The 122,102-nt window shown below is 43.6% G+C and overlaps 4 protein-coding genes across 7 annotated transcripts; all 4 read left to right on the top strand.

Moving 5' to 3' along the window:
* The first annotated feature begins 817 nt into the window (after nt 1–817).
* Nucleotides 818–19,584, top strand: LOC109893301 (integrin beta-3-like). The gene is made up of 15 exons (XM_031827291.1): nt 818–948; nt 2,418–2,503; nt 2,822–3,026; nt 3,151–3,403; nt 3,635–3,797; nt 4,321–4,482; nt 4,575–4,670; nt 4,767–4,856; nt 6,717–6,851; nt 6,988–7,417; nt 14,621–14,843; nt 15,031–15,131; nt 17,309–17,425; nt 17,925–18,091; nt 18,235–19,584. Exons 1-15 carry the CDS (start codon nt 882–884, stop codon nt 18,301–18,303), a joined length of 2,364 nt encoding a protein of 787 aa, XP_031683151.1. The 5' UTR covers nt 818–881; the 3' UTR covers nt 18,304–19,584.
* A 2,092-nt stretch (nt 19,585–21,676) lies between these two features.
* LOC109893300 (tRNA N(3)-methylcytidine methyltransferase METTL2) lies at nt 21,677–35,523 on the top strand. Its single transcript, XM_020486473.2, has 9 exons — nt 21,677–21,862; nt 22,389–22,477; nt 33,054–33,328; nt 33,551–33,600; nt 33,794–33,854; nt 33,937–34,076; nt 34,189–34,295; nt 34,469–34,534; nt 34,883–35,523. The coding sequence occupies exons 1-9, from the start codon at nt 21,708–21,710 to the stop codon at nt 35,044–35,046; spliced, it is 1,107 nt and encodes a 368-aa protein (XP_020342062.1). The 5' UTR covers nt 21,677–21,707; the 3' UTR covers nt 35,047–35,523.
* A 122-nt stretch (nt 35,524–35,645) lies between these two features.
* LOC109891913 (serine/threonine-protein kinase tousled-like 2) lies at nt 35,646–46,490 on the top strand. 4 transcript variants are annotated; one of them, XM_031827288.1, is made up of 21 exons: nt 35,646–36,295; nt 37,384–37,466; nt 39,093–39,164; nt 39,281–39,350; nt 39,478–39,521; nt 39,607–39,708; nt 39,891–39,992; nt 40,122–40,214; nt 40,418–40,528; nt 40,658–40,794; nt 40,969–41,121; nt 41,215–41,281; nt 41,393–41,490; nt 41,573–41,654; nt 41,935–42,026; nt 42,137–42,226; nt 42,514–42,683; nt 44,455–44,593; nt 44,694–44,805; nt 44,939–45,046; nt 45,255–46,490. In XM_031827288.1, exons 2-21 carry the CDS (start codon nt 37,386–37,388, stop codon nt 45,426–45,428), a joined length of 2,097 nt encoding a protein of 698 aa, XP_031683148.1. In that variant the 5' UTR covers nt 35,646–36,295; nt 37,384–37,385; the 3' UTR covers nt 45,429–46,490. The 4 variants fall into 4 exon arrangements, with proteins under 4 accessions (XP_031683148.1, XP_031683147.1, XP_031683150.1 ...); XM_031827287.1 differs by having other exon boundaries at nt 35,678–36,233; XM_031827290.1 differs by lacking the exon at nt 39,607–39,708 and having other exon boundaries at nt 35,678–36,233.
* Nucleotides 46,491–49,107: 2,617 nt separating this feature from the next.
* On the top strand, nt 49,108–100,668 carry LOC109891910 (C-type mannose receptor 2-like). The gene is made up of 29 exons (XM_031827286.1): nt 49,108–49,343; nt 58,343–58,777; nt 62,502–62,675; nt 62,850–63,014; nt 63,326–63,439; nt 68,461–68,604; nt 69,091–69,282; nt 70,098–70,252; nt 70,420–70,524; nt 74,352–74,467; nt 74,594–74,742; nt 75,067–75,287; nt 76,323–76,468; nt 76,952–77,048; nt 79,403–79,532; nt 81,701–81,733; nt 81,843–82,009; nt 86,504–86,672; nt 86,771–86,913; nt 87,162–87,276; nt 87,617–87,783; nt 88,005–88,113; nt 88,337–88,575; nt 88,810–88,975; nt 89,161–89,310; nt 95,479–95,598; nt 95,878–96,057; nt 96,226–96,249; nt 96,402–100,668. The coding sequence occupies exons 1-29, from the start codon at nt 49,226–49,228 to the stop codon at nt 96,620–96,622; spliced, it is 4,464 nt and encodes a 1,487-aa protein (XP_031683146.1). The 5' UTR covers nt 49,108–49,225; the 3' UTR covers nt 96,623–100,668.
* Nucleotides 100,669–122,102: the final 21,434 nt, after the last annotated feature.

Below are 122,102 nucleotides of genomic sequence, written 5' to 3'. Positions count from 1 at the left end.
ATGCCCACATACACAACAAGCAAACTATGCTCAAAACCCTGTAAACCCTCTTGTGAAGAACAGCACAAACCTCCTCATATCTCCTCAGATAATAAGATATGAAATATCAAGTATGAATACATCAGTTTAATTGGGATTATAATCAAATAATTATAAACTCATACTACCGTCATCTGGTTGAAAATGAATATCAGTTTCAACCGCTAGGGGGCTTTCAAGCACAGGTCGCTGATTTTGAAACTTTTTTACAGTGGGTTGCTTGTAACTATCAATGAACATACTAGCTGAAAACCAAACAAAGATGTAAACAACAATGTTTACAAACACTTTTCTCTGCATTGTTATAACAATTGATTGTTTTTGGCAATATGTTTTTATTTCAATAACTTTTTATATTTCTTGTGTCTTTTATTTTTATTCATACATTTGTTTAGTTTATAAATAAATGTAGTCTTTCATTTATTTATTTATGTTTTTTTTTTTTTGGGGGGGGGGGGGGGGTGCGGGGATATTGTCGAATAGACTTCAAAAGATTGGGAGGCAATTTGAATGTCTTGAATCACACAGACGCTTGCTACCATTATAGCGACTGACACATCTGTGCCATTGACATGTGGAGAATAGGCCAACGGCATATTCTTAAATATAATGCACATCCATACTCTAGTCTATATATTATGTCGTACAGTTACGTTTCAATAAAGTAGCCTAAACGTGTATGTCAGAGCCTCTCTGAATCTTAATCAGCATTGCATTTTGCAAGAATGAGGAAAAGCATTCTAATTGGTGGTCCACTGGTTTGAGGGCAGGCTACTAATACTACTACAGAGGTGGAGCAGGCAGAGAAAGTCGAGCAGTCAGTCCTAACCCGTCTCTCCAACATGGGAACTTTTTTTGACCGATTATGGATATTTTCTGGTTTATTATTAGCTTCTTCTGAAGTTCTTGGTAAGTATTTTCTTTGTCATCCTATAATTTTTATGTAAAAAAAAATCCTCTGCCATTATATAAGACGTGTTCTATTCTAGGGTGCGTATGCCGGCTGAATATTATATTTTGTTATATCGTTTTTATTTTATGTTTTTAATAAGTAATACGTCTTAAGTTCCAGGAAAACTCACAAAACTATAGTTTTTGACGATTTTATTTGTTAAAACAATAAACTGTATGGCACTGTTTTGCGCTACTGGAATGGAACATTGGGCATGTTGAGTCCTTAAAAGGGAGCGCTAATTCGCGAAACGTTGTGCCAGAGTGTGCTCATATTTGTACAGGCCCCACCTTTGCATTTCACATAGTATTTGTTTTGGCCTCCAGTTTTTATAGTAACAGTGCTATGTAGACAAGCAATCACTTCAACATGCACAATAGCGAATAGCCTAATCATAATAATAATAATAATAATAATAATAATAATAATAATAATAATAATAATTATAATTATAATATTAATAAAAGACATCTAACACATAATTAAACCTCAATACGTCTAATAGACAAAGCGTACACATCTAATTGAAAAAAATGTTATGAAATAGCATTTTCAATTGATATGACTGCAATCAGGTTTTAACCAACTGTTGCAAGACATAATGTGTCACATCCGCGACTTATTGAGCAGCGTCAACATGACACGTTTTAGCGTCATACTTTGATGGAAATTCCTGCATTGTGTGCCTCTTCCTCTAGCATCGAATTGCCTGCATAACAGCTGTTTTACAGAACAATGTGCGTGACAGGACAAGCTTGGGTAGCAAGCAGTATGGTGTAACAGGGGAGGAGAGAAGTAGAGCCCGGGCCAGAGAGGAAGCAGAGGAGGAGGGACCAGCCGAGAGAGAAAAGAGAGTGTGTGGTAGAGAAACGGAACCGTCTGTGGCCCAACTAACGAATAAAGTAGTGAGAAAAGAAGAAGAATTGTAGTTTAAATGCAAAGTCAGTGTGGAGAAACGGTCATGAGAGACAATTACTTGGCAAGACTGCAAGTGGAATAACATTGTCAGAAACACTCAAAGCTAATAAAGAATCAATCTAAAAGTGCCCATACAGCAAATAGGCTATAAGATTACTTTCAAGTGTCCATACAGCAAATAGGCTATACGATTACTTTCAAGTGTCCATACAGCAAATAGGCTATATGATTCCTTTCAAGTGTCCATACAGCAAATAGGCTATACAATTCCTTTCAAGTGTCCATACAGCAAATAGGCTATATGATTCCTTTCAAGTGTCCATACAGCAAATAGGCTATATGATTCCTTTCAAGTGTCCATACAGCAAATAGGCTATATGATTCCTTTCAAGTGTCCATACAGCAAATAGGCTATACGATTCCTTTCAAGTGTCCATATATGGCTTATTTGATTCCCACGGCTGGACCCCTACCTATTCACTCATGTTTATGTTGGTGTGTACTTCAGGCTCAAACATCTGCACGTCTCGAGGGGTGAGCACCTGCAGACAGTGTTTGGCTATCCACCCTAGCTGTGCTTGGTGCTTTAAGGAAGTGAGTATATCCTCTGGGGGGACTATGTACAAAAAAGTGCTGTCGTTTCTAAACGGTTCACTCAATATGGGTGAACATAACCTCAAATGAAAGCACTTTAACATCGTAGTCATTGCATAATTTCAAGTCCATAGTTCTGGAGAGCCAAAACGCCATAAAAACATGTCACTGTCCAAATACTGTATTCATCCACTGAGCCCCCCCTTCCATTGTATTGCATTTAGATGCTCTTTTTAAATCGATCACTGGCCCTTTACTGGTTGTCTCATTGGGAAGTGTTGCTCTTACCAGTGTGTGTTGTTGTTTTCCTGGGTTCAGGAGTTTGGCCAAGGGGGCTCCAGTGTGTCCCGTTGTGATCTGAAGCAGAACCTGTTGGATGGGGGTTGTACGAAGGAGGAGCTAGAGTTCCCCTTCAGTACCCTCAGCGTGCAGAAAGACACGCCCCTCAGTGACAAGGCGTCGGGGGCGGCTGATGACGTCACCCAGATCAGACCCCAGAAACTCCGCCTCACTCTGAGACCAGGTACGCTAACACAGCATAGGCTTACATGCAACCACCCACATACTGTACACCGGGTTCACAACTCGTGTTAAAGTACATTGAACAGAGGAATTGTTACATACTCTCCCTCTCGCTCTCTCCTCAGATGATGCCAGGCGTTTCACAGTGACAGTGAAGCAGGTGGAGGACTACCCAGTTGACCTGTACTATCTGATGGACCTCTCCTACTCCATGAAGGACGACTTGGCCCGCCTGCGCTCCCTGGGCAACCAGCTGGCTGCAGCGATGGGCCGCACCACCAGCAACCTGCGTATGGGCTTTGGGGCCTTTGTGGACAAGCCCCTGTCCCCATATATGTACACCTACCCTGAGGAAGCCGTCAGTAACCCTTGCCATGGGTGAGTGGGGGGTGGAGTGGACAGAGAGGTGGAGGAGGAGGGAGGGAGAGGAGGATGAGATTTTGCAGAGGGAAATATTTGAAAAGGTTGATATTCTGTGTTGAAGCTCAAATTCCCTGAGGATTTGGCTTTGTTAATAGCTGTCAAATTGTGTCTAATAGCAATGTATTTCTTTCTCCACCTTTTTGTCAATTTGCCTGTCTTCGGCATGGCACGGGGTGTGATGTGTAGGATCCAGACGCGGTGCCTGCCTCAGTTTGGCTACAAGCACGTGCTGTCTCTGACCAAGCAGGTGGAGCGCTTCACCGAGGAGGTGGCGAAGCAGCAGGTGTCTCGTAACAGAGACTCTCCAGAGGGAGGCTTCGACGCGGTCATACAGGCAGTGGTGTGCAAGGTGATACACACACACACACACGCATGTACGCACACACCTAGAGACATACAGGCACACACACGTACACACACACCTAGAGACATACAGGCACACACACACACGCATGTACGCACACACCTAGAGACATACAGGCACACACACACACACACGTACGCACACACCTAGAGACATACAGGCACACACACACACACGTACGCACACACCTAGAGACATACAGGCACACACACACACATGTACGCGCACACCTAGAGACATACAGGCACACACACACACACACACGTACGCACACACCTAGAGACATACAGGCACACACACACACACACACACACACACACACACACACACACACACACACACACACACACACACACACACATGTACGCACACACCTAGAGACATACAGGCACACACACACACACACAATCAGTGGTTTAGAAACAGCACACAAAGTTGAATACCCGTTTCTCCCCTCTCCTCTTCTTCCCCTCTTCTTCCCCTCTTCTCTCCCTCCGTCTGTCACTAGGACAAGATAGGCTGGCGTGGGGATGCCTCCCACCTGTTGGTGTTCACTACCGACGCTACGACACACATAGCCCTGGACGGACGGCTGGCTGGTCTAGTGCAGCCCAATGATGGACAGTGTCACATCGACAGAGACAACAACTATGACAAGTCGTCCACCCTGGTGAGTGGTGTGTGTCAGGGAGTTTGTGTCGGAGTTCTATTCGTCTGTTATCACAAGAGAAACGTAATGATAATGACGGTCTCCTCCTTCAGGACTACCCCTCTCTGGCTCTGATCACAGAGAAGATGTCTGAGAACAACATCAACCTCATTTTCGCTGTGACCAACAATGTGATGCCCCTCTACCAGGTGAGTACACCTGACTGTTATCAGGGTCACCGGGGTTACTAGGTGTAGGGTCATGGTACAATACCGATTATGCCTCCTTGGACCCTCTTTCCTCAGAACTACAGCCAGCTGATTCCTGGCACCACAGTTGGAACGCTGTCGGATGACTCTGGGAATGTGATCCAACTCATCCTGGATGCTTACGAGGTAAGAGAGAGCCGTATATATGAGAGTTGGGTTTTGATTTGTATCATGCCCAGTCATGCCTACTTTAGCATTAACATGAGTTGGTAACACCTAGGGAGAATTGTCTTTCACTGAGAAACAGCTGCGCCGAGGGCACTCGATCCAATCATCAAATCAAATCAAATCAAATTTATTTATATAGCCCTTCGTACATCAGCTGATATCTCAAAGTGCTGTACAGAAACCCAGCCTAAAACCCCAAACAGCAAGCAATGCAGGTGTAGAAGCACGGTGGCTAGGAAAAACTCCCTAGAAAGGCCAATACCTAGGAAGAAACCTAGAGAGGAACCAGGCTATGTGGGGTGGCCAGTCCTCTTCTGGCTGTGCCGGGTGGAGATTATAACAGAACATGGCCAAGATGTTCAAATGTTCATAAATGACCAGTATGGTCGAATAATAATAAGGCAGAACAGTTGAAACTGGAGCAGCAGCACAGTCAGGTGGAAGTTGAAACTGGAGCAGCAGCATGGCCAGGTGGACTGGGGACAGCAAGGAGTCATCATGTCAGGTAGTCCTGGGGCATGGTCCTAGGGCTCAGGTCCTCCGAGAGAAAGAAAGAGAGAAGGAGAGAATTAGAGAACGCACACTTAGATTCACACAGGACACCGAATAGGACAGGAGAAGTACTCCAGATATAACAAACTGACCCCAGCCCCCCGACACAAACTACTGCAGCATAAATACTGGAGGCTGAGACAGGAGGGGTCAGGAGAATCAACATACAGCCCGGCCGTTTACAGACAACAGGACTAGCCATTAACATACAGCCCGGCCGTTTACAGACAACAGGACTAGCCATTAACATACAGCCCGGCCGTTTACAGACAACAGGACACCCCATTAACATACAGCCCGGCCGTTTACAGACAACAGGACTAGCCATTAACATACAGCCCGGCCGTTTACAGACAACAGGACTAGCCATTAACATACAGCCCGGCCGTTTACAGACAACAGGACTAGCCATTAACATACAGCCCGGCCGTTTACAGACAACAGGACTAGCCATTAACATACAGCCCGGCCGTTTACAGACAACAGGACTAGCCATTAACATACAGCCCGGCCGTTTACAGACAACAGGACTAGCCATTAACATACAGCCCGGCCGTTTACAGACAACAGGACACCCCATTAACATACAGCCCGGCCGTTTACAGACAACAGGACACCCCATTAACATACAGCCCGGCCGTTTACAGACAACAGGACACCCCATTAACATACAGCCCGGCCGTTTACAGACAACAGGACACCCCATTAACATACAGCCCGGCCATTTACAGACAACAGGACTAGCCATTAACATACAGCGCCTCGGACATGTTTACCCATGAGACAACAGAGCATAGACATCGTAGCCAATGTTAATGTTGAAAGAACAGGAGCTAACGTTAACATCATGAACACAACTGTCATAGAAAAAAACCACTGATCCTCTAGAAAGCAGGAACTGCTTTGAGCTCGTCATGCTGCGTCATGCAGTTGAAGTCATTCGTCTCGTACATTGGCTGTTTGAGATATTTCAAAGAGAACGCACAACATTAGCAAACATACAGCTCCCACTTCAAACTCTCATTGCTTCTAGCATTTCTTAATGAGCATGTAGAAAAGCGAGGCTAAAGGAGTGAGTTCAGTTCCCCTTTATTTCTCAAACAGTCTATTTGACTTCCCACGAGCCAATGTGTGACAGATAGAACACTGTATATACACACTGTATCCATTTCCACAGAGACTAAGTGTAGAGGTTTTCTGAATGTTTCTGATTGTGTTCATTCTGTCCTCTGACCTCTGCCCATTGACCCTTGACCTGTGGAGTAGAGGATCCGTTCCAAGGTGGAGCTGGAGTTGCTGGGTGTTCCAGAGGAGCTGGCTCTGTCCTTCAATGCCACCTGTCTCAACGGAGAGCTCATCCAGGGACTCAAGTCCTGCTCCGGACTTAAGATCGGAGACACAGTCAGTACCTGTACCACTCACCATCTGAATGATAAATGGTGGCCTAGTGTCAGATCTTAGGTATAGGAATTAATGCTCTGTTCTTACTGCACAGTTCAAATGTAACCTGCTGTATCACACACACCTTTCCCCCCAGGTGTCGTTCAGTGTGGAGGCCAGGTTACACGGCTGCCCTAAGGAGAAGAACCGTACCTTCACCATTAAACCTGTGGGCTTCAAGGACGCCCTGGAGGTTACGGTCCACTTCGCCTGCGGGTGTGACTGTGAGGCCACAGCCCAGCCCGAGAGCCCTCTCTGTAACCAGGGAAATGGGACCTACGAGTGTGGTGTGTGCCAGTGTCACCCGGGGCGCCTGGGAGACCGCTGTGAGTGTGCCGACGGGGACTACAGGCCCTCAGACCAGGGCAACTGCAGCCCCAAAGCTGAAGACGCCATCTGCAGTGGGAGGGGAAACTGTGTGTGTGGCCAGTGCTCCTGCCACACTAGTGGCTTTGGAAAAGTGTGGGGCAAGTACTGCGAGTGTGACGACTTCAACTGCCTGCGCTTCAAAGGAGAGATCTGCTCAGGTGAGTGCATAGATACACTGTTGTGTCTGTCAAGGAGACAGCCATGTTGGTTTCTTTTACTACATGTTATTTTCTGCTTTACTCATCAACACAAGTCGACAAGTTGTTTTTGTAACATTTATTCTCTCTGTTTGCTTTAGGGTTAGGGCTTTTGGCAGGCTTATGGTTTTAGCAGGAAAGAGGAGATGTCCATTTCCTTAGAACATATCCACAATGCCTCAGTTGACCTTTACCCAGACCTCTCTCTCTCTCTCTCTCTCTCTACTGTTAAGGATGGGACCCTTTTTTTAATGTTCGCCTAAAATGACATACCCAAATCTAACTGCCTGTAGCTCAGGACCTGAAGCAAGAACATGCATATTCTTGATACCATTTGAAAGGAAACACTTTGAAGTTTGTGGAAATGTGAAATTAATGTCGGAGAATATTTAGTTTTCTATTTTCTTGTTTGTTCCATCAACTCCACAAGAAGTTATTCAGATGATTAAAATCAAAACCACGTCTTCTTCCATGATCATTTTAGCGGAGTAAACAAGCTCACTGCATCAATCTTCTAACCACTCTTGGGAATGAAGTATGAGATGTCATCCCTGATCATCTCTCCCTACTGCACGCCTGCACAGCGCACACGTTGCTCAATCAAAGTAACAACATTTTAATAGGTCCCGTCATTGGATAATTCAATGTGGCTGCATAGCAGATGAGTCACGGTGCTGTTGCTACATTTATATGTGTGTTGGCTAGAACTCTGTGCTTTAACCACAACCGCTCCCTTAGGGATGGACTGAGCTTTATTAGACAACCAGGACTTTGCTTATGGTAACAGAGGTTAAGGTCCGATCGGCCAGTCGCTGTTGTACTCACTGAAAGAATGACAGGCACTGGATACCCGTAGAGAAGTTATATCTGTAAATTTTGATGTTTCCGGGGGAAAGAGCTACGTGGTCTGTTATAGTCTTTTTTTAACTGAAAATACACTGTTTGAGTCCCTCTAGAAGACATCCTTTGTTGTCAAATAGATGGTTCCCATTAGTTCCCAGTGTAGCCCTGAGTCTGTCGTCCTAGGAATGAGGATGTTCCCATGGTCAACCGCTTCAATTGTTTTCACGTTGTCCAGACTTTTCCTCATCCCTCTCTCTCCTCACCCAGCCATAGCATGCCTCCACATGGATTTAGACGGGAAGGCAGGGGGTGGGGTCTGAGTCGCGTGAGACAGCATCTCTTAACCCAAACAGTCTGGCCCTTTGGGAAGGCATCATAGAAAGGGCCCCTGGGCTGAAAAAGAGTGCTATCATGTGCACCGGAATTGTATTTATTTATTCAATGTACGTAAGGCAACCAGCTGCAATAGGATTGTGAGTTTGCTCAACAAAACAGCATTACAGTTGATACAATGTACAATTGTAAGGCAACCAACTGCAATAGGATTGTGCATTTGCTCAATATTTGGGCATATTGCTGAACCAACATACGTTCTATTCTACCTTATTTCTATATTTCCCAGTGTAAAATGAAACTCTTCATGACAGTATATTACATACAGTGCCAGTCACAAGTTGACACACCTACTCATTCAAGGGTTTTTCTAGATTTTTTACCATTTTCTACATTGTAGAATAATAGTGAAGACATCAAAACTATGAAATAACACATGGAATTATAAAGTAATCAAAATATAATTTATATTTGAGATTCTTCAAAGAAGCCTCCATTTTCCTTGATGACAGCTTTGCACAATCTTGACATTCTCTCAACCAGCTTCACCTGGAATGCTTTTCCAACATTCTTGAAGGAGTTCCCACATATGCTGAGCACTTGTTGGCTGCTTTTCCTTCACTCTGCCATCCAAATCATCCCAAACCATCTCAGTTGGGTTGAGGTCGGGTGATTGTGGAGTCCAGGTCATCTGATGCAGCACTCCATCACTCTCCTTCTTGGTCAAATAGACCTTACACATCCTGGAGGTGTGTTGGGTCCTTGTCCTGTTAAAAAACAAATTATATTTCCACTAAGCTCAAACCAGATGGGATGAGGTATCACCGCAGAATACTGTGGTAGCCAGGCTGGTTAAGTGTGCTTTGAATTCTAAATAAATCACAGTGTTACCAGCAAAGCACCCCCCACACCATCACATCCTCCTCCATGCTTCACGGTGTGGAGATAATCCGTTTGCCTACTCTGCGTCTCACAAAGACAAGGCGGTTGGAATAAAAAATCTCACATTTTGACTCATCAGACCAAAGAACAGATTTCCACCGGTCTAATGTCATTTGCTCGTGTTTATTGGCCCAAGCAAGTCTCTTCTTATTATTGGTGTCCTTTACTAGTGGTTTCTTTGCAGCAATTCGACCACAAAGGCCTGATTCACGCAGTCTCTTCTGAACAGTTGATGTTGAAATGTGTCTGTTACTTGAGCTCTGTGAAGCATTTATTTGGACAGCAATTTCTGAGGCTGGTAACACTAATGAACTTACCCTCTGCAGCAGAGGTAACTCTGGGTCTTCCTTTCCTGTGGCTGTCCTCATGACAATCCTAGAACAACCAGTTTCATCATAGCGCTTGATAGGTTTTGCGACTGCACTTGAAGAAACTTTCAAAGTTCTTGAAATGTTCAGTATTGACTGACCTTCATGTCCTAAAGTAATGATGGACTGTCATTTCTCTTTGCTTATTTGAGCTGTTCTTGCCATAATATGGACTTGGTATTTGACCAAATAGGGCTATCTGCTGTATACCACCCCTACCTTGTCACAACACAACTGATTGGCTCAAACTCATGGTTGAAAGAATGCCAAGTGTGTGCAAAGCTGTCATCAAGTCAAAGGGGTGAAGAATCTTTGAAGAATCTCAAATATAAAATATATTTTGATTTGTTTAACACTTTTTTGGTTACTACATGATTCCATAGTATTTCATAGTTTTGAGGTCTTCACTATTATTCTACAACATATAGAAAATAGTAAAAATAAAGAAAAGCCTTGAATGAGTAGGTGTGTCCAAACGTTTTAACCCCCTTTTTCTCCGCAATTTCATAGTATCCAGTTGTTAGTAGTTACTGTCTTGTCTCATCGCTACAACTCCCGTACGGGCTCGGGAGAGACGAAGGTCGAGAGCTATGCATCCTTCCGAAACACAACCCAACCAAGCCGCACTGCTTCTTAACACAGCGCGCATCCAACCCGGAAGCCAGCCGCACCAATGTGTCGGAGGAAGCACCGTACACCTAGCGACCTGGTTAGCGCGCACTGCACCTGGCCCGCCACAGGAGTCGCTTGTGCGCGATGAGACAAGGATATCGATACCGGCCAAACCCTCCCTAACCCGGACGACGCTAGGCCAATTGTGCATCGCCCCATGGACCTCCCGGTCACGGCCCGCTGCGACAGAGCCACCCGGGAGGTCCTGTGTCCAACATTTTAGTGGTACTGTATATCATCAGGCCTTTCTTTTGGGGGCAGTGGTCTGAAACTGCTGGTTTACAGGCCACATCAAGCCTGCAAGTCACATTATGATGTGTCATTCCTTTTGGAATCCACCCAGAGGGAGGATATCCAACAATTAGAACTTTTAATCACCCACAACCTGCATTGAGAATGACTGACAGGGTAGGTGAAATAAGTTATTTAGACTACCTAAATCATAAACTGCAACAGCCATCATAGTAACTGGTGCAAAAAGTCCAACTACTAACAGATTGGATTAGTTTTGGAAAATGTAATTTTTTTTAAATGTTTGTGTAGCATAAGATTAATCAACTAATCAATGTACATGCAAAAACACAGGTATTGAAACAAACAATTCTGAAAATCAACCAGCAATAGAGCATTCTGGGAAATATGATAATGATGGGTGTAGTTTTGAGCAAACATATTTGTAATTTTACTCCAAAGGCCAACATGACTTTGTAATTCGTCTCAACAAGTTCATATACATTCAGCTCAATGTGAGCAAAGTCTGTTGAATGAAAAAACCATCACACATTAGCTACATTTATTTTCCTTCAATTCACAGATTAATGCTGATTAAGCAATTGGTTAAATTGGCTTTTTTACAGTGTGTGCTATGTGTGAAATGCTATGTATGGTGGTTAGGGTGAAGTCAGGACTTGGGAATGTGACATATTTGCTTAAAACAGTCATTTAGGTCTTAACTCAGCATTAGCTATGGTTTTGTCAGTGGAAAAGATGTTATTTGTGGGATTGTGGTCTTAGTCATTGAGCTCTACTCTTTTATGAAGCGTCTAGGGTTGGAATGATTGACACAGAAATGCAACCGTCCAGAACTCCATATTTAGTGAGTAGAGCCGGTGCAGCACGCTGAAGGAGACTCAAATTTGTCAGCCTGTGTCTCTGGAGTCTGGTTGGCATGATGTCATTACTGTGTGAACAACAGTAAAGTATCAGAGTCCCTGGGCTCCAGCTCAATCTGGGTCTCCCCCAAGGCCCACCCCGTCCTCCTAACCCCAGGCCCTCCCACATCCCCCTGTTGGTGTGTTTTTTCTCCCTGTGCTCTGGAGCTAGGGCAGTGGAGCAGGAGTCAGCAAGCCCATCCACAGGGCACACAAACAGGCAAGAGAGAACATGAAAGTTAGCATTCCTCTGGCATGCTACCCTCTCTCTTTCTATCCTTACCTCCTCGCTATCTCCCTCTTTTAAAGTTCACATCCATCACCAATGCTCCCACTCATCTCCTCTCTTTTTGTATTATTCTCTCATCGTTGTGTTTACAGTTCTCTCTCTCTCTATGTCTATGACTCCCTCCACCTCTTCACTCTCATTCTCTCTGTCCTCCCTCCTGGACTCCATGTTTATGTGTCTCTGTAGTTCATGTTTACGACTTGATAAATTGGAGGATTAGAGTGCTGTCTCAGACTGAGGCAGATTATTTAGAAATGCATGCCAAATGGCACCCTGTTCCCTATATAATGCACTACTTTTGACCAGGACCCATAGGGCTCAAATCAAAAGCAGTGCACTATGTAGGGAATAGGGTGCCATTTGGAATGCATGCCTAGAAACTCCTAATTTCTCTGACTCGACCATACAACAAGTACAGTAGAGAGAACAAGGCACAAGCATGAACTCAGTGTACGGATGAGGTAAAGTATAAGGAGCATTTGCCAAACACAAGAACGTTATTAAGAGAGGAACACCAGGACTTTCTTTACTATGTACTGATTGTGTCAACAGCATTCAATTGAGTTCATGCTCTGTTTGTGGGATACATACTGTAAAACATTAACCAGCTCAACTCAGACAGCTTATGTGCCTGAAAGACAGTAAATCAACCTTTTATAACTATAGCTGCCTCTTTCATTAGAGACAGACAGACAGACAGACAGACAGACAGACAGACAGACAGACAGACAGACAGACAGACAGACAGACAGACAGACAGACAGACAGACAGACAGACAGACAGACAGACAGACAGACAGACAGACAGACAGACAGACAGACAGACAGACAGACAGACAGACAGACAGACAGACAGACAGACAGACAGACAGACAGACAGACAGACAGACAGACAGACAGACAGACAGACAGACAGACAGACAGACAGACAGACAGACAGATAGTGATGACAGAGTCAGATAGGGCGTGGGAACTGGGGAATTCAGCTGAAGGAGGTGGTTTCACCTGAAAACAACTATTCCGATGTCTCTGAGTGCCTGTTTATACAGTTTACAGACCTCTGTTTAGTTTCCATCGGTCAGTCTAACCCAGCTGAGCTCTGAGACAGTGACTCAGTTTGTCTCTGCTCTTCGTCATTCATTGCCCAGCCCTGTTGCATTAACCTTCATCCTGTTGGAAACAGCCAGTTGCTGTAGTATGTCTGTTTGAGGGCAATCAAACAATCATTTCTCAACTTTGCTGGCTGGGCTGAGAAATATTGTGGAGGCTTCAGGGAGTGGTCGTTACAGCCAGGGATTGTCCCAGTTTTGGGAGGGGAAGAGTGGGATGGATTACCAGTTTGCTTCCTGCCATTGTCTGCACTGTCTGGTCATGAATTGATGACTTCATGTCTTGGAAATTATGATTTAATATGGACTCATCACACGTGTGTCTGCCTGCCATGCTCTCAATGCACTCATTAATACTCATTGATACATAGACAAACACATGCAGAATTGCTGATAATTATACTGAACAAAAATAGAAACACAGCATGCAACAATTTCAAAGATTTGACTGAGTTACAGTTCATATGGGGAAATCAGTCAATTGAAATGAATTCATTAGGCCCTAATCTATGGATTTCACATGACTGGGAATACAGATATGCATCTGTTGGTCAGAGATCACTTTAAAAAAAATGGGCCTCACAATGGACCTCGGGATCTCGTCACGTTATTTCTGTGCATTAAAATTGGTATTGATAAAATGCAATTGTGTTTGTTGTCGGTAGTTTATGTCTGCCCATAACATAATCCCATCGCCACCATGGGGCACTCTGTTCACAACATTGACATCAGCAAACCGCTCGCCCACACGACGTCATACACGTAGTCTGCGGCTGGACGTACTGCCAAATTCTCTAAAACGGCATTGGAGACGGCTTAAGGTAGAGAAAAGAACGTTAAATTATCTGGCAACACCTCTGGTGGACATTCCTGTCATAAGCATGCCAATTGCACGCTCCCTCAAAACTTGAAATATCCGTGGCATTGTGTTGTGTGAAAAACTGCACATTTTAGAGTGGCCTTTTATTGTCCCGAGCACAAGGTGCACCTGTGTAATCATTATGCTGTTTAATCAGCTTCTTGATATGCCACACCTGTCAGGTGTATTGATTATCTTGGAAAATGAGAAATGCTCACTTACAGGGATGTTAACAAATTTGTGCATAACATTTGAGAGAAATAAGCTTTGTGCGCGTATGGAACATTTCTGGGATCTTTTATTTCAGCTCAGGAAACATGAGACCAACACTTTACATGTTGCGTTTATATTGTTGTTCAGTATAGATATGATCTGGCAAAAACACACACACAAACCACTCACATACACATTGCTTTGAAATTCAAAACATTCCAGGCCAGGGTTGTAATTGCACTCATGGGTTTGTCCAGTACTGATAACGTGATGTATAAGAGATATATCAACCTAATGTACAAAATATATGTTATTAGTGTCTCTAAGTTAGACATTAAATGTCCATTAAAAAATGGCCCATCCTCAATCTCTGTGTCTCTGCCAGGCCATGGGAAATGTGACTGTGGCTTCTGCAAGTGTGGCTCTGACTGGATGGGGGAGAACTGTAACTGCACAACCCGGACAGACACCTGCATGTCCAGTATGGGCCTGCTGTGCAGCGGCCGGGGCCAGTGTGTGTGTGGGGCCTGTGAGTGCACCCAGCCAGGGGCCTACGGGGCCACTTGTGAGAGGTGTCCAACCTGCCCTGATGCCTGCAGCATCAAGAAGTGAGTAAATACTGTACAGGGGGCAGTATAACTGCTTACACACAGATACTGTATGAGTACATGTGATAGGCGTGAGGATGAAATGGTGATGCAATAAGGAAGAGGAGGAAAAGGAGGATGATTACGATTAAGAAGTTGGTGGTGGTGATGATGATGATGATGCATTAACATTGTGTTGTATCTGCAGGGAATGTGTTGAATGTAAGCACTTCAAGAGAGGCCGTCTCTTTGAGGAGAAAAGCTGTCCCCGAATCTGCAGGGATGAAATTCAGAAGGTGGAAGAACTAGGTAAGAACTATTAAACAATGCTCCATTATTGTGTGTTCAACATGCTCTCCACGCAACAGATTGCATTATTTATAGTGCTTGATGTTCTCACATATTCCATCATATGAGCGGCAGGTAGCCTACCGGGTAAGAGCGCTGGGCCAGTACCTGAAAGGTTGCTGATTTGAATCACTGAGCTGACTATGTGAAATATTGGTCAATGTCCCCTTGAGCAGGGTACTTAACCCTAATTGCTCCTTTAAGTAGTTTAAAGCATGTTATATATATTTTTAATTTAACTAGGCAAGTCAGTTAAAAAATGTATACCTCCACGAGTCTGGTTCATCCTTTGGAGCAATTTCCAAATGCCTGAAGGTACCACGTTCATCTGTACAAACAATGGTACCCAAGTATATACACCATGGGACCACGCAGCCGTCATACTGCTCAGGAAGGAGACGTGTTCTGTCTCCTAGAGATGAACATACTTTGGTGCGAAAAGTGCAACTCAATCCCAGAACAACAGCAAAGGACCTTGTAAAGATGATGGAGGAAACAGGTACAAAAGTATCTATATCCACAGTAAAACAAGTGCTATATTGACATAACCTGAAAGGACGCTTAGCAAGGAAGAAGCCACTGCTCCAAAACCGCCATAAAAAAGTCAGACAACAGTTTGCAACTGCACATGGGCACAAAGATCGTACTTTTTGGAGAAATGTCCTCTGGTCTGATGAAACAAAAATTAGACTGTTTGGCCATAATGACCATTGTTATGTTTGGAGGAAAAAGGGGGAGGCTTGCAAGCCGAAGAACACCATCCCAAACGTGAAGCGCGGGGTGGCAGCATCATGTTGTGGGGATGCTTTGCTACAGGAGGAACTGGTGCACTTCACAAAATAGATGGCATCATGAGGAGGATATTTTGTGGATATATTGAAGCAACATCTCAAGACATCAGTCAGGAAGTTAAAGCTTAGTCGCAAATGGGTCTTCCAAATGGACAATGACCCCAAGCATACTTCCAAAGTTGTGGAAAAATGGCTTAAAGACAACAATTTCAAGTTATTGGTGGCCACAAAGCCCTGACCTCAATTCTATAGAAAATGTGTGGGCAGAACTGAAAAAGTGTGCGCGAGCAAGGAGGCCTACAAACCTGACTCAGTTACACCAGCTCTGTCAGGAGGAATGGGCCAAAATTCACCCAACTTATTGTGGGAAGCTTGTGGAAGACTATGCGAAACATTTGACCCGATTTAAACAATTTAAAGGCAATGCTACCAAACACTAATTAAGTGTATGTAAACTTCTGACCCACTGGGAATGAGATGAAAGAAATAAAAGCTGAAATAAATAATTCTCTACTATTATTCTGACATTTCACATTCTTAAAATAAAGTGGTGATCCTAACTGCCCTAAGACATGAAATGTTTACTAGGATTATATGTCAGGAATTGTGAAAAACTGAGGTTAAATGTATTTGGCTAAGGTGTATGTAAACTTCCGACTTCAACTGTAGCGCCAGACTACAGGTTTGTGATGTGAAGTCAAAACTGTGTGCTAACAACCCACATTGAGGCCCCAATTTCTCTACAGTATCAGAGCCTGTTCTTCCCGAGAAAACTCTGCAGTTTCAGGGTGGATATGACGCTGATGAACATTCATTGATTCAATTTTAACATTCAATATGATCTGCTGGTTTGGTCATCTTAACCTAAAGAGTCAGAACATGCTGGGTAACATTGTGAAACCAGGTAGCAGGATCATTGGTATGAACTTACAGTATCTGACCTGTTTCACCAGTAACAGACATGAATCGTACGCCAGGAGCCATCCATTCTGAGAGACTCCTGGCATCCCACGTTTGATGCATTTTTGTATACTTCCCTTAGAGTGCAGACACAGGCCTCCTAGGTTTAAAATGAAGAGCTCAAAAGTCTCCTTCATCCCTGCTGCTATTAGCTTTCTCAATATGCGGTAGGACTATTCATGTCTGGTTCCTTATCCACTAATTCCTGTGGACACTACTGTTTATATTGTGTTTGTTCGTCTATATATGTAATGTTGTGTGTCCATAGATTTTACTACGTGCTGCAAAATAAATATTATTAACCTACAGCTCCTCATCTTGTCTCTCTCTCTCGCTCCTTATCCTCCACTTGGATCAAACCCCCTATAACCCTCTCTTTCATCCCAGTCTTCTATGAGAAGAATGCTGTGAACTGCACCTATAAGGATGAGAATGACTGTGTAGAGCACTTCCAGTACTACGAGGATGCCAGTGGAAAGTCCATCCTATATGTCATGGAGCCTGGTGAGTGTGTCCATCGGTGTGTGAATGGGTCTGTGCTCATATGTGTGTTTGACAGGGTCTGGATGAGAGTGAATTCCTTTAGTATTCTAGAGAATAGTTATGTGTGTAGAAATAATGTGCATTACTACTGATGCCTGGGAGCTGTAGGAGTCAATTTTTCTCCCCAACTACGAATAGTGTGTTTCTTGGTTCCAAGTCAGTCTTTATCTGTGTGGCTGGCAGGCACCACTAGAGTAGAGCAGGTACAGAGAGGGCAGTCTGGTTCTCTAAAGCTCATAATAGCACTCAACCCTGCCACCCCTGGTAGTCTTCTCCGCTCTGACACGCACCCAAGAGGAACAAAGACAACTCCAAAGCCAGAGCGAGGTGCATTAACGCTAGTCCCCTATTGCCGACACAAATATCATCCACCCAACCCCCCCCCTCCTCTTTTTCATCCCTCTCAATCTCTTTTCCCTGCTCAAACCTCTCTTCTCCTGTTTTCTTCTCTCTCTTTCAGACTGCCCTAAAGGGCCTGATATCCTGGTGGTTCTCATGGCGGTGGCGGGGGCCATCTTGTTTCTGGGTCTGGCTGGCCTGCTCATCTGGAAGCTGCTGGTCACCGTTCATGATCGCCGAGAGTTCGCCAAGTTTGAGGAGGAGAGGGCTAAGGCCAAATGGGATACGGTGAGTCCGACTATGCTTTTAATACAAAGCTGCCATCTGATGGAGAAAATATGAATGGCAAGAATATTTATCCATGTCAAGATGACATGTGTCTGATTGGATGTTTGATATATTTGTCCTCTTTTTGTTTCCATTTTTTTCAGGCTAACAACCCCTTGTACAAAGGAGCCACCACCACTTTCACCAATGTGACCTACCGTGGGAACTCTTGAGGGACTCTTGACCAATCACAATCAGCAAAACTCAGGGGTCTATGAGAGATGCAATGTAGTGACACAGAGGGGGTTGGTGAGGTGGAACCTCTCCACTGTCATGTGATGAAGTGTGCTGACTCTAATGTCAATGAAATACATTTGTTGACATTGTATTGTAGTGATGGTATTGTACATATCATGTAAAAACCAAATCATTCAAACTGCCTTATCCAACATTTAAATGTCAGTCCAAATTATGGCAAGGCCTCCAGGACCCCTATTTCACCCACGAGGTGTGACGTCGTTCCCGTAATAAGGCCTAGTATAGTTCAGCGACCCCAAACCTACCTTTGGAGAGAAAGATTGTTATGCTCTGTTATTGTTTCAAATTTGGTTTATGAAATTGCACTGCACACACCACAGCACACTTGTCCACAGGCCTCTTTTACAAACAACCTGGTTGTAGTATATTATTATGGAGCCCAGCTGCTTACTACTACTGCCACGGTTTACTTGTGTTATGACACTGAACTCAGGTATTCACACTGTATTACAAAAAAAGTAAAGTCCAATACCTGTAATAAACAGCCACATGGGATATCATGAGTTTTAGTTAATGGTGCCCAATGTATGTTGTATGTTAATGGTCACTAATGAACAGCTATGGCAATCTGCTCTAGCATGTGTACAGTACAGTATGCATTTGTGCTTTGGTATCAAACTTGGGAGTGATGGACATCAATGAACTGTTTGTAGCCAAGTTTGACAGTTGTTAGAATGTGGCTAGACAAACAGAAGAAGTTTGTTTTATAAATCACATTTTTTTTTATATATAAAAGAAAGCATTTCTGGGACTGTCTTTTTTTTTAGCAATTTCACTCTGCTAAAATATATTTTAGAAAAAATGATCTGCTTTTGTGTTTTCCTTTTATATATATATATATAACATTATGTTTAATTGAATGAGTATCAACAACACATTGTGCAAACCAGTACAAACCCGATTTGCCATGGAGAAAGATACGGAGATTTATCCGCATGTGCAGGATTTTATTTTTTTAACCAAGATGCTGTCAACTCCGCTGCTGCTCAGTGCTTCGTTGCCGCTTCACCCACCCGTAACATGAGCATCTCGTCATTATATACACATCTCTGGTTTCAGCCACTTACAAATTAAAAAGTTAAGTTGGCAGGTGCACAGTGCACTGCTAAGATGCTCACTAACCCATTAAGCACATTGGTGTTTTGCCAAAAGTATATAATCACCCCTGTCTAAATAAAATAATTCTAAAAACTTGACCAGAGAGCTTGACTTAGCTATAGAGGATCATTAGCTTTTTATTTGTGTGTGGATTGTTTATAGTTGTGGATTGTTTCAAATCACAAGTGCATAGGCCTATGCCTATTTCAGAAGACGGCAGTGCGTGTGGCAATAGGCCTAGCTTATTATTGAGTTGCAGCTGTTGGTAAAAAAGCATTTCAAATGTGTAGAGATAATGTGTCTCGACTAAAATTTAAAATGTTGAGACAAGAAGATGGGAATGCATGCTCTCTCCAGAACGTGCTCCACTGTCACCTGCCAACTCTTGCACATTCATTGTTTCATTGTGTGAATTGCTTGCCCTTTGTTAATTTTGATAAATTCCCCATTACATGTGTAACCAGCAGGCCTAGTAAATGTACATGCAATTCCCATCATTTAGTTACATTATTTTCTATGATTAATTTCTGGCTCTGTACATCTCGGGTTATTTTGCTCTAGGATTCCCACAAGCCTCACAATACTTGTCTGAAGGTAGCCCAGACACTTTAAAACAAACTTTGTTTAGATTTTTTTCACTATCTGTTTTTCCATGTATGAATCTGTTATTCAATGCGTTTCAACGGGCCAATAGCAATAGCAGGCCAAATTCAATGTTTCATCAAATCATAATTTTTTTTAAAATCTTTGATACCTAAAGAGGTCCTAAAATTCCAAATCAAATAGCTAAATTATCATTGGTGTGACCATCTTAAAACAATTCCATATGTTAGCTTAGTAGAGTGACATCCCAAGGATTTCCAGAGGAGCAGGTGCAAAGTCTTATTTTTATCTAAAGGATTGTGTTGGCGGATCGCATCCATCGTTTAGGCGCATACATCACCACCTACTGTACTGGTGTGTGAGGCCATTCACGGCCTACATAAATTTGATAGAGTACTACAATACTGGGAAACAGGAAAATTACCCTGCCAACTATTAGCCCTCTGTAAAAAAAACACTACCCCATTCCACTATTTAACCCTGTCTAATCTACTGAGCAACGGTCTGAGAGAACAGAACACTACCCCTCAACACCACCTGCAACACCACATTCCTTCGTCTCATGCCCTCCTGCACACTTCTCACTTCTAGGAATCTCCCCTCCTACACACTGCTGCAACATCCCCATAACTTCACAACTAAAACACTGTGGTATTTTTGGAACAAAATCTCTCACGGGATACCTTACACTTCCTAACTTGACCTTGTCGGGCAAAGACTCGACATCAAAACTCAGCAGGACAGACATTGTCTTCTCCATTTTCCCACGCTCACCACCGGGTCTCCGTCACACCAAACGGCGGGTGTCACAGACACCGCAAATTTCCCATTTCAACTGATCCTCCTCAACACACTGCCATCCCTGTTAACACTCCTTTCAACTCCACCCTGCTCCAGGGAGCAAAGCAGGTCACATTTCTTGTCCCTAACTCCCTCTGGACTGAAGAAACACAATAAATCATCACCATTCCACTCAGAGTTACTTTCAACAGTCCCCAACCTCTTCTCCATCCAACCTGACACCACATATGGATTAGCCAAAATGCAAGGATCATTCACTCCACAAATCTCAGTCCCACTGGGCCAGAATCATCCTTTTCATCCTCGGGACGCTAGGCGGTCCTCACCGCAGGTACTACATCCATAAACTCGTCAGGTTCCATCTCTGAGCTACTAGGGGACATATCCCTCTTTTCGCACTTGGCGCCAACCTCCCTCACCACACCACTGCCCTCTAAACTCAGCTTCTTCTCAGTGGTTCTCACTGCACTTGCCACCACAATGAATTCACCCTCACTCTCTTCACGTTCACTTTCCTTCTCTAGCTCTTCCAAAAGTGCTGTGCAGTCCTGAATTCCATATTCCCTCAAAACCTAATCCCCTTTTTATCCGTGCCCGCCATCTTCTTTCATCCTACCGCCATTCATCCCCAAGCGGGGATCTCATCAGCAGCCACGTTCTCAATCATAATGCCAAATGTAGGGCTATGGCGCGCTCAACTGGTGTAAACGAGTACTCACAGGCAACGCTGATTTACTGACTGTAGTGGGATATCTCGTTGACAATGTAGTCTTTGTTTCATCTTCTCTGGACATTCCTTCCGGTGCGTCAATTCAACATGGCAGCGCCCGTTACTCTGGGAGGGATAGTGGAGCAAAACATCACTGAAACGGGACAAATATTACCAGAATCCACATCTGGAGAACTGAAAAGACCTCAGTTTGGAACCCGTTTCCTGACAGACCCACGTCATGTTTTTCAACATAACGCATGGTTCGTATTTTAGCATGCATATTACTTGTGGTAGTACACACACATGGATAGTCCTTGATCATGATTCTCAGTTCCATTACATTACACAAGAGTCATTGGATGAAGGTGTCTTCTGTACATAGGTGTTTTGTTAAGAGCCCTAAGGCTTGGTCTGAACATTAACATGCATCGCTTGCGGTACCTTTGGAAGCATAAAAACATTATCTTTGATCTCAGGGAGAAATCATAAAAAAGGTTAAATTGATACACACCTTTGTATATAGGGTTAGGGTTCCCACAAGGCCATATTTCCATGTTACAGCGCTTGTTTACGGAAAACTGTTTATTAGCCATCTGCGTCTTCGATCACCTGTGTGTCAATTTGCTTTTCAACAGGACATGTAAGGTCCTTGTACTATAAAGTGTAATTTTAGGCTCCATTAGTCTATTATTGGGCTAACATATGGACAGAACATAACAGAACGAGGCCTGGGTAGCATGTCTTCCTCTTGGTTTCTAGTGGTGTTGGTGTCCCATTCACTTTCAGGGACAATGTGGAGTGGACAGAGGAGCAAGAGGCAGCTGCCAAGAAGAAGGTCCAAGAAAACAGTCAGCCCCTCCCTCAAGAGAAGCAAGGTTGGTTCTGAACCAGAATCTGGGCTTACAGGAGACGTCCTCCTTTAAGCCCAGAAGCACCCATTTAACTTGCCATTCACCAGCATTTCAAGCTTAATAATGTCAAAATGAATTTGGTACTTACCAAGGAAAGGAGTTTCACTGAGCAACTTTCATAATTGCTGCCGTCCCAGACAGTATGTACTTCCAAAAAAGGTCTAAATAAAAAGTTACAAGCAACTGAAAAAATCTACCTCATTACTGCTATCAGAGATCTCTATATAATGTCCCGACTGACTGATCCACAAATCACCTTGCATCACAAGTAACGACTCATTATTATTTGAAGATCAGTCAGTTAGTCACAATTTACCCATGATACATTGCACTTTTAATCCTCTTGAACATGGCCAATGCCTTTTCTGGAAATAATCTAAATATTGTTTTTGAGCAAGTGCGCATGTGCCAAATCCACCTCTTCTGCACCTCCTGCAATATTAGTAACATCATTAAAATACACCAAAGAAAGCCTTGAAATATGCTATCACTAAAAGCGTACCCTTATGATTATAAAAAAAAAATCTCCCCAATTTCGTGATATATAATATGGGGATGAGGTAGTTGGATGGGCTATTTACAGATGGAATATGTACAGGTGCAATTATCTGTAAGCTGCTCTGACAGCTGATGCTTAAAGTTAGTGAGGGAGATATGAGTCTCCAGCTTCAGTGATTTTTGCATTTCGTTCCAGTCATTGGCAGCAGGAACTGGAAGGAAAGGTGGCCAAAGTAGGAATTGGCTTTGGGGGTGACCAGTGAAATATACCTGCTGGAATATACAGTGGGGCAAAAAAGTATTTAGTCAGCCACCAATTGTGCAAGTTCTCCCACTTAAAAAGATGAGAGAGGCCTGTAATTTTCATCATAGGTACACTTCAACTAATGCAGACAAAATGAAAGAAAAAAAATCCAGAAAATCACATTGTAGGATTTTTATGAATTTATTTGCAAATTATGGTGAAAAATAAGTATTTGGTCAATAACAAAAGTTTATCTCAATACTTTGTTATATACCCTTTGTTGGCAATGACAGAGGTCAAACGTTTTCTGTAAGTCTTCACAAGGTTTTCACACACTGTTGCTGGTATTTTGGCCCATTCCTCCATGCAGATCTCCTCTAGAGCAGTGATGTTTTGGGGCTGTTGCTGGGCAACACAGACTTTCAACTCCCTCCAAAGATTTTCTATGGGGTTGAGATCTGGAGATTGGCTAGGCCACACCAGGACCTTGAAATGCTTCTTACGAAGCCACTCCTTCGTTGCCCGGGTGGTGTGTTTGGGATCATTGTCATGCTGAAAGACCCAGCCACGTTTCATCTTCAATGCCCTTGCTGATGGAAGGAGGTTTTCACTCAAAATCTCACGATACATGGCCCCATTCATTCTTTCCTTTACACGGATCAGTCGTCCTGGTCCCTTTGCAGAAAAACAGCCCCAAAACATGATGTTTCCACCCCCATGCTTCACAGTAGGTATGGTGTTCTTTGGATGCAACTCAGCATTCTTTGTCCTCCAAACACGACGAGTTGAGTTTTTACCAAAAAGTTCTATTGTGGTTTAATCTGACCATATGATATTCTCCCAATCTTCTTCTGGATCATCCAAATGCTCTCTAGCAAACTTCAGACGGGCCTGGACATGTACTGGCTTAAGCAGGGGAACACGTCTGGCACAGCAGGACTTGAGTCCCTGGCGGCGTAGTGTGTTACTGATGGTAGGCTTTGTTACTTTGGTCCCAGCTCTCTGCAGGTCATTCACTAGGTCCCCCCGTGTGGTTCTGGGATTTGTGATCATTTTGACCCCACAGGGTGAGATCTTGCGTGGAGCCCCAGATCGAGGGAGATTATCAGTGGTCTTGTATGTCTTCCATTTCCTAATAATTGCTCCCACAGTTGATTTCTTCAAACCAAGCTGCTTACCTATTGCAGATTCAGTCTTCCCAGCCTGGTGCAGGTCTACAATTTTGTTTCTGGTGTCCTTTGACAGCTCTTTGGTCTTGGCCATAGTGGAGTTTGAAGTGTGACTGTTTATGGTTGTGGACAGGTGTCTTTTATACTGATAACAAATTCAAACAGGTGCCATTAATACAGGTAACGAGTGGAGGACAGAGGAGCCTCTTAAAGAAGAAGTTACAGGTCTGTGAGAGACAGAAATCTTGCTTGTTTGTAGGTGACCAAATACTTATTTTCCACCATAATTTGCAAATAAATTCATTAAAAATCCTACAATTTGATTTTCTGGATTTTTCTTCTCTCATTTTGTCTGTCATAGTTGAAGTGTACCTATGATGAAAATGACAGGCCTCATCTTTTTACGTGGGACAATTGGTGGCTGACTAAATACTTTTTTGCCCCACTGTACCTGTGCTACTGGTGGGTGCTGCTATGGTGACCAGTGAGCTGAGATAAGGCGGGGCTTTACCTAGCAAAGACTTATAGATGACCTGGAGCCAGTTGGTTTGGCGTCGAATACGAAGTAAGGGCCAGCCAACGAGAGCATACAGGTCGCAGTGGTGGGTAGTATATGGGGCTTCGGTGACAAAACGGATGGCAGTGTGATAGACTGCATTCAATTTGCTGAGTAGAGTGTTGGAGGCTATTTTGTAAATGACAACGCCGAAGTCAAGGATCGGTAGGATAGTCGAGGGTATGTTTGGCAGCATGAGTGAAGGATGCTTTGTTGCAAAATAGGAAGCAGATTCTAGATTTAATTTTGGATTGGAGATGCTTAATGTGAGTCTGGAAGGAGAGTTTACAGTCTAACCAGACACCCAGGTATTTGTAGTTGTCCACGTATTCTAAGTCAGAGCCGTCCAGAGTAGTGATGCTGGACGGGCGAGCAGGTGCGGGCAGCGATCGATTGAAAAGCATGCATTTAGTTTTACTTGCGTTTAAGAGCAGTTGGAGGCCACGGAAGGAGAGTTGTATGGCATTGAACCAAGGAGGGGCCAGAAGTATACAGAATGGTGTCGTCTGCATAGAGGTGGATCAGAGTATCACCAGCAGCAAGAGCAACATCATTGATGTATACAGAAAAGAGAGTCGGCCGGAGAATTGAACCCTGTGGTACACCCATAGAGACTGTCAGAGGTCCAGACAACTTAAAGAAACATTGCTTGATGTACAGTGTCGATCAATGCGGAACAATCTAATATTCTCAGGGATACTGGAGAATGACAACAGCAGAGGCTGTGAGGACACAGTCCGAGACTTTATGTCAACTCAACTGAAACTGCCCACTGATGTTGTGCATAATGCCACCTTTCTCCAGAGTCCATAGAATAGGTAAGGCCTCTGGAAATAGGCCACGGGCTATTATTGAATGTTTTGATAAATTTAACCAAAAGGAAATGACGAAGAACATGGGGAGAGAACTCAGAAACACTGATTTTGGAATGAATGATCACTTCCCCACCGAGATCAATGAAAGGAGAAAAAAACTATATCCCATCATGAAGGAAAAGCGTTGCCTGAATCAACGAGTCTCCATGGTGATGGATAAACTTTATATCAACGGGCAATTGTATCAGGACTCTGGAGTAACTCCCTGGCTATTTTAATGTAATGTTTAAAACTGAGTTTGTGTGTTGTAGTGTATCATGACAACTTCAACTATAAGAAATACATGCTATATTGATCTCCACTCGACAAGGAAAGGGTTGCATATAGCTCAGGATAATGTATGTAGCCTTCCTAACAAAATACCTGAGGTTTTTAACTGGGTCAACATAAATAATATTCATATTTTGGCTTTGAACGAAATGCATTTAGATGCATCTGTAAATGATGGGCAAATGAACATTCAAGGATATAGTCTACTGAGTAGGGACAGGAATAGGAATGGTGGGGGTGTTGCACTGTATATTCAGAATCATATACCTTTTAAGAGGAGGGATGACCTTAATGTAGGTCAAATAGAGGCACAATGGGCTCAAGTACATCTGCCTCACCAGGCACCCATATTGGTAGGATGTGTGTATAGGACACCGTAGAGCTAGGAGGTCTATCTGGATGACTTATGTACTGGGTTTGACCAGGCCACAGATAGCAACAGAGATGTATTAATCTTGGGTGATTTTAATATAAATTGGAAGGATCACAATAATTAGAATAGAACAACATTGATGAGATATGCTAAGAACTGTGGTTTGAAACAAATGGTTAATGATACTACTAGATCTTCAATTAAGTTGGGTCATCGTTCAGACACGTGCATTGATCTGATTTTCTGTAATATACCATTGCAATGCTTAAAAGACAGATCAATGCCAGTGGGCTGGACAAACCATAATATTGTGACCATTAACCATGAACACCAAGGTTCCAAAGAAACCCCCTAGGATTGTGGTCAAAATACATTTTTAAACATTTAATCATGAGTTATTTCTAAATGATTTGACTGCTGTACCCTGGGAGCTGATTTATCTAGAGGATGATTTAAATCACGCTAGAGAATGTTTTATTGATTTGCTCTTGGAGGTAATGGACCATCATGCCCCTATAAGAAAGAGTACAGTTGGTGCCCGTCCATCTCCATGGATTAATGATGAACTGGGTGAGGCTTTTTCTCAAAGAACTTTGGCAAAAGTCTTAGCAGCCAAGTCAAAATTTGAAATTGATGAACAGAATTATAGAACATTACGTAATTATGCAGTTAAATTGAATAGAAGGAAAAAATAGTTATTTTACAACAATGCTTTTATGGATTGTAAAAATGACTCTAAAAAGGTATGGAACACAGTTAAGGGCTTACTTGGTACATCTATCTCATCATGCCCATCTAGTGTGGAGGTTGACGGGAGAATGATAACAAAACCAGTTGATATTGCCAATCATTTTGCAGATTTTTTTACACAGAAAATTAAATTACTGAGCAACAATGTAGACATACATTCTTCCAAACAAGCTGTTGTCCAATGGATTGATGATCATATTATGAGCAATAAGATCTGCTCTTTTAGTCTACAAACGGTGTCAGTGGAGGAGGTGTTAAACCTATTGAAGTCATTACCTGATGGTAAATCTACAGGTTATGGTCTTATGGACAATTTTTTGCTTCGCTGTGCTGCTCCCCAGATTGCAGTTCCACTGAGATACATATTTAATTGGTCACTGGAGAAGGGGATGTTTGCAAATGTATGGAAGCATGCGAAACTGTATCCTATTCCGAAAGACAGCAAAGAACCCATTACTCCTGCTAATAGTCGACCAATTAGTCTACTCCCTACACTCAGTAAGATATTGGAGGGTATTGTGAGTAGACAAATGTGGGAGTACATGGAAAATAATGATCTGATTACAGCCAATCAGCATGCTTATCGCAAAAACCATTCCACTACCACTGCATTGGTTGACATGACTGATCAGTGGCTCAATGCTATGGATAATGGCACATTTGTAGGTGTACTATTTTTAGATTTCAGTGCAGCATTTGATTTAGCTGATCATTAAATAATTTGACAGAATTCACGCATTATGGTTTTAAGGAGGTAGCATTGAATTGGGTACAGTCATATCTAACTGACAGGAAACAATCCACCTATATCAATGGTTCATTTTCTTACCCTAATGTGTTAAACTGTGGAATACCGCAGGGCAGCTGCCTTGGGCCACTTCTTTATTTAATATATACCAACGACCTTCCCTATGCCTTGGTTGAAACTCAATCTACTATATTTGCAGATGATACTACAATTTATGCAGCAAGACAATCGGTTCAACAGGTACAGCAGGCTTTACAAGGAGATTTGGAGAATATCAGGAAGTGGGTTTGCCAAAACAAACTTGTTTTAAACACCAAGAAAACCAAAGTTATGTTGGTCTGTTCAACTAGGAAAAGGCCAAAACAGCATGGGATACAATTAAGTATGGGAGGAGTACAAATTGAAGAAGTGGCAGAAACCAAACTATTGGGAGTGCAGCTAGACAACTGCTTATCATGGTCTTCTCAAATAACTAATCTATGTTAAAAAAAAATATATTAAAACAGCATGCATAATCAGAAGGATAGCTAAATATTTACCAGGGAAAATTCTTCAGCAAATAACACAAGCATTAATTGAGAGTCAGGTGAACTACTGTTCGGTGTTCTGGAGAAATGCATCATCAATTGAAGTTAGGAGGCTGCAGAATGCACAGAACAAAGCAGAAAGGATTGTTTTAAGGTGGAGATATGGTTCTTCTGTTGCAGTCATGCACAATGTTCTTGGTTGGTCATCAATCGATAAGATAATTGAAAGGAACATGCATATTTTATTTCATAATATACATCATTTAAAACGGCCAGGTTCTATTCACAACGGTATTCAGTTGGTAAGAGACAGACATTCCGTAAATACTAGGAATAGATTGTCCACCGTCTATGCGTTATCCAGACAGAAAAGAGAAATAGGAAAAATAACATTTAGATTTAGAGCAATACAGAAATTTAATTAATTAACTGAGCAAACTAGAAACCTTTCAATATATAAATATAAACATTATTTTAAAACAATTTAAATATAGTATATAGAAATGTTGTAGGATTATAGTAGATGAAGAATCAATATTTCTTTTAGATTGAGTATTTATTGGGTCATTATGCTAGTATTATGTATGTTTGTAATAGTGTGTTATATGTGAACGTGTGTTTGTATTGTAAATTGTATTTTAATGTTTAAGGACTCTTGGAAGATTAGTCCAAATGGGGACTAAAAGAGATCCAAATCAAATCAAACAGACTCCAACTTCTCCACAATGGCCAAGACCAGAGAGCTGTGTAAGGACATCAGGGCTAAATTGTAGACCTACACAGGGCTGGGATGGACTACAGGACAATAGGCAAGCAGCTTGGTGAGAAGGCAACAACTGTTGGCGCAATTATTAGAAAATGGAAGAAGTTCAAGATGACGGTCAACCACCCTCGGTCTGGGGCTCCATGCAAGATCTCACCACGTGGCTCATCAATGCTCATGAGGAAGGTGAGGGATCAGCCCAGAACTACACGGCAGGACCTGGTCAATGACCTGAAGAGAGCTGGGACCACAGTCTCAAAGAAAACCATTAGTATGGATTAAATGGTATGGACGGTATGGACCGTCATGGATTAAAATCCTGCAGCGCACGCAAGGTCCCCCTGCTCAAGCCAGCGCATGTCCAGGCCCGTCTGAAGTTTGCCAATGATCATCTGGATGATCCAGAGGAGGAATGGGAGAAGGTCATGTGGTCTGATGAGACAAAAATAGAGCTTTTTGGTCTAAACTCCACTCGCCGTGTTTGGAGGAAGAAGAAGGATGAGTACAACCCCAAGAACACCATCCCAACCGTGAAGCATGGAGGAGGAAACATCATTCTTTGGGGATGCTTTTCTGCAAAGGGGACAGGACGACTGCACCGTATTGAGGGGAGGATGGATGGGGCCATGTATCACGAGATCTTGGCCAACCTCCTTCCCTCAGTAAGAGCATTGATGATGGGTCGTGGCTGGGTCTTCCAGCATGACAACGACCCGAAACACACAGCCAGGGCAACTAAGGAATGGCTCCGTAAGAAGCATCTCAAGGTCCTGGAGTGGCCTAGCCAGTCTCCAGACCTGAACCCAATAGAAAATCTTTGGAGGGAGCTGAAAGTCCGTATTGCCAAGAGACAGCCCCGAAACCTGAAGGATCTGGAGAAGGTCTGTATGGAGGAGTGGGCCAAAATCCCTGCTGCAGTGTGTGCAAACCTCGTCAAGAACTACAGGAAACATATGATCTCTGTAATTGCAAACAAAGGTTTCTGTACCAAATATTAATTTCTGCTTTTCTGATGTATCAAATACTTACAGTGGGGCAAAAAAGTATTTAGTCAGCCACCAATTGTGCAAGTTCTCCCACTTAAAAAGATGAGAGAGTCCTGTAATTTTCATCATAGGTACACTTCAACTATGACAGACAAAATGAGAGAAAGAAATCCAGAATATCACATTGTAGGATTTTTAATGAATGTATTTGCAAATTATGGTGGAAAATAAGTATTTGGTCACCTACAGACAAGCAAGATTTCTGGCTCTCACAGACCTGTAACTTCTTCTTTAAGAGGCTCATCTGTCCTCCACTCGTTACCTGTATTAACTTGTTATCAGTATAAAAGACACCTGTCCACAACCTCAAACAGTCACACTCCAAACTCCACTATGGGCAAGACCAAAGAGCTGTCAAAGGACACCAGAAACAACATTGTAGACCTGCACCAGGCTGGGAAGCCTGAATCTGCAATGGGTAAGCAGCTTGGTTTGAAGAAATCAACTGTGGGAGCAATTATTAGGAAATGGAAGACATACAAGACCACTGATAATCTCCCTCGATCTGGGGCCCCATGCAAGATCTCACCCCGTGGGGTCAAAATTATCACAAGAACGGCGAGCAAAAATCCCAGAACCACACGGGGGGACCTAGTGAATGACCTGCAGAGAGCTGGGACCAAAGTAACAAAGCCTACCATCAGTAACACACTACGCCGCCAGGGACTCAAATCCTGCAGTGCCAGACGTGTCCCCCTGCTTAAGCCAGTACATGTCCAGGCCCGTCTGAAGTTTGCTAGAGAGCATTTGGATGATCCAGAAGAAGATTGGGAGAATATCATATGGTCAGATGAAACCAAAATATAACTTTTTGGTAAAAACTCAACTCGTCGTGTTTGGAGGACAAAGAATGCTGAGTTGCATCCAAAGAACACCATACCTACTGTGAAGCATGGGGGTGGAAACATCATGCTTTGGGGCTGTTTTTCTGCAAAGGGACCAGGACGACTGATCCATGTAAAGGAAAGAATGAATGGGGCCATGTATGTTGAGATTTTGAGTGAAAACCTCCTTCCATCAGCAAGGGCATTGAAGATGAAACGTGGCTGGGTCTTTCAGCATGACAATGATCCCAAACACACCGCCCGGGCAACGAAGTCGTGGCTTCGTAAGAAGCTTTTCAAGGCTCCTGGAGTGGCCTAGCCAGTCTCCAGATCTCAACCCCATAGAAAATCTTTGGAGGGAGTTGAAAGTCTGTGTTGCCCAGCAACAGCCCCAAAACATCACTGCTCTAGAGGAGATCTGCATGGAGGAATGGGCCAAAATACCAGCAACAGTGTGTGAAAACCTTGTGAAGACTTACAGAAAACGTTTGACCTCTGTCATTGCCAACAAAGGGTAAATAACAAAGTATTGAGATAAACTTTTGTTATTGACCAAATACTTATTTTCCACCATCATTTGCAAATAAATTCATAAAAAATCCTACAATGTGATTTTCTGGAATGATTTTTCTCATTTTGTCTGTCATAGTTGAAGTGTACCTATGATGAAAATTACAGCCCTCTCTCATCTTTTTAAGTGGGAGAACTTACACAATTGGTGGCTGACTAAATATTTTTTTGCCCCACTGTATGTCATGCAATAAAATGCAAATGAATTACTTAAAAATCATACAGTGTGATTTTCTGGATTTTTCTTTAGGATTCCGTCTCTCACAGTTGAAGTGTACCTATGATAAAAATTACAGACCTCTACATGCTTTGTAGGTAGGACAACCTGCAAAATCAGCAGTGTATCAAATACTTGTTCTCCCCACTGTAGGTCTGTAACAGTTTGGGTCTAGAGTGTCTCCTCCTTTGAAGATGGGGATGACCGCGGCAGCTTTCCAATCTTTGGGGATCTCAGACGATATGAAAGAGATGTTTAACAGGCTAGTGATAGGGGTTGCAACAATTGCGCGGATAATTTTAGAAACAGAGTTCCAGATTGTCTAGCCCAGCTGATTTATAGGGGTCCAGATTTTTCATCTCTTTCAGAATATCAGCTATCTGGATTTGCGTGACGGAGAAATGGGGGAGGCTTGGGCAAGTTGCTGTGGCAGTCCGAAGGACTTCTCAGGGTTTGGCAGATGCCAGGAAAATGCCACCTGCCTGAAAGCATAGTGCCAACTGTAAAGTTTGGTGGAGGAGGAATATTGGTCTGGGGCTGTTTCTCATGGTTCAGGCTAGGCCCCTTAATTCTGTTGAATGAAAATCTTAACGCTACAGCATACAATTACATTCCAGACGATTCTGTGCTTCCAACTTTGTTGCAACAGTTTGGGGAAGGCCCTTTCCTGTTTCAGCATGACAATGCCCCTGTGCACAAAGTGAGGTCCATACAGAAATGGTTTGTCAGAATCGGTGTGGAAGACCTTGACTAGCCTGCACAGGGCTCTGACCTCAACCCTATCTATCACCTGTAGGATGAATTGGAATGCTGACTGCGAGCCAGGCCTAATCGCCCAACATCAGTGCCCGACCTCACTAATGCTCTTGTGGCTGATTGGAAGCAAGTCCCCGCAGCAATGTTCCAACATCTAGTGGACAGCCTTCCCAGAAGAGTGGTTGTTGTTATAGCAGCAAAGGGGGGGACCAACTCCATGTTAATGCTCATGATTTTGGAATGAGATGTTTGCCGAGCAGGTGTCCACATACTTTTGGTCATGTAGTGTAAGTACCAGAACAAGATATAGTATATGTGGCAGTCAATTTGCATCTCTTCCACTCATTTCAACAGAGGACTTTGACTGCAGGGCGAACGAGTACTGGAATGAATTCTACACCATCCATGAGAATCGCTTCTTCAAAGACCGCCACTGGCTCTTCACAGAGTTCCCTGAGCTGGCCCCACAGTGTCGTCTCAACCAGGACTCCTGTATTGGGGACCATAGAGCTGAGGACAGTGAACCACATGGTCTTGAACAGAGTCCGGGCCAAACCGGTGAAGTCGCCCCTCTGGACCCTGTAGATGGTGACTTCCCTGGATCCAGTGCCATGTATCGCATACTGGAGGTGAGGAATATTGAATCATAGTATGACTGCAGTATATGTTAGCTTGAGTGCCAGTCTGTTTGTGTTATGCCAACTCATTGTCACTCATTGTAATGTCAAACATGTTTGTCGTAAGAATGAGCAATAGGGCTGGCAAGAGCACAAACAGATATGGGACCAGCTAAGTACATGTAGCCCTCAGGCATATTGTAGGCTAACCTAGGCCCTTTTTTGATTCAATAGGTTGGCTGTGGTGTTGGCAACACCGTATTTCCCATTCTGAAGACCAACAAGTGAGTGGTGGTTGGGACCACGTGTATTGATCAGTCCCATTATGCAGTATGCAGCCTGATCAGTTTGACTAGTAGCTACTACCCTCTTCGTATGCACATGCTGTATATCTGCTATTCAGATCTCAATATGTATTAGATGCAACCCTGTTCGCACTTCCATGTTGCGTGACCCTGTCTTCTTTGTGTGTGACAGTGACCCTGGGCTCTTTGTCTACTGCTGTGATTTCTCCAGCACCGCTGTAGAGCTGGTCAAGGTGAGAAGGAGAAATGCTTGATAGATGATGTCATTAGTTGGCTGATAAATAGATTTATTCATCTTGTCCCTTTCACTATCAGGCTAATTCAGAGTATGACCCCGGGCGCTGCTATGCCTTTGTTCATGACCTGGGTGATGAGGGAGCTATTTATCCTGTCCCAGATGCCAGCATGGGTGTTATAGTGCTCATCTTCGTGCTCTCAGCCCTGCATCCTGACAAGTAAGCCGTGTATTGTGGCAACAATCAAGTGTGGGTGCGTGTATGTGTGACTGCATGTGTGTGATAGGGAAAATTAAGTGCCATCAAATTCCCATGTCTTTTTCTCTGTCAGGATGCAAGCCTCCATCAGCAGACTGGCTCGGCTGCTGAAGCCTGGAGGAGTGCTGCTGCTCAGGGACTATGGGCGCTATGACATGGCACAGCTACGCTTCAAGAAAGGTTAGTTACCATAGGCACTCATGCGTGGGACTGTGTGGGATCAAATCAAATTGTATTGGTCACATACACATATTTAGCAGATGTTATTGCGGGTGTAGCAATATGCTTATAAATTGTGATTAGCAATATGTACATGTTTTGGGGAAAATCTGTTGAATGTGTTCCTTTTTCAGGAAGGTGTTTGTCAGACAACTTTTATGTCCGGGGTGATGGAACACGAGTCTATTTCTTCACACAAGGTAATGAATCAAATCAAAAGGCTAGTATGTACTGCTTTTTAAAAGTGGTAATTTGCAAGTCAGTTTAAAAAAATGTATTTCTTATTTAACCTTTTATTTATCTAAAGCACCTGGGGGAACCTAGAGCTGTGCAGACGAATGGCTGAGGGAACCCAATAGCAAAACATGTCTAATGCTTTGCACACACCCCTCAATTCATCTCCATGGTGTCCATCATCACAATGGTCTCATGGAGGTATCCCAATTCTATCCCTCCCTCCCAGGGGCTGCAGTCCCACATCTACCTCAGACACTAGACACTTTCTGTTTTTTTTGTGTGTATTATATCTCCATGACATCTCTCTCCAGATGAGCTACATGACTACTTCAGTGAAGCGGGTCTGGAGAAGGTCCAGAACATGGTGGACCGGCGGCTGCAGGTGAACAGAGGCAAGCAGCTGACCATGTACCGTGTCTGGATCCAATGCAAGTACCGCAAGCCTCATACTCAACCACCAGAGACACAGGAGTGAGCCAGGAACAGCAGAGAGAACACTGTGTGGCTTATCATTGAACTAGTGTCTGAGGTAGATGTGGGACTGCAGCCCCTGGGAGGGAGGGATAGAATTGGGATACCTCCATGAGACCATTGTGATGAGGGACACGATGGAGATGGATTGAGGGGTGATGTGTGTGCAAAGCATTAGACATGTTTTTCTATTGGGTTCCCTCAGCCATTTGTCTTCACAGCTCTGGTTTCCCCCAGGTGCTTTTTGATAATGAATCTCTGACTGAGAGGTGGACATGACTCAGAAACGGAATATAGAGAAGGCTGATGAGCTAATGAAACCTGAACAAATGTCTGGAAACCCAATATTCTAATGTTTACATTACATTCAACAGACTGTTTGCCATAATCCATTATTTTAGATAAATTGCGCTGTAGGAGTAAACTTTTTTTTTTTTACATTCACCACTTCAAAATGATTAAAAAACCTTGTGTAAACCCATCATTGTGACATGATTCCTTTCTGATAATTGCCTTCACTTCACATATCAAAATATGATTGCATTTCTGTCTCCCTGAAACCTTATGGGCAGTTTTAGATTGCATGTAGCTAGTTTGTAAATCGACTTCAATTGGTCTACAGTCGGTTTTGGGGGCAGGCGTGGTTGGGGTGAAGGTTGAAAGACAAATTTGAACAATCTCACGAGAATAAAGGGAGCTTTACCGATTATTGTTTACATTCCCCCCCAAAATGAGAAACCGAACCGATCCAGATTCAACTGAAATGATCGGAACAACACAACTTCCGTAACAGATTGTTTGCTAGGGCGAGGAAGGTGAAGCCGAACACCAACTTTGTTCTGATTGAGTACAGAATTAGACAGAACATATCATATCGGAGGACAAAATTAAAACACAATAAAGGCCACATTGTTGGATCATATTCGCGATGAAAAGGGCAAGTGATGGTCATTGTTCGGGATAAATACCCCGAAAGAGGCATGGTACGGCCCTTGATGAAAGGAATGTGAACCTGGGGATACCCGTGTAGGGAGTGCGGAAAGGCGGGTTCGGGATACCCCAGGACTTCTAGGCGGAGAAGGGAACTATCCGTCGTTATTGGGGGGCCAAGCAGACGCTCGTCTCCTAACGGGTAACAAATCAACACCGAAGAACGGGGATTTGGATGAGGCCTCGTTTGGCAGTGTCGAGGTAGGGAGACAAGAATCTTGGACAAAAAAAGATTGGACCCGTGGAAAATATAATTACAACAGGTAACCTTGGTCGAGCTGTATTAATGTTTTATTTCTAACATAAAACTTCGGGTTGGGTCATAATATTCCTGAAAAACAGCAGTTATGTAGCTAACGTTAGCTAACTAGCTAACGTTACATGTTAATCGGACATTTGACATGTCGCTATCCATCACCCTTAACCTAGTAACGTTAGTTAGCTAACTAGTTATGTACCCCCCTCCTTAAATTTACCATTTTACAAGTAGGTATATTTTGGAAACATAACATTTTGTTTTTTAGTTACCTATCAGACATATTTGCCAACGAAGTGACCAACTTGCTAGTTACTAGTTAGCTGCACCAGGTGGCTAACGTCGGACGTTAGCTAGCTACTGTAGTTAACTAGCTAGTTAACAAGCATTTAGCTTTGGTGGGGGGCTGAAATATTCACACATGTCAACTAATGTAATGAACACATGATCACGAGTCATGACGATGTCTATCATGTTACTCTCATTGTTAGTAGTTTGTCCCCTGCAAGTGGATGATGGCAAGCTGCCTGTACTCTTTGATCAGCTAGCTAGTTAGTTATCTAGCTAGTTGATTTGATATACTATTAACAAGTTGGTTGGTCGCTGGCCTGACCCTTCTTGCCAAAACGGTCTGCTTCATTGCCTAGCTAGTTAGCTATGTGGCAAAATGACTCAATCAGATTCACTAATCTTATCACAATACTGTAATCACAGTTTTCAAACCATATTTGCTGAAATGTCCCATGTCAGTCAGCACTAGACTGTGCACAGCTCTTGCTTGTTTAGTCTTTGCTTGATTTGTTGTTGTTGATCAAGTTCTGTGTTGGAATCAGTGGTGGCGACTTTTGATTTTTTTAAACAAAAAACAGGTGTGTCTGAGGTTATCCATGAGTCATTATCTGCGAATGTATAGTTGCATGCGTCAACACATTCACCTATAGGCAACCCTGAACTGGTTGTGTCACTAAATCCTCAAGCTGTTGTCAGAGGATTTCCAACCCCTTGTATTCTTACTCTGTATGATGTTCGTCTGTGCTATGGAAAGTAAACAGATCTGATATCAAATTGTGTGTTTCTTGCTCATTGTCCCTGCAGCCATGATGGAAGAACTGCACAGCCTGGACCCGCGACGCCAGGAGCTGCTGGAGGCTCGCTTCACCGGGGTCGGCGTGGCTAAGGTCTGTGCTACTACACTATATCATTGGAGATGAGATAGGCCTATATAGGGTCCTGCTCCTTTGCCGCTCCACCCTATCTACTAATGTAGGACTGACAACGGGATCTCAGTGTTGCACATTTACTTTAGGGCCATAACTATCTATCTTTGTCTCTCTCTCACCCCTTCTCTTTGTTTCTCCTTTTCTTTGTTTGATTCTCAATTTCTGGTTGAGCTTGGCCAGGGACCGGCTGGCCCCCTCCGCCTCTCTCTCGCTCTCTTGAGAATGTAGAGCTGTGCGTCTGTGTTTGTTGGCTGGTGTGATATGCTATCCTCTCCTACTGGCTCATGATGTGGCGGCTGCATATGCAAGTGCGGAGGGCTGCCAAGAAGGGCAGGGGGGGGGGGGCAGGGAAGGGCATGAATGCCGGTCACCCTCATACGCGTAGAAACCCTGACCAGATGTTATGGCACTAGCTCTCTGGCTTTTGATTAGAGGTCCTGCCTGGTGGTGCTGAGGTAAACTCCATCTTAGAGAGCTGCCTTTGTGGAAAGTGAACCGGAGCCCAGAGAGTGAATCAGAGCCAGGACTGGGCTCTATGCCAGCCATAGGCAGAACTGAACCCAGAGCACGGTGCTGTCGCAGAGAAAATGGCGGCTCCCGCTAAAAGCATCACACCACGGCCGCCCCGTCTGACCAGGGTCCGTCTGACAGAGTTGCAGTGTGTGGAAAGACTGGGAAAGAGAGAAAGGAAGTATTAGCCTAGAGAGAGATGAGAGACATATAGCATGCCCTGGTGTTATAGGTCTGAAAGCCCCAAGATATGAGGGCAGCTCAGCCTCTCTCTCGACCTTGAACAGCCCTGTAGCTCTGCTCCCTATCAGTCATCCTGAGCTGCCTTGTCGGCAGAGAGAAATGTGCTGTTTTTCAGCTAATTTCCTGCAATTCTATCAATTTTGCAATGGAGCTGAGAGAATTTTGTACATACATTTTAAGGATGGACAGAAATGATTTCCTTTAGCTGCGCCACTACTAAGTGAATACAGGGGAAACACTGAAAGCCCTCCAATACCCTATCTGAGTAGTAGGATTTCGAAATTGTTTGAACAAGGCTGGAGAGAATGAGGATAAAATAATGAAAGGCGAGGGTGTGAGGGAGAAAAAGATTGAGAGACCTATTCCCACCTGCATTAGTTATGTCTGATGTTCAGCAATTTCAGGTTCAATTTAGTTAGAGGGAGCAGCATTATGTGCCCAGAATGACTAAGTATATTTTTCTGATATGGCAGAGCCTGGTGAATTCAAAAGTGAGTCATTTGAGTGACAGGCATCACCTAGGGAACAGACATTTAGAATTAATAGGGTAGGTGCACAGTGTGGAGACGAATGGTGATGATATTAGCTCAAGCCTATTCCTCTCCGACTCTCTTCTGCTCTCTCTTTCTCTCACAATCACTCACCTTATCTGTTCACCAGAGAGTAGCCATGGTGAGAAGCAGTCAGTCAAATGAAAGCAGAAAGCATTATCCCTCCCTTCCACACCCCTGGTTTAATTGTGAATTAAGTTTAGTCCCTCCCTGCCCTTGGCATATCCTTCCACTCTTTGTCTGACTGGTAATTGTGTGGGTTTGTTTGTTTTTTGAACAGGGTTCAGGCCACAATGAGTCATCCAATCAGAGCCTGTGCAGCGTGGGCTCTCTCAGTGACAAAGAGCTGGAGGTCAGTGTCCCACAGCAGTGACGCGATACATTTTTTCACACTTGTGAAAAATTTTGATATTTTAGACATCGTCCGCTGTCATAAAGTACAATGTGTTTATCCTACTCTTTATCCAGACCCCAGAGAAAAAGCCCAACGACCAGCGAACGAGGAAGAGGAAAGCAGAGCTGTACGACAGCAGCCAAGGTGAGATGTCTGTCTCCCTTCCTCTGTGATCTCTCTTTCACCTCAGTCGTGCCTTGCCGGCAGCCATTTTGTTGTCAGAATAGATCAATGTCACACAGATTTTCTGCCTTTTTTTTCTCTTCTCCAGGGAAAGGAGGAGCAAGAGGACAGAAAATTAGTGATTATTTTGAGGTGAGTGTGCTCACTTTCTGGCAAAATGCATCCATAGCTTTCAATTCCTTCGCTCTTCTTCTGACTTTTCCATAAAATCTGTCAGTTTGCTGGTGGTAGCGGTCCTGGTACCAGTCCTGCCAGGAGTCTCCCTCCAGTTGTTCGCTCCTCCCCACAACATCACTCCCTCTCCAACCCCCCAGGCACGGTGAGCATGCTCCCTCACTTCCCTGTTCTTTTTCCTCCTCCCTTTTCACCATATCTTTTTTTCTCCCCCCCTGTTCCTAATGAACCCATCATGCCCTTCAAACTGACCTGAATGCAAAGCAGAATGTTACTGTGGTCCATGACATGATGTTAGTGGTATGTGTGGATGTCTTTGTATCCCAGATGCAGCAGGGCAGCCCGTCCTCTATGGGTTCAGCCAACACAGAGCACTCATCCTGTTCCCTAAAGCCTGTCTCCCTCTACATGAACCACAAAGCCACACAGGTAGCTGTTACCTTGCACCTTCTGTACAGATTCACAGAGCACTGGTGATGTCTGTAATAACTCCTGTATAATATGACACGTCTCTAATGACTGTTTGACTTCATTTCTCTTTCTCGCCTCCTCCTGCAGTCTGACCTGACAGTAGAGAAGCTAACTGCTATGGAGAACAACAAGAACTCTGACCTGGAGAAGAAGGAGGGGAGGATAGATGACTTACTGCGGGTGGGAACACCTCTGCCATCAACGCGTCCTTGTTTTCCCATTCTGTCTTCTAATGGAATAACATGTTGTTGGCCTCGTCATGACACAGCATTATGCTCCAGACATGGGAACAGACCTCAGAAACTACCGTCTGACATTTTAAAAGAGCTTTGTTTCATTAAAAGGACTATTAATGAATGGGATTTTGACCCGTTCTGTTTCAGGCGAACTGTGACCTTCGAAGGCAGTTGGATGAGCAGCAGAGGATGCTGGAGCGGTACAAAGAACGCTTGAACAAATGTGTGACCATGAGCAAGAAGCTGCTGATTGAGAAAGTGAGTTCTCCCTCTGTCCCTACAACAGGCTTGGGAGTCTAGAATAACTTAACCCATGTCTATTTTCTTGACCAAGGACTAGCTTTCCCCAAGTATAATGTGCGTGTGTGTGTGTTCTCCCCCCCCCAGTCGAAGCAGGAGAAGATGGCGTGTCGCGACAAGAGCATGCAGGACCGTCTACGTCTGGGTCACTTCACCACCGTCCGACATGGTGCCTCATTCACAGAACAGTGGACCGACGGATATGCCTTTCAGAACCTTATCAAGTAAGGGTCACTCAAAAGCCTCTCTCACTCTGCATCTCATTTTCTCCTCCTTCATGTTCCTCCTCTCTATTCTCCTCTGTTGTTTTTAATATCTTTCTCTCACATCAGCACTGACCCTCCCCATCTCCTGTCTGTCTCTGTCTGTCTCTGTGTCTGTCTGTGTCTCGTCTCTAGGCAACAGGAGAGGATCAACTCCCAGCGAGAGGACATAGAGAGACAGAGGAAGGCCCTGGCCAAGAGGAAACCGCCCTCAATGGCCCAGACCCCGCCCCTAAGCCTGGAGCAGAACAAACGCAAGAGCAAGGCCAACGGAGCCGAGAGCGAAGCGTATGTTACCCCGCCTCTTCCACTCTCTGTTTAAATGCATACATTTTCCCAGGTTTGGTACTGTTTATGATGGTGAGTTTCTTCTTCTTCCAGGTTATCGCAGGCCGAGTATCACGAACAAGAGGAGATTTTCAAACTAAGACTGGGCCATCTCAAGAAGGTAGTGTGCTGTTTTTACATGCAATGTTTCGATGTTTTGTGTATGTAGTTTGTGTACTGTTTATCTGTTGGTTCCTGTAAAAGTTGCTAATAAGCTTGCTGTGTATTGCAGGAGGAGGCAGAGATCCAGGCTGAGCTGGAGAGGTTGGAGCGAGTACGGAACCTGCACATCCGCGAGCTCAAGAGGATCCACAACGAGGATAACTCCACGTACGTGCTCTCTACCAGTGTTATTTTATTTGTGTTCTCTCCGTTTGACTTATAATCAAAATATGTCTGATTTCTGCAACAGGTTCAAAGACCACCCTACGCTAAACGACCGGTACCTACTGCTCTACTTACTAGGCCGAGGTGGCTTCAGTGAAGTTTATAAGGTGAGAGCACTCTGCCCATTCATTAACAGTCAGTGGAACTGACCTTTTGTCATCATGGTCAAATGCATAGTTACCCATTGAACTAAGTATAGCGACTACATGGTCGAAAGGTTTTCTCATAATGATGAACTTTTGATGTTCACCTGAATCCATTTTTTAAGTCTGCCAAGTTTTCATACGGTTTCATGTTGGTGCCAGGTTTTTCTCAGATATGATAAAGAATAATGGATGTGATAGAATCATTTATTTGTAATTGATGTCACGTCTCTCACTTTTGAAGGCCTTTGACCTAACGGAGCAGAGATACGTCGCAGTCAAAATCCACCAGTTGAACAAGAACTGGAGGGATGAGAAGAAAGAGAACTACCACAAGTGAGTTCCCTTTTTCTTATCATAGACAGATATTTTATTTTCTCCGAGTGATACGGGTAACAAAAGCACTTTGGTTTTAACATTGGAGTTTAACGTGGTCTCTGTTTCAGACACGCATGTCGAGAGTATAGAATCCATAAGGAGCTGGACCACCCACGGATAGTCAAACTCTACGACTACTTTTCACTCGACACAGACTCGTAAGTCTCCCCCCCAAAAGAGCAACAGAACATATCCAACACATCTTTGGAATAGAACGTGAGATTTTGGGGGGTTTCTAGTTCCGGTGTTATTTCTTTCATTCAACTCTATCCTACTGTTTTGAAACAGTACCTCAGTCGGTTCCTTTGTCTCTCGTTGTGGAACAGGCTCTGTGCGGTTTCTAAACTAAAACAGTACCACACAGTCGATTCCACTCTCGTTTTTCTAGGCTCTGGAGTTAAACAGTACCACATCCTCTCGCTCTCTCTCTCTCGTTGTGCTCCAGGTTCTGTACAGTTTTAGAGTACTGTGAGGGGAACGACCTGGATTTCTACCTGAAGCAGCACAAGCTGATGTCGGAGAAGGAGGGCCGCTCCATCATCATGCAGATGGTCAACGCCCTCAAGTACCTCAACGAGATCCGCCCACCCATCATCCACTACGACCTCAAACCTGGTGGGTACACACAGCAGATCGCACGGACACTAGCATGGCAGCAGTTACACTGCGATATTAGTATCAGGTCAACACTGATGCCATCACTTACAGAACCAGTCAAAAGTTTGGACACATTCATTCCAGGGTTTTTTTATTTTTATTTTTACTATTTTCTACATTGTAGAATAATAGTGACGACATCAAAACTATGAAATAACACATATGGATGGAATCATGAAGTAACCAAAAAAGCGTTAAACAAATCAACATATATTTGAGATTCTTCAAAGTAGCCACCCTTTGCCTTGTTGACAGCTTTGCACACTCTTAGAATTCTCTCAACCAGCTTCAGATGGAATGCTTTTCCAACGGTCTTGAAGGAGTTCCCACATATGCTGAGTACTTGTTGGCTGCTTTTCCTTCACTCTGCGGTCCAACTCATCCCAAACCATCTCAATTGCGTTGAGGTTGGGTGATTATGGAGACCAGGTTATCTGATGCAGCACTCCATTACTCTCCTTGGTCAAATAGCCCTTACACAGCCTGGAGGTGTTTTGGGTCATTGGTCCTGTTGAAAAACATATGATAGTTACACTAAGCACGAACCAGATGGGATGGCGTATCGCTGCAGAATGCTGTCGTTTCTCTTTGCTTATTTGAGCTGTTCTTGCCATAATATGGACTTGGTATTTTACCAAATAGGGCTATCTTCTGTATACCACCCCTACCTTGTCACAGCACAACTGATTGGCTCAAACGCATTAAGAAGGAAAGAAATTCCATAAATGAACCCTTAACAAGGCACACCTGTTCATTGAAATGCATTCCATGTGACTACCTCATGAAACTGGTTGAGAGAATGCCAAGAATGTGCACAGCTGTCATCAAGGCGAAGGGTGACTACTTTGAAGAATCTCAAATATAAAATATATTTGGATTTGTTTAACTTTTTTTTTTTTGGTTACTACATGATTCAATATGTGTTAATTCATAGTTTTGATGTCTTCACTATTATTCTAGAATGTAGAAAATGGTCAAATAAAGAAACCCTGCAATGAGTAGGTGTGTCATTTTGACTGGTACTCTACATGTAAAGCAAGTTGAAACGATGACAGCAGACTAAAACGAGACAAGATAAAAGATACCTTAGCCTCAGTTGACTCTTAAGGCTGGTTTACAGTTGGTCTATCGACATCGACAGTCTGTAGACTGTTGTCGCAGTGACCTCATGAACGTTCTATTGTCGTCCGACATGAAACTTGTCGTTGTTGTTATGATATGCTTGACAGCAGCCTGGTGATCCAAATAGCATAACTGGTGTATTTTAACACCAATAATCCCATCCGTTTCGGTTACTGGCCCAACGCTCTAACCACTAGGCTTCCTTTTTAGTACATTTTTATTAATTATTACAGGAAAATAAACTCCCAACAAGGTAATGTCGAGTTAATTAAAGAAAATAGCTTACGGTTGTGTATGTGACGTAATAAATGCAGGGCATTCTACCGGATAATTTGTTTAACTTGTCCTGTTGCTGTCGCAGTCAGGTAACCATGACAACACACTTTTATGTCTACAACAAGAAAACCGAAAAGTCTCTGTCTGTCTTTAGACATTCCACCGGAGTATAAATGAAATGTTTTGACCAGAGAAACTTGTCTGTAGACAATTCGAACGTGGCATGTCGTTAGACCAATTTATAAACCAGCCATGCCAGTATATTACAGAGAAATGTCCTTCATGTTCATTGTGAACTTTTGTCTTGACCTCTGACTTGTCGTTTCCTCAGGCAACATCCTCCTGGTGAATGGCACAGCCTGTGGGGAGATCAAGATCACCGACTTCGGCCTGTCCAAGATCATGGACGACGACAGCTACAACTCAGTGGATGGGATGGAGCTGACCTCGCAGGGTGCAGGGACCTACTGGTGAGGCGCCGCACAAACTAGAACAATAGAATGACTATCTTGTTTGGATGATTGTTATTGTGGAAAGAGTGTTGCTCTAAGCAATGATCTTCCCTTGCAGGTACCTTCCCCCTGAATGCTTTGTGGTGGGTAAAGAGCCTCCTAAAATCTCCAACAAGGTGGACGTGTGGTCAGTGGGAGTCATCTTCTACCAGGCTCTGTACGGACGCAAGGTAATGCAAGCACGCACACACTACTCACTCCTCTCAGAATTGTATTCATGCTCTTTATATTCCATTTAAGAGATGAGGATATTTTGTGTTGCTAACTTTAGCCTTTTTTCTCTTTCTTTGTCTTCCCCTCCAGCCCTTTGGCCATAACCAGTCTCAACAGGACATCCTGCAGGAGAACACCATACTGAAGGCAACAGAGGTTCAGTTTCCCCCCAAACCAGTGGTCACCCCAGAAGCTAAGGTACTACTTATTTTTTGTTGTCGTCTGTCCTTCCCTCAACTTTCTGTCATTTGTTAGTCCATTCCCTAAATTCTCCCTCACCTGGTGTTGTTTCTCCATCCCTCATTCATTGGTCTGTTACTTTACACATTCATCCTTTTCTGCTCTGTGCACAAATTATTCTCCTGTCACAGCATCTCTAAATGTCCCCTCCTTTATCTCTCTCCAGGCCTTTATAAGGCGCTGTCTGGTCTACCGGAAGGAGGACCGTATCGATGTGCACCAGCTAGCCAGTGACCCCTTCCTCATGCCTCACATCCGCAAGTCTGTGGCCACGTCCGGGGCCTCTGGCACGGCTATACCTTCCACCTCCAGCTCCTCCAACAGCAGCGCCTCAAACTGAGCCCTCACTATCTATCTCACTATGAACTGACTGACCTGAGTGGAAGGTGGGGGTGGCTGCCTGATTCAGCCCCCTCATCACTTCCCATCCTGTTATGTCCCACCATGGGCTCAGCACCCCAGGGAAACCTCTGGGGTGCAGGCAGGGGGAGCTTGAGGAATTATGGATGAGGTGGAGGGGAGAGAGGTGGGGTAATCAGTGTTCCAACTGAAACCTGGAGCCCTCCATGTCCACCCACCCAGCTTCCCTGTCTCTCCCTCCCCTGAGGGGTGGTGTTGTTCTGGGGGTCAAAGCCCTAGGGTCCCCCCACAGTGCGGAGAGGGACATGGCACTGAGCTGAGGAGAAATGGGAAAATTCAACAATTTTAAGATTAAAAGAATGGAACAGGGCTGCATTAGCTTTGAGAAATGGAAGGGACTGTTGGAAGACTCTGTTTTCCATCTCATACACACACACACACACACACACACCCACCATGCCTCGGAGTCGTCCCAGATGCTCTGGGTTCTCCTTTTGATAAATGCTTTGGTTGTCATCCAACCCCCTCCCCTGACTGACAGTACCAGTCTAGCCTGCCTTTAGACTGGACCTGAACAAGACCTATGGCGTTCATTAATTTAAGCCACTCTCCTGGCTCCAGGTAGTTTTTGAAGGGAGGCATACCCACCCCCCCTGTCTGTTTTAAATCCTGTGACCAAAGCTTAAGACTTCCAGATGGTGGCACTGTTCCGCTGCAGTTTTTATATTGGTTCTAGTTGTGTTACATGATATATGACGTGGAAAACTAATGAATGGTCCCTTTTTTAAAGAATTGTTACTTACATTTCCCCAATTTTAAGGAAAAAAAAGCAATTGGTGGTTTTTAAATTTCTCTTTCGTTTTTTTTTGCCCTATTCTCGTTTTAGTAATTCACTTCATAAAAACATATTTATTTAGGTCTGTTTTAATTATTTTTTTGCCAATAAAATGCAAGGGACTGGTTTACTCATTGTACTGTTGGGAGGAGATTGGGCTTTAGCAGAGAATTGCATAACCCATTAAATACTATTGGTTAAACTCTGCGATCTGAGTGTTTGTGGGGGTGTTAGTTCTGGTTGGGTTGTTTACTCTCAGAAGGCTCGGCAAGCTCATTTCAACAACACAAAGCACACTTATGTAATATTTATTATCTGTCACCTGGAGGTTGCAGGGGAAAATGGAAACCAGGAAGACCCAGGAACAGCTGGAGAAGGTCTATCGAGGAAGAACTAAAATAATCAAGAAAATCTTTGAAAGGGCGGCAGGTAGCCCAGCGGTTAAGAGCTTTGGGCCAGGTTCAAATCCCAGAGCCGACCAGGTGAGAAATCTGTCAACGTGCCCTTGAGCAAGGCACTTAACCCTAGTTTCTCCTGTAAGTTGTTCTGGATAAGAGCGTCAGCTAAATGACAAAAATATAAAATGAATATAACAAAGTGGGGGAAACCAAACTTGATGGAGAAGTTTGAATTACCTAAAGACAGGTTGGCTGACAACACCATGAGACTAGATGTGTCGATGAGGCAGAAGGCCATGTGGTGGTATGATTCAAATAGCTAACAACCATGTGGGGAATCGTTGTACCTTGTTGATACTGTGTTGAGGTGTTTTGACTAATGTCTATGCTAATATGGCTCATATTCGCTAGCTAACCAACAACTGTAATGATGTATTTGAGAGACAAGTGCTCCTTGTGCAAATGTATTTGTTTTCAATAAACATTTTGAGACTAAATATAGTTTACATGTCAACAAACTAAGCCAGCCCTGTCTGTTTTGCCCCATATATGCTTATGTGTTAAGTTGCTAAACATCCAACCCATCTATACTCCCCAGGGGTCCTCAAAATGGGGTCCACGGACCCTGAGGTACTGAAGGGGGTCCGCGGTCAGATCTCAAAATCTCTCTATACACTATCATTTTTACATTCCATTTTTTTTTAATGAATTTTACAAACAGATTGAATTAATTTTGGCCAAGAGATCTGTAGAATAGGTTAAGAGGGTGTAATACAATGTAACATGATTGATCTACAAATGATGTTCTTAATTAACCCTGGGCAACATAGGCCTGGATATTGGCATCCACAGTACTCCACCAATTATCACCTCCATCCTAATTGTATTTTATGTTATAAATGCATTTACTTTAAAACTGCAATGTTTTCTCTGCCTCGAGAGAAAACCGCAACAACAAAAAATGTTCTCTCCGATGCCAGGAGATGGACCTTTTAAATGGTTTGCCTGGCCATGCACTGCCAAAGTCATAGTAGAACTCTTTGTATGCTATTTTTTATCTCACTCCAGTTGTGTTCTGATTATGAGGGGTCCCCGATGAATTTGCTATCACAAAAGGTGTCCCCGGCCAAAATTTATTTGAGAGCCCCTGAAGTAATTATCTATATTACAACAGTCACATTATTGAATGAATGATTGGGCTCACGTAGTGCTGAATTGATGCCATGAGCGAAGATCACTCTACCATTGAACCACACTGATATAAAATGCATGGGTAGGCCATAGAGATAGTAATTGAGGGGGTCAGCGGTCAATCTAGTTCTGTGGGTAGGCTACTACCGTGCACGGTGCATTCGCACGTTGTTTAAAATGTGTGTTAAACTGAGTGTGGTTGTGTGCAGTGCACTGCCAAAGCCACAGATCAATAATGATCAGTGGAGAGGGAGACAGACAGGGCCCTGTGCCATGCATACTGCTAATGGTCCAACAATGACTGTGTTCACAAGAGAGAAGATGAAGCCAACACATCGGTGACACCAGCTTTGAACTTTTAGGCTACTTGTGCAGATTGTGCAGACACACCCACATTATCCACCAATGTAAAGTTGTTCTGATTGATGCATCATTCTTGCATTTCCCAACAGATTGACATTGGATTGTTTCCACTCTCCCCAACATCCACCACTACCAATCCCCAACACAGAATCCTTCCAGGGGTGAATATGTGCACCATGGCAGTTTAATTGATTCACGAGGAAGGGACAGCAATACGGTGATAATTAAATTATCCAGAATTGTGGAGGCCAAGAAGCCATCACTTTAGTATTTTTTACACATATTTATGAGTTAGCTTTTGGTCTCTGGTTTTGGGATGGGAAGTAAAACTGTTTCTTGTTGCAATCTCACTTAGATGATCTGTGTCCATAACTGTCACCCCACTGCTGCTTTGGGGAATGATTCTATGAGTCAGAATCTAGTAAAATAATTTATGTTTTCAATCTCTACTGTCGCGAAATCAAGTGTCTATAGGTGTAATATATATATATATATATATATATATATATATATATATATATATATATACAGATTTATCAGATAATATATATATATATATTATATCTGTAATACCAATACCTTATTTTGAAGGACACAAATAGGCCTAGACGAGATAGGCTACATATTTGCAACATGTAACGCATCACAAGCAGGGATGTTGTTACAATGTAACAGCGGGCGGATCTCAAGAAAATGCATGGTAATAATGTTGCATGTCTGAGATTCTGACACAGTGTTGCATATCTGCAATACAGTGTATCTAGTTTGTGCACAACTGTGTGTGAATGTGAGGCGGTCTAGAGTATGGTGACGCAGACCCAACGCGTCTGCTAACTTCAGTTTTAATGACGCGCTAAAAAGACACAGAGCCCACTCTACTCCTCCTCTCATCTGCAACCCATCATACCCACCACCACTCTGCCCATCCGTCCCGAAAGGAAAGCTCTCCATAAATTGCTCCGATTTACAGTTTGCTGAGCAATAGTGGGCATGCCACGCTGCGACCGAAACAAGAATTCGAGGAGAACATGGAAAAATTGCCTTCACTTTTACAAATGCACTTTATATTTATTCATCTTTAGTCTGGAACTAAACAGCAGCGTTTCAGGTAAGATCAATATGTTGCTGTCGAATGCTTCTCGGCTTTTCATTCAAGGACAACTCTGGAGACCGAGAGTCGCAGACTCTTTGTTATTGCATGTCTGAATATCCACCTAAAACTTATTTAGTTTTTTTTTTGGGGGGGGGGACCTGGTGGGATTTTACGGGTACTTTTTATCCGAACTTCACTGATGCATTGGAATGCCACGAAAGTCCGAATTCTGAGTGGAACCAGATGTGTGTGTGTGTGTGTGTGTGTGTGTTGGTGGGGGAGGGGGGGGGGGGGGGGGGTGTTTTCTCGTTTGGAAACTTGAAGTGAAATTCTAATATACCTATAGATACTTCCTTCCGCATCTTCTTTGGAAATGTAAAATGGTAGATATGTGTCCTTCCTTTGTAAACTGGTATGGGACTGACGCGTTGCATATATTTGCCACCTCGGGGGCAGATGTGACCTTTACATCCTGTTACACAGTTACGTCCATCTCTTCTCTGTCCCCGTGTACCGTGTAGGCCTATGGACACGACAATGACCTCTCGCTTTTGAACACTGACCTGCCTTATTCCTAGGCATGCTATGGGTCGATTTGTAGAGATTAAATCTAGGTTAAAAATAATAATAATCCATGACTGAAGACGGATAACACTAGGCTATAAAAGTTATTTCACTGTCTCTCTGAAATGAAGACAAAGTAGGCCCAGTAACCAACTTGACATTGTGAACAACTTTGGGGGTGGGCCAAACTAAAAACTCGTTTTTTTTCTTCAATGAAATTGTCAGTTCCTCCCATGTGGAAATATAACTTAAATTGACTTGGCCGATCCTATATCACACCTTCAGAGGGAATTGAACTTTCAACAAGATGTATTCAGTTCTTTGATACTGAGGTCTACACCAGAACATACATTGTGTGTAATGCGGCCACAGTTCAGTTAGTACAAGGGAGGGAAAACAGTATCAACAAATCTGAGTATGATGATTCAAGGTGATGAAGTCAATAAGAAGATCATATACTGTAATTCACCAGCTCCTGTTATTGCTGTGTTATTACAGTCATTGTTTTTGGTTTCTGTGTGATTTCTCTAAAAGCACAGTTGTGTCAGCTCTCAATACAATGTCATGTAGGTCCCAGATATATTGTGGTGTCTAGCTGTTACACCTGCAGTGTGGATGGTACTGGGTTTGTTTGCCAATTGCAAAGGCAATGCAGATCCCTCATTCACATGCTTTCATTCTTGTTTTCCATCATACCTATTTATTCTGTCTTTTAGACACTTATTCACACCCTGAGGTCTACCTGCGTGTACAAGTTTCAGAACAATCCCTATCTCCTGGGGCTCGGTCTTACCTTTAGGATCATGGAGTAATTTCAGGTACCACCCCTGTGTCTTTGGACTCGAGCTGTACAGAAAGCAGGAAGCCAACAGCCTGATCAGCCCCTAAAAATCCCACCCAACCACCCTCTAAAGGGCTGATCAGCCCCTAACAAATCCCACCCACTCACTGCTGCTTCTCCTCCCCTCCCACTGAGATGTTTGCTGGGAGGGGGCCTACCACCGCTCCAGCAGTTTCAGAGGCTGGCCTGGACCGTCGTAAAAGAAATAGAAACAAACACACTAACAGGCTGGAATGTCCTGTCTATTTGTTGGTTGCTGTTTTTACTGGACAAGGAGATGTTCTGTTTTATAAAGCTTACCCGTAAAACAAGCGTCCCCTTTCATCGCAAACATCTGTCAAAATAAGAAAAAGGTTCAAAGACAATCCTTTGGTCCCACAACCACACCTTCATTTAGACCTGGGGGTCTTTAACCTGAGACCAGAATCTATCATCATTGTTGTTCTTATCCAATAACATCCACCCACACTTTTACTCCATTTTGTTTCTACATCTATGGGAGTGAAATATTTGTTATTTCAAATTTCTATCCCAATGTGGTTCCCAGTCCCATTGCCTCCATCTCTCCAGTACGTCTCACCTCAGTGTGGATCAAGTCAGTCACCTTTGTTTCATGTACCTCGGCCTCCACTGGACCTCTGTGCTCCAGCTCCGGTGCCCTGCTCACACCCCCACGCCCAGAGAGACCTCATCAACACACCAGCCAGAGTTGGAGGAGAAGAAGGCGGTTCTGGGAACATCAAACTCTCTGCTCTTGGCTCCTCATGTTCCGTTGTTCTTGGCTGCAGGTTTAAACCGCTCTCTTTTGCAGCAGGAAACTGGCATTGGTCTGAGCAGGGTGACGGGGCAGGGAGTGGGAGAGGGGGAGAGGAGGGATCAGGCTAGATGGGTGTTGTTCTGGTTGTACTTTCCCAAGGTTTAACTTTCGTCAAAATTTGGTGAAGCTGTTGATCTGTGCTTTACTGTATTCACATCAAACACTTTCAAATCCGCTTCTGGAATTACATTTGAAGTTTGTCTTTTACTCAGCAGAGCCATCTGAGGTTGAACCAACACTTCAAACACAGCTGCAGGGCCCAGGTGTGAACACTTTGAGAAGTTAGAGCTTCTACTTCACATCAGTAACATCAGTGCCCAGCTTGTTGGGTACTAGTCATGTCCTGTGGGAAACTAGTCATCAAGGTCTAATAGGTAGTCTCAGTTTTACTGCCTTGGTAGCCACAGAAAACCAACATTCCTTTTGTTGTGGCTCTGATTCTCATCATGACAAAAGACAAAATGACATTAGGCTGCTTTTAATAGCATTTATGTCTCCTAAAAACTCCTCTTACCACACTGTCGTAAGTGTTGCTAAGCCAAGTGTTAGCATGGCCAAAACCATCGTTATGTAAGCCTTGTCAAGGAAATCACACACCACTGGAAGCAGCGCTGCTTACTTCAGAGCATCCGGCATAACCTCTCTGGGGTATGTGGGACGGTAGCGTCCCACCTCACCAACAGCCAGTGAAAGTGCAAGGCGCCAAATTCAAAACAACAAAAATCCCATAATTAAAATTCCTCAAGCATACAAGTATTTTACACCATTTTAAAGATACAATTCTCGTTAATCCAGCCACAGTGTCTGATTTCAAAAAGCGAAAGCACCACCAACTCACAGAAAAACACAGCCATTTTTCCAGCCAAAGAGAGGAGTCACAAAAAGCACAAATAGAGATAAAATTAATCAATAACCTTTGATGATCTTCATCAGATGACACTCATAGGACTTCATGTTATGCAATACATGTATGTTTTGTTCGATAAAGTGCATATTTATATCCAAATATTTCATTTTACATTGGCGTGTTATGTTCGGTAGTTCTAAAACATGCAGTGATTTTGCAGAGAGCCACATCAATTTACAGAAATACTCATCATAAATGTTGATGAAAATACAAGTGTTATACATGGAATTAGAGATATACTTCTCCTTAATGCAACCGCTGTGTCAAACCATGCAATAATCTGAGTACAGTGTTCAGACAACAAAGCAGCCAAAAAGATATCCGCCATATTGTGTAGTCAACATTAGTCAGAAATAGCATTATAAATATTCACTTACCTTTGATGGTCTTCATCAGAATGCACTCCCAGGAATCCCAGTTCCACAATAAATGTTTGATTTGTTCGATAAAGTTCATAATTTATGTCCAAATAGCTTCTTTTGTTAGGGCGTTTGGTAAACAAATCCAAACGCGTGTTCAGAAAAGTTTTTTAAAAAAGAAGAAAAGTTTAAAAAGTTCCGTTACAGCCCGTAGAAACTTGTCAAACTAAATATAGAATCAATCTTTAGGATGTTTTTATCATAAATGTTCAATAATGTTCCAACCGGAGAATTCCATTGTCTGTAGAAAAGCAATGGAACGAGAGCCAACTCTCTTATGATCGCACGCCTGTGGCACTCTGCCAGACACCTGGCTCAATCCCCTCTCATTCGCCCCCACTTCACAGTAGAAGCCTGAAACAACGTTCTAAAGACTGTTGACATCTAGTGGAAGCCTTAGGAAGTGAAATATGACCCCTTTTACACTGTATATTGGAATGGCAAAGAGTTGAAAAACTACAAACCTCAGATTTCCCACTTCCTGGTTGGATGTTTCTCAGGTTTTTGCCTGCCATATGAGTTCTGTTATACTCACATACATCATTCAAACAGTTTTAGAATACTACTAATAATATGCATATATTAGCATTTGGGACAGAGTAGCAGGCAGTTTACTCTGGGCACCTTATTCATCCAAGCTACTCAATACTGCCCCCCTGTCACCAAGAAGTTAAGCCAGCGCTGTAGATGTCCAAAATGAATTCATTGTTCTGTACAGTGTTCTGACAATTTGGGAAGGGCAAAGTTGAACCCTTAATTTGCACGCAGCTGGGGTGGATTGCCTGTCACGGCAGAGAAGAGCCCGTTAAAAGAACATATAGAAGGGTTGGATTTTCAGACCGGGGTAGCTGGGAGCACTGCTAAATGTTTTGGCATGGACCACAAGGTAAGAAAGATCCTTGAATTGAGAGGCATCAAAGACAGCGACTTTGCTGAACTGTCTGTTCTACAGGGTCCATACGGTATGACATTACCAGGACTCAGATGGTCTTTGCTGTTGGAGAACTGTAGAGCGTGCTTGACTAACTGTAGCAAGGTTATTGAACACATGCCGTTTAATGGAAATGACAGACAATGACTTCCCTAGAGAGAAATGAGGCCATGGAAAGGTTTTTCATGGATTGTGTTACTTTAATAATCGGAGTCTGAAATTATAAACTCATAGAACCTGCCCCTCATTCTTTTACTTCAATGACAAAGGTGCTATCTATAACCAAAAAGGGTTCTTTGGCTGTCCCAATAGGAGAACCCTTTGAAGAATCCCTTATGGGTTCCATGTAGAACCCTTCCCACAGAGGGTTTTTACATGGAACCCAAAATAGTTATACCTGGAGTGGCGCATCGGTCAAAGGCACTGCATCTTGCGGCAGGTAGCCTAGTGGTTGCTAGATTGAATCCCTGAGCGGACAATGTAAAAATCTGTCGTTCTGCCCCTGAACACGGCAGTTAACCCACTGTTCCTAGGCCGTCATTGTAAATAAGAATTTGTTCTTAACTGACTTGCCTAGTTAAATAAAGGTTAAATAAATAATACAAGTTAAAATATTCTAAGAGTGCATAGTAAATATTTTTAAATATTTTTAAATATTTTTCCAGAGGCGTACCATTACCATGTGAGAAAAAAGCATTTTGACTCCTGAATCTTTATTGCGTCACAATTAGTGGACAGTAAACAGGACTAACGACATGGTGCTACAGTGAGATGTCTGCAGCAGTCAGCGCTAGCTGGTAATTATATCTGATTACACTGTACAAAGCACTGCCAGTGGAGGCTCACAGCTCTGTGGAACCACTCAGCCATTGTGTTTAGTAACTTCTGCCTTTGCAGCATCTGGAAGCCGTCCAAGGCCACAAGCTGACTATTATTTCTCAACAACTTTGCAACAGAGTTTGAGTGAGTCTGAGAAAAGCTAGTGCTGTACACCGATTGAAATTCTGCTTTATAACGACTTTGTAGGGACTCTTTTTATGGAGATTCTCCGTCGTTTTAGTGTTGGTAGTGCTGCAAGGGCGGTGTTGCTAGTTCTGTGAGAGAGCTACAGTGGACTGATTAGATGACTTGAGGAGGTTTTTGTGCTACAGGCCAGGACCCCTGTTCTGTGTGTGGACTCAAGTATAACCATACCAGAGCCATCTGATTCAGAGGGGTTGGGTTAAATGCGGAAGACACATTTCAGTTGAATGCATTCGGTTGTGCGACTGACTAGGTATCCCCCCTTTCCCTATGTTCAGTCCAACGCCCAGTGATCTGTCCCACCTTCCCCACATCCTGGCCCCTCGGAGGGCCCCGTGAAGGAGGAATGCTGACGCTCTCTCTCTCTCTCTGTTACTCTTCTCTGGACCTAGATTCACTGAGGAGGGCTTGTGTTAGTTTTGGGGTCATTCCCTTTTTTCTCCTTGCTCTTTGTGTTCACTTAACATCACAGCTGCTCTCCCTCTCCTCTCTTTCTTCCTCTCTTTCTCCCCCTTTCCGTCCCTCGCTCTCTCCTCTACCAGTGCACACACTTTTGAATCACCTGGCCTTAACCTCCCAATCCCCATAACCCCCATTGCAGGAGAAGAAAAAGAAAAGCTCAGAGAAGATGTGGGCAGGAGAGAAAACCACAGTGGGTTTTTGGGAAGGTTGTTTTCTTCCCAACATTCCAGTCAAAGTGGCTGGAGTCCAGCCAGTATCTAGCTAGCTTAGACACAGTATCTCGCTTTCTCTCTACCTCCTTCTCTTATCAGTTCATACAGGGCTGGAGTGTATACAGTATACTTGCTCTTGTCTTTACACAGAGCCTACAGTAGAGACCCAATGCGCAGGGCACATTGACATATACATTACTACATGAGGATGAACTAAGCCAAGGTACAGTTCATGACATTTCATTGTACCTTTTTTGAGGATTAACTGTAGGGCCACTCGGTCTGGGTAAATTACTGGCATAATTAAGTAAAGTAATGACATGTATATTATCCGATATTGACAACAGAAACATCTTCAAATATGAAACCAGACATGTTCTCCGGATAAAGTTCCAAACCAGTCCCCCAAAACCTCAGACCTCATTTAGTTCTTCTTTTCTTTTTTAAAAATAATATGTTTATTATTTTCCAATAAAGAATCTAATAAAAAGACAGCAATACTAACTATGACATTGATTGTCCTGTTGAATGGGATGGACAATTTAGAGGACCAAACTTAACTCACACATACACAAAATAAAACAACATCCTATTAGGTGGTACATGTATAAGAAGACAGCATATAGTCATTACAATCAGTGTAGTTAAGCCAAAAATAAATATTGAGTGGAGTACAGCACAGAGTAGCAGCAGATCGTCAACCTAGTTATGAAGTATCGGCTGCCATATTTTGTAAAACATTGGACTTCTATTGGAGGTATTGTATCGAATCTTTTCCATATGTATTACATTCCCTAAATCCTGTAACCACATTTCAAAGGCAGGTACAGTCTCCAATTTCCAAAATTGCAATATGAGCCTTTTGGCTAATAGAGTACAAAGAGAGACAGCTTTCCCTTCCCGACTATTCCCATCAACTGTATCAAACAGAGCGATCAATGGGTCTGGGGCTAGAACTCTATTGAAGGCATTAGATACTCTTTTAGTTCTTCAGCCAACCTTCCCTCACATGACATTCAGACCACAGAGGAGAAAGGCCATTCCAGGTCACACGTCTGAAACGGGGAAAATATCCCAGAATCTGACAGGAAATAACAAATAAATAGACATTACCAACATTAAAAGACGCGTGAAAAAACATGTGCAGCCACATTTTAAAAGCAGCAGCCCCCCCCTCCAATGAACACTTGTCTAAACACACAACCTTGGTAAATGTCTGCTTAAGTTGATACAGGTCTGTGAGCCTCCTCTGGTCTTTCAAATACGCAAATGAAATTATTTCTTTCTCCAACTTTTTTGTCTGTTTTGTCATAGATGTGAGAGGAGATATAACTAGGTGGGCTAGGTATTGTTGTGAGAAAGCTAGCCTATGAACAGCACCACAACCAGCTGAAAGATGCTTGCTCTAGCAAAGCAGGACCTCCATTAACAGTGATATTGATTTTGGTCTCCACATTAGCAGCTAAATATGGAATAGTTCCTGAACAGTGTTATTGACTGTCCTCTCTCTCTCTCTATCTCTCTCGCTTTCTCTCTCGCTTTCTCTCTCTCTGTGTCTCTCTCTCTCTGTGTTTCTCTCTCTCTCTCTCTCTCTCTCCCTATGTGTCTCTCTCAATTCAATTCAAGGGGTTTATTGGCATGGGAAACATGTGTTAACATTGCCAAAGCAAGTGAGGTAGATAATATACAAAAGTGAAATAAACAATAAAAATTAACAGTAAACATTACACATACAGAAGTTTCAAAACAATAAAGACAAATGTCATATTATATATATACAGTGTTTTAGCAATGTACAAATGGTTAAAGGACACAAGATAAAATAAATAAGCATAAATATGGGCTGTATTTACAATGGTGTGTGTTCTTCGCTGGTTGCCCTTTTCTCGTGGCAACAGGTCACAAATCTTGCTGCTGTGATGGCACACTGTGGAATTTCACCCAGTAGATATGGGATTTTATCAAGATTGGATTTGTTTTCGAATTCTTTGTGGATCTGTGTAATCTGAGGGAAATATGCCTCTCTAATATGGTCATACATGGGGCAGGAGGTTAGGAAGTGCAGCTCAGTTTCCACCTCATTTTGTGGGCAGTGAGCACATAGCCTGTCTTCTCTTGAGAGCCATGTCTGCCTACGGCGGCCTTTCTCGATAGCAAGGCTATGCTCACTGAGTCTGTACATAGTCAAAGCTTTCCTTAAGTTTGGGTCAGTCACAGTGGTCAGGTATTCTGCCGCTGTGTACTCTCTGTTTAGGGCCAAATAGCATTCTAGTTTGCTCTGTTTTTTAAATTAATTATTTCCAATGTGTCAAGTAATTATCTTTTTGTTTTCTCATGATTTGGTTGGGTCTAATTGTGCTGCTGTCCTGGGGCTCTGTGGGGTGTGTTTGTGTTTGTGAACAAAGCCCCAGGACCAGCTTGCTTAGGGGACTCTTCTCCAGGTTCATCTCTCTGTAGGTGATGGCTTTGTTATGGAAGGTTTGGGAATCGCTTCCTTTTAGGTGGTTGTAGAATTTAACGGCTCTTTTCTGGATTTTGATCATTAATGGGTATCGGCCTAATTCTGCTCTGCATGCATTTTTTGGTGTTCTACGTTGTACACGGAGGATATTTTTTCAGAATTCTGCATGCAGAGTCTCAATTTGGTGTTTGTCCCATTTTCTGAAGTCTTGGTTGGTGAGCGGACCCCAGGCCTCACAACCATAAAGAGCAATGGGCACTATGACTGATTCAAGTATTTTTAGCCAGATCCTAATTGGTATGTTGAAATTTATGTTCCTTTTGATGGCATAGAATGCCCTTCTCTCTCTGTGTGTTTCTCTATCTCTCTCTCCACAGAGCCTGTGAATGGTGATGTGTTTGTGTTCTTCCACGAGGGGGCTCAGGGCTGTCTAGGGGTGCAGGGTCACTCCCTGTCCCTGTCCGAGTCCTGCGAGGATGATGCCCAGAAGTGGAAGTGGGTGACCCGGGGCCGACTCTTCAACCTAGGCTCCTCTCTGTGCCTGGGCCTGACAACAGGCAACTACAGCTCCAGGGAGGACGCCTCACTGCTGGGCGTCTACCCCTGTGACAGAGAGCCTCCCGGGGTCCGCTGGACCTGGTACTGTTCCCAGGTGTTGGACAACCTCAACCTGTACCTGCCGTCACCCTCGCACACTGTTAACCCCTCCGCTAACTCCTCAGCGGTGGCCTCGGATGTCAAGCCCCTACGGGAGGGGCTCAAGTGGAGGCTCTTTGGGGACGATCAGGACCTTTGTTCTAGGAGCTATCGTGGTGAGCTTCTACTTTTGGTTTGCAAAGTAATTCCAGTGGATTACAAACGGTTGATGATGCTATTTTGGTACTCTTTCTCTGGTAAAGGGAAATGTAAGTTGAACAAGTCATTCTGGTCAGTCTTGATTTTGTTTTGGTATGGGGGAGCAACAAGTCGTCAGTTCGACTCTGGTAGGCAAAGGGAGTCAGCCATTTTGCAATATCAAATCAAAATAAAATAAAATGTATTTATATAGCCCTTCGTACATCAGCTGATATCTCAAAGTGCTGTACAGAAACCCAGCCTAAAACCCCAAACAGCAAGCAACGCAGGTGTAGAAGCACAGTGGCTAGGAAAAACTCCCTAGAAAGGCAAAACCTAGGAAGAAACCTAGAGAGGAACCAGGCTATGTGGGTTGGCCAGTCCTCTTCTGGCCATGCCGGGTGGAGATTATAACAGAACATGGCCAAGATGTTCAAATGTTCATAAATGACCAGCATGGCCAAAAAATAATAAGTTGAAACTGGAGGTGGACTGGGGACAGCAAGGAGTCATCATGCCAGGTAGTCCTGAGGCACGGTCCTAGGGCTCAGGTCCTCCGAGAGAGAGAAAGAAAGAGAGAAAGAGAGAATTAGAGAGAGCATACTTCAATTCACACAGGACACCGGATAGGACAGGAGAGGTACTCCAGATATAACAAACTGAGCCCCCCGACACATAAACTACTGCAGCATAAATACTGGAGGCTGAGACAGGAGGGGTCAGGAGACACTGTGGCCCCATCCGATGACACCCCCGGACAGGGCCAAACAGGCAAGATATAACCCCACCCACTTTGCAAAGCACAGCCCCCACATCAGGGGATATCTTCAACCACCAACTTACCATCCTGAGACAAGGCCGAGTATAGCCCACAAAGATCTCTGCCACGGCACAACCCAAGGGGGGGCGCCAACCCAAACAGGAAGATCACATCAGTGACTCAACCCACTCAAGTGACGCACCCCTCCTAGGGATGGTATGAAAGAGCCCTAGTAAGCCAGTAACTCAGCCCCTGTAATAGGGTTAGAGGCAGAGAATCCCAGTGGAGAGAGGGGAACCGGCCAGGCAGAGACAGCAAGGGCGGTTCGTTGCTCCAGAGTCTTTCCGTTCACCTTCACACTCCTGGGCCAGACTACACTCAATCATATGACCCACTGAAGAGATGAGTCTTCAGTAAAGACCGAGTTTGCGTTTCTCACATGGGTAGGCAGACCATTCCATAAAAATGGAGCTCTATAGGAGAAATCCCTGCCTCCAGCTGTTTGCTTAGAAATTCTAGGGACAATTAGGAGGCTGCGTCTTGTGACCGTAGCGTACGTGTAGGTATGTACGGCAGGACCAAATCAGAGAGATAGGTAGGGTTAGTCAGCTGTGTTGTACTGTTGAGGAGGGTACAGCTCTATCTGTTCAGACGCATGCTGCAATTTCTTTTGCCCTGGGCCTCTCTGTCGACTGTATGACTGACTGGCAGTCCGCCAGCAAGATAGCTAAGGAAAGCCCTCTCGCTCTGTGTTTGTAAACTCAAGACGTAAACAGTGGAATGCCCTTGCCCTCACATAGCCTACAGTAGAGTTGGCTCATTAAACCGGAAATGATTGACACCGACCATACCGATCACTTATCGCAGGCATTTCTCTGATATCGTTCATTATGATACGTAGCCTGTACTAGAGAAACGTGAAGTTTGACATGAAGTAAGTGTGTTAATGTGGGTGATTGTTAATGGGACAGTTGATGGCTACAACCATCAGTCTCGTAGTAAGTTAGTAGTTTAAAGGAAACGTTTAAAAAACTTGTTGCACATTAATGTTATAAACTATCCCTCTATTTATCATTATTGCATCAATTCAGGCAATTTATCACAATGTGGATTTTTGTCCATATCACCCAGTTCTAGCCTACGTATGTTAGTGTTTACGTAGGACCTAGGAGTTGAAGCCCCCCGCTGAAGGGATAACAGTGTGGTTTTGAAGCAAAGCCTCGTTTCCACTATTATTAGTAGTAGTATTATTCATGCAGATATCAAATGTTATTATTTAAGTTGCACAGACAGCCTTTCTGCTGGGCTTAGTCTTTGAAATACCGTCTCTAGCCTGTCTGACTGCAATTAAAACCAGATCTCCTACAACCTAAGTCCAGAAAATGACTTTTTTACTTTCCTCCTCTCTCCTCTCTCTTTCCTCTCCTTCTTTACTTTCATCCTATATCTTTCCTCTCCTTCTTTACTTTCCTCCTATATCTTTCCTCTCCTTCTTTACATTCCTCCTCTATCTTTCCTCTCCTTCTTTACTTTCCTCCTCTATCTTTCCTCTCCTTCTTTACATTCCTCCTCTATCTTTCCTCTCCTTCTTTACTTTCCTCCTCTATCTTTCCTCTCCTTCTTTACTTTCCTCCTCTATCTTTCCTCTCCTTCTTTACTTTCCTCCTCTATCTTTCCTCTCCTTCTTTACTTTCCTCCTATATCCTTCCTCTCCTTCTTTACTTTCCTCCTATATCCTTCCTCTCCTTCTTTACTTTCCTCCTCTATCTTTCCTCTCCTTCTTTACTTTCCTCCTCTATCTTTCCTCTCCTTCTTTACTTTCCTCCTCTATCTTTCCTCTCCTTCTTTACTTTCCTCCTATATCCTTCCTCTCCTTCTTTACTTTCCTCCTATATCCTTCCTCTCCTTCTTTACATTCCTCCTCTATCTTTCCTCTTCTTCTTTTCTTTCCTTTTTTTGTGGGGAGGCAAAAGGCATTTGTAACTTTTAACTGCCATTCCGCACAACTTGCTTTTGTGAAGTCAACAGGCTGCTGAATAAAGAATGCCACGGACATTAGTCACCCCGCTGTGTAGCTAGCAGGCTAGCAGCTTGACACGAACCAGCCACTGGTGGAGAAGAGAGGGAAATTAAGGAGGGAGGGAACTTTCTAGGCCTTTCCCCCTTTTTAACACATATGCCCTACTTTCCATGGGTCTGGCTCGTTCTCTGTGTGTTTTGGTAACATCGCAGACGCCCTTCCAGTCCCTTTCTTTACAGCTCTTTCTCTCTACCGCTCTCTTTCTCCCTCTCTCTCAATCCTTCCTCGCTCGCTCGCTCTCTTCCCTCTCCCGCTCTCTCTCTTTCTCCATCGTGTCTTGGAGAGTTGATTTGAATTGTCCCCGCTGTCCTTTTCTTCATACCCCGCTGTCCAGTGGAATGCAGAGGCTACCGTGGCAACCCATGGGCATTTTGTCAAACTGTGGAGATCAGGTTTCATTCAAAATAAAGTTCATTCAACTCTCAAAGAATAATGGAGTTTAGTTTATACATGGCAGTTTCATAATAGACTGGAAAAAATAACTAAAACAGCTGCTTATAAACTAAACTCAATATTTTATTATTTTAGAGAAGGTTTTTTGGAAAGAGTATCTTTCCTACCCTTGTCACTTGCTAGTGAAAATGAAAATGACTTTGTCTGGCATACTTTTTAGTTTGAGACAGTATATAGTTTTTATAAAGCTTTGTCCTGATGTATTTATTTTTCAGATGTAAATTGTTTGATTGTTTTTCCATTATCTGGTCTATTTTGGTTTATTGTTTACCTTTGATGGACTTTCCAAAGTACACAGATTTACTTGCTCAGTAAAAACTATCCACACAAATCAATTTGGGACAGAAAGTGGCGCTTCAGTTCCAGTGCATCCTGGGATTTGAAGTCTTTCCATCGTGTGCCTTTGCAGAGATCTATACTATCCAGGGGAACTCTCACGGTCGGCCCTGCTACCTGCCCTTCATGTACGATAGCCAGTGGTTCCACAACTGCACCAGTATTGGCAGAGAGGACGGTCACCTGTGGTGTGCCACCACCTTCGACTATGGCAAGGACGAACTCTGGGGCTTCTGTCCTGTTAAGAGTGAGTCACCGTCTCACACAGCTATATTCCCCCTCCACCTCCTCCACACCCCACACACACACACGCACCACAGACTCTTTCTATGTCTCTCTCTATGACTTTTTCCCCCTTGCAATGATCTCTGTTTCTCCCTCCCCTCCCCTCTCTCTCCCACTCCCTCCCTCCCCCTCCCAGGCAATGACTGTGAGACGTTCTGGGACACAGACCCCCTGACAGACAGCTGCTACCAGTTCAACTTCCAGGCCACCCTGTCATGGAGCGAGGCTCGCATCAGCTGCCAACAGCAGGGGGCTGACCTGCTCAGTGTCACCAAGCTGCATGAGCAGACCTACATCAACGGTAGGAGACCAGAGGAGAGGCTAAAATGCAGTCCTCTGTGCTACAACACGGGAGCGCTTTTCTTCCTTATTCTCGGTTTGATGGAAATGTGTTTATAGGTCTGTTGTGAAATGGTATTAGACATTGCTTGTAAACAACTATGTATTAAGCGTGTATAAGCCATTTAAAAGCATACCTTACAATCAAGGGTTACCGTCTTTTCTCAACTCGCCTCTTCTCTAATAGTTTTAAAGAGGTGGAGTGTGATTTTGCCTCTGTTTATATGAGAACATCTTGTGTTTTTAAGAGAAGTCTCTCCCTGACTGCTGTAGGTTTGCTGACTGGTTACAGTGCTGCTCTGTGGATCGGTCTGAATGACCTGGACATCACCGGAGGCTGGCAGTGGGCTGACTCCTCCCCGCTCAAATACCTCAACTGGGAGAATGGTGAGAGAACACTGTCTTTAACCCAACCCAACCTCAACCATCCTCAACAGTCTTTTTAACACAACCTCAACCATCCTCAAACATCTTTCTAACCCAACCTCAACCATCCTCAACCGTCTTTTTAACCCAACCTCAACCATCCTCAAACATCTTTCTAACCCAACCTCAACCATCCTCAACCGTCTTTTTAACCCAACCTCAACCATCCTCAAACATCTTTCTAACCCAACCTCAACCATCCTCAACCGTCTTTTTAACCCAACCTCAACCATCCTCAAACATCTTTCTAACCCAACCTCAACCATCCTCAACCGTCTTTTTAACCCAACCTCAACCATCCTTAAACATCTTTCTAACCCAACCTCAACCATCCTCAACCGTCTTTTTAACCCAACCTCAACCATCCTCAAACATCTTTCTAACCCAACCTCAACCATCCTCAACCGTCTTTTTAACCCAACCTCAACCATCCTCAACCGTCTTTTTAACCCAACCTAAACCATCCTCAAACATCTTTCTAACCCAACCAAACCTCATCCATCCTCAACCATCATTTTAAAAGCAGATGGATGTTTATTGTCCTGAATCTTGCCCTGGAAGCAGAACTGAGCGATCTCCGCTAGATGGGCCAGCTGTAAAGTCAAAATTGACTAGATAGTAAAAATGTATGAAAATTATTTTTTGGGTCTTAATGTAAGGTTAGGGTTAGGCATTAGGGTTAACATGGTTAGGGTTATGGTTATGGTTAGGTTTAAAATCAGGTTTTATGACTTTGTGGCTGTGCCAGCAAGTGACCACTGCAGAGCTGCTTTCAGGGCAATATTCATGACAATAAATGCCAACCTGCACCTTTTAACCCAAACCAATCTCATCCCTCTTCAACCATCCTTTTAACCTTATCCATCCTCAACCATCCTTTTAACCTTATCCATTCTCAACCATCCTTTTAACCTTATCCATCCTCAACCATCCTTTTAACCTTATACATCCTCAACCATCCTTTTAACCTTATCCATTCTCAACCATCCTTTTAACCTTATCCATCCTCAACCATCCTTTTAACCTTATCCATCCTCAACCATCATTTTAACCTTATCCATCCTCAACCATCCTTTTAACCTTATACATCTTCAACCATCCTTTTAACCTTATCCATTCTCAACCATCCTTTTAACCTTATACATCGTCAACCATCCTTTTAACCTTATCCATCCTCAACCATCCTTTTAACCTTATCCATCCTCAACCATCCTTTTAACCTTATCCATCCTCAACCATCCTTTTAACCTTATCCATCCTCAACCATCCTTTTAACCTTATCCATCCTCAACCATCCTTTTAACCTTATACATCTTCAACCATCCTTTTAACCTTATCCATTCTTAACCATCCTTTTAACCTTATACATCTTCAACCATCCTTTTAACCTTATCCATCCTCAACCATCCTTTTAACCTTATCCATTCTCAACCATCCTTTTAACCTGATCCATTCTCAACCATCCTTTTAACCTTATCTATCCTCAACCATCCTTTTAACCTTATCCATCCTCAACCATCCTTTTAACCTTATCCATCCTCAACCATCCTTTTAACCTTATCCATCCTCAACCATCCTTTTAACCTTATCCATCCTCAACCATCCTTTTAACCTTATCCATCCTCAACCATCCTTTTAACCTTATACATCTTCAACCATCCTTTTAACCTTATCCATTCTTAACCATCCTTTTAACCTTATACATCTTCAACCATCCTTTTAACCTTATCCATCCTCAACCATCCTTTTAACCTTATCCATTCTCAACCATCCTTTTAACCTGATCCATTCTCAACCATCCTTTTAACCTTATACATCTTCAACCATCCTTTTAACCTTATCCATCCTCAACCATCCTTTTAACCTTATCCATCCTCAACCATCCTTTTAACCTTATCCATCCTCAACCATCCTTTTAACCTTATCCATCCTCAACCATAATTTTAACCTCATCCATCCTCAACCATTCTTTTAACCTCATCCTTCCTCAACCATCCTTTTAACCTCATCAATCCTCAACCAACCTTTTAACCTTATCTGTCCTCAGCCATCCTTTTAACCATATCCATCCTCAACCATCCTTTTAACCTTATCCATCCTCAATCATCCTTTTAACCTTATCCATCCTCAACCATCCTTTTAACCTTATCCATCCTCAACCATCCTTTTAACCTTATCCATTCTCAACCATCCTTTTAACCTTATACATCTTCAACCATCCTTTTAACCTTATCCATTCTTAACCATCCTTTTTAACCTTATACATCTTCAACCATCCTTTTAACCTTATCCATCCTCAACCATCCTTTTAACCTTATCCATTCTCAACCATCCTTTTAACCTGATCCATTCTCAACCATCCTTTTAACCTTATACATCTTCAACCATCCTTTTAACCTTATCCATCCTCAACCATCCTTTTAACCTTATCCATCCTCAACCATCCTTTTAACCTTATCCATCCTCAACCATAATTTTAACCTCATCCATCCTCAACCATTCTTTTAACCTCATCCTTCCTCAACCATCCTTTTAACCTAAAGGCAAAAAAAGGCCATGATGGCGAAGTAAATACAATATAGCAAGTAAAACACTGGAATGGTAGATTTGCAGTGGAAGAATGTGCAAAGCAGAAATAAAAATAATGGGGTGCAAAGGAGCAAAATAAATAAATAAAATAAAATATATACAGTAGGGAAAGAGGCAGTTGTTTGGGCTAAATTATAGGTGGGCTAATAGGTGCAGTAATCTGTGAGCTGCTCTGACAGGTGGTGCTTAAAGCTAGTAAGGGAGATAAGTGTTTCCAGTTTCAGAGATTTTTGTAGTTCGTTCCAGTCATTGGCAGCAGAGAACTGGAAGGAGAGGCGGCCAAAGAAATAATTGGTTTTGGGGGTGACCAGAGAGATATACCTGCTGGAGCGCATGCTACAGGTGGGTGATGCTATGGTGACCAGCGAGCTGAGGTAAGGGGGGACTTTACCTAGCAGGGTCTTGTAGATGACATGGAGCCAGTGGGTTTGGCGACGAGTATGAAGCGAGGGCCAGCCAACGAGAGCGTACAGGTCGCAATGGTGGGTAGAATATGGGGCTTTGGTGACAAAGTGGATGGCACTGTGATAGACTGCATCCAATTTGTTGAGTAGGGTATTGGAGGCTATTTTGTAAATGACATCGCCGAAGTCGAGGATTGGTAGGATGGTCAGTTTTACAAGGGTATGTTTGGCAGCATGAGTGAAGGATGCTTTGTTGCGAAATAGGAAGCCAATTCTAGATTTAACTTTGGATTGGAGATATTTGATGTGGGTCTGGAAGGAGAGTTTACAGTCTAACCAGACACCTAGGTATTTGTAGTTGTCCACGTATGCTAAGTCAGAGCCGTCCAGAGTAGTGATGTTGGACAGGCGGGCAGGTGCAGACAGCGATCTGTTCAAGAGCATGCATTTAGTTTTACTTGTATTTAAGAGCAATTGGAGGCCACAGAAGGAGAGTTGTATGGCATTGAAGCTTGCCTGGAGGGTTGTTAACACAGTGTCCAAAGAAGGGCCAGAAGTGTACAGAATGATGTCGTCTGCGTAGAGGTGGATCAGAGACTCACCAGCAGCAAGAGCGACATCATTGATGTATACAGAGAAGAGAGTCGGTCCAAGAATTGAACCCTGTGGCACCCCCATAGAGACTGCCAGAGTTCCGGACAGCAGACCCTCCGATTTGACACACTGAACTCTATCAGAGAAGTAGTTGGTGAACCAGGCGAGGTAATCATTTGAGAAACCAAGGCTGTCGAGTCTGCCGATGAGGATGTGGTGATTGACAGAGTTGAAAGCCTTGGCCAGATCAATGAAAAGGGCTGCACAGTAATGTTTCTTATCAATGACGGTTAAGATATCGTGTAGGACCTTGAGCGTGGCTGAGGTGCACCCATGACCAGCTCTGAAACCAGATTGCATAGCAGAGAGGGTATGGTGAGATTCGAAATGGTCGGTAATCTGTTTGTTGACTTGGCTTTCGAAGACTTTAGAAAGGCAGGGTAGGATAGATATAGGTCTGTAGCAGTTTGGGTCAAGAGAGTCACCCCCTTTGAAGAGGGGGATGACCGCAGCTGCTTTCCAATCTTTGGGAATCTCAGACGACACGAACGAGAGGTTGAACAGGCTAGTAATAGGGGTGGCAACAATTTCGGCAGATAATTTTAGAAAGGGGTCCATTGATGTTTGCTCCGGAATCGACGTACGCCGATAGTCACACGGATAGCAGCTAGCTAACTGCGAGATCCAGGTATAAATGTCCAGAGCTTGCGGTTGAAATCCGGGGACATGGAAAGAAAAATAGGTCCGGTATGTTCCGGTCCGAGCCGCGCCGTACAAAACTGGCAATAGATTTTCGAGCTAAAGGATAGCTGATGACCACAAACCGTGGTTAGCTGAATACTAACGATTAGCCAGTAAAGAAGCTAACTAGCTTCTGATTAGCTTCTGGTTAGCTTCTGGCTAGCTTCTGGCTAGCTTCTGGTTAGCTTCTGGTTAGCTTCTGGTTAGCTTCTATGGAGGATTACAGATTTGAGGTAAATAATACTTGTTTTATAAATTGGTGAGGCGGGTTGCAGGAGAGTGTTTTGAAGATGAGTTTATGGAAAATAAAAAATATATATATAAAAAGGTATGCGAAGAAAGTTGTAAATATATATATATATATATACACGGGACACAACAAGGACAAAAGACATCTGACTGCTATGCCATCTTGGTGATTGACCATCCTTTTAACCCAACCTCATCCATCCTCAACCATCCTTTTAACCTTATCCGTCCTCAACCATCCTTTTAACCTTATCCATCCTCAACCATCCTTTTAACCTCAACCATCCTTTTAACCCAACCCAACCTCTACCATATGTTTACAACACTAACACCACAGACTACACAGAGAACTTCTAAGCTGTCTCTTCTTTCTATCTCCCAATATTCATTATATTTAAATCCCAGACCAGCCGAGCCATGCGGAGGAGGTGAACTGTGCGGTGATCAGGACAGAGTCGTCTGGCCGCTGGCAGAACAGAGACTGCTCTGTAGCCCTTCCCTACGTCTGTAAGAAGAGACCCAATGCCACCCTGGACCCCTTCACCACCGGTTTGTCTGCCTAGTCACCGGTCGAGACTCTAGACCTCCTTATCAAATCCTCCCTGCTAAAGCTTTTACAGATGTTGGAGCTTGATTTGAGAATTTCCCTGCAAGGCACATTTGTAGTGTATTTGAGTTTTAAAAAGGCTTCTAATGTTTGTAATTTCCACTTTCAAATTTCAGATTTGATTTTCCTCTATGAAAAATCCCCTGCAAAATGTACATTTGTTACAATCCACATAACAATTCACATTTCCTGTTGCTGCAGGATTATTTTCCCTCTGTAGCAAAGAGGCTCAAATTAAGATCCTACATCTGTAGTTTGTTGTTTCATGGACAGTTACATACACTGTATGTGAGTAGTTACAGTTTAAAAAAATACATCCTAGATTTGTGTAGCCATTGGGTTATATGCTCTCTACTGTATTAACAAATAGTTAATATAGGATATATTTCCCTTCTGTTTGCTCTCTGTCTCTGCTCTGTGGGCTGCAGACTCGTGGGCGGATGATGAGAAGTACGAGTGTGATGTGGGCTGGCAGGCGTTCCAGGCAGGCTGCTACAGACTGACGTCAGAGAAGGTGAACTGGGACGCTGCTCAGAAAACCTGTCAGAAAATGGAGGCCAACCTAGTCAGCCTCCACACCCTGCCTGAACTAGAGTTCATCATCAACAACATCAAGCGAGGTACACAGATAATGCAGTATGTCACGGTAAGGTACCTCAACCTGAAGACAGGCAGCTACACAGACACTACAATACTGTACATGTCATAGAAACAGGCTTCAACTTCGGTGTCGAGCAGTTTCTCTCATATGAGACATTTGATCTGGTTTCTTGTTTGTGTTTATATATAGCACATATGTACAACTTGTTGAGGTTGTTTACCTGAAACAACAAAAATGAAGTGAAATAAAAAAGATACAGTACCAGTCAAAAGTATTGGAAAGTTTTTGATTAGTACATGATTCCATATGTGTTATTTCATAGCTTTGATGTCTTCCCTATTATTCTACAAAGTGGAAATAAGGAAAAGCCCTTGAATGAGTAGGTGTGTCCAAACGTTTGACTGGTACTGTATATAATAAGTTATTTACAACTTTTTTCACCACCCCACTATAAGGACAGGGGTTGGCATACTGTAGTTACACCCTACCTACACTCTTACAACCTAAACGGGTTCTTCGGCTGTCCTCATTGGAAAACCCTTTGAAGAACCCTTTTTGGTTCCAGCTGGAAAGAACCCTTTCAGTTCCAAGTCGAATCCTTTGGTGTTCAAGCTAGAACCCTTTCCACGGAGGGCTCAACATGGAACCCTTAAGGTTTGTACCTAGATACAAAAAAGGCTTCTCCTATGGGGACAACCGAAGAACCCTTTAGGAACACTTTAGTCTAATACTCCACTCACTGCTTCTCCCATCTTGTTTCTGTCCTAATGTGCTTGCTGTAGTGTCTCCTCCTCCCTGCTCTGTGATAGTTATCGTCCTATCTCTGTGTGTCAGATGTGGAGGAGCTGTGGATTGGTCTCCATGACACGGCTATGCAGATGGACTTCCAGTGGACAGACCACACGCCCGTCATCTTCACTTACTGGCACCCCTTTGAGCCCAACAACTTCCAAAACACCCCCGAGGACTGTGTCACCATCTGGGGACCCGTGAGTGACCCTTGGCCTTTGACCCCTATGGTCTGGACCCTTCAACCATCTCACAGCTGTGTGTTCTCACTGCCAGCAAGCCTCCGTTACGGAACACTATTGTTTATACTCTGCAGCTGTGTCCTCTCTCTTTCTCTGTGTGTGCGTCTGTGCGTGTGTGTGTACAGGAAGGCCGCTGGAATGACAGTCCCTGTAACCAGACCCTGCCGTCCATCTGTAAGAAAGCAGCCCAGAAGACTGACGGACAGGAACAGGACCACCGGTGCAAACCAGTAAGATTTACTATAGTCGCTTTCTTTATTTCGCTCTTTCTACGTTCTCTTTTTCCCTCTCTCTTTGTCTCTCCTCTCTTTCTCTCTATCTTGCTCCCCCCCTCTCTACTTTTTTTCTCTCACTCCTTCTCCCAATCTCTCTCTCTCTCTCTCTCTCTCTCTCTCTCTCTCTCTCTCTCGGTCACTACTTTCTCCCTCTCTCTCTCTCTCTCTCTCTCTCTCTCTCTCTCTCTCTCTCTCTCGGTCACTACTTTCTTTCTCTCGCTCTCTCTCCCTCTCTCTCTCTCTCTCTCTCTCTCTCTCTCTCTCTCTCTCTCTCTCTCTCCTTCCTCTCAATCTGTGTTTCTCCGTCTCTGTCCCTCTCTCTGTCTGTCTAGAAAGGTTCTATTCACAGTTCTAGCAGCGTCACGCTGTTCTAACTCCAGATGCAGACAGTCAGCACTGGCACTCTGAATGCAGATTGTGAATATTTGAGTGCACCCCCTCACACTCTGCCCCCATCCCTGTACACCCCTCGCCCCTCCACCTTCCGCCCCTCTGCCCTCTGACCACCCCTCCGCCCCAGTCTGTATTTGCTCTGAATCACCCCCTCAGGGCCAGGGAGGTCATCCAGACACCCTACCCCCAGACAGCCCCACAAATGTGTTCACATTCACAAAAATACCCACACACAAATGAACCATATCCACAGGTCTCACATCTGGTTAACCCATCTCTCTCTTTTTCGTTCTTTCTTTCTTTCCTTCTTTTCTTTCTTTTCTTTCTTTTCTTTCTTTCCTTCTTTCTTTCCTTCTTTCCTTCTTTCTTTCCTTCTTTCCTTCTTTCTTTCCTTCTTTCTTTCTTTCATTTTTTCTTTCTTTCTTTCCTTCTTTCCTTTCTTTCCTTCTTTCTTTCCTTCTTTCCTTCTTTCTCTCCTTCTTTCTTGCTTTCTTTCCTTCTTTCTTTCCTTCTTTCTTTCCTTCTTTCCTTCTTTATTTCCTTCTTTCTTTCTTTCCTTCTTTCTGTCCTTCTTTCTTTCCTTCTTTCTTTATTTCCTTCTTTCTTTCCTTCTTTCTTTCCTTCTTTCTGTCCTTCTTTCTGTCCTTCTTTCTTTCTTTCCTTCTTTCTTTATTTCCTTCTTTCTTTCCTTCTTTCTTTCTGTCCTTCTTTCTGTCCTTCTTTCTTTCTTTCTTTCTTTTTCTCTCTCTCTCTCTCTCTCTCTCTCTCTCTCTCTCTCTCTCTCTCTCTCTCTCTCTCTCTCTCTCTCTGTCTTTCTCTCTTTCTGCAATTTCACAGACTGTAATTCTCTTCTTATCTTTGACTAGTTCCCCCCATGGTTGTGTGCTCTCCTCTCCTGCTGTCTTTCAACCCTCTCCTCCTGTTTAAAGGGTAAAAACGTTTACTCATAAAAAGGTATTACTGTTTGATCCTGATGCTTCTGTAATTTAGTGTTTATGTGCTCCCTCACTCCCTCACTCGACATGATGGATAGCCCAGGTAATGCCTCATGGCAAATGAGTTACTGCTGTTAGCTTGGCTCCTGCTTGGCCAACTTGACTGTGTTGTGTGAGTTGAATGAGTTAATGCTCGCTTTTTGAGTTACAGTGGGGCAAAAAAGTTTTTAGTCAGACACCAATTGTGCAAGTTCTCCCACTTAAAAAGGTGAGAGAGGCCTGTAATTTTCATCATAGGTACACTTCAACTATGACTGACAAAATGAGGAAAAGAAATCCAGAAAATCACATTGTAGGATTTTAAAAAATGTATTTGCAAATTATGGTGGGAAATAAGTATTTGGTCACCTACAAACAAGCAAGATTTCTGGCTCTCACAGACCTGTAACTTCTTCTTTAATAGGCTCCTCTGTCCTCCACATGTTACCTGTATTAATGGCACCTGTTTGAACTTGTCATCAGTATAAAAGACAACTGTCCACAACCTCAAACAGTCACACTCCAAACTCCACTATGGCCAAGACCAAAGAGCTGTCAAAGGACACCAGAAACAAAACCAGGCTGGGAAGACTGAATCTGCAATAGGTAAGCAGCTTGGTTTGAAGAAATCAACTGTGGGAGCAATTATTAGGAAATGGAAGACATACAAGACCACTGATAATCTCCCTCGATCTGGGGCTCCACGCAAGATCACAAGAACGGTGAGCAAAAATCCCAGAACCACACGGGGGGACCTAGTGAATGACCTGCAGAGAGCTGGGACCAAAGTAACAAAGCCTACCATCAGTAACACACTACGCCCCCAGGGACTCAAATCCTGCAGTGCCAGACGTGTCCCCCTGCTTAAGCCAGTACATGTCCAGGCCCGTCTGAAGTTTTCTAGAGAGCATTTGGATGATCCAGAAGAAGATTGGGAGAATATCATATGGTCAGATGAAACCAAAATATAACTTTTTGGTAAAAACTCAACTCATCTTGTTTGGAGGACAAAGAATGCTGAGTTGCATCCAAAGAACACCATACCTACTGTGAAGCATGGGGGTGGAAACATCATGCTTTGGGGCTGTTTTTCTGCAAAGGGACCAGGACGACTGATCCGTGTAAAGGAAAGAATGAATGGGGCCATGTATCGTGAGATTTTGAGTGAAAACCTCCTTCCATTGAAGATGAAACGTGGCTGGGACTTTCAGCATGACAATGATCCCAAACACACCGCCCGGGCAACGAAGGAGTGGCTTCGTAAGAAGCATTTCAAGGTCCTGGAGTGTCCTAGCCAGTCTCCAGATCTCATCCCCATAGAAAATCTTTGGAGGGAGTTGAAAGTCTGTGTTGCCCAGCAACAGCCTCAAAACATCACTGCTGTAGAGGAGATCTGCATGGAGGAATGGGCCAAAATACCAGCAACAGTGTGTGAAAACCTTGTGAAGACTTACAGAAAATGTTTGACCTCTGTCATTGCCAACAAAGGGTATATAACAAAGTATTGAGATAAACTTTTGTTATTGACCAAATACTTATTTTCCACCTTAATTTGCAAATAAATTCATTAAAAATCCTACAATGTGATTTTCTGGATTTTTTTTCTCATTTTGTCTGTCATAGTTGAAGTGTACCTATGATGAAAATTACAGGCCTCTCTCATCTTGTTAAGTGGGAGAACTTGCACAATTGGTGGCTGACTAAATACTTTTTCGCCCCACTGTAACTCAGCATCTGAAGAGAAAGTGTGAGACAACCAAGTTACCGACTTAATGGTTCAGCGGTTCTGTTGTTCTGTCGGAACAATAGGGTCTATATGATCCATGGCTCATTGGCTCAGGGAACTGTAACACTAGAGATCCTCCAGAGAGTGTTGCATTGTGGGTCATGTGACAGGAGAGAGAGAAATAGATAGCATACGCATCTGCCTCTCCAGTATGAGGCTCCTAAAGGGGAACGTGGCTCGCCAGCTGGAAGTCTTTGAGGTTTCTCCCTCCCTGCCAAGTGCAGTTGTGCAAAAGCCTGACGTTGGACTAAATCACACAAAGTGACTTTCCCTCTCTCTTCCTCTCTCACGACTACACACTCAAACCCTTGTGACATTTTGTGTGTTGACTGTGCTCTCGGACTGTACACGTCTGCAGATAAGCACTGAGAGGCGAGAGAGAGGGGTGGAGTGAGAGAGCGGTTTGAGAGAGAGTATAGCTCTGAGCCTGGACTTGTTCTGTCCTGCCCCGGTTTTATATGTAGGGAAAAATAATTGCCCTTTCCTTATTACACATGTGTTGTTTATAGTACTTTATGCTTATATGTTCCCATCTCATCTGTTTTCATGCAAGTCTCTGGATGTAGATAGATCTTTTTGGACAGTTATTATTTCTGTGCTCAACCGTTCTCCTCTCTCTCCCCCGTCAGGGCTGGAGATGGCACAGTCCGGCCTGCTACTGGGTGGGAGAGGAGCAGGTGACCTTCGAGGAGGGCAGGAAGGCCTGCGCTGGCAGCGGAGCTACCCTCATCACCATCGCCAATAGGTACACACACACATGCATACCTGTACATACCCTCATGTACGTACACAAGCACACACAGACACAAACACACACACACACCTAGTGTAACCTCTGACCCCTGAGCCTTGTCCATGTGCGATGTTGTAGGTTTGAGCAGGCATTTGTCAACAGTCTGGTGTTTGGCCGTTCTGGGGATTCATTCTGGATAGCCCTGCTTGACCAGAACAGCCCTGGGAAATTCCACTGGCTCAGCGGGGATGAAGTGACCTATACCAACTGGAACAGAGACCAGCCAGGTGGGGACATGGACCTCTGTCTCTCTATCTGTCCACAGAGCTATCATGACGGACATGTTGGTCTTGTACTAGTCTTCAGGACACCTGTCTGTGCCATATGCCCAGAGCCCTGTCAAAACTAGATATGGTATAAACTCTTATCTCTTGGGTGTTCATTGTGGCTAAATTGCCAATGACTTAATCAGGTGATTGGTTTACCATTTTCAAGACCATCTTTTGCCATGATCTCTACCATCCCCACTGGTGTGTCAGTCAGTTACTCCCAGACCCAGACTCATGCAACTACGTAACATGGACCACTCTCTCCCCGCTCTCCTCTGTCAGGAGGAAACATCAAAGGGGGCTGTGTAACCATGGAGACGGGCTACGCCACAGGCCTATGGGAGGTGAAGGACTGTGCGTCGGCCCGGGCTAAGTTCATCTGTAGACTGAACCAGGACACGTCCCTCAGCCCTGAGCCCCCAGCCCCGCACCCCACCCCCAGCCTCACTGGATCCTGCCCCAACGGGTGGAAGACAAACGGCAAGCTGCACCACTGCTACAAGGTATCCTACGCCTTTACCGCTGCTTGATAAACTCAGCAAAAAAAGAAACGTCCCTTTTTCAGGATCCTGTCTTTCAAAGATAATTCGTAAAAATCCAAATAACTTCACAGATCTTCATTGTGAAGGGTTTAAACACTGTTTCCCATGCTTGTTCAATGAACCATAAACAATGAATGAACATGCACCTGTGGAACGGTCGTAAAGACACTAACAGCTTACAGACAGTAGGCAATTAAGGTCACAGTTATGAAAACTTAGGACACTAAAGAGGCCTTTCTACAGACTCTGAAAAACACCAAAAGAAAGATGCCCAGGGTCCCTGCTCATCTGCGTGACCGTGCCTTTGGCATGCTGCAAGGAGGCATGAGGACTGCAGAAGTAGCCAGGGCAATAAATTGCAATGTCTGTACTATGAGACGCCTAAGACAGCGCTACAGGGAGACAGGACAGACAGCTGATCGTCCTCGCAGTGGCAGACCATGTGTAATAACACCTGCACAGGATCGGTACAACCGAATGAATAAGTGTTACAATGAGCCTCGTACTCTGGAGCGGGATCGATTTGGAGGTGGAGAGTCTCTCATGGTCTGGGGCAGTGTGTCACAGCATCATCGGACTGCGCTTGTTGTCATTGCTGGCAATCTCAACGCTGTGACCCCCCTTTGTTCAGGGACACATTATTCCATTTCTGTTAGTCACATGTCTGTGGAACTTGTTCAGTTTATGTCTCAGTTGTTGAATCTTGTTATGTTCATACAAATATTTACACATGTTAAGTTTGTTGAAAATAAACGCAGTTGACAGTGAGAGGATGTTTCTTTTTTTGCTGAGTTTATTACTAGACATATATTTTAAGCATATGTATTAGTTTAGTCAATATACATACCATTTATTTGCCTCTAACGCCTCTGTGTGTGTGTGTGCGTGCGTGTGCCTACCTGTGTGCCTACATGTGTGTGTGTATGTGCCTGCCTGTTTGCCTGCGTGTGTGTGTGTATGCGCCTGCCTGTCTGCCTGTGTTTGTGTGTGTCCCAGGTGTTTGACAGAGCCCAGATGGACCAGAAGCTGAGCTGGCTGCAGGCCCACCTAGCCTGTCAGAGACACCATGGAGCCAACCTGCTGAGTGTCAGTGGCCCAGAGGAGGAGCACTTCATACTGCAGATATTACACGAAGCCTTTGGGTGGGTGGACACTCCACCTTGATCATGCATGGGTTGTATGAATGGGTCTCTATTACAGGGCCCAGACTGGATGGAGGGAGAATGTGGTTCTTATTTGAAAAGGGGATGGGTTTGTAATTTAAGAGGGAATGTGGTGGTAATGATGAGGATGATAATAATAAATGTATATAATTATTTTTTGGGGGTGCTTATATTCGTCCTGTTACACACAGTGTGTAAAGGAAATACATTTTTTGCATATCCCAACTCCCCCGGAGATAGCCGCAGGGAGTGGGGTCACGGCCAGGGTTGCCAATGAACATAATCTCTGGAGCAATTAGGGTTAAGTGCCTGGCTCAAGGGCACAGTGCCAGATTTCTATATATTTTTTATGGTGATGACTATGATGCTGATGATGGTGATGATGCTGATGATGATAATGACGCTGATGCTGCTGCTCCTGATGATGCTGACGACGCTGCTGCTGCTGATGATGGTCCACAGGGAGTCAGAGGACCATGAGCAGCACTGGTTCTGGATCGGGCTGAACCGCAGGAACCCCATAGACAACGGTATCTGGAAGTGGAGCGATGGACTGGGTGTGAGTCACAGCATTATCATCCAGTCTTCCAGCCACAGCATTACATCACAGCATGTCTATGGACCTAATTAGAGCAGCCAAACCACAGCACTATCTATTATTGACCCAGCTTAACACAGCAACCTTGATTTACTGATAGCTACAGCCCCGCTACAACAACATACAGTCTCTTGCACCATATATGTGTACCTCAAAGCTTAGCGATATACAGTGCTGTGAAAAAGTGTTTGCCCCCTTCCTGATTTCTAATTTTTTGCACATTTGTCTCACTTAAATGTTTCAGATCATCAAAACTAATGTTAATATTACACAAAGATAACCCAGGTAAACACAAAATACAGTTTTTAAGTGATGATTTTAAAAAGCTATCCGAACCTTCATGGCCCTATGTGAAAAAGTAATTGCCCCCTAAACCTAATAACTGGTTGTGCCACCCTCGGCAGCAACAACTGCAATCAAGCGTTTGCGATAACTGGCAATGAGACTTTCACATCGCCGTGGAGGAATTTTGGCCCACTCCTCCTTGCAGAATTGTTTTAATTCAGCCACGTTGGAGGGTTTTCGAGCATGAACCACCTTTTTAAGGTTACGCCACAGCATCTCAATCGGATTCAAGTCCGGACTTTGACTTTGTCACTCCAAAATATATATATATTTTTTACGCCATTCAGAGGTGGACTTGCTGGTGTGTTTTGGATCATTGCCCTGCTGCAGAACCCAAGTGCGCTTCAGCTTGAGGTCACAAACTGATGGCCGGACATTCTCCTTCAGGATTTTTTTGGTAGAGAGCAGAATTCATGGTTCCATCAATCACAACAAGTCATCCAGGTCCTGAAGCAGCAAAGCAGCCCTAGACCATCACACTACCACCACCATATTTGACTGTTGGTATGATGTTCTTTTTCTGAAATGCTGTGTTACTTTTACGCCAGATGTAACGGGACGCACACCTTCCAAAAAGTTCAACTCTTGTCACGTTAGTCCACAGAATATTTTCCCAAAAGTCTAGGGGATCAGCAAGATGTTTTTTTCCAAAAGTGAGACGAGCCTTTACAGTGGGGCAAAAAAGTATTTAGTCAGCCACCAATTGTGCAAGTTCTCCCACTTAACAAGATGAGAGAGGCCTGTAATTTTCATCATAGGTACACTTCAACTATGACAGACAAAATGAGAAAAAAAAATCCAGAAAATCACATTGTAGGATTTTTAATGATTTTATTAGCAAATTCTGGTGGAAAATAAGTATTTGGTCAATAACAAAAGTTTATCTCAATACTTTGTTATATACCCTTTGTTGGCAATTGACAGAGGTCAAATGCTTTCTGTAAGTCTTCACAAGGTTTTCACACACTGTTGCTGGTATTTTGGCTGGTAATTTAAAAAAATCCTACAATGTGATTTTCTGGATTTTTTTTCTCATTTTGTCTATCATAGTTGAAGTGTACCTATGATGAAAATTACAGGCCTCTCTCATCTTGTTAAGTGGGAGAACTTGCACAATTGGTGGCTGACTAAATACTTTTTTGCCCCACTGTATGTTATTTTTGGTCAGCAGTGGTTTTCGCCTTGGAACTCTGCCATGGATGCCATTTTTGCCCAGTCTCATTCTCATGGTTGAGTCATGAACACTGACTTTAAGTGAGGTCTGCAGTTCTTTAGATGTTGTTGCGGGTTCTTTTGTGACCTCTTAGATGAGTCGTCGCTGCGCTCTAGGGGTAATTTTGGTAGGCCGGCCAATCCTGGGAAGGTTCACCACTGTTCCAAATCTTCTCCATTTGTGGATAATGGCTCTCACCGTGGTTCGCTGGATTCCCAAAGCTTTAGAAATGGCTTTGTAACCCTTTCCAGACTGATAGATGTCAATTACTTTGTTTCTCATCTGTTCCTGTATGTCTTTGGATCGCAGCATTATGTCTTGCTTTTTGAGATCTTCTGGCCTGGTCTATTTAAGTGATTTCTTGATTCAACAGGTCTGGCAGTAATCAGGCCTGGGTGTGGCTAGTGAAATTGCATTCAGCTTTCCAAAGAATGTGATTAACCACAGTGAATTCATGATTTAACGGGTGGCACAACCAGTTATTAGGTTTAGGGGGCAATTATTTTGTCACATAGGGCCATGAAGGTTCGGCTAGCATTTTAAAATCATCACTTAAAAACTGCATTTTGTGTTTACTTGGGGTTATCTTTGTGTAATATTATAATTAGTTTGATGATCTGAAACATTTAAGTGTGACAAATGTGCAAAAAAAACAAGAAATCAGGAAGGGGGCAAATACTTTTCACAGCACTGTAGCTACCTACTTGTTAAACTATTTTTTGTAAAGTCCTCTAACCCATCTTCCTCTGCATGTCAGTATACGTACCAGAACTTTGGGCGTTACTACTACAATGTCCATCAGTGTGCAGCAGCAGACCTGGGCAGCATGACCTGGCTGGCCATGCGCTGTGAGGCTGACCTGGACTGGATCTGCAAGATCCCCAAAGGTAACAGCAAGACAACGGAACCACACATAGACACTGATACAGTCACAAAGCAGTGCAACTACTGTATACAGACACAATAGAGACACGCTGACACAAGGGGCCCTTGTTATTGCCTGAAAGCTTTCATTTTGAATATTCAAGTATGCGTTATGTAGTGCTGAGCGATTAACCAACATGTTTATCTCAGGTTATTAAACAACAAATTTTCCGACGTCGGTTCAGTTACTTTAATTCCATTTCGTGTTTTTTTCGGGGGGGGGGGGGGGGTGAGCCTAATGTGCTGTTTCCAGTCAATCCAGTCAATAACTATGTGGGATGTTGAAGGGAGTTGTAGTTTTCATTAAGCAAATATGTGACTCGATTTGGCGACATTTGCGTAGTGACGTAGAGCAGTAAAGTAGAGGCACTTACAGAAGTTGCACACATTTTTTGTAGCCTGGTGTCCGGGAAGAATGTGGCCTTTTATTAACGCATTTCTTGCAATTCTAAGTCATTTTACATGACTGGAGACTTTGGCAGAATATTTTTAATACAGCACAAATGAGAATCTGAGATGTTGTAGGCCACAATATGAGGAGGAAATTATAGTCCTAAAAATACTTTCCAGTTTCACTGACTCGCCCAATGACATGCAGCTCACTTGCTGGTGATGGCCAATGCGCTCGTGCCAAAAGCCTATCTCTCGCTTGTTTTACTTTGTAAAACAATATTTGGAAGTTGAACGAATAAACTCAGCAAAAAAGAAACGTCCTCTCACTGTCAACTGTGTTTATTTTCAACAAACTTAACATGTGTAAATATTTGTATGAACATAACAAGATTCAACAACTGAGACATAATCTGAACAAGTTCCACAGACATGTGACTAACAGAAATTGAATAATGTGTCCTTGAACAAAGGGGGGGGGGGGGTCAAAGTAACAGTCAGTATCTGGCGTGGCCACCAGCTGCATTAAGTACTACAGTACATCTCCTCCTCATGGACTACACCATATTTGCCAGTTCTTGCTGTGAGATGTTACCCCACTCTTCCACCAAGGCTACTGCAAGTTCCCAGACATGGGAACGGCCCTAGCCCTCACCCTCCTATACAACAGGTCCCAGACGTGCTCAATGGGATTGAGATCTGGGTTCTTCACTGGCCATGGCAGAACACTGACATTCCTGTCTTGCAGGAAATCACGGACAGAACGAGCAGTTTGGCTGGTAGCATTATCATGCTGGAGGGTCATGTCAGGATGAGCCTGCAGGAAGGGTACCACATGAGGGAGGAGGATGTCTTTCCTGTAACGCACAGCTTTGAGATTGCCTGCAATGACAACAAGCTCAGTCCGATGATGCTGTGACACACCGGCCCAGACCATGACTGACTCTCCACCTCCAAATCGATCCCGCTCCAGAGTACAGACCTCGGTGTAACGCTCATTCCTTTGACGATAAACGCGATTCCGACCATCAGTGGGCTGCCTTGTTTAGGGGCAGAACGACAGATTTGTACCTTTTCAGCTCGGGGATTTGATCTTGCAACCTTCTCATTACTAGTCCAACGCTCTAACCACTAGGCTACCTGCCGCCCCAAGAGTACAGGACTCGGTGTAACGCTCATTCCTTCAACAAGAAACGCGAATCCGACCATCACCCCTGGTTTTGTCTTGTCAGTGAAGAGCACTTTTTGACAGTCCTGTCTGGTCCAGCGACGGTGGGTTTGTGCCCATAGGGGACGTAGATGACATATTCAACCTAGTTCAGCGTAAAACACGTGGTAATTAACTACAATGACCATGATCCATTGCGCCAGTTTTTTCCGGCTCGGACAGAGACGGGGTCAGAGAGGAAGAGGCAAAGTGAGAGGTTTCACTCTCCCCCAAATTGGTCCAAAATAAGCCCAATGTGTTTCAATTGTCGCCTGCCTTCCCGTCTTTGGGACAACGACTTCCATTATTAGGGCGGAGACATGAGCATCACGTCATAATATTAATATCTCTGGTACACTTTTACGCCTGCTACGTTAGGTTAGATATACACAGACTGTATAGACCTCATGAGAGAGGAGTGTACACAACACAACAATGAAGACAGAGACTCAAAAAGCAATAATAACTCAGCGGTAGCGTTATGCATTTGTTCTGAATGATGAATTCAGACCACTTTTTGTTTTGTGTTTTCAGGAAAGATTGATAAGGATCCAAACCCCACTGAAGGTCAGTTTATAAACCACCCTCCTTTCATTGTGTCTGTTGTTTTTATAGTCTTCCATCATAACCAACTAGCAACAACTTTTCTTTCCCATCTTTCTCCTCATCCCCCCAGCCACCAGTGCCAGTGAGTGGGTGGTCTTCCAGGAGGCAGAGTATAAGTTCTTTGACCACCGGTCTACGTGGGACCAAGCCCAGAGGATCTGCTCCTGGTCCGGTGCTTCTCTGGCTTCCATCCACTCTTCTGCGGAGGAGGTTTTCCTTGCCAACACACTGCACAAGGTACCACACATTTAATGAAAACATTATAACAACTTTATCAAATCAAATTTATTTATATAGCCCTTCTTACATCAGCTGATATCTCAAAGTGCTGTACAGAAACCCAGCCTAAAACCGCAAACACCAAGCAATGCAGGTGTAGAAGCATGTTGACTAGGAAAAACTCCATAGAAAGCCCAAAACCTAGGCAGGAACCTAGAGAGGAACCAGGCTATGAGGGGTGGCCAGTCCTCTTCTGTCTGTGCCAGGGTGGAGACTATAACAGAACATAGCCAAGATGTTCAAATGTTCATAAATGACCAGCATGGTCAAATAATAATAATCACAGTAGTTGTCAAGGGTGCAGCAAGTCAGCACCTCAGGAGTAAATGTCAGTTGGCTTTTCATAGCTGATCATTAAGAGTATCTCTACCGCTCTGGGACAGGTAGCACGTCCGGTGAACAGGTCAGGGTTCCATAGCCACAGGCAGAACAGTTGAAACTGGAGCAGCAGCACGGCCAGGTGGACTGGGGACAGCAAGGAGTCATCATGCAGTCCTGAGGCATGGTCCTAGGGCTCAGGTCCTCCGAGAGAGAAAAAGAAAGAAAGAGAGAATTAGAGAGAGCATACTTAAATTCACACAGGACACCGGATAAGACAGGAGAAGTACTCCAGATATAACAGACTGACCCTAGCCCCCCAACACATAAACTACTGCAGCATAAATACTGGAGGCTGAGACAGGAGGGGTCAGGAGACACTGTGGCCCCATCTGATGATACCCCCGGACAAGGCAAAACAGGCAGGATATAACCCCACCCACTTTGCCAAAGCACAGCCCCCACACCACTAGAGGGATATCTTCAACCACCAACCCAGACAGGAAGATCACATCAGTGACTCAACCCACTGAAGTGACGCACCCCTCCTAGGGACGGCATGGTAGAGCACCAGTAAGCCAGTGACTCAGCCCTTATGATAGGTTTAGAGGCAGAGAATCCCAGTGGAGAGAGGGGAACCGGCCAGGCAGAGACAGCAAGGATGGTTCGTTGCTCCAGAGCCTTTCCGTTCACCTTCACACTCCTGGGCCAGACTACACTCAATCATATGACCTACTGAAGAGATGAGTCTTCAGTAAAGACTTAAAGGTTGAGACCGATTCTGCGTCTCTCACATGGGTAGGCAGACCATTCCAATAAAAATTTAGCTCTATAGGAGAAATCCCTGCCTCCAGCTGTTTGCTTAGAAATTCTAGGGACAATTAGGAGGCCTGCGTCTTGTGACCATAGCATACGTGTAGGTATGTATGGCAGGACCAAATCGGAAAGATAAGTAGGAGCAAGCCCATGTAATGCTTTGTAGGTTAGCAGTAAAACCTTGAAATCAGCCCTTGCCTTAACAGGAAGCCAGTGTTGGGAGGCTAGTACTGGAGTAATATGATCAAATTCTTTGGTTCTAGTCAAGATTCTAGCAGCCGTATTTAGCACTAACTGAAGTTTATTTAGTGCTTTATCCGGGTAGCCGGAAAGTAGAGCATTGCAGTCGTCTAACCTAGAAGTAACAAAAGCATGGATTAATCTTTCTGCATAATTTTTGGACAGAAAGTTTCTGTTTTTTGCAATGTTACGTAGATGGAAAAAAGCTGTCCTTGAAACAGTCTTGATATGTTCGTCAAAAGAGAGATCAGTGTCCAGAATAACGCCGAGGTCCTTCACAGTTTTATTTGAGATGATTGTACAACCATCAAGATTAATTGTCAGATTCAACAGAAGATATCTTTGTTTCTTGGGACCTAGATCAAGCATCTCTGTTTTGTCCGAGTTTAAAAGTAGAAAGTTTGCAGCCATCCACTTCCTTATGTCTGAAACACAGGCTTCTAGTGAGGGCAATTCTAGCGAGGGCAATTTCAATTGTTTCATTGAAATGTACAGCTGTGTGTCATCCGCATAGCAGTGAAAGTTGACATTATGTTTTTGAATGACATCCCCAAGAGGAAAAATATATAGTGAAAACAATAGTGGTCCTAAAACAGAACTTTGAGGAACACCGAAATTTACAGTTGATTTGTCAGAGGACAAACCATCCTGTAACGGTTTTCCTTAGCTGAAGGAGAGGCGGACCAAAACGCAGCGTGGTGGTTATTCATGTTTTTTAATAAAGACACTAGACATGAATAAACTAACAAAAACAATAAACGTGGAAAAACCAAAAACAGCCCTATCTGGTGCAAAAGAGACAGGAACAATCAGCCACAAACACACAGTGATACCCAGGCTACCTAAATATGGTTCCCAATCAGAGACAATGACTAACACCTGCCTCTGATTGAGAACCATATCAGGCCAGACATAGAAATAGACAAACAAGACATCCAACATAGAATGCCGACTCAGATCACACCCTGACCAACCAAAACATAGAAACATACAAAGCAAACTATGGTCAGGGTGTGACACATCCACAGGGACAAACTGATATCTTTCTGACATATAATATCTAAACCAGGCCAGAACTTGTCCGTGTAGACCAATTTGGGTTGTCATATCTCCAAAAGAATGTGGTGATCGATGGTATCAAAATCAGCACTAAAGTCTAAGAGCACGAGGACAGATGCAGAGCATCGGTCTGACGCAATTAAAAGGTAATTTACCACCTTCACAAGTGCAGTCTCAGTGCTATGATGGAGTCTTAAACCAGACTGAAGCATTTCGTATACATTGTTTGTCTTCAGGAAGGCAGTGAGTTGCTGCGCAGCAGCTTTTTCCCCCAAAAATTGAGAGGAATGGAAGATTCGATATAGGCCGATAGTTTTTTATATTTTCTGGGTCAAGGTTTGGCTTTTTCAAGAGAGGCTTTATTACTGCCACTTTTAGTGAGTTTGGTACACATCCGGTGGATAGAGAGCCGTTTCTTATGTTCAACATAGGAGGGCCAAGCACAGGAAGCAGCTCTTTCAGTAGTTTTGTTGGAATAGGGTCCAGTATGCAGCTTGAAGGTTTAGAGGCCATGATTATTTTCATCATTGTGTCAAGAGATATAGTACTAAAACACTTGAGTGTCTCTCTTGATCCTAGGTCCTGGCAGAGTTGTGCAGACTCAGGACAACTGAGCTTTGGAGGAATACGCAGATTTAAAGAGGAGTCTGTAATTTGCTTTCTAATGATCATTATCTTTTCCTCAAAGAACCTCATGAATGTATTACTGCTGAAGTGAAAGCCATCCTCTCTTGGGTAATGCTGCTAGTTTCTTATGACAAATGTTTTTTTGTTTTTAGGGGTGCAACTGCATCTAGGGTATTACGCAAGGTTAAATTGAGTTCCACGTCCTTGGGTAGGCAGAGGGAGTCTGGAAGGGCATCAAGGAATCTTTGGGTTGTCTGAGAATTTATAGCATGACTTTTGATACTCCTTGGTTGGGGTCTGAGCAGATAATTTTTTGTGATTGCAAATGTAATAAAATGGTGGTCTGATAGTCCAGGATTATGAGGAAAAACATTAAGATCCACAACATTTATTCCATGGGACAAAACTAGGTCCAGAGTATGACTGTGACAGTGAGTAGGTCCAGAGACATGTTGGACAAAACCCACTTAGTCGATGATGGCTTGAAAGCATTTTGGAGTGGGTCTGTGGACTTTTCCATGTGAATATTAAAATCACCAAAAATTAGAATATTATCTGCTATGACTACAAGGTCCAATAGGAATTCAGGGAACTCAGTGAGGAATGCTGTATATGGCCCAGGAGGCCTGTGAACAGTATCTATAAAATGTGATTGAGTAGGCTGCATAGATTTCATGACTAGAAGCTCAAAAGACGAAAACTTCTTTTTTTTTGTAAATAGAAATTTGCTATCGTAAATGTTAGCAACACCTCCGCCTTTGCGGAATGCACAGGGGATATGGTCACTCGTGTAACCAGGAGGTGAGGCCTCATTTAACACAGTTAATTCATCAGGATTAAGCCATGTTTCAGTCAGGCCAATCACATCAAGATTATGATCAGTGATTAGTTCATTGACTATAACTGCCTTTGAAGTGAGGGCTCTAACATTAAGTAGCCCTATTTTGAGATGTGAGGTATCACGATCTCTTTAAAAAATGACAGGAATTGAGGTTTTTATCCTAGTGAGATTGCTAAGGCGAACACCGCCATGTTTAGTTTTGCCCAACCTAGGTCGAGGCACAGACACGAGGCACCCTTCATAAAGTAACACATCCACTGTTGAGAAGGAGGCCTTCCTAGTGCACAAGGTGCGCTACATAACCTTTATAACCCTTCATAAAAAAAGTTATAACCCATTTATAACTACTTCATGTTCATGAAGAACGTGACAAAATTAAACATCCACATGGGCACTTTCATATCTCTACATATGGTACCAACCACCACATGGATGGACATGAGCTGTTTTATCCAAGCCAATAGTCTATGCTGTACTGTACATCGCTGCATGTCACTGGAGGTCAAATGTGTATGACTAGAGGTCACGTGTGTTTTCTCCCTCGCCTGCAGATGACCAAGGTAGAGGGGGACCACTGGTGGGTGGGGCTTCATACGTATGAGAACGATGGCCGTTTCCACTGGTCAGACCACTCTGTGCTCAACTATGTGTCCTGGGCTCTCGGCAGGCCACACCCACTCAGCCGTGACCGCAAGTGTGTCCACATGTCAGTCAGCAAAGGTGAGGATTCTGGGATACTGTGCAGTTTGTCCTGTAAATAGCATATTTTGTGATAAAAAAAATAAATAATTCATATTTCATTCTAAAACGTTCTATAGCGGAGTGGGCAGATCAGAAATGCCACTCAGACCTGCCCTACGTCTGTAAGAGAGTGAATGTCACAGGCACCATCCCACCCACACCCTCCACCCCCCTGCCCCCCATGGGCTGCCCCAATGGCTGGAGCCCCTTCCTGCACAAGGTAGGGCTCCTGGGTTATGTAGTTTCTACTGTGCTGGTAAAGATGTGACAGTTATATGAATGTTACATTATTGTGTTATGTTTTGATTTGTTCTTCCGTTTTAGCCTCTCAGTTGTTATCAGATCTCACGTTAGACCTCAAACAGACCTCTCACCTGAGGTACTGGTTTCTCCTGGGTTGTGTTACGTGTGAGAGCATGGTGGTCTTTCCTGACCTGACCTCTGACCTTCCTGTTTGTGTGCGTGTAGTGTTATAAGGTGTTTGGTCATGAGGAGAACCAGAAGGCCATATGGTCAGGAGCCAGGCTCATGTGTGAGTTTCAAGGAGGAGCCTTGGTTGTGGTGCCCAATCACGTGGAGCAAGGTAGTTTTATACTCAACTGACGCACGCACGCACTCACTCACACACGCACGCACACACTCAATTACACGCGCACCCATCCACCCACACACTCACACACGCACACACAAACAAACACACGCGCGCGCAAGAGCAAACACACACATACACCATCAATAACATCAGTAGTTTCCAAACTATCGGGCGTTCAGCGTGGGGTGGAGGGGGGAGATGTCATGTCAGTTATTGCAGACCTTAGAGAGCTTTTTATAACTTTTATAACTTGTCCAGTTCCCCAGTGATGAAAAATGTTTGAAAAAGTTTGGGAAGCACTGAATGACATCATGCATGCTGTCTCCCACAGCCTTTCTCACAACTCTGTTGTCCAATGTGAGTTTTGACCTGTGGTTGGGGTTGACGTCTGACTCTAAAGGCCACTTCCAGTGGGCTCGTCCTGGACTCCTCAGCTACACCAACTGGGCCTCTGGAGAACCCCTGGACAACAGTGGACCACTCCACAACAAGACTCCGGTACATACCACCCTGGTCTAATCTTTTTCTGTATTAATCCAGTCTTTGGCGGCATCCCAAATGGCACCCTATTCCCTACATAGTGCACTACTTCAGAACTAGGGTACTAGTCAAAAGTAGTTCATTATATATGGAATATGGTGCCATTTGGGACACATATTTGGTCTGTGGGTCCAGGATTTGTCATGTCCATTGTTGATGACATCATTGTCACCTAACAGGGGAACTGTGTGGTGATGATCCATGGGAACCCAACAAAAAATACGGGCATGTGGGCATCCCGGGCCTGTAAGATGGAGAACCATGGCTACATCTGCCAGAAGAAACAAGGTACAGGAGATGTCACAACTCCAAACAGCACAGCCACTTGCAATTCAACAGTGCATAACATAACTAACCAGTGTGAATTATGTAACAGACAAACATTCCTGTGTGAATCTGTTACATAGTACTGTACCTACTGAAACACATACCTGACATATTAAACAGTTGTGTTTATATCAGTCATCAGAAACAGTTTCCTTTATATACTGATTTAACTTTGTCTCCTTAGACCCAGCTCTGCCCCCTGGCGCTGCCCTCCTGCCCTCCTCCCTGTCCGGAGCCCTGGACCTGGGTGGGGTGTCGTACCGCATAGTGAAGAAGCGCCTGGACTGGATGGGGGCGCTGCATGTGTGCGAGTCTCTGAACGGGACGTTGGCTTCAGTGAGAGACCCCTACCAACAGGCTTACCTCACCCTGCTGATGAACAACCTACACCTCCCAGCATGGATAGGCCTTTACAACTATGGGGTGAGGCCCTGGACATGACAAGCTGGGAGGAGTTATGCACTTCTACGAGATCTTTTATTGGTTTGTTTTGGTACAACAACATGGTAACATGTAGGGTGAGATCACTGTATCACGACAAATCAATATTACATTGATATAATCAGATCTTCAAAGGTTGATTTAAATAGATTGACCAATGAGGTAAGATTTGGGGTCAGAATATTATGATTAACTCCTCCTCTGTTCCACACTCAGGGACGGAGCTTCAGCTGGTTGGGCGAGGAGGACCTGATTTACACTGCCTGGCGGGATGGGGAGCCTAATACACTGTCTGGATGTGGTCACATGACCACGGTGGGGCAGTGGACTATGACCCCCTGTGATGCTAAACTGGACGCTGCCATCTGTCAGATTAATACAGGTGTGTGTGTGTGTCTGTGTGCATACATGTCTGTGTGCATGTTTGTGTGTGTGCCTTATCAATAGGGTAATACAGTATATGAACATGTGTGTAAGTTAAATAGTGTGTGTAAGCCCTGTCCTCTCTCTCTCTCTTTCCCTCTCTCTCTCTCTTTCTCTCTTTCTCTCTCTCTCTCTCTCCACCAGAGGAGGCTGTGGTGCACAAGTGGAGTTTCCCAGGACAGTGCCCTCACTCTCTGGGCGACTGGGCCTGGGTGCCTTTCAGGAACCACTGCTACTCCTTTAACCTGCAGAACCTCCGGCTGCAGACCGACGCCCACTCCTCCTGCAGGAAGGGTAAGGAGGACACTCTGTCAACTGCCAATGCCCTTAGTCAGCCAGACACTCCTTAGTCTTTTTTACATGCACATCGGCTATGTCCGGAAAAAAAAAAGTAGTACACTACTTTTAACCAGTGCCCTGTAGAGAATAGGATGCCATTTTGGACGCACACCAGTGGATTCCGCGACGCGCTTAGATTTTAGTAGCTAGGACCGCTATTTCTTGTCCTGGAATCCCGCTTAACTGACAGCTTAAAGCCTCCTTGAAAGAGTCGCTAACCTAGCTAAACTGCTAGCCATCAAGCTAACAAAGTTAGTCCCAGATTAGTTTTCCAATGGAGCCCTCCTTGTCTGGAGAAGTAAATGAATGGTTCCAGCCCTGTAGGAGCTCTATCTACTACGCTTTTTTTTCACTCAGAGTTCCAATGCGGCAATTGTTTGCTGCCGAGGATTAAAGGCTTGAGGTGGCTTCATTGATTACGCAGGTCACCAGCCTACGTAAAAAAACTAGGGAAAACGCAGTGTGAAATGTTTTCCTTACCTACGCCGATGGCTGGACGGCGTTCGCTTGTTGGATGCATCTCACCCTTGTCGTTTGTCGTTATCCGACTGGCCGGTATTGCCAGGAGTTTGTTTACCAGGGGAGCCATCTCCTGCCTCACTTTCCCTATCTGATAGCGGAGTCGAAGGGGCACAGCAAGAGGAGCATGGCAATCAACGATGGTCGCATGTCTTCAAATCAAATCGAATTTTATTTGTCACATACACTTGGTTAGCAGATGTTAGTGCGAGTGTAGCGAAATGCTTGTGCTTCTAGTTCCGACAATGCAGTAATAACCAACAAGTAATCTAGCTAACAATTCCAAAACTACTACCTTATAGACACAAGTGTAAGGGGATAAAGAATATGTGCATAAAGATATATGAATGAGTGATGGTACAGAGCGGCATAGGCAAGATACAGTAGACGGTATTGAGTGCAGTATATACATATGAGATGAGTATGTAAACAAAGTGGCATAGTTAAAGTGGCTAGTGATACATGTATTACATAAGGATGCAGTAGATGATATAGAGTACAGTATATACGTATACATATGGGATGAATAATGTAGGGTATGTAAACATTATATTAGGTAGCATTGTTTAAAGTGGCTAGTGATATATTTTACATCATTTCCCATCAATTCCCATTATTAAAGTGGCTGGAGTTGACTCAATGTTAGTGGTGGCTGTTTAACAGTCTGATGGCCTTGAGATAGAAGCTGTTTTTCAGTCTCTCGGTCCCAGCTTTGATGCACCTGTACTGACCTCGCCTTCTGGATGATAGCGGGATAAACAGGCAGTGGCTCGGGTGGTTGTTGTCCTTGATGATCTTTATTGCCTTCCTGTGACATCGGGTGGTGTAGGTGTCCTGGAGGGCAGGTAGTTTGCCCCCGGTGATGCGTTGTGCAGACCTCACTACCCTCTGGAGAGCCTTACGGTTGTGGAAGGAGCAGTTGCCGTACCAGGCGGTGATACAGCCCGACAGGATGCTCTCGATTGTGCATCTGTAGAAGTTTGTGAGTGCTTTTGGTGACAAGCCGAATTTCTTCAGCCTCCTGAGGTTGAAGAGGCGCTGCTGCACCTTCTTCACGATGCTGTCTGTGTGGGTGGACAAATTCAGTGTGTCTGTGATGTGTACGCCGAGGAACTTAAAACTTACTACCCTCTCCACTACTGTTCCATTGATGTGGATAGGGGGGTGTTCCCTCTGCTGGCTCAGAACGCACCCTTGTGGGGCCCCAGTGTTGAGGATCAGCGGGGTGGAGATGTTGGGTGTGGAAGCCGAAGACAGCGGCCTCCCGCAAAGCAGTCCTCCCGCAATGCTCTCCCAACGAGAGGCCCGAAGCGAATTCAAAATAACAAATAGTTTTGCCGCCTGATCTCCTGCACCTTTGTTGCTGGGGGTACCTGTGTCTGCGACCACTATGCCTACTCCTACTCCTTCCTCTACGATTTTGAAGTTGACGTCGGCAACCTTCTGTCGGCAACCTACCAGGGTAGAATGAAATCAGCAGTATTCAGATCCATCGGATGTAGTGATCACAATATATTAGCCATATCTAGGAAATAGAAAGTTCCAAAGGCTAGGCCTAATATAGTGTAGGAGAGATCATAGTGACCTTATGTTGTTGATGTAAATAATATTTGTTGGTACATGGTGCGTAATGAGGAGCGAACAAACATTGCACTTGACACATTTATGAAATTGCTTATCCCAGTTTCCAGTAAGCATGTACCCATTCAGAAAATGACTGTAAAAACTGTTAAATCCCCGTGGATTGATGAGGATTTGAAAAATGGTATGGTTGAGAGGGATGAGGCAAAAGGAATGGCAAATAAGTCTGGCTGTACAACCGATTGGCAAAAGTACTGCGAATTGAGAAATCATGTGACTAAACTGAATAAAAAGAAGAAGAAACTACGCTATGAAACAAAGACAAATAACATAAAGAATTATATTAAATTGCTTTGGAGCACTTTCAAGGAAATTTAGGGCTCATTCGTCACAAAACCAACTGACATTGTCAACTACTTTAATGATTTTTTAATTAGCAAACTTAGGCATGACATGCCAGCAACAAACGATGACACTACACATCCAAGTATATCTGACCAAATTATGAAAGACAAGAATTGTTATTTTGAATTCCTTAAAGTGAGTGTGGAAGAGGTGAAAAAAATATTGTTGTCTATCAACAATGACAAGCCACCAGGGTCTGACAACTTGGATGGAAAATTTCAGAGGATAATAACGTACGATATTGCCACTCCTATTTGCCATATCTTCAATTTAAGCCTACTAGAAAGTGTGTGCCCTCAGGCTTGGAGGGAAGCAAAAGTCATTCCGCTACCTAAGAATAGTAAAGCCCCCTTTACTGGCTCAAATAGCCAACCAATCAGCCTGTTACCAACCCTTAGTAACGTTTTGGAAAAAAATGTGTTTGACCAGATACAATGCTATTTTACAGTAAACAAACTGACAACAGACTTTCAGCACGCATATAGGGAAGGACATTCAACATGCACAGCACTTACACAAATGACTGATGATTGGCTGAGAGAAATTGATGATAAAAAAGGTTGTAGGGGCTGTTTTGCTGGACTTCAATGCTGCTTTTGACATTATTGATCATAGTCTGCTGCTGGAAAAACATGTGTTATAGCTTTACACCCCTGCTATAATGTGGATACAGAGTTACCTGTCTAACAGAACTTAGAGGGTGTTCTATAATGGAAGCCTCTCCAACATAATCCAGGTTGAATCAGGAATTCTCCAGGGTAGCTGTCTAGGCCCTTTACTTTTTTCAATCTTTACTAACAACATGCCACTGGCTTTGAGTAAAGCTACTACAGCGACTGAAATGACTGCAACACTTAACAAAGAGCTGCCGTTAGTTTCAGAATGGGTGGCAAGGAATAAGTTAGTCCTAAATATAAAACAACTAAAAGCATTGTATTTGGGACAAATCATTCACTAAACCCTAAACCTCAAATAAATATTGTAATAAATACTGTGGAAATTGAGCAAGTTGAGGTCACTGAACTGCTTTGAGCAACCCTGGATTGTAAACTGTCATGGTCAAAACATAATGATAAACAGTAGCTAAGATGGGGAGAAGGCTGTCCATAATAAAGCATTGCTCTGCCTTCTTAACACCACTATCAACACGGCAGGTCCGACAGGGCCTTGTTTTGTTGCACCTGGACTACTGTTCAGTCGTGTTGTCAGGTGCCACAAAGAGGGACTTGGGAAAATTGCAATTGACTCAGAACAGGGCAGCACAGCTGGCCCTTGGATGTACACAGAGAGCAAACATTAATAATCCATCTCTCCTGGCTCAAAGTGGAGGAGAGATTGACTTCATCACTAGTTGTATTTGTGAGAGGTATTGACATGTTGAAAGCACCGAGCTGTCTGTTTAAACAACTAGCACACAGCTCAGACTTCTTTTTTCAATCTTTATTTAACTAGCCAAGTAAGTTAAGAACAAATTCTTATTTACAATGACGGCCTACCCTGGCCAAACCCTAACCTGGATGATGCTGGGCCAATTGTGCGCAGCCCTATGGGACGCCCAATCACGGCCGGTTGTGATACAGCCTGAAGCAAACCAGGGTCTGTAGTGATGCCTCTAGCACTGAGATGCAGTGTCTCAGACCGCTGCGCCACTCGGGAGCCCCGAGACACCCATGCACATCCATGCATAGCCCACAAGACATAGAGGTCTCTTCGCAGTCCCCAAGTCCAGAACAGTCTATGGGAGGCGCACAGTACTACAAAGAGCCATGACTACATGGAACTCTATTCCACATCAGGTAACTGATGCAAGCAGTAGAATCAGATTTAAAAAACAGATAATGGAACAGCGGAACTGTGAAGCAACACAAACTTAGGCATAGACACATGCACATACACACAGACACATGCGCATAATTATCTATGCATAGTCACTTCACCCCTACCTACATGTACAAATTACCTCAACTAACCTGTACCCTCACACACTGACTCGGTATCGGTATCCCCTTTATATAGCCTCGTTATTGTTATTTTATTGTGTTACATTTTATTATTTTTTGCTTTAGTTTATTTGGGAAATATTTTCTTAACTCTTCTTGAACTGCACTGTTGGTTAAGGGCTTGTAAGTAAGCCTACACTTGCTGTATTCGGCACGTGTGACAAAAAAAGTTTGATTTGATTTGATGCGTACACACACATGATAACATACGCACTATACACACACGTACCCTAGGATCTTCTGTTGTAGATATGTAGTAGTGGAGTAGGGGCCTGAGGGCACACACTTTGTGTGTTCTGAAATCAGTTATGAATGTATTGTAATGTTTTTAAAATTGTATAACTGCCTTAATTTTGCCAGACCCCAGGAAGAGCCGCTAATGGGGATCCATAATAAATACAAACAGTCTCTATATCTAGCTAATGGGGATCCATAATAAATACAAACAGTCTCTATATGTAGCTAATGGGGATCCATAATAAATACAAACAGTCTCTATATCTAGCTAATAGGGATCCATAATAAATACAAACAGTCTCTATATGTAGCTAATGGGGATCCATAATAAATACAAACAGTCTCTATATGTAGCTAATGGGGATCCATAATAAATACAAACAGTCTCTATATGTAGCTAATAGGGATCCATAATAAATAAAAACTGTCTCTATATGTAGCTAATGGGGATCCATAATAAATAAAAACAGTCTCTATGTAGCTAATGGGGATCCATAATAAATGCAAATACAAACAGTCTCTATATGTAGCTAATGGGGATCCATAATAAATAAAAACTGTCTCTATATGTAGCTAATGGGGATCCATAATAAATATAAATACAAACAGTCTCTATATGTAGCTAATGGGGATCCATAATAAATAAAAACAGTCTCTATATGTAGCTAATGGGGATCCATAATAAATAAAAACAGTCTCTATATGTAGCTAATAGGGATCCATAATAAATGCAAATACAAACAGTCTCTATATGTAGCTAATGGGGATCCATAATAAATAAAAACAGTCTCTATATGTAGCTAATGGGGATCCATAATAAATAAAAACAGTCTCTATATGTAGCTAATGGGGATCCATAATAAATACAAATACAAACAGTCTCTATATGTAGCTAATGGGGATCCATAATAAATAAAAACAGTCTCTATATGTAGGTAATGGGGATCCATAATAAATACAAATACAAACATTCTCTATATGTGACACTTTACATGCACATTGTGACACTAAAAGACACAGAGTACATTACAGTTCTCTCCATTCAATCGCTGTTATCACGGAGAGAGCTTTCAGAGCTCAGCACTGACGTCAATGACCAAATACGTCAATAAGTCTAAGTTAGTTGTGATTCATTGAGGTTTTATTGAAATGCACTCGCTTTTTTATCTCCTGATTTCCCACTTTAATGTTCCCTCATCATCATCATCTCTCTTTTCTCTGTTTGACACCTCCCTCTGTCTGTCAACTCCTCTCTGACCGCATTTAATTATCTCAATATGGTTATCTGATCCTCTCTCTCACTCTCACTCTCACTCACACTCTCACTCTCACTCTCACTCTCACACTCACCCTTTCTCACTCACCCTTTCTCGCCCCCCAGTGGGTGGCCAGCTGCTGTCGGTCCTGGATGAAACAGAGAATGGCTTTGTGTGGGAGCACATCCAGGGCTACCAGGAGCAGGCCCATGGAGCCTGGCTGGGTATGACCTTTAACTCCAAAGGTAAGGAACTCCTCAGGATGTACACAGTAAAAAGTATACACAGACTGTTAAAAACATGTAAATATCATATACTGTACATATACTATAAGGTCATATAATCTAATGACTACTGTAAGAAGAGTAATTTATCAGAGTGACATATGGTATCCATATACTCATTCATATATTACACACATGATTTATACACACCTTTTTGCATTAGGGTATTCCAGGGCTATTTCAAGATATTCTTCAGACAGGCGCGTGTGTGTGTGTGTTGTTCCTGGTGTTGTCCTGCAGGGGGCAGTCTGATGTGGTCTGAGAGTGCGGAGGTGAAGTTCACTAACTGGGAGGTGCAGGGCACCAACCTGAGCATGCTGTTTCCCAACACCTGCTTCTGGATCCAGAGCAACACAGGCCTTTGGAAACCAGGCCCCTGCAAGAACCGCACACACGGAGTCATCTGCAAACGGCCACGCAGTAAGGAAGGCCTCACCCTGTAGTGCAGACAAATAACACTATGGACAATGTCATACGTGTACACAGTGATAGCAAAGCTGTATAACCACTTACTGTGCTTCATTTATATCTGCAAAAAGCAATCTCTGAGCTGACAACACAACTAAAATATAATCTTTTCCGTTGCAGGTGCTGAGGCTTTGGCGGTAGTCTGTAAGTAGGGATAGGATATCCCATGTTGTTGTCATCAAATGTTAGATTTGTTTAAATCTGTAATGCTAATCTGTAAAAAAAAATATATAAAAAGTCCCTCTCTCACTCTTTCTCCCCTTCTCTCTCTCTCCCTCCCTCCCTGTTTGTCTCAGCTGAAGAGGACCACCTGCCCACTCTGATTGTGATCATGGTGACGGGTCTGGTGTTGGTGATCCTCATCGCGGGTGTGATCTACTTGTACCGCCGGCGCCAGGCAGGCTCCCGGGGATCTTACGAGGGGGCGCGCTACAGCCGCACCAACTCCAACCCCTCCGAACAGGCCGAGAAGAACATCCTGGTGTCTGATATGGAGCTCAACGAGCAGCCGGAGTAGCACAGCCAACCAGGACTGGCCCCTCCCCCCCGGGGCAGGAGACACCTGGGAGTACCTAATACTGACTGACCCACTGTCTGACTGATACACATTCTGCTTCTACATTTTATGTCCCTGTTCTGTTTGAAAAGATGCTGAAGATGCTGAAGGTCTGTGCTGTGTAGAGCGCAGCAGATGCCAATCAAATTCCCTTTAAACAGTCATTCTCCAATGGGGTTAATAATATGCAAATTACAATATGAACTGCTTTTCTTAGTAGTATAGCAATAATGTTTCTAATGTCAGTTTCACATTTCATTTCAAACACTTCCTGTTTTTGGTCGCTATGTTTAAAAGGCAGATGCCAAAAGCCAAAGACTAAGGCTTTGCACCAGTTCTTCCCTCGTCAGGAGACTCAGTATCATCCAAATATCAACACAGCCTCCATTGAGACCATGACAGTATTTACCTGAGGTTAACTTCAGGTTTGTTTTGTATATTTCCTTCTGGTTTGTTTGTGTGTTTTTTTGTCCAGTGCAGCTGTAGTGAATCTGTAGTGAATCCGCCTTCTAATTCTGGTTGTTGTGGTGAAGCTTTTGTTGTTGCCAGTCCCCTTCCCTCCCTCCCTTCTGTTCTGACTGACACGTCAGCAAGGACTGGTTGGAAAGCAATACTTTCAGTGTGGACAGGAATGTTAGAGAGATGATTTTAGAGTGAGTTTAAAGAGTCCCTGGCCTGTTCACCACAACTGCACATACATTAGGAGAGGGGGGGGGGGGGGGGGGCAGAGATTTGACGTTGATACAGACCGATACCATCTTTTGTTGTCTTGGTACAGTGTGATGGGGTAGATAAGGGTATTAGTATGTAACATTCTAGAGGGTTTTAGAGGGTTTGTTTTAGCACTTTCTACCACAATCACGAGAAGAGCCAACATGTATTACTTAAAGTAACTGTCCAGTGTTTCCAGATTTCTATGAAATAGGACCTATAGTTAATTACACTACGAGTGAAATAGTTTTCCTTCAAATCATTTTTAATTAGGTATGTTTAAAAGCAGCTTTTCCTTGTTGGAATGGTGTGGGTGTACCCCAACAACACAATTGTACGGGAGTTCACCGGTCATTAAAAATATTAATGCGAGTAGACCGCTGATTGGCCATCCCATCCTCTACAGGAGAATAAAATCATCCTCTATGAGGAAATAGCAAGCGTTTTTTTAGACAGTCTGTTTGAGATACAGGTTGGAGTTGGGGTTTTTGAAGTATTTTTTTTCTCCAGTTCATGCTTTGACCACACATACGAATATAGGATAAGTCAACAACATTACTTGGTTATGAGTTAACAGAATGTGAACTTTTAAAAGTGAGATTTTCACTAGACAGTTACTTTTTGTTGTTGTTGATCTTGTCTCACTGCTGCAACTCCTCAAAGGGCTCAGGAGGGGCGAAGGTGGAGTCATGCGTCTTCCGATACATGACCCGCCAAACCACACTTTTCAACACCCACCCGCCAGCTGCACTGTTCAACTGATGAGTGAGGTCAGCCTGCAGGTGCCTGGCCTGCCACAAGGAGTTGCTAGAGCGCGATGAGCCAAGTAAAGCACCCCCGGCCGAACCCTCCCCTAACCCGGACAACACTGGGCCAATTGTGCGCCGCCCTATGGAACTCCCGGTCACGGACAGTTGTGACACAGCCTGGTATCACACCCAGGTCTGTAGTGGCACCTCAAGCACTGCACTGCAGTGCCTTAGATCGCTGCGCCACTCAGGAGGGCCCTAGACAGTTACTTTAAGCAAAGGACAGTGCATTCACTCCTTTGTTTATGCATTATTACTAAGATACTTTTCAATTGTTTTTGTTTTATTTCCTTCCTTTGACTTTTGGATGGGTAACCTGGTGTAAAGTAGGTGAACGTCAGTGTTAGTCTCATGACTGGTACGGATGGTTAGATTTCCCATGTTAATGTCTGTGTTTGTTGGTGGTATGATTACACACTGACCTGCAGCTATGTAAAACATACCCTATATATCCAAAAGTATGTGGACACCCATTCAAATGAGTAGATTTGGCTATTTCAGCCACACCCGTTCGTCAGACACACACTGTTCGTCAGGAGCTTCATGAAAATGGGTTTCCGTGGCCGAGCAGCCTAAGATCACCATGCTCAATGCCAAGCGTAGGCTGGAGTGGTGTAAAGCTCACCACCATTGGACTCTGGAGCAGTGGAAACGCATTCTCTGGAGTGATGAATCACGCTTTACCATCTGGCAGCCCAACGGATGAATCTGGGCTTTGGCGGGTGCCAGCAAAATACTACCTACTCGAATGCATAATGCCAACTGTAAAGTTTGGTGGAGAAGGACTAATGGTCTGGGGCTGTTTTTAATGGTTTGGGCTAGGCCCCTTAGTTCCAGTGAAGGGAAATCTTAACGCTACAGTATACAATTATATTCTAGACGATTCTGTGCTTCCAACTTTGTGGCAACAGCTTGGGGAAGGCCCTTTTCTGTTTCAGCATGACAATGCCCCATGTGCACAAAGCGAGGTCCTGACCTCAACCTCATCAAACACTTTTGGAATGAATTGGAACGCCGACTGCGAGAATCGCCTAATTACCCAACCTCACTAATGCGCTTGTGGCTGAATGGAAGCAAGTCCCCGCAGCAATCTCCAACATCTAGTGGAAAGCCTTCACAGAAGAGTGGAGGCTGTTATAGCAACAAAGGGGGGACCAACTCCATATTAATGCCCATTATTTTGGAATTAACAGATGTCCACATACTTTTGGTAATGTTGTGTAACTTAGTTCACCTGTAGGTCATTCTCTTGAAGAGTGACACATCTGACGTGAGTCAACATGTACAGTACCAGTCAAAAGTTTGGACACACCTACTCATTCCAGGGTTTTTCTTTATTTTTACTATTTTCTACATTGTAGAAGAATAGTGAAGACATCAAAACTATGAAATAACATACAGTATTGCATTTCTGGATGTTGCAACAAACTTTTGTATGTGGTATATTCCACAAGGTACTGGAGAACCTTACTTAAGGGGTACCCTCTATATCAATGCAAAATACAGCTAGGAAAACCAAAGAACTAGTTTGAAAAGGGAAACGATCCACCCCATTATTCAAATGTTTAGAAATAGAAAGATCAACTCATCCATCTTATTTCCCCTTGTCGTGTCTTAACTTTGTGTAGTACATTATTGGGAGGAGGAAAGTAAGGTTTCTAACAGGTCACAACTAGATTCAATGCAGGGAATCAACCAAAACCCTAACCTCTGGGTTCCCGTTTGAATAGGAGGCAAAGACAGATGTTTTCTTCCCCCTCACAACATTCCTCCTACAGTTCGCTCCTTCTCATGACCGGATTGCTGTCCTGCTCCATGGAATGCTTTGGAGAAGTTTTAGATAGAAACTCTTGGTGGGCCAGTGAGCCACGCTTCAAAACCAGCTCTTTTCTGCTCTGTAAACCGGACGAATGGGGCTGAGGAGAGAGAGGGGGAGGGAGGATGGAAGGAGACGGAGGAGTGAGGGGGATTGTGTGTGTGTTATCGTCTCCAACTGTGGAATGTTGAGTCGGCAAGAAGAGCTCAGTGGCAAGTCTGGAACCGATCATAGCAGAAGAGCTCAGGGCCGAAAGAGAAGGGTGAGAAAATTGGAGAAAAGGGGTAAAAATAATGGAGGGAGAGGGAGACTGACAGGCAGGCACGTATGTGGGAAGAATGGGACAGGGAGGGAGGAATGGAGATGAGAGAAGAGAAGTGAAATGTCCTAGGTTCACCCTGCCTCCTAGTGGAGGGTTGCTGTAGCACCCTGCTTCAAAATGACTGCCGGACTGGTTGTAATGAATTTGAGCGGACTACAAGTTGGAGTTGCCTACAAAGTGATGATGTGAGTCTGGCCCTGATGTCCTACCCTATCTGGAACTGACTATGTGACTGTGGTGGGCTTTTTACATTTGAGTCCCTGTGAAGAAAGGTTCAAATAAGCACCTGTTTTGATTTTTTAAATATTTGGTGTTTTTATATGAAATGAATAAAATATATGTTGGCTAAGTGACTGTCAATAGAATTATTTAATTGTTTAAATTGTTGGTACTTTAGTTACACCAGTCTTTGCATGTTATTGTGGGGGGACGAGATGTTTACTGTTGCCTTAACTGAACTAGTAAGATAAATAGTTGTGATGTTGAAGAACCCACACCAGAGGGCAGGTCTTGCTCACCCTAACAGCTCATTTAAACTGTGTTTAATGAGTTCCTCACTTTCCTGGTCTGATGCATCATATTTTTGGTGCGAAAAGTGCAAATCAATCCCAGAACAACAGTAAAGGACCTTGTGAAGATGCTGGAGGAAACAGGTACAAAAGTATCTATATCCACAGTAAAACGAGTCATATATCAACATAACCTGAAAGGCCGCTCAGCATGGAAGAAGCCACTGCTCCAAAACCGCCATAAAAAAGTCAGACTAAGGTTTGCAACTGCACATGGGGACAAAGATCGTACTTTTTGGAGAAATGTCCTCAGGTCTGATGAAATAATAATAGAACTGTTTGGCCATAATGACCATTGTTATATTTGGAGGAAAAAGGGGGAGGCTTGCAAGCCACAGAACACCATCCCAACTGTGAAGAACCACGAAGCCACAGCATCATGTTGTGGGGGTGTTTTTCTGCTGGAGGGACTGGTGCACTTCACAAAATAGATGGCATCATGTGGGAGGAAAATGATGTGGATATATTGAAGCAATATCTCAAGACATCAGTCAGGAAGTTAAAGCTTGGTCGCAAATGGGTCTTCCAAATGGACAATGACCCCAAGCATACTTCCAAAGTTTTGGCAAAATGCCTTAAGGACAACAAAGTCAAGGTATTGGAGTGCCCATCACAAAACTCTGACCTCATGCCCATAGAATATTTGTGGGCAGATTTGAAAAAGCGAGTGCGAGCAAGGAGGCCTACAAACCTGGCTCAGTTACACCAGCTTTGTCAGGGGAAATGGGCCAAAATTCACCCAACTTATTGTGGGAAGCTTGTGGAAGGCTACCCAAAACATTTGACCCAAGTTAAACAATTTAAAGGCAATGCTACCAAATACTAATTGAATGTATGTAAACTTCTGACCCACTGGGAATGTGATGAAAGAAATAAAAGCTGAAATAAATAATTCTCTCTACTATTATTCTGACATTTCACATTCTTAAAATAAAGTGGTGATGCTAAATAACCTAAGATAGGGCATTTTTTACTATGATTAAATGTCAGGAATTGTTTAAAACTGAGTTTAAATGTATTTGGTTAAGGTGTATGTAAACTTCCGACTTCAACTGTATATATTTTGTACACATACTGTACTTAACCCTATTTTGTTGGGGGGCATAAAACTACTTCCATTCATTTTTTAAATTGGTACCTGGTGACCTTCAGACGAGTCCTGTGACATTTGTAGGGGTCGTAGAACAAAATGGAGAATTTATTGAGTCTCCCCTTTCCATAGCGGGGTCATATTAGTTTTTAGACCTTTATTCTTATCTCTTACTTTTTTAAGGTATTTTCTTAAAACTGCATTGTTGGTTAAGGGCTCCATGCTCCATTTAGTTTAATCCATATCAAATCAAAATCAAATCAAATTTTATTTGTCACATACACATGGTTAGCAGATGTTAATGCGAGGGTAGTGAAATGCTTGTGCTTCTAGTTCCGACAATGCAGTAATAACCAATGAGTAATCTAACTAACAATTCCAAAACTACTACCTTATACACACAAGTGTAAAGGGATAAAGAATATGTACATAAAGATATATAAATGAGTGATGGTACAGAGCGGCATAGGCAGGTTGCAGTAGATGGTATCGAGTACAGTATATACATATGAGATGAGTATGTAAACAAAGTGCCATAGTTTAAAGTGGCTAGTGATACATGTATTACATAAAGATGCAGTAGATGATATAGAGTACAGTACATACGTATACATATGAGATGAATAATGTAGGGTATGTAAACATTATATTAAGTAGCATTGTTTAAAGTGGCTAGTGATATATTTGACATCAATTCCCATTATTAAAGTGGATGGAGTTGAGTCAGTGTGTTGGTAGCAGCCACTCAATGTTAGTGGTGGCTGTTTAACAGTCTGATGGCCTTGAGATAGAAGCTGTTTTTCAGTCTCTCGGTCCCAGCTTTGATGCACCTGTACTGACCTCGCCTTCTGGATGATAGCGGGGTGAACAGGCAGTGGCTCGGGTGGTTGTTGTCCTTAATGATCTTTATGGCCTTCCTGTGACATCGGGTGGTGTAGGTGTCCTGGAGGGCAGGTAGTTTGCCCCCGGTGATGCGTTGTGCAGACCTCACTACCCTCTGGAGAGCCTTACGGTTGTGGGCGGAGCAGTTGCCGTACCAGGCGGTGATACAGCCCGACAGGATGCTCTCGATTGTGCATCTGTAGAAGTTTGTGAGTGCTTTTGGTGACAAGCCAAATTTCTTCAGCCTCCTGAGGTTGAAGAGGCGCTGCTGCGCCTTCTTCACGATGCTGTCTGTGTGGGTGGACCAATTCAGTTTGTCTGTGATGTGTACGCCGAGGAACTTAAACCCTCTCCACTACTGTTCCATCTATGTGGATAGGGGGGTGTTCCCTCTGCTGTTTCCTGAAGTCCACAATCATCTCCTTAGTTTTGTTGACGTTGAGTGTGAGGTTATTTTCCTGACACCACACTCCGAGGGCCCTCACCTCCTCCCTGTAGGCCATCTTGTCATTGTTGGTAATCAAGCCTACCACTGTTGTGTCGTCCGCAAACTTGATGATTGAGTTGGAGGCGTGCGTGGCCACGCAGTCGTGGGTGAACAGGGAGTAAAGGAGAGGGCTCAGAACGCACCCTTGTGGGGCCCCAGTGTTGAGGATCAGCGGGGTGGAGATGTTGTTACCTACCCTCACCACCTGGGGGCGGCCCGTCAGGAAGTCCAGTACCCAGTTGCACAGGGCGGGGTCGAGACCCAGGGTCTCAAGCTTGATGACGAGTTTGGAGGGTACTATGGTGTTAAATGCTGAGCTGTAGTCGATGAACAGCATTCTCACATAGGTATTCCTCTTGTCCAGATGCGTTAGGGCAGTGTGCAGTGTGGTTGAGATTGCATCGTCTGTGGACCTATTTGGGCGGTAAGCAAATTGGAGTGGGTCTAGGGTGTCAGGTAGGGTGGAGGTGATATGGTCCTTGACTAGTCTCTCAAAGCACTTCATGATGACGGAAGTGAGTGCTATGGGGCGGTAGTCGTTTAGCTCAGTTACCTTAGCTTTCTTGGGAACAGGAACAATGGTGGCCCTCTTGAAGCATGTGGGAACAGCAGACTGGGATAGGGATTGATTGAATATGTCCGTAAACACACCAGCCAGCTGGTCTGCGCATGCTGGGGATGCCGTCTGGGCCTGCAGCCTTGCGAGGGTTAACATGTTTAAATGTTTTACTCACCTCACCGTATCAGTGGCACTTTATTGTCCTCAAAGCGGGCAAAAAAGTTATTTAGTCTGCCTGGGAGCAAGACATCCTGGTCCGTGACTGGGCTGGTTTTCTTTTTGTAATCCGTGATTGACTGTAGACCCTGCCACATAACTCTTGTGTCTGAGCCGTTGAATTGCGATTCTACTTTGTCTCTATATTGACGCTTAGCTTGTTTGATTGCCTTGCGGAGGGAATAGCTACACTGTTTGTATTCGGTCATGTTTCCGGTCACCTTGCCCTGATTAAAAGCAGTGGTTTGCGCTTTCAGTTTCACACGAATGCTGCCATCAATCCACGGTTTCTGGTTTGGGAATGTTTTAATCGTTGCTATGGGAATGACATCTTCAACGCACATTCTAATGAACTTGCTCACCGAATCAGCGTATTCGTCAATGTTGTTGTTTGACGCAATACGAAACATATCCCAGTCCACTTGATGGAAGCAGTCTTGGAGTGTGGAATCAGATTGGTCGGACCAGCGTTGAACAGACCTCAGCTTCTTGTTTTAGCTTCTGTCTGTAGGCAGGGAGTCGCGGTCAGCTTTTCCGAAAGGAGAGCGGGGGAGGGCCTTATATGCGTCGCGGAAGTTAGAATAGCAATAATCCAAGGTTTTGCCAGCCCTGGTTGCGCAATCGATATGCTGATACAATTTAGGGAGTCTTGTTTTCAGATTAGTTCAGAGCCATCGATGTGTCTGCTTGGGGGGGAATATATACGGCTGTGATTATAATCGAAGAGAATTCCCTTGGTAGATAATGCGGTCGACATTTGATTGTGAGGAATTCTAAATAAGGTGAACAGAAGGACTAGAGTTCCTGTATGTTGTTGTGACCACACCACGTCTTGTTAACCATAAAGCATACGCCCCCGCCCCTCTTCTTACCAGAAAGATGTTTGTTTCTGTCGGCGCGATGCGTGGAGAAACCAAGCTGGCTGCACCGACTCTGATAGCGTTTCTCCAGTGAGCCATGTTTCCGTGAAGCAAAGAACGTTACAGTCTCTGATGTCCCTCTGGAATGCTAACCTTGCTCGGATTTCATCAACCTTGATGTCAAGAGACTGGACATTGGCAAGAAGTATGCTAGGGAGGGGTGCGCGATGTGCCTGACCAGAAGACCGCTTCGTTTCCCTCTTTTACGAAGTCGTTTTTTTGGGTCGCCGGCTGGGATCCATTCCGTTGTCCTGGGTGAAAGGCAGAACACAGGATCCGCTTCGCAAAAGTCATATTCTTGGTCGTATGACGTCATATCCCTGACATCACTGCTTCAATCAGTAGGTGAGAAGAATACAGTTTTTGAACATGTTAAATTCATTTTCATTGTAAACTTTTCATTACTATATGAAAGGTCAAACGGAGAAACTTCGGAATGTTTTTATTGCAATCATACTCACTTCTTTTTACATAGACTGTGGTTGAATTCTTTGAGAAGCCTGCACTACTACTATAAACAAACATACAGTCAATAATACAGTAGAAAAAGTCTATATACAGTGTTTGCAAATGAGGTAAGATACCGGAGGTAAGGCAATAAATAAGCCATAGTGGCGAAATAATGACAATATAGCAATTAAACACTGGAGTGATAGATGTGCAGAAGATGAGTGCACAAGTAGAGATACTGGAGTGCAAACAGCAACAAACAAAAAAATTATAACAGTATGTGGATGAGGTAGTTGGATGGGCTATTTACAGATAGGTTATATACAGGTGCAGTGATCTGTGAGCAGTTCTGACAGCTGATGCTTAAAGCTAGGGAGGGAGATATGAGTCTCCAGCTTCAGTGATGTTTGCAGTTCAATCCAGTCATTGGCAGCAGAGAACTGGAAGGAAAGGCGGCCGAAGGAGGAATTGGCTTTGGGGGTGATGAGTGAAATACACCTGCAGGAGAGTATGCTACGGGTGGGTGCTGCTATGGTGACCAGTGAGCTCAGACAAGGCGGGGCTTTACCTAGAGCATAGTGCATTGCTCTACTTTCCGGCTACCCCGATAAAGCACTAAATAAACTTCAGTTAGTGCTAAATTACGGCTGCTAGAATCCTGACTAGAACCAAAAAAATTGATCATATTACTCCAGTGCTAGTCTCCTAGCTAAGCTGATTTCAAGGTTTAACTGCTAACCTACAAAGCATTACATAGGCTTGCTCCTACCTATCTTTCCGATTTGGTCCTGCCATAAATACCTACACGTACGCTACGGTCACAAGACGCAGGCCTCCTAATTGTCCCTAGAATTTCTAAGCAAACAGCTGGAGGCAGGGCTTTCTCCTATAGAGCTCAATTTTTATGGAATGGTCTGCCTAACCCATGTGAGAGACGCAGACTCGGTCTCAACCTTTAAGTCTTTACTGAAGACTCATCTCTTCAGTAGGTCATATGATTGAGTGTAGTCTGGCCCAGGAGTGTGAAGGTGAACGGAAAGGCTCTGGAGCAACGAACCGCCCTTGCAGTCTCTGCCTGGCCGGTTCCCCTCTCTCCATTGGGATTCTCTGCCTCAAACCCTTTTACAGGGGCTGAGTCACTGGCTTACTGGTGCTCTTCCATGCCGTCCCTAGGAGGGGTGCATCACTTGAGTGGGTTGAGTCACTGACGTGATCTTCCTGTCTGGGTTGGCGCCCCCCCTTGGGTTGTGCCATGGCGGAGATCTTTGTGGGCTATACTCGGCCTTGTCTCAGGTTGGTTGCTGGTGTTGAAGATATCCCTCTAGTGGTGTGGGGGCTGTGCTTTGGCAAAGTGGGTGGTTTTTTTTTATTTTTTTATTTTACCTTTATTTAACCAGGTAGGCAAGTTGAGAACAAGTTCTCATTTACAATTGCGACCTGGCCAAGATAAAGCAAAGCAGTTCGACAGATAAAACGACACAGAGTTACACATGGAGTAAAAACAAACATACAGTCAATAATGCAGTATAAACAAGTCTATATACAATGTGAGCAAATGAGGTGAGAAGGGAGGTAAAGGCAAAAAAGGCCATGATGGCAAAGTAAATACAATATAGCAAGTAAAATACTGGAATGGTAGTTTTGCAATGGAAGAATGTGCAAAGTAGAAATAAAAAAATAATGGGGTGCAAAGGAGCAAAATAAATAAATAAATAAAAATTACATCCTGCCTGTTTGGCGCTGTCCGGGGGTATCATCGGATGGGGCCACAGTGTCTCCTGACCCCTCCTGTCTCAGCCTCCAGTATTTATGCTGCAGTAGTTTATGTGTCAGGGGGCTAGGGTCAGTCTGTTATATCTGGAGTACTTCTCCTGTCTTATCCGGTGTCCTGTGTGAATTTAAGTATGCTCTCTCACATTCTCTCTTTCTTTCTTTCTCTCTCTCGGAGGACCTGAGCCCTAGGACCATGCCTCAGGACTACCTGGCATGATGACTCCTTGCTGTCCCCAGTCCACCTGGCCGTGCTGCTGCTCCAGTTTCAACTGTTCTGCCTGCGGCTATGGAACACTGACCTGTTCACTGGACGTGCAACCTGTCCCAGACCTGCTGTTTTCAACTTTCTAGAGACAGCAGGAGCGGTAGAGATACTCTTAATGATCAGCTATGAAAAGCCAACTGACATTTACTCCTGAGGTGCTGACTTGCTGCACCCTGGACAACCACTGTGATTATTATTATTTGACCCTGCTGGTCATTTATGAACATTTGAACATCTTAGCCATGTTCTGTTATAATCTCCACCCGGCACAGCCAGAAGAGGACTGGCCAGACCTCATAGCCTGGTTCCTCTCTAGGTTAGGGCTATATAAATAAATACAGTGGGGCAAAAAAGTATTCAGTCAGCCACCAATTGTGCAAGTTCTCCCACTTAAAAAGATGAGAGAGGCTTGTAATTTTCATCATAGGTACACTTCAACTATGACAGACAAAATGAGGAAAAAAATCCAGAAAATCACATTGTAGGATTTTGAATGAATTTATATGCAAATTATGGTGGAAAACAAGTATTTGGTCACCTACAAACAAGCAAGATTTCTGGCTCTCACAGACCTGTAACTTCTTCTTTAAGAGTCTCCTCTGTCCTCCACTCGTTACCTGTATTAATGGCACCTGTTTGAAATTGTTATCAGTATAAAAGACACCTGTCCACAACCTCAAACAGTCACACTCCAAACTCCACTACGGCCAAGACCAAAGAGCTGTCAAAGGACACCAGAAACAAAATTGTAGACCTGCACCAGGCTGGGAAGACTGAATCTGCAATAGGTAAGCAGCTTGGTTTGAAGAAATCAACTGTGGGAGCAATTATTAGGAAATGGAAGACATACAAGACCACTGATAATCTCCCTCGATCTGGGGCTCCACGCAAGATCTCACCCCTTGGGGTCAAAATTATCACAAGAACGGTCAGCAAAAATCCCAGAACCACACGGGGGGACCTAGTGAATGACCTGCAGAGAGCTGGGATGAAAATAACAAAGCCTACCATCAGTAACACACTACGCCGCCAGGGACTCAAATCCTGCAGTGCCAGACGTGTCCCCCTGCTTAAGCCAGTACATGTCCAGGCCCGTGTGAAGTTTGCTAGAGAGCATTTGGATGATCCAGAAGAAGATTGGGAGAATGTCATATGGTCAGATGAAACCAAAATATAACTTTTTGGTAAAAACTTGTCGTGTTTGGAAGACAAAGAATGCTGAGTTGCATCCAAAGAACACCATACCTACTGTGAAGCATGGGGGTGGGAAAATCATGCTTTGGGGCTGTTTTTCTGCAAAGGGACCAGGACAAATGATCCGTGTAAAGGAAAGAATGAATGGGGCCATGTATCGTGATATTTTGAGTGAAAACCTCCTTCCATCAGCAAGGGCATTGAAGATGAAACATGGCTGGGTCTTTCAGCATGACAATGATCCCAAACACACCGCCCGGGCAACGAAGGAGTGGCTTCGTAAGAAGCATTTCAAGGTCCTGGAGTGGCCTAGCCAGTCTCCAGATCTCAACCCCATAGAAAATCTTTGGAGGGAGTTGAAATCCTTGTTGCCCAGCAACAGTCCCAAAACATCACTGCTCTAGAGGAGATCTGCATGGAGGAATGGGCCAAAATACCAGCAACAGTGTGTGAAAACCTTGTGAAGACTTACAGAAAACGTTTGACCTCTGTCATTTCCAACAAAGGGTATATAACAAAGTATTGAGATAAACTTTTGTTATTGACCAAATACTTATTTTTCACCATAATTTGCAAATAAAATCATAAAAAATCCTACAATGTGATTTTCTCGATTTTTTTCTTCTAATTTTGTCTGTCATAGTTGAAGTGTACCTATGATGAAAATTACATCATCTTTTTAAGTGGGAGAACTTGCACAATTTGTGGCTGACTAAAAACGTTTTTGCCCCACTGTAAATGTGATTTGATTTGACCTAGAAAAGACTTATAGATGACCTGGAGCCAGTGGGTTTGGCAATAAATATAAAGCGAGGGCCAGCCAGCGAGAGCATATAAGTTGCAGTGGTCGGTAGGATCGGTAGGATAGTCAGTTTTCCGAGGGTATGTTTGGCAACATGAGTGAAGGATGCTTTGTTGCGAAATAGGAAGCTGATTCTAGATTTAATTTGGGATTGGAGATGCTTAATGTGAGTCTGGATGGAGAGTTTACAGTGTAACCAGACACCTAGGTATTTGTAGTTGTCCACATATTTTAAGTCAGAACCGTCCAGAGTAGTGATGCTTGGCGGGCGGGCAGGTGTGGGCAGCGATCGGTTGAAGAGCATGCATTTAGTTTTACTTGCATTTAAAAGCAATTGGAGGCCACGGAAGGAGAGTTGTATGGCATTGAAGCTTGTCTGGAGGTTAGTTCACACAGTGTCCAAAGAGGGCCAGAAGTATACAGAATGATGTCTTCTGCGTAGAGGTGGATCAGAGAATCACCAGCAGCAAGAGCGACATCATTGATGTATACAGAGAAAAGAGTCGGCCCGAGAATTGAACCCTGTGGCACCCCCATAGAGACTGCCAGAGGTCCGGACAACAGGCCCTCCGATTTGGCACACTGAACTCTGTCTGAGAAGTAGTTGGTGAACCTGGCGAGGCAGTCATTTGAGAAACCAAGGCTGTTGAGTCTGCCAATAAGAATGTGGTGATTGAGAGAGTCGAAACCCCTGGCCATGTCGATAAATACAGCTGCACAGTATTGTCTCTTATCGATGGCGGTTATGACATCGTTTAGGACCTTGAGCGTGGCTGAGGTTCACCCATGACCAGCTAGGAAACCTGATTGTATAGCTGAGAAGGTACGGTGGGATTCAAAATGATTGGTGATCTGTTTGTTAACTTGGCTTTGAAAGACTTTAGAAAGGCAGGGTAGGATAGATATAGGTCTGTAGCAGTTTTGGTCTAGAGTCTATAACGTCCATCTTTAACTAAGTAAAGTACATAGGCCTAAATCCGACAAGCAAAAACAGTCAAAAATATCCTGATGAAAATTATGTTTTTTTCCAATCACATTCATCTCTCTTTTGTGGTGAGTTAAGACAATCAGACATTGCCAAAAGGGCACTGTCCTACATGTGCACACAGCAAGCCAGGTACATTACTGTAATTAATACATGCCTTAACAGAAATGTATGTAACCAAATGACGGGGGATTAATGGTACATTTACTAGGCTTACTGGTGACATATGTAACGGGGAATTTATAAAACAACAAGAAAACAATCAAAGGGCAAACAATTCACAGAATGAAACAATGAACAAACAAGAATTGGCAGGAGACAGCTGAGTGCATTCTGGAGAGCTGAGAGCATGCATTCTGGAGAGCTGAGAGCATGCATTCTGGAGAGCTGAGAGCATGCATTCTGGAGAGCTGAGAGCATGCATTCTGGAGAGCTGAGAGCATGCATTCTGGAGAGCTGAGAGCATGCATTCTGGAGAGCTGAGAGCATACATTCTGGAGAGCTGAGAACATGCATTCTGGAGAGCTGAGAACATTCTGGAGCGAGACAAGCCATGTCCCCCCCCCTTCTTCTTGTTGCAACATTTTTAATTATACTAAAGACACATTATCTTCATAAATATTTTAGATGCTTTTCACTGACAGACGCAACTCAATCAGCTAAACATATTGCAACATGGGCTGCCTAAATTGCCGGCTTCCCATTTTTTTTTAAAGAAGCTAATGATCGATCATCTGTGGCTAAGTCATGCTCTTTGGGGACTTATTTTGAATGTTTTCATTTAGACAGGGGTAATTATATAATTTGCGCAAAACATCATTTTACTTTAGGTGAAGCCGATGAAGGAAAAAGGAAACCGCACACTGCTCTTGATAGTATCACTTATATTTAATAAGTTTACGTATCGGCCTCACCGCCTTCGTCAGAGCTTTGTGATTTAAAAAGAATTGCACCGTTATGTAGACCTGGCCCCACCCACATCCGTTCCACACATCGAGGGGGGTTGGAGGCAAAGGAAAAAAAAATAGGCGCTACCAAATATAACAATATGCATTTCATAAATATTACAAAAGTGTATAAATAAGACGCATTGAACACGTCTGTAAAACCACAATGAGGACATAGCAAGTTTTCATTAGTCATTGGGTACATCGTACGAGAAACGTCAGAGTAATCTTCAATAGAAACATAATTCATGTTCAAATTCACAACATAACATACATAACATACATAGGCATTTCATCATCATTAAGTCCTTTAGGAAACAATGTCTGGAGGGTGAAAATCCAAAAACATTCTCTTTTACTCAGAGTATTATTAATATCCCCTCTCCTGTCTGATATCTTAACTTTCTCTATGCCACAAAATCTAAAGGTAGAAATGTCATGCTTCAGGTCATTGAAATGTACAGCGACTAGATAATCCCTGTCGTTTCTCCTGATTGAACTTTTATGTTCACTAATTCTATGTTTGAGAGAGCAAGAGGTTTTACCGACATAGCAGAGCCCACATGGACATTTATAATGTAAATAACATGGGTGGAGGAACACGTAATAATGTAATTTATTTGGAACCGTTTTCCTGTGTGTGGGTGGCGGAAATATTCACACTTCATCATATTGTTGCACTGTGCGCATCCTCTGCATTTATAGCTATCATTTGGTAGAGGGCGTAAAAGATCCTGGCTGATTTTCTTTTGTGGCTGGCAGTTGGCATGAACCAATTTATCGCGTAAATTGCGACCTCTCCTATACACAATAAGTGGTGGATTTTTAAATTCAACCGGCAAAACTGGGTCGGATGATAAAATATGCCAGTGTTTCATGACCACACCTCCCACTTTTCGCGAATTCAAGGTATATGTAGTTGTGAACATTACGAAGTGTTCTTTAGCTTTAGCGAGTCTTTTTTTGTAACAGTTAATCTCGTGTTTTTTCCAATTATAAAATTATGAGCTTCATCCACACATTGTGACGAATAGCCTCTTCTTAGAAACCTCATGCGCATCTCCGCTGCTTTTTCTAGATAATCCTCTGTGGAGTGGCAGTCTGAAAAATTGGCTTCTTGGAAGTCCTCTTTTCAATGGCTCAGGGTGGAAGCTGTCCCTTTGCAATAGAGTATTTCTGTCCGCTTATTTTCTACACAGAGTTGTAAACAGGCTTCCATTTGATTTCTCAATCCGCATATCGAGATAATGAACACGTTGAATGTCACGTTCAATAGTGAATTTGAGTGGTGCCATAAAATCTGACAGCTCTTTTTCAGTTCCTTCAGATATACAAAAAATGTCGTCAATATATTGATACCACTTCAGGACTTTATTCAAAAATTGATTTTCGTTTTCATTATTAACAAAACGTTGTTCAAAAGGACCCATATAAAGGTTAGCATAGCTCGGAGCGAATGTAGAGCCCATCGATGTTCCATTCGTTTTAGAGGTAGTATTCATCATCAAACCTGAAATAGTTATACCTCAAAACATATTCAGCCAGCTCTAGAATTAAGTTTGTTGTTGGATATTCATTAGTATCTCTGTCTCCCAAATAGTGTGCAAGTGCTGCCAGCCCCCCTGAGATGAGGTGGTTTAATAGGGGTTGCTCCAGATTAGAGCATATTTCCCTTTGGAACACCTGTGTGGGATCAGCACTCAGTTTTCTATAGAAACGTTCATTACCGAGTTGTCTCTGAATTTCTTCTTTATATTTTTCATAGTCTAGAACAACCACAGCACCCCCCTTATCTACAAGTTTTATAACCAAAGATGAATCTTTCATGAATTCATTGAGTGCCTGTTCTTCTGTTCTAGTGAGATTCTTCTGAATGTGGTTTGTTTGTCTCGTATATACTGACATGGCTTCTTGTTCGACTAACCTACAATAGGTATTAACCGAGGAGTTGTTAACCATGGGACAGAATTTGCTTTTGGGCTTAAAATGGGTACCAGTTCTTTAGGTGAAGCCAGCATCCTAACAGTGCACTGTGCATCGCCAACTTTCTTTTCAAATTCGCAAGAGACTGAAACCACATATGTGTATATGATGACGAGAGAATCATGTGTCCGCCCTAAGAGTGTGAGTCGTTGTCCTAACGCTTCGAACACACCGACAGTGTTTTTGCATTTTGGTACACGAGAATTGAATTAATTTCCAATGAAAAGCTGCGTTTGCCTTGCAGCAACTTCTGAGGCAGTTGTAGTGTGTTGGGTGTGGTGCATACGTTGTATTTATCGAGCGTATGCGTCAAACTGTATGCGCAGACTGCTTGACAGAAATGGTTGCAGAAGGTGAATGTTGAACTTTTTTGCACACATATCCAGATGAGGCTGCATAGTATTTAGCGTCTGACACTGTCGGTGTAGTGGAAGCGTAAAGACGAGAGTGAGCCCTCTCGCTTCGCCTCTTCCTCTCTGCTGAAACTAGTGAGCGAAGCAGCGCCCCTCTGTCTTACTATATGTAGACCATGTATCTGAAGCTGTCTGGCCAGAAATAGTATGACATGCCATGCTCTTTTGGTCCAGACAGCCTCTGATACATGGTCGACACATGCGGAGACAGCGGGACGCTGTTTTGCTCGCTCAGATGCTTTATCTGAGATTGATGAGTCTTTCTGTCGACAAATATATGATCAATATTTAAATATTTTATTTGGATGGGCAAGGAGGTATGGTAAGGTGGGTCAGGCCCCCTAAGGCCCCCCCATAACGCCAGTCCTGGGATGAGGCATCAGTTCAGTTTTACCCCTCCTCACCTCAACCTACCAACACCCCACCTTGTAGCAGACCCAGGTAGAGGCAGTGGTAATCTGGGCTGTTGTTGTACTATTGAGGAACACATTCTGCTGAAGCAACACTTTCTACACAGCAGCCCTGACAATTACCCATCTTTCCTCTCATGTGTTAACCAGGCCTGGCTGTGGAGGCGGTGGTGGTGGTAGGGTGGTGTCAACAGGAAGGACGTACACCCATAAACAATTTCTCTCTCTCTCTCTCTCTCTCTCTCTCTCTCTCTCTCTCTCTCTCTCTCTCTCTCTCTCCTTCTCTCTCTCTCTCTCTCTCTCTCTCTCTCAGGTTTATGAGAGCAAGCAGATGGCTTATCTTAATTCCATTTATTTCTGGGGCCCTTTTAGCGTGGTACTGGTACGCCAGCATGCCGGTCGTCTCCTCAGGCAGGGACAGTTTGGGAATATTCAGAGAGAATTATTATTATTATTATATTTTTTTATCTTTATTTTACTAGGCAAGTCAGTTAAGAACAAATTCTTATTTACAATGACGGCCTACCAAAAGGCAAAAGGCCTCCTGCGGGGACGGGGGCTGGGATTCAAATAAAATAATAATAATAATTTAAAAAAATGCCTTGCTCATAGTTTTGTTTCTGTATCTCTAGAACTCAATTCTTGTTTAACTGTGTATTGTTTTAAATACATCTATGTAAATGTAATTTCTCTCCTGCACACCTCTCTTGAATATTTTAAGAGTTTGTCTGTGTGCTGTTCTGAGTCAGAAGCTGCTGGACAAACTGCAAAAAAATAATGTTTTGAACACGAACCTGTATCAGCATCACCAAACATCCATGTTGCATCCATGATCCGTGCTTTTAGGCACTAACAGATGTGTCTGGCATGCATTGATATAAATTTTTTATTTAGAAGATCAGTTGGTCACAGAGAAGAGGGACGGAGGCCAAAGCAATGACTCAGTGCTTAGCGTCTACTTTTCTTTAATCATCTACATGAGAAACCAGGTGTGTGTTTGGTTCTTCAAAGCTCTGCCTTCTGAAGGCACCCCATTAGCAGTGTTCGTGTGTTAGGTAGGGCTCATTTAATTGAACTGTTTCCGTGGCAACTAGCAAATTACATTCATTTCGTTTGATCATTGAGTTGAGAGAATTGTGTGCGTGCCTCTGCGTATTTTATCATGTATTTCATAGGTAGCACATCCGGTGAACAGGTCAGGGTTCCATAGCCGCATTAAGAGCAGCAGAAACTGGATCAGAACCACGACAAGGTGGACTGGGGACAGGGACAGACAGGAGTCATCAGGCCATGTAGTCCTGAGGCATGGTCCTTTGGCTCAGGTCCTCCGGGAAGGGAGAGAGAGAGAGAGAGAGAGAGAGAGAGAGAGAGAGAGAAATGGGCGAATTAGAGGGAGCATACATAAGATCACACAGGACACCAGATAAAACAGGAGAATTACACAGAGATAGGACAGACTGACCCTAGCACCCCGGCAGATAGACTATTGCAGAACAGCTACTGGGGACTGAGACGGGGCGGGGTCGTGGGACACTGTGACCCTGTCCAAAGTTACCCCCAGACAGGGCCACCAAAGCTGAGTATAGCACATCTCCCCCAGCGCACAAGCTCGAGGGGGCACAAAACCGGACAGGAAGATCACATCAGTGACTCAACCCACTCAAGTTAAGTATAGTGAAAAAAGCCTGGCATGGCATGATGCACCCTCCTAGGGACGGCATGGGAGAGCGCGAGCAAGCCAATGACTCAGCCCCTGTAATAAGGTCAGAGGCAGAGAATCCCAGTGGAGAGAGGGGAGCCGGCCAGGCAAAGACAGCAAGAGTGGTTGTTCACTGCAGTGCCTTGCTGTGCACCTTCGCACCCCTGGGCCAGACTATACTCAATCATAGGACCTACTGAAGACAGTAAAGACATAATCCTTAAGATTACGCACCCGTGCGTCAATCTACAGTAAGTAACATAATAACAAAATCCCCATCAAAATTCTTCAGTTTAAGTTAGAGATATCTGTTTTCTTGCATGGGCTGCGTCTCAACCCACCGACTCAGCCCATGTCGGCCTTCCGTATCTGCAGTGGAAGGTGAAACATCCCGAAAATCGGTCTTCTCACAAAAACGTCTGTAGAACAGTACAATATGACCACTCTATGGAAAGATAAGACTGGTACGAACATGAACGTGTTCGCTGTTTTGCTCTACGACTCCCACAAGCCCAATAGGACTCATTTGAAGTCGGTAACGCTGATGTGCCAACTTCTCTCTGTAGCGTCTGAACCGTTTGGACTACAAACTAATATGACCACTCTATGGAAAGATGAGACTCTCACGAACGTTTATGATCTTCTCCACAAGTGTCACGGAACCCAATTAAATGTAACCCATACAAATGAATGGAAGTATAAAGGTAGTTTTTTGCCAACAAAATTATAGGGTTAAATGTATGTATGTCCAAAAGAACAAAAATATTTCCTGAGCTTTCTTATAACTCCTACATATAGGACAGACACCTCAAAACCTTAGTCCTCATTTATTGTAATTTTTCCCATTTATGAATGTGTTTTTCGATGCATTTCTACGGGCTATAGTGATAAAGGCCAATTCAATATTTTATCAAATCATTTGTGTATATATTTTATTTTTACCTGAAGGGGTCCTAAAATTCTAAATCAAATAGCTAAATGATCCATGGTATAACCATCTTAAAACAATTCCATATGTTAGCTTAGTAGAAAGAGCGGAGCCCTATCCAGGAATCTGTCAGTGGCTTCTGATTAAATTAAATTGTCACAGAACAGCTTGTTGCAATTTCGATGAGTCTCTTGTTCAGATATCAGTAAGTGGACTGGAGGCAGGGCATGAAAGGGATAACGAATCCAGTTGTTTGTGTCGTCCGTTTCGGGAAAGTACCTGCGTAATTGCGCACCCAGCTCACTCAGGTGCTTCGCTATATCACATTTGACATTGTCCGTAAGCTTGAGTTCACAAAAAATTCATACAATGATGGAAAGACCTGTGTTTTGTCCTTGTTAATGCAGACAGAAAAGAGCTACAACTTCTTAATCATAGCCTCAATTTGGTCCCGCAAATTGAATATAGTTGCGGAGCACCTGAGTGAGCTGGGTGCGCAATTACGCAGGTACTTTCCCGAAACGGACGACACAAACAACTGTGTCGTCCGTTGAATATAGTTGCGGAGGTACAAATCTGTCGTTCTGCCCCTGAACAGGCAGTTAACCCATTGTTCCCAGGCCGTCATTGAAAATAAGAATATGTTCTTAACTGACTTGCCTGGTTAAATAAAGGTAAAAAAAAATAAAAAATAAATACATCCTAGATTCAGATCATTTAAGCGAGAAGAAACATCACCCAGATAGGCCAGTCGTGTGAGAAACTCGTCATCATGCAAGAGGTCAGACAAGTGAAAATTATGGTGAAAAGAAAACTTTAAGCTTGTCTCTCAATTTTAAAAACGTGTAAATACTTTGCCCCTTGATAACCAGCGCACTTCTGTATGTTGTAAAAGCGTTACATGGTCTCTGCCCATATCATTGCATAATGCAGAAAATACACGAGAGTTCAGGGGCATTGCTTTAACAAAGTTAACCATTTTCACTGTAGTGTCCAAAATGTCTTTCAAGCTGTCAGGCATTCCCTTGGCAGCAAGAGGCTCTCAGTGGATGCTGCATTGACCTATCTGCAAAATAGCCACTCTCGCCACTGAGCTCAAAACAAAGATCGACTCCGTTGAAGAAGACTTGGCGAAACAGGACACCCGTCTCAATAGCCTGTAGGGCGGTGCAAATATTTACTCCGACAAAGAGGTGACACCGGAAGAGCAAGTCAATCGGCTGTCATCAGATGTTGTCAAACTTACTTCCAAGGTGAGGACCTCGACAAACGATAGCGCCGGGGGAACGGTTGTATTTTTGGCGTGAGAGACTCGCGGGACTCGCGACCGTAGGCGAATTGCGGCCTACACTGTTCATAGATAAACTGTTACAGGAATCCTAGGCCTCGATTACGCCCCCACCCTTGTCCATGCGCACAGAAGTTTACAGTCCGCACCGAAGAATGGGGAGCCGCTCGGACCCATCATAGTCAAATTCCACTACTTTCAATAGAAAGAGGATGTCCTCCATACGCATCATGACTGGCTCCCATCACTGATGATGGCCAGAATATTTACATTTACCCGGACTACAAGGCTGCAAGTCATGAAGAAGAGGTTGGCCTTCAACAAGGTGAGGGGGCTCCTACATTGCTGTCTGGACACCAAGTTTGGCATTCTATGGTATTTAGATTTTTTTGCTGTTTTTCTTTTCTAATATTTTATTATTCTGACCTTTCAGCCTACTGGCCATGTAAAATTAATTTGCAATTACTATAACTATGCCTAATTCACATACTCTAGGCGTCACATGCTTTCTCAGCTGGAACTTAAAAGGAATTAACCATGTGGTCAAGCATAGCCGAGCATTTGCTCATCTTAAGTCTTAAAGTCTGGACATTGTTTATCTCCAATAGACCCATCTCCGGTGAGACCAAAGAGATCAAAGATAACCCCGAACGAGCTGCAAACCTCCACAGCAGAGATTGGAGTATCTGTCCATGGGACCACTTTACAGCTCCACAGAGCTGGGCTTTACAGAAGAGTGTCCAGAAAAAGCCAAAGCCATTGCTTAAAGAAAACAATAAGCAAACACGTTTGGTGTTCACCAAAAGGCATGTGGAAGATTCTCCAAATATATTGAAGAAGGTACTCTGGTCAGATGAGACTAAAAGAGAGCTTTTTGGCCATCAAGGAAAACTCTATGTCTGGTGCAAACCCAACACCTTTCATCACCCCGAGAACATCATCCTCACAGTGAAGCATGCCGGTGGCAGTATCATGCTGTGGGGATGTTTTTCATCAGCAGGGACTGGGAAACTGGTCAGAATTTAAGGAATTATGGATGGAGCTAAATACAGAGAAATTCTTGAGGGAAACCTGTTTCAGTCTTCCAGAGATTTGAGACTGGGATTGAGATTTACCTTCCAGCAGGACAATGATCCTAAGCATACTGCTAAAGCAACACTCGAGTGGTTGAAGGGGAAACATTTAAATGTCTTGGAATGGCCTAGTCAAAGCCCAGACCTCAATCTAATTGAGAATCTGTGGTATGACTTAAAGGTTGCTGTACACCAGCGTATAACCCCTCCAACTTGAAGGAGTTGGAGCAGTTTTGCCTTGAAGAATGTGCAAAAATCCCAGTGGCTAGATGTGGAAAGATTATAGAGACATACCCCAAGAGACTTGTAGCTGTAATTGCTGCAAAAGGTGGCTCTACAAAGTATTGACTTTGGGGGGGTGAATAGCTCAAGTTTTCAGTTTTTTTTGTCTTATTTCTTGTTTGTTTTACAATAAAACATATTTTGCATCTTCAAAGTGTTGTTTAAATCAAATGATACAACCCCCCCCCAAAATCCATTTTAATTCCAGGTTGTAAGGCAACAAAATAGGAAAAATGTCAAGGGGGGTGAATACTTTCGCAAGCCAATGTAATACAGAATATTAATCCGCCTTCCTTGGCAAATACAGAATCTGCATGGGAGCAAGACATAGGTGGCAATCTACCCAATGCCACATGGCAACATAGTACTGGACGTATACACACCTCATATATTTGCATTAAGCATTGTCTCATTCAGTTAAAAAATTTGCACCGTCTCCATTACTCAAATGGCTAATTGGCAAAAACATATCCAAATGTTGACCTCAAGTGTTTGAGATGCCACCAGAGTCCAGCGACTGTGGGACACATGGTTTGGTCATGACAATCTTTGAGTGGCTTCTGGGACTCCATTTTTGAGGCATTCTCAAATATGTGTAATACAATTATTAGCCCTAAACCGTTCACTGCTATGTTTGGTGTACTTCCTCTAAATCAGAATGTTACCACGGATCAGGCGAATGCGACAGCATTTACCTCGCTGTTAGCTCGCCGCCTTGTCCTCTTTCACTGGAAGTCTTCAAAGCCGCCTTCCTGTATGCAGTGGGTTAAGGAAGTGATGTCATCTCTGCCTCTGGAGAAGGTTAGGTACACTGTGTATGGGTCCCGACAAAAGTTCAACCTAACCTGGTCCCCATTCTTACAATACGCAGAGAGCGTATTTTACTTAGTGTAACTTGTATATTTTGGTAAGCAGTCATGTCTGTTCTAGTGGCCATATTTTGTGCTTGATAAGACTATAATTATGATATCGATATTTATTGAACTTATTTCATTGTTTTTGTTTCTATTACTGTTTATGTTTTTCTCCTATTTAAATTACTTTTCTGTGATATCCTTGTATGATACCTTGGTGGGTGGGTGGGTGGGGTGGAGGGAGGGAGGGATGGATGGGATGGAGGGATTGGAGGGATTGGAGGGATTGGAGGGATTGGAGGGATCGGTGGGAAGGATGGATGGGGGAAAGAGGAGTTGGGGTTGCACTGTTTTTCTGTTCTCATATAAAAAAATAAAAAAAGTGAAACATTTGCCGCCATCCACTTGTCTGAAACACAGGCTTCCAGGGTAGGCAATTTTGAGGCTTCACCATGTTTTATTGAAATGTACAGCTGTTTGTATTCTGCATAGCAGTGAAAGTTGACATTGTGTTTCTGAATGACATAACCAAGAGGTAGCATATATTGTAAAAAAAAACATTATTGGTCCTAGAACGGAACCTCGAGGAACCCCGAAACATACCTTTGATTTGTCGGAGGATAAACCATCCACAGAGACAGACACTGAATGATGCAGTGGCTCAATGTAAAGGTGGAACAACATGGACAGGATGTCATGATGAGGATGATGATGATGATGATTGTTATGTCTAATGGGTTTCATAGCCACTTCTTTATAACAATTCAATAATGATGAGACGGGAGACAGGAATTACTTCAACCATTTATCTAGAAAGTGCTCGGTCTACAACATACTCCTATGATGCTCTGCAGTACAACCTCAATATACCTCATCCCGCCACCTACTTATTGTCCCGATTATGTCCCAATTATGAACAACAATCCTGAGGAGGTGACTGTGAGCTGCTAGGTGGCGACTACTGGGTCAGGGTGTCACACAGTAACCGTTCTGGACCACTCACGACTGGTGGTTCTGTCAGTGTGGCTTTACTCAACAGTAACTGATCTGTGTGCCTTTTCCAGATTATGTCCTTTGCAGTCTGGAAATGTAGGACACGGGACCAGTCTGAGCAATGACTGTAACAGGAACCCATGCTTGTCCTTTGAGGTAGATCCTGGCTAAGGCAGCTTCTCCAGGATTGAAAGCTCTGTCTTTTGTTTTCAGTTCACAGCGTTAGACTCTTATGTCTCCTTTGCATTCATAGGTTTGAGTAGGTCAAAGTTTGTGCATAGCTCTCTCTTCATGAGTAGCGATGCAGGCAAAACCTTGGTGGTTGTGTGAGGCGTGTTCCTGTACGATAGCAGGAAGCTGTTCAAGCATTGGTGCAGTATCCCTTGATCGTGAGATGCTTTCAAGGCATGTTTCATGATCTGTACGAACCTCTCTGCCAGCCCATTGGTTGATGGATGATACAGCGCGGACCTGATATGGTGTACACCATTCACCTGTAGTAACGTGGCCCTTTCTTGGGACGCTAGCTGCAGTCCATTGTCGCTAACGTGTTGGCAAGTGGCGATCCAAAACCGACTAAACACTTCTCCAAGCTTCTCAATTGTCTTCTCTGCAGCAGTAGACCTCATGGTGGCCACTCTCCATGAGCATCCAAGACCATGAGAAATTCTTTCTTTCGAATGGACCTTTCTCCTGAGTGCTTCTTACAATTTCCTTCATG

This window comes from Oncorhynchus kisutch, linkage group LG6 (genome assembly GCF_002021735.2).
Source record: "Oncorhynchus kisutch isolate 150728-3 linkage group LG6, Okis_V2, whole genome shotgun sequence".
NCBI classification, from domain to species: domain Eukaryota; kingdom Metazoa; phylum Chordata; class Actinopteri; order Salmoniformes; family Salmonidae; genus Oncorhynchus; species Oncorhynchus kisutch.
The sequence above is the reverse complement of the archived record's forward strand: the minus strand, read 5'-3'. Positions and strand labels throughout refer to the sequence as shown.

Excerpts from the sequence above, each read along its gene's own strand:
- LOC109893301 (XM_031827291.1), top strand. The coding sequence starts at position 882 with ATGGGAACTTTTTTTGACCGATTATGGATATTTTCTGGTTTATTATTA. Across the intron at positions 949-2,417 it reads AGCTTCTTCTGAAGTTCTTG|GCTCAAACATCTGCACGTCT; the intron begins GTAAGTATTTTC and ends TGTGTACTTCAG. Across the intron at positions 4,483-4,574 it reads ATGACAAGTCGTCCACCCTG|GACTACCCCTCTCTGGCTCT; the intron begins GTGAGTGGTGTG and ends CTCCTCCTTCAG.
- LOC109891910 (XM_031827286.1), top strand. The coding sequence starts at position 49,226 with ATGCCACGCTGCGACCGAAACAAGAATTCGAGGAGAACATGGAAAAAT. Across the intron at positions 63,015-63,325 it reads TGAGCAGACCTACATCAACG|GTTTGCTGACTGGTTACAGT; the intron begins GTAGGAGACCAG and ends TGACTGCTGTAG. Across the intron at positions 70,253-70,419 it reads GTGTCACCATCTGGGGACCC|GAAGGCCGCTGGAATGACAG; the intron begins GTGAGTGACCCT and ends GTGTGTGTACAG.
- LOC109893300 (XM_020486473.2), top strand. The coding sequence starts at position 21,708 with ATGGCAGCGCCCGTTACTCTGGGAGGGATAGTGGAGCAAAACATCACT. Across the intron at positions 34,296-34,468 it reads ACAGCTACGCTTCAAGAAAG|GAAGGTGTTTGTCAGACAAC; the intron begins GTTAGTTACCAT and ends TTCCTTTTTCAG. Across the intron at positions 34,535-34,882 it reads AGTCTATTTCTTCACACAAG|ATGAGCTACATGACTACTTC; the intron begins GTAATGAATCAA and ends ATCTCTCTCCAG.
- LOC109891913 (XM_031827288.1), top strand. The coding sequence starts at position 37,386 with ATGATGGAAGAACTGCACAGCCTGGACCCGCGACGCCAGGAGCTGCTG. Across the intron at positions 39,522-39,606 it reads AAATTAGTGATTATTTTGAG|TTTGCTGGTGGTAGCGGTCC; the intron begins GTGAGTGTGCTC and ends AAAATCTGTCAG. Across the intron at positions 42,027-42,136 it reads AAGAAAGAGAACTACCACAA|ACACGCATGTCGAGAGTATA; the intron begins GTGAGTTCCCTT and ends TCTCTGTTTCAG.